This window comes from Barbatula barbatula (genome assembly GCF_947034865.1).
Source record: "Barbatula barbatula genome assembly, chromosome: 18".
NCBI classification, from domain to species: domain Eukaryota; kingdom Metazoa; phylum Chordata; class Actinopteri; order Cypriniformes; family Nemacheilidae; genus Barbatula; species Barbatula barbatula.
This window is the reverse complement of record NC_136781.1, coordinates 2,149,447-2,286,975: the sequence shown is the minus strand read 5'-3', so window position 1 is coordinate 2,286,975 and position 137,529 is coordinate 2,149,447. Positions and strand designations below refer to the sequence as shown.

Sequence of the window (137,529 nt, the reverse complement as noted above, 5' to 3'; positions counted from 1 at the left end):
GACACAGTCATTGTTAACACTTTACACTATAAATTATAGACTTGGCATCTAATAATGATAACAACAATAATAACAGCCATAAAATCACTTTCAACTTGTACCTCATTCCACATGTTGTTTGTTGTTAATGAGTTTACGTTCATTTATTTAATCTCTCATTAACACACATTCACGTTTTAAGGTCACATGTCATGTTTCACGGAAACACCGCCTGTGATGTCATTCAACATCGCATTCAGCGTATGACATCAAAACCTTTTTCATTACAGCGTCTGCAGAAGCACGGCTCTCATTTTGCTGGCAAATATTGTTCATTGTTGTTCGAACAATTGCGTAAAGCATAAACTGACTGATAAACGCTCACAAAAATTGAGTTTTGCAACAAAAGAGTGAATCGACTTTGTGTTTAACTTTGACGGACAGACACTCAAATTCTGTTAAATTACTGTTTACAAAAGTAGTCCGTCACACTCTTTCATTCAATCTGCAAAGAAATAAACCAGAAACGCTCTACATAGTGAGTAAAGTATAAGCGACACAGAGCGACACATTATCATGCACTTTGTCCTGTTATTGAAAACAGTTCATATATTATTAATGCTACATCTCAGACAAAGATGTACGACTGCTCCTCTGTCCTTCAGCGGCTTCGCCTGGTAAAGTCCTGTAAACGCCTGAGTAGACATTAATGGAGACGGATCGTCATGCGTTTGATGTCGGCTTCATTTATACCTAATTATAAGACACTATTTGGCTGCGTCTCATCTTTGCAGACACAACAGATGGATATGTTTGCTCTGTGAAGGTCATTTGATAGCAGTGATGGGGCAGATTGCTCTCTCTCTCTCTCTCTCTCTCTCTCTCTCTCTCTCTCTCTCTCGCTCTCCTTATTCAAACCCTCTCATCTCATCCTTCAGAAGTCGTTCTGAAGAGGAGCTGATGTTGCAATCTGAGCGAGTGATTTGGACTTCTTCAAAGTATACGCGTAACCTTGAGAAATACTGTAGATATTATTTTGCAGGAGTTGTTATTTGCAAGTTTTTTTTCTGTGATATCTTGGCTTTATTGTTTTAACTTGTTTTGGTGTGTGTGTGTGGCACACATCCGACTTTGTGCTTGTGATGGTGTCCAATGCCAAACACAAATGATTTGGCCCAAATAGTCTGCGTTTGGCTCATCAATCACTCATTAGCTCATGGAAATTAATTTAGCTCCACATACAAATGCAATTTAGCATTTTTCAATTATAATTTATGCTATTCTGACTAATAGAAATAGAGAATGATAGAAACTGATTTTGGCCAATTGGATCCCAAATGATCTTGTGAGGTTTTTTTTATGCTCAGGTGGTTGCTTCTTTTTTTATAGCTCAGAACTAGTGGATTTATTATTAAGTATCAACGTTGTCTCAGATGTTTCTCTTAAATTATGGCAATTAAATACATGAAAATGAATGTAGATTGTATAATGGATGCGGGTAAATTTGATGAGAAATGTTCATATTGAGATCTTCAACAATATTGCTTTGCACACTTGACCAATCTGACCTCAGTTTGAGACATTGTTGAGATCTTGAGACGTTTGTGAGATTTTGGACTCTTTTTTCATCTCAAAATCTGAGATGAAGATGCAAAAAGTTTCCATTTGTTCTCCATTTAATCTCATTGATGTCTATGAGAAAGAATTGAGATATTAAGGAGATCTCATCCGTGTTTTTTTCTTATGAGATATTATATTCTTATGGAACAGAGCAAATAAAATAAACAGTAAAGAGCGATTCATACATTATATAACTTTGATGTAAAATGACAAGGACCTTCTAAATACCGCGCTCCAATGAATAAATCGCGAAGCCAAAACACAATAAATGGTGTCATTATCTTCCTTTCTGCAAAAATGTCTTAATAATGTCATGGGGATAAAACCAGCTCCACAAAACTCTTCAATATTCCAGATGAAGTCGAGGCTTAAGATAAACGCGGGCCTTAGTATCTGATGTTCACCTAATTCTGATAAATACCGTATGAGATAAAACCCCAGCTAATCTCAGAGAGATGCAACGTGCCATTACCTAACGCTAATCTCAATTCATGACGCTTTAAATCAACACAGCACGTTTTTCCATATTTTTGTAATTACTTCTGGAAGAGAGATTTAAAATAGCGCCTAAGATTAAAACATAAAACACAATCGAAATGCTTTTACACTGTTTGGCCGAAACTCATTTATACCGCCGGAAACGTGCTAATACTCTCATCGCTAATGCAGCGTCTGCGGGGGGTGAAATGAGTTATCTGGAGGAGAAAAGAGAAGCGCACACCTCGCTTGGCTTCGCTTAAACTGAAAGAGAAAAGTTGAATGTAGGTATTCTGCTCAGAGATGCGATCTGAAGGCATCAGTAGAGCACACGTGGCTTTGTTTATCTGTTATTTGTTGAAAATGTTAAGCTGTGAACTTTATTTCCTTTTCACCCTTAACCATGGTTTCAATATAGTAAACATCTAGTAACCATGTTTGATACCATTTGTTTTACCACACTTTACAAATACCACTGTTAAACTATCGTTATTGTACCAAACCGTGATTCATTTGTGGTTACCACAGTTTAACTAAAGCGACCGGATCATTTTTGGGAGGTCTATCCATCACAGGCCTTCATTTGGTGTAACGGGTTCGATCCTGTAATGACTGACCACTTCCTAAACAACAGCAGACAATGTGTTAAAACATGTAATAAATGTGAGCGTGGCTTTGTTGGTACAGAAACCCCGCCGTCTAAAGGTCAATTGCACATTTCAAAGGATGAGTTCCTGGTGTGCTCATAAATAAATGAGTGTGGGCCTGAGCAGATCTGCTGTCTTAATGGTGTCATTAACGGCCACGGCCTATTGAAAATGCCAAACCTGCTCACCGTTCACAGATAAAAGGGTATCAATGTATTTGAGGAGTTCCTTGAGACAAACCAACCAGTTTTCAACTCATTCAACAGAAAACATCTTTTAGTTCTTGCAAAATAAGTTTAAGGACAAACTGTTGTGAAGTAAATAAGCGAAGTATCTATTTTAATGAAATATATATGAAGTATATCAAAAGTTTTAAACCTGCAATCAATAACAATTGCCTCTCTATAGCCACCTCTGTCTGAAAGATATAACCGCAGGTTGACATTTCCAGGAAAATCCATCTCCATAACTCAAATGATAAATTGTGCATCGTGCAGAGTGACTCTTTATGTTCAACATAAAAACGACAGACTTCAGCTTTAAATTTGGGTGTAACTCGCATGCATCATTTGCGCTATGGACAGAAATATATCCTCAAACTGCACAGCTCAATGAAGAGAGGTCTGCTTACCATTTCATCTGGTGGTCCTAGCAACTAAAGGCTAGTGTCACAAAAATGTAGTCTTACATATTCACATATTATTTGTTAAAAACTATTGTCCTAAACAGACCCCAGCTTCTGTTTTCAAAGCTTTTCTCTCTCTGTCTGGCAGCTTAACACAAAACAAAGGAACATTATTATATGTATATGATGCAAACAGAGAAGTATGCAATAAATAATGTTGTATATAAAAAAATGTTGACAGCCAATTTACTTGGCACTTAAACAGGAGAGAGATTTGTAAGAATTGAGTCAAATTGATGACTTGCAATCTACAATAACAATAAAAGAGAAAAGCTAAAAGAGAACAATTATGTACCACCCACCTTATATAGAACCAGGAGCCAGGCATGCTGTCCCCGTCGTCATAGAGACGGGATGGATCTCAGTAGTATAGTTGGTACCGTGCAGTGAGAGAAAGAGATGAGTGAGATTGTAATGTTCTGGGAAACATTTATTGCAGACTCGAGGCCCATCTCCTGGACTAATGGACCGGAACAGATGGGATGGATAAAGAGTTCTGTATATGTGGCACTGTACCGCCGGGTCACCAGCCGATGGGCTCTTTAATGAGCGCTGATGAATGGCGAACAAACGCTGAATTTCACCTCCAGCGTTTTCTCTTTTTGTCTGCTGGATACTTTCCGTGGACGCTCGGTCAGTCGCTGATCCCCTCATTTTCGCAAGGATCACAGCTGTAAACCAAAGCCGGGTGATGCAAATCAAACTCAATAGGTCAGAAAATGAAGGGATTTACTGGTTGATCAATCGCTATTTGTGACCATTCCTACAAATGCACAGTCAAGAGCTTCGTAGGCGGGCATTCAAATGCATGGAGGATGCATTTACATTCATGCGTTCAGCAGACACTTTTACAACAACATTTATATTTTGAATTCCTCAAGTCTTTATCTACTATAAAATAAAATCATTCAGTTGCAAATGTAGTTTGTTATCCTCATATCTTCACATAAAAATGTCTCATTACAGTAATCGCCCATTTGCTTCAGAATAATTGGGAGTGAGCGTTGACAGAAGACACACTAACCCTAATATATGAAATGAGACGGAGTGATAAAAATGAACTGCGGTGCAAGTAATTAAACCGTCCAGCTTCACACCCTCTAATAAAAGAAAGATTATCTCACAGGGCATCCCTTAATAACCATTGATCTCAGAGGCTTAGCCTCAAATGGACAACATATTAGACTTTCCTTCAAGAACATGCGCTCTCTTAACATTTTAACCTCACAGAAAGACGCAGTGTGAAACACACTCTTGAACAGACGCAAAGTTCTTAAACCATCGAATCCCCTGCAATCCACTGGGGTTTGAGGAGGTCTGGACAGGAACAGATGTTTGTACCTTTTACCAGGAGGTTAATAACACGTGGAGAACACTTTCCTCCAACAACCTGATCTGGCACACGCAGCATCCCGAAAGCGACCAATGCTGGATCCAAGTAAAGATTTCCTGGTGTCAATTCAAATGATATAATTATCAATAAAAGTATTCATCCCTTGTAATGTTCATACTGTTACATCATATACCATATAGAAGAAGATAAATCCTTGGCATTAACTTTTTCTTCATCATCCTCTCTGACTCAAAGGAGACCGGAAATGTCATTGCGTTGATGACGCTCTTTCGTAAACACCTCAGGAGATCTGATGGAGTATTTTTGAGAAATAACTGAGACGAGACTTCAGCAATAGTTTCCATTTGCTCTACATATCAATGTCTGGGAGAAATAATTCATATTCCAAAGACAAAAACTTATTTTCATGTCATTCCAAACCAGTACGCTGTCATTTATGAAGAAAACAAAAGGAGGATTCTCATAAAATTTCACATTCCACTACACAGACAACAGCGAATACATTTGGATCAATATGAAAGTGTAAATTTCCATTAAAACAGTCTGACAGATTTTTTTTGGACTGGTGGACTGAAAATATTAATTTAATTTGGCCCGCAATGATATGAGAAAAATGCCCCTTAAATAGTCACAGGTTACTCCTTCCAGAATGAAGACAAATCATCTGTAAAAACAGAACGGAAACACTCAGAACTGTGTCAGATTATTATTCTACGTGGCAAACTCTCGCTCTTTCATGCTCTCGCTCGGTCCGTCTTTTTAAATTAATTAAATTCTTGAATAATAAAATCTACATAATTGAGTTTCCTCCTTTATGATTTTTTTTCTGAACCGAACTGAAGTGTGAAAGATTGCTTCCTCTAATCAGATTAAACCCATGCAGCTCACTGTGTCACTTTAAATATATGTCTGCAGTACAATGTGTTCATTTAAACGCAAGTGAAAAACACATCACCTGGCCAAAAGAAACACATCATAGGCTCCATGACAGCAAGTGTGGTCTCAAGACGCTCTAAACAGAAGCAAGAGCAAGCATTTCATGAAATAACAGGGAACAAATCAAAGCGATTTACGCAACAACGCAATTAATAAATAAGACTCTGTCAATAAACTATGTTTAATACTTAAATCGTGTTATTCTGAGATTTCTTTACACTACACTGATGAACAAATAACACTGCTTTCGGGAATCAAACTCACAATTCTGAAGCCTGTATTATTTTGCTTGTTTGCACAGCACGTGACAGATCAGACATGATGGAATCCGATGCACAGAACAGCTGATTCTTCAGGCGAGAAATTGTTAATTATCCGAATGCTCCATAATGATCACAAAAGGCCCTAAATCAGACATGAAGACCCTCGCTCGGCTCTTGTGTCCCGTAACATCGTATACGAAAACCTGGAAATTAAAATGGAATTTGAATCAAAATAAACAGAAAAGTAAAAAAATAGAGAGACGATTAGTATTCTGTATTATATTTTCACAAATCAAACTGACCATGTTATCTGTTTGTACAAAGGTCAGATTTCTGTACTTTAAAAGATCGAGTCGAAATAACATTTTTGCGCAAACTTTTAGGAAACATTTTTATGCGTCTATGAGAATGAAGCCTGACGCAAGCGGCCAGTGCAGACATGTCGTCATTCTCTTTGGATTAACGTATCAGCCAAAAGTATACGGGTAAATGTAAAACAGTAATGTTAAATACATATCTCTGTTTCTTTACATCTTCATATGGAGTTTTTTTATTGAATTAAATCAATTATTAAAGCAAAAAAACTATTTTAAAACAAAAATGGGTAACATTTAAATTTAAGTCTCCATGTATAATGCATTATAAAGGGTTGTTAAAGGATATGATGCATTATAATTGGTTATAATGTGCGTTGTAATAAAATAAATGTTGACATATAATCAAATGAAAAATGCAAATTGTAACAATGAATTGATCAGTGTTACAACGTATTTCCTGTAGTTACCATTATACAGTGCATTACCAGGTATAAGTAATGCATTAAAACAACTTTAATAATGCATTATACATATATAAGTAAAGTATCTAAAAGGGTTTTGATTTCAATCACCTACGTACAGTCTCCATGAAATCAATATTGCAACGTATTTTGCCTTTTACTATAAACTGGTGTGTTTTAAAATGTTGACAAATTTCACATTGCATTCAAAACTTTGTCTCTCACCTACAGCAACACTGAACAACCATTTTAATGACATCATTCTGCACTTTAGCGTCTAATCAAACTTCATGCAGTGAGGTCAACTATATGCTATTGGCTATTTGAGGACCCCTCGATACATGTGTATTCATGTAATGTAAACGTTTCATCATCACTAATAAGCTTTTCTCCGTCCCAACTGAGACACTTTATGTACTGTACAGCACGTCAGTGTTTAATTTTAAAAGCTCACACTTTGCATTTGCAACCCAATTTGCCTTCCAAAACGCCTGAGGCACGAGCTCCATCAGACTGCATAACTGGATGACAAACGTCGGGCGGTCGGCCCCCTGCTTCCCGCTGTAGACTGCAAATGCCAGCTTCATTACGAAAGGGTTTTCAGGCGTCCTGCTCTGCCAGATGCCGGGCCCTTTGTAGTCCCCACTCCAGTCGATATTTAACATTTTCACGCTCGGTGTGTGGCCCCTCTAAGGACTGTACAAATGTTTAAAAGGGCAGAGAGTTTGGGGAGCGGAGATTAGACCTCACAGAGACTGCAGATGTCACACGGCGAAGGGTTCTGTGTGTATGTTTATTTACTCTTTCAGAATCCCTGATGAATGGAAATCCCTGTGCTGGCACGACGGTGATTCAAAACCCCTAAAGAAGGAAGGAGAAAAACATGTAAACCTCACAGCTAATTTAATTTTCTGTAATACGGTGTTGCTTAGAGTGTCAAATTCGACAAGAGCCCATTGTTACCGTCGTGTTGAAAGTAATGTGTCTAATGAAATCGCAAATCTGAATTCTGAATGTTGTAATACCTAAACAGTATATTATTATTTCAGTATTGTCTATTTTGATTTTAAATTATTCCTGTAGTAAAGCACTGCATTAGCAACATGTTCCCAAGGAAGACACATAATAATAAAAAATGCAAATCCTTGCATTGCAAGTCTGCCAAATGCAAATCTGAACAATAAGATACTTACAGTAGGCTTGTTAACATTGGATTCCATTTAAAGGTGCTGTATGTAATAAATGTATTGTATCGAGTCAAAACAATACCCTAATATGTTCACAGACATTCAGGAAACATGCTAAGTGTTTGTCCATAAAAATGCTATAGCCACTTATTTTAATCTGAAATGCGCGAGTCTGAATGTCTGTTTTTGATTTGGTTTGTGTGACCCCGCCCACTGATGATCTATTTCGACAGCTCGGTTGCCAGTTTCCGACAATTACATCATACTGCAGCAAACAATCTGTGTCAGAGCAGATTCCTTATTACGGTTATTTAAACGAGGCAACAATATGGCACATAAATGCGACCTCCGGAGGACACAAACTCTGAAACAGGCTGCTGATCGAGTTGTATTTGCAAACAACAAAACCACTGGAAACGTATAAATTAGCAGATAAACTTACAGTCGATGCTTTCCAATACACTCCTGTAAGTGTCTGGTAACACCTGTGAGCGTCAAGTCTGAGAAGGAAGGGGGCGGGGACAAACCCTCACCAATATTTAGAATTTGGACAACGATACCAAGCTCCACCGCTAGGTGTCAATGTCACATATGGCTCCTTTAAGCTGCTAGCGTCCGTTTTACATTATAATCCTATGGAGTGTTTTTTTAAACAATGACTTTTTTGCAGCTCAGAGCGTCTTTTATAGTTGAAAAAAGTTCAACTTCTCTGAAAGAAAACAATACTTCACGCCCCCTTTATACAGCTAAGCAATGACAAGCGAAACTTGTCGTTTCCAAAACAACGAAGGTGATTCGTCGAGCAGGTTCATGCTAAAAAAAAGAATTTAAAGTTTAATTTTCACTTTCAATCACTTTTGATTTCATGTCAAATGTGAACATAGCCTTTCTGACCTGAAATTGTGCAGATAGATGCACTGGATGCAAAATAGGACAAAAAGTTAAAGTTATTGCAGGGATTACCACAGCAGAAAACTGCAAATGTGAAAATCAATAAGAGAGTGTGACATAACATCTTGCTTTTAAAGAAAAGCAAGGAGGTGATGTGAAATGCTATGTTTTTATGAGATATGAAGGATCTTCCGCAATGCTGATGATCGGAAACAACCACCCACACACACATAAACAGTCTTGAACTTTTATAATACTTCCTTTTTTAGCTGAGCGGAGATATCTATATATACAGTACGCTACGAGGTGAATTGCTTCTTTGCTCGTGCCCTTGAACAGTCAGCAGTGTCGCGCACAATTCTCTCACATTATTCTCTGGCTGGGGTCCTGCCAGAAGAGGAATGGCAGAACGCCCGTATAGAAAATGAAGTCGTGTCTGTATCTCTCTTCTCTCGAAAGACTGAAGAGAAACTTTAACCCTGACGGGAGAAGTTCAGAAATGATGGGAAGAAGAACGCTACTCGTTTAGAGCAGGTTGTGCACCTTTGAGAAGGTAAAATGTATTCTTGCTAGAGGCGGATCGGTCGATATATTGATTCATCTTTGATGATGAGATGTTCCAATGATATATATATATAATAGTAAATTAGAATAAGTTGTTTTTAAAAACAAGAGAGAGAGAGCGAGAGAGCGAGCGAGAGAGAGAGAGAGAGAGAGAGAGAGAGAGAGAGAGAGCGAGAGAGAGAGAGAGAGAGAGAGAGAGAGAGAGAGAGAGAGAGCGAGAGAGAGCGAGAGAGAGCGAGAGAGAGCGAGAGAGAGAGAGCGAGAGAGAGAGAGAGCGAGAGAGAGCGAGAGAGAGCGAGAGAGAGCGAGAGAGAGAGAGAGAGAGAGAGAGAGAGAGAGAGAGAGAGAGAGAGAGAGAGAGCGAGAGAGAGCGAGAGAGAGCGAGAGAGAGCGAGAGAGAGCGAGAGAGAGAGAGAGAGAGAGAGAGCGAGAGAGAGCGAGAGAGAGCGAGAGAGAGCGAGAGACAGCGAGAGACAGCGAGAGAGAGCGAGAGAGAGAGAGAGAGAGAGAGAGAGAGAGAGAGAGAGAGAGAGAGAGAGACAGAGAGAGAGAGCGAGAGAGAGCGAGAGAGAGCGAGAGACAGCGAGAGACAGCGAGAGAGAGCGAGAGAGAGAGAGAGAGAGAGAGAGAGAGAGAGAGAGAGAGAGAGAGAGAGAGAGAGAGAGAGAGAGAGAGAGAGAGAGAGCGAGAGAGAGAGAGAGAGAGCGAGAGAGAGAGAGAGAGGGAGAGCGAGGGAGAGCGAGAGAGAGCGAGAGAGAGCGAGAGAGAGCGAGAGAGAGAGAGAGAGAGAGAGAGAGAGCGAGAGAGAGCGAGTGTTATCATTCAACTTGTTAGTTTACGTTTTTTGGGAGGATTATTATTCTTACTCATTCTTATTTTAATAAGGTCTCAGAGGAGACAGATGTTAAAGTAGGTCACTCCGTCTTAGAGGCTGTTTACATGAAGCCGTTTTTAATATTAGAAATCTGAAAACGTTTTATGTGTTTTGTGTGTTTTACACGATAGTGACGTTTGGAGGGACTGAAAATGCTAACTTTTGTAAACACTGGAAAACTCTTCCAAGTATCTTAAAAAAGGGATGCCATGTCTCGAATTGTAAGTTTCCACCTCGTAAATTATTTACGAACTGACGAGATTATATTGAAACCACCCAACATTTTCTTAGAAATATCATAATCTATATTTTTAGTTTTTTAGGCCACCCCTTAAATTAGCGATGTGGTGGTTCCCTCGGATGCATTTTTCTCATAGACTTTTGGAAGACTGCAAAAAATAAGCTCCGTGGTAAACACAGAATTATGATGTTTTGGTCTATCCAGATAATCTTTAGAAATACTTTGAAGCCGAAATATAATCGGCAGAAGTAAAAAGCTAACACAATGCTATAAACAGACTACACTATGGTCGCTCGATATCAGCGTCACCACTGCCAAGCCTCTGAGAACTCCTTTAAAATGTATTAAAAATGTGTTTCCTGGTAATTAACTACTCCGTGAATAAATCCGCATCTACGTTTTTAGAGATTTGTGCCAATGTTGCATTATTTCTGAGCCTTATATGCGCGATGAAGTCTAATGTCCTCGCCAAAGGAAGTAGTCTCTTTTAGCAACTTGTTAGCAGCCGCCGTTTTAAAGACACAATAAAGCTTTAATAAATCACATGCAGGTTATAAGTGCTGTGTTTTATCTCAAAGAATAAAACATGAAAATATTTGGAGGTTTTGTTAACATGAGACCTCAGGTGATTTACCAAAAACACACTTTGTGTTGATGGAACAGAAGTCCCACAATGCTAACTCCCTTCAGGAGTTTGCATACAAAAAAACATCATCTCTACGGATCCTATAGACATCGTAAAAACACAGACAAATAAGATGCAAGCATTTTCAGAGGCCATAACATGATACAATGCTGCAGGGTGACAGGACAACATTATGGAACACATCAGAAGAAACTATTTGTAGAAGACAAGGCATCTCGGATGATTCTTCAAAAAGTGTGTTGTTGCTTCAGGCCCAGACTGTGACGTGTGCATATGTGTGTTGTTTATGCCGAGTTAATGATTGAATGAGTTATTACCGTACGCACCGGGCCGAGCAGTGGGCAGGATTCTCAGACACCATTTTCCATTTCGCTGCCTGGTGTTCTGCTGTTATTGACTATGAAATGATGGATGGTGAGAAATTGTCCCGTTTCTGCATAGATCAATAAAATAAAATAGCACATGGAAGAGCAAAAATAGACAGAAAATAGTGTTACAGACAGCAGAAAACATCTAGAAACGTTGCACTGCTGAATGCAAAGTACAGTTTGTGTTCTTAACTCCAACGTAATATTTTGTAATATTGTCCAAGTTTGCATCTGTCGAATCTCATCTTCTTGTGCGGCAAAATACACCTATTTGGACAGAAAAGCTTGTTTGATGCTTTACAAGCATCAATGCAGAAGATGTAAAGTGTAGTCTGTATTACATGGAACACGAATGTCAACTACAAACTAAAAAAATTGAAGATATCAAAAAAGAATAAAGCACTCTGTACCCATTGAACAAAAGCGAAGTCAAGAAAGAATAGACTATTACAAATCCTCTTAAAAGTACAGATTGACATGCCACTTTCATCCAATCTCCATAATTATACAGACAGTAATCACGACCATTTAAAGACTACAAAACATTTAAAAATGAATCCGTGCGCAGGAGAGGATTTAAACTATATGCAAGGAGACGGATAAATGTGATGAGAGGAAGGAGACGGACAGAAGAAAAGAGCAATTCCTGGCACATTTCATGATCTCCACACTTTCCTGCCAGAGCACTTCTCCAGCGGCTGTCAATCACGATGTCCTAATCCCAAACACATACTGAGGACTCTTTGGACCACAGGTCTGTGAAATCACTTTGGGAATATGTGTACTTCTCACACACAGAAAAAACGAACGAGGCGCAGAGAGTTTTGAGGAGAGAAAAAGAACCTTTGTGTTTCAAAATGGGAGGCCAAACTAAACATCGCAAGAAAGAAAGCATATTTCACCTTTAAGAAGGTTATACTGGTATTACAATTGGTTGCATTGCAGAACTGATTGTTTTGAGGCATTTATTTCCACTGTGAGAATGATGGAAATTGTGAGTTGCAATAAAATGGTGATTTTTTTGGAAATGAAATGAATGTTTACTCTTTCTAAAGAGGCCACCGTGATGCTTGATGTGCTTGTCTATGTGGTCAATCATTTTTTTAAGGAAGCTCTGGTCGGTTGCTTGGGCATTGTCATATGGTTTTAAAGTGCTTTAGGTGGTTCTCTATTTTATGGTCTGTAGATATCACCTGGGTCCCTCCTTCAATGTCTATTGGATATTTTGGCAGTCTGCCAGGCAGGTAAACCGGATCGATAGAAAAGAAAACAGCACAGTTCTCCCCAACAAACTGCATGATTTGAGACATTCATCACGTCTGAAGCACAAGCGGAGCGGATGGTGAATTATAAGCAATAGGAAAAGCGATTCACCATTAATAAGATAAGAAAACTGAGCGGACGAGCAAGAGAGGGAGCTCTCTAATTTGAGTGTTACTTAAAATATTAACGTTTTACTTTATAATGCCAAAGAATTGCTACTGGATCAGACTACAGGATATTCCCAATAATAAAACGGCTGTTGTGTGTTCTTATATAGTTGTGTGTAAAAATATTGATGGCGTTCTCAGTTGTGTTAAGTCTCGACGTTGATACTTGCAGATGTTTCTTCTAAAACTAAATCAAATTAAAACAAATGAGACACAAATGAGACAATTGTTAACATACACGAGGGGTATAGAGGTGTGAAATGACTGCAGACTGTAGAGATAAAATAATATGCATTTGGGTCAATTTGATGAGAAATGTTTGAGTTCATATTGAGATCTTCAATTAAATTGGACAAATCTGAGCTCAGTTTGTGACATTGTTGAGATCTTGAACTCCAATGGACACATTTGTGAGATTCCTGTGTCTTTTTCTCCGGAGAAATATCCGAGACACGGAGACAATTGAAGTAGGGCTCAGAAAAGTTTGTGTTTACATAATACATGTCTGTGTTCTGTGCATTTATACATACATAGGCCTACATGTCTATTTATTTATATTAAGATATATTTGTTTATATTTACATACCGTATAAACATATCATTCGCGATGAATCGTTTGACAGCCCTAAGTTGAGGTGAGACAAATTGCTTGTCTTTCACATCGTCTCACTTGTGACATCACGGCGTGTTGTCCCGTATCTTACTCTGACAAAGTAAACGATTATCGAGGCGGAGCAGGTGTTTCGTGACTTATTCCCATCATGTCCTTCAGAGGAACCGCTCCTGCTCTCCTGCGTAGTAAATGAGGGATGGGGATGTTGCCACGGCAGCCACATAAAATATATAACCCCCGTCTCCTGCTTCATAAATTCAGTGATGCATCTCAGCTCAATGATAACAATATAACAAATCTTTGATATAATTAAAGGGATTATAAAGCAACGGCGTGCTTATCTGTTCGAATGAGATCATGTCGAGGCAATCTGCATAATTTGGGGGTATTTGTAATTCAACAGACTTTGCTGCAGGCAAACTGGCAAAACGTGTTAAAGGGTTCATCAAAACGATACGTTGACTCACCTCGTTCTCCACGTGTAAAGAATACTAATTGATATTAAAGTGGGATGTTTAAAGCCCTGTGGAAACCGAAACATCACTCCAGGCCTCTGCTAGAAGCAAAAGACTCGCTGGAGGAAAAAACCCTCGAACAGATTTTCTTCAGCCTGCCGAGGAGAGATTAGCCATCTCCCATTACCCGTGAAACAGCTCATAATCCTGCCACCTTAATCTCGTACGCCACACCGGACAGACCTTCATATACGCGCCCTGTCGAGCAAACCTCTGAGCTTCTGAGAATTCAAGACACGTTCTCTGATGGACGGGAACGTAGGAGGAAACGCACCTGTCAGAGTTCAATTGTGTGATATTAAATCTGCTCGGATCACAATTGATGTATAACATGGTTGATGTAATGGCTTATCTGCAAATTAATTGTTGTTTGCGAAGGCTTTCATTTGTTACCATGGTTTCTTGTGATCGTCTTTGTATTCCTCAAATGAGCTCACGGAGCTGCATGATGAGCTTCCCCGAGAGCTCTCGCGTGCACGCTTGTTTGCATTTGCCAGCCAGATCTTTCCAAGAAACATTGTGTAAAACCTACAGATCAGGAGAGAATGATGGACGGAAGAACAAAAGGACCAAAAAGTCACAGAACAATCTGAATGAGAAACACAAATACAGGATGTATAGAAAGGGTTTTAACACACCATGTGTTCAAAAAGATCCCGTTTGGCCTTATGTGATCATTTCTTTTTTTGTGGAGTCAAGCGAGAGGAAACGTTCCCCTCGGTTGCTCCACACAGAGCGTAAGCTCGATAAGAAAAGCCGTAATTGCCATTTCTTTTTTCTTTGAGGGAGGTGGAAAAATACAGCTGCAGCATACGAAATTATCTTACAATAATTGTTATAGATAAAAGAATGGTTTAGATATGAAGGTGTGTGTGCTGGAAAGAGTTTAATGGCTCACATTTTTTCTCATAAAAAAAGAGTTTCTAATTTTACATTAATTTAGATGGTCTTTCTCAACAAGTTATCAGCATAAAGTGCAAATTAAAGGAATAAAAAACACGATTTACAGAACTGCTTATATAGGCACACAATATTCATTATTTTAATGAAATAAAAAGTCGGTAACACTTTACAATAAGGTGCTATTTGTTAACAGTAGTAAATGCATTAGCTAACAATGAACAAATTCGATGAATCCTTGTTAATGTTAGTTGATGTCAATACAATTATTCATGTTTTTTATGGTGCATTAACTAATGTTAAGAGTGACAACATTTGATTTTAATAATGTATTAGTTAATGCTGAAATTAACACGAACTAACATTAATAAATGTATTAGTATTGTTCATTTTAGCTAATGCATTAACTAATTGTTAACAAATAGCAACCTATTGTACAGTGTTACCAAAAAATCAAACACAGTAATGTTAATAGTCATGTTTTCTATATTAAATTTGTTTAATTAAAAACTTTCGTTTAATAATTTTTGAATGACAGGTTTTTAACACAGCGCCTACATTTTAGATTCCAAAGCATATTTTATATAAGCAAAGATGAACCATACATCCAGCAATAATTTCATCTTGCCAGCATTTTTAATAAAAAAAACAAACCTCTCGATTCCTTATGTGTCAAATGTGAAGTCTAATCTACATCTCCCTCCATCAGAGGTTTTGAGGAATGACTGAGTCAGCAAGATCTCTTATTGCTACAGTTCACAGCTGTCAGGCCAAGTCGTGTTTGAGAAGATGAACTGCCATAATAGTCTCTGTATCCACCTCATAATCTAATAAATAAGATCTGATGAATGAGCAGCTATTGACAATAAGCTTTACATTTTCTCACCTTTCACTCATACTGGCTGAGTTTGGGGAAGGTTCAATGAAGATGATGAATCATCTGCTGATCATGAACTTTAACTAGAGATGCAGGAGAGAGAATGAAAGATTTAAAGGGACAGTCAGACATTTGTATGCTGAAACAACACTCTCCAAATATTTGACTGTATCAGCAAAATGATTGACAGACGATAAAGCGAGGCCACTCACAGATTTTCTTGCATTTACATTTAAAGGACCATCGCGTAATTTTAGCGGCATCTAGTGGTGAGGTTGCGAATTGCAACCAACAACTCACTCCACCCGTCCCTTTCAAAGCCCTACGGATGTCATCACGTTTTCGCGAATGAGATAACGTATTTACGAAACGTGCACTGCGGTTTGTCCGTTTAGGGCCACTGTAGAAACAACATGGTGAATTTGATGTAAGGGGACCCGCAGTGTATGTAGATAGAAAACGCTCATTCTAAGGTTATAAAAACACAACGCTTCATTATGTAAGGCCTTTATACACCTCTGAAGACATAGTTACGTATATTATATTGCATTTTTGTCAACAGATCTTCCAAAAAAATTACACGCTGCACCTTTAATCGTTTAGCAGATGCTTTCATTCAAACCAATTTCATTGAGAGATAATTTAACATTTTGTCTACGAAGTCAACACTAAGCATAGTCTACAAAGATATTTTTAGAGCTATGGGTTTTACTTTTTTTCGCAGTATAAAGCCAAGGGCTGTCACACAAACAGGTGTGATTTCTTAAGCCACACTGTAAATTCGAATTAGTTCAGTTTACTTAAAAAAACTTTGGAAACCGGTTGCCCTTATTTTCTCAAGTTGAACTTAAATAGAATATTAAAGTTAAATTAGTTATCAGCTATAAGTAAGCAGAACTAGCTTCTTAGTAAATAAACTAATAAATATCTAGTGAGTTTACTTTTGCAATTAAAGTTATTATACTCATTTAAGGTTAGTAATGTTACTTGAAAGATTATAGTAAGACTACTACTTTAATTCAATTTAATTAACTGTGATATGTTTATTACTGCAAATATCCTAAATACTAGTACTCCTTACTTTTGCAATTTAAGTTACGACAACTTAAAAAAATACGTGCAATCGGTTTCCAAAGTTTTTAAAAGTAGATTGAACATGTTTTTTTAAGTACAACTTATACAGAAGACACCAAACACTTGTCAAACATTCTCAACTGTTTATTTTTCAATAAACAGAAACACAGAGTATCAAGAACATTACAATTAACTTGTTAATGCACTTCAGTTTTAGCAGACCACTTATCTTAATAAAAATGAAGCAATTTAAAGAAAATTTGCAGACAAATGCCTTTTTTATACTTACTTAAAACATTGTGCTATGGAAACATTCAGTTACTTGAAAGCCGTAAGTAAAAACTAAAACCAATGTCTATTAAAAGTAGTACTCTTAAAATATCGGCTTTAGAAAGTTCAATTTAAACTAAAAAAGTAATAGATCACTTGAAGTCATAAAATAACCCTAAAATAAAGATTTTGCACACTTACATTTGTGCCAATTGCAAACTGTGCCAAAGAAACATAGGCAAACAGGCAGCAAGGCATTTACAGTCACAATACGACTGTAGCTATGCTTTAGCTAAAAGCTGTTTTTTTAGCGTTTGGAGTTTGGGCTTGAGAGTCTTACTCCCCAACAACAGAAATACCCTTTGAATAAAATCAAATGTGTTTTTCATTGTCTTTGGGTAGTTTAAATTTAGGGCATAGATTAGTGCAAAAAGCAGACATACAGCCTGTGGTAAATTTGGGACATCATCCATGACAATTCTTCCCTCCAGAATGATTGCCCTTAAAGAGTCAACATTGAGAGCATGTGGAGTTTGGGTAGGTGTTTCTTCAGGTAAAGCTGTAAGCAAGCCAACGTCAACTTCACTGAAGTCAGCATTCACATCTGAATCCTAAACATACAAAAAATAGGAAAGTGTCAGTTTTTCTCTACCTTAAGATAGCTTTAAGCATTATTCCATGTAAACAAGCTTTTAACCCTGATTGCCAAAGAGAAATGATAAAAATGTTTTGTAACCCCTTTACTATAATTTTTAGGATTATTTAACCACTAACCATAAGTGTATTGCAACTGCTATTACATTTTCACTATAACACGCCTTGATAATTACAACCAGTTTTTATTAAAAATCTTTAAAGTAGTTAAATGATCACAGACTTTTGTCTTCATCAGCATCAAATCATTTTAAGGTAATTTAAGGTCAGCACTGGTTACAACTTACTACTGTCTCAAATCAGAATTGTTTTAAAGGAATAGTTCACCCAAAAATCTAAATTCCGTCATCATTAACTCACGCTCGGAATGTTCCAAATCTGTAAACATTTCTTTGTTTAGCTGAACACACAAGAAGATATTAAGAAAAATGTCAGATCTCATCCTCCATTGAATCCCATAGTAGGTTTGGAACAATGTAAGGGTGAGCTAATGGTGACAGAATTTTTATATTGGTGAACTGTCCCTTTAAGAGAGAATTATAGTATACTTTTACAGGTGGGGTTACCCATCTGTGAAACCGCTTCAGAAAAGAGTGCAGAGTGCTAAAAAAATTTGTAGCCAATCAGCAGTAAGGGTCATGTCTGCTAAGTAATCCTATTTAAATGATGACTCAAAGATGACAATAATTAACCAAAAAAATACCTTTAAATCAACCTGACCCAAAATTTTATTAAGCGTGTGTCCTTGATTTCCTCATTTTTTACGGAAAATGTCAATCAAACGCGCAGAGTGTGTGTCCAATGCTGTGTAGAACTCGGATCTCAGATTTTTCACCGATATGCGTCTGAATTCTGCAAAGACCTAAGCACAAACCAAAATGGTTAAGTACATTAAAATGTACTGTATGTTGTAAAGAGAGAGAAAACAAACCTGGCTTTCAGTGAAAAGTGCTGCCCACTTCTCTAAAATCTCACAAACAGGAGGTTCTGAATGAATGATTTCCTTTCTCCTCAGGGCAAAAGTGCTATCCATCTTCTGGCCAATCAGGCTCATGTTCCTGGTCTTCTTTTTCATTTCTTCTACTCTTGTGCGTTCTTGACTTTCTTCATTCTCCCCATTGGGAAAGTTTGGCAAGAAATTTTATTCAAACCGTCTAGGTTTTTTAATGCCTTTCTTGAGCATCCATCGTTGCACCTTCTTGAGCGTCCATCGTTGCACCTCTCTTTCTCTCAACAGCAACATCAGTACAGCCAGATCTACGCAGTTTTGTTCGGTAGTTGGCCATCTTAAATTTCAGGCTGTTTTTCCAACCAGTTGAGCCTGTTGAGGAGCCTGGTTCGGTCAAACACGGGTGTGCTTTGATAAGTGCTGCTGCAACTTGGGCAAAATCTTCATCTCTTGGATATGCCTTAAAGTCGTACATAGCCCCTGCAAGTGTTTCCAGTATATCATGTTTAATGTCTCTTCCAACATTAAGATAAGTTGTGTACTGCAAGGGATTTTACACGACAAATCTGACCAAACACCTGGGTTTAGGACAGGACAGTGATTAATGCCATGCAGCTTTTGTTGTTTTAGACTTTGATATGAGCTTGCGGTTGCTTGTGTGTTACAACCGATGAGCGTGCAGGTCCCCGGAGACAGAAAGACCACTCACAGTCAGATTATACGAACACGCTCTGCATCTTGAGCAGAGGATGTGACGCTTATACTTTCAAGGATTTCAACATGCTGTACAGACGCTGGAGAATACAAGAGCAGCCACACGCGTTGAGCTTCCTGCGGAAAGAGAAAATCAAATGCACAACCATGTTAAGAGCTATCTGAATGTATTGGGTTCATACGTTTCTTTGAGTTTGGGCAGAAGTTTCAACAGATCTTTACAAGTTACGTGAACATTCAGAAATCCTTTGACTTCAAAAAAAGATTTTCAACTGCACAGCATGGTAACGTTTCTGCTGTAAAACTGAGCTGTGGCCCTTTAATACGTTAATATATGTTAAGTTTTGTTGTTGTTGATAAAGGACATCAAATTATAGGTTACAGTGATTAAACTTAATTTACATGAGGACAAAGTAACTTTAAATTACACCCAAACTCCATGAGTAGCTAAAAACTATTTATTCACGTATACAAATACTGTTGTATTCGTTAGATTTACGATAATAAATTTCAGTAAACTGTTGTGTAGTATATAACCATACTACATAATATTTTGTAGTGTTAACTATCGCAAATTGATAAACTATAGTTAATAATGTGGTAGGTTATATTTGAATATTTATAGAAAACTAAATCCAAGAATACTGTAGTATATTATAGTACAGTATATTTACTACATACAGTACTTCAGTATTCTGTAATATTGACTATAATAAATTATGAAACTATGAATAATACTGCAGTATACTTTCATGTTTACTATAGTAAGTAGAAGCAAATTAGAAAACTAGTTAACAATTTGGTATACTTTAATATTCACTATTTAAAGTAAATGACAGAGATGATAGAGCTGGACAAAGGACGCAGAGACTCCACAGCCGCTATTAGATTATTAATGATAACATTAAATCTAAATAGTTTTTGTTTCGCCTCGTTGTGCAAGCACTGTCAAACTTGTGCAGAGTTTAGTCAATATGTTTTCTTGTACAGCTGCTTTGTGACAATGAAAATTGTAAAAAGCGCTATATAAATAAACTTGACGACTTAAATTCAAGTATACCATAGTATACTATACAACACTATACTTACTAAAGTAAACGATAGAATACTTATTAACCATAGTAAATTGAAAATCCATAGTTAGTAAATATTACAGTATACTACAATACTATGTTAAACAAATTAAATTCAAGTATACCACAGACTGTCACTGTGTCTATAACTTGAATCAAAGGATGATTTACTTACGTGATGGCCGACATTGCAAAACAGTTCTTAACACATTTTCTGCTCATTTCAGCACACGGCACAGCTTAAATCATCTAAATCACAGTGTAAACGCTGATGTGTGTGTGACAGGCTCTAGACAGCCCTGTCGCCTCTTACTATTGACACAGTGCGGATCAATAGATCGTTTGAGCTTCAATTGCCTAAAGAATAATTACAATTCCTCATGCTTTTAATGATTTAAGAGATCATTAACCAATTATTGTGAAAGACTTCAAACTCCCATATGTCAAAAACAACAGATCCATACAAACTCTTTACCCTTCAGCAAGGCTTTGCCTTCAAAGCTTCAGATCTTTAGCACAGCTAAACAGAGGTCCCCTCTTGAAAACACAGCACGCCCGTAGGTTAAGTCTAAGCTGCAGTTTATAATGCCCATCAACGCTGCTCAAGTAATAAAGTCTGTGTTTGGATAAGCCCCAGAGCTCCAGTCGAAACTACTAAATGCTGCGTCAGGTGCCGCAGACGTACTGAATGCAAAATGAATAGCTCCTGGTTAACATCTGCTTGATATAATCCTAAATACTTTAAACGCTAGTACTCTAGTGCTAGTCACATAATTAGCATACAATATAAGTCTGTTTAATGCTGGTGAGGTCATTTAGCGGCCATCTTTGTAAGGCGTCCATTTCAATTTTACTTTAATAGCGTTTTTCACAGTTTTATTGCTTTACACTGTAGAAAAAGCATTAGGATTAAATGCAATCACACGGTTATCATAACAATATTAAGGTAAAGTACTGTATATGGTGGTCACATAGTGGATGCTAAAAGAAGCATATCCATATGACGAATGTCAAGCGGCAGATCCCAGGTCCCAGCAAATTCAGGATTTTGTGAATGGAAAGACTGAAATAATGACATAAATATAAACCTTTTTAAGAAATGAATGCTCTTCAGAAATACCCGCCATTCCGTCCGATGCTTTATGAAGTATGTAAATGATGCTGTCCTAGTAAAGCAAACCCAGCAAGCACACAAACACTGCAACTGAGAGAAAGGTTTTAAAAAGTGCTTTAGTGGTTTAATACATCCCCTTCACATTAATATTCTGTTTTAATGCTCAAGTATAGTAGCGCCCAACCATTTTACCACAGGACAGATCCAAGTCAGAGATTTCAACGATTCCTCAAACAAACAAAATACTATGCGGTCCACATTATTTTAGGTATACAATGTTAGTGTTCATCAACAATTGTCATTTGTGTATATTTATAAAGAACTTAAGCAGAAAGATCTGGGGAAAGTTGACATATTGTAAACTGTTTCCTAAACTATATATATCAGATATTCTAGTTACCCACAGACATCCAATGAATCTGCTGAAAGTATTAAAACAGCCCATTCGACAAACAGGCAAAATTGGTTGTGCCTTCTTTAGAAAGAGTCAAGCCTCGCACCCTTTACTTCCATCAATAGTCATAAATCAACCAGCAATCCAGTGACCGTTTCCACAAAAACATTTTACAATAAAAAGATAAACAGCCTATAAAATGTGTTGCTTAACTTTATGGTCACAGTAATATTCTGGCAAACACTAACAAAAAAGTCTTCATACTGGTACAGACAGCTCATTGGAGTGAAACTTACAAACATTTTGATATATAAAAAAAAGTGTATAATGAAATGACAAACAGGTTGTGCAGAAAAAAAACTATTTTGCAAACATCTTTTAGTAAAGATTTTAGATTCAACCATCTAATTATAATTTTTAATGGAAGACTGACTAAATGAACGAAAAGCAACAAATAAGAGCCTAGAACAGATCAATTCAGTTTCAAAATGACTATGTATAGGTACATGTATGCGTTTAGGTCAAATTAACATTTTTGTTTTATTCTTTGATTTACTAACAACGTTTGTCCCAAAAGTCAAATAAAAATCTTGTTTCTATTTGCATTTATTTGCATAAAATTAAAACTGGAGAAACAGGTGAAAATAACAGCTGCTGTGTTTTATTTCAGACCGAACATAAGACGACTAATTCAGTTTCACTTATAAGCAATACAACAGTCAGGAAAAGTAATGAACAGTATATATATATATATTTAAATTTTTATGCGGTAACCTGGACTTTTATGACAGTCTCTTGTCATCCTGTCAGTCTTTCACGTTGCTGTTGGACGACTTTGTTACTCCTGAGGTTTGATTTTTTTGAAATTCAAGAAACACTGGACTGGAATGACCACAACACATCTAGAAAAGATCCTTAAATAAACATTTGGAAAAGTCTTCAGTAGTTTCCACAGATGTATATATATATATATATATATATATATATATATATATATGGGAGTACTGTGAGCCTAACCGTTTAAACAGTAGTGGGTTATATATACGTATTATTGTTGTCTAAATACAAATGCTAAGTGTGTTTATCTCTTGCCAATGACACAAACAACAGGCATCCGAGTGATGCATGAGGAGGTGGATACAGGATCATTGTTACCAGCAATTGATTGGTAGATGAGTGAAGACGACAATGTGACAGTGAATGAGCAGGAGAGAATGGGTGGCAGAAAATGTGTGCATGGACTGATGTTCAGATAAACCAGAGAGGATGTATGGATGGAGAGATTGCTGGATGGATCAATGACTATACGCGCACACACACACACACACACACACACACACACACACGAGAGCTCTTCACCGGCCCAGTATCAGTTAATCGTACCGATCGTTCTCCTATCATACTAAAGAGGAAATCGTGTGATGGCCTGTGTGGTTCCGTATGTTTTTATGCTTGTGCAAATGATTCGAGGGTGTGCGTGGCTCCATCAGGGAACGTTGGCAGTACAGTCATTACTCAAGACGCCACGTGGGCACGCAGAGAAAAGTTGAACGCAACAGCAGATGTTAAAATCTCGCTGTGTCTCTGGATGTCCCGCCGATCGCAGGCGAGGGATTTTCTCTGGGCGCGAAGCGTGAAGAAATAATGTAGACTGATAGAAAACAGAGGAAGGGAAATAGGGAAGAAATGAAAAGCAGTATGTGGGGGGTTTGTATACTCATGTACGCTTCAGGCTACAACAGAAACGCATCTATCATGTCACGCTGTTTCAAGGCCCGTGTTTTCATTCACTCTTGGAAAATATTCACAACTTACGATGTATGATTCTCCATTAGTGATTTCATGTTGTTGTTATTTACTTGCAATGATAATAAGTGAATGTGTTACGTACTACAATGCAAGGTGTTTTTGAGCAATTATTGAGAAAAAAGCCAACATGAACCATGCGCCGTGGCATTCAGTTTACTCAAAAACCTAGTAGGCCACCTTCTGTACAAAGGCTTTGGTAATTCAAATGTCGTTGAACATATAAATAAATACACAATGTTAAGAAGTTCTGAATAAGTAAATAAGTTAACCATACAAAAATACATTTATCCAAGTTCGTTTTATTAGAAAAAGTATATATTCAGTCAAATTGTTTTTGCACTATGAACTCGTTGTTATACTGTATATTTATAATGACGCAAGTATAGCCAACTTATTTTGACAGGTATATTTGCTCTATATTCAACCTATTGAGCAAGGTATTGCATAAATAAAAGTATAATGATATTAGAGCTGCAACTAACGATTATTTTAATAATCGATTAATCTGTCGATTATTTGTTCGATTAATCGATGAATCGGATACAAATTTTTAAAAGCATTCATTTTCAACCCTTTATTGAAAAATAGAACTGACATTGCAAAACATATTTCAAAAGCTTTATTATTACTTATTATATTATTATTACAGCTGGCTGTGGTTTACATGATGCATTTCCCATCAAGAAGCCTCTCATGGTTTGCTGTTTTTTTCTGGATTTTTTTCGGGTCTCTCTGATGGTCTTTCCTCTACCTCCGCTCTGCTTTTTTAATTTATTTTTTCTCCGCTATGCTGCGCGATCAACTTTTTTTAGTCCTGTGACACACTAGATGCGTGGCGTGAGCGTCTCAGAAGCCTGGCGTGACCGTTTTTAAATCGGCTCCCATGTTAACAGGTTAGAGCTTGCACACTGCCTGCGTGAGACGAGCCGCACGGAAAACGCGCGCATGCTAGGAATTGAATCGACGCCTATTTTTCACGAGACACGCAAGCGTGTTGGAAGCGTTTCCAGGCAAAATAGAATAGGAAAAGATGTTTATATGTAATTTTGTACACGAATACATATTAATGAATGCCATTTTGATGTTTGAAAGCTAATCATCATTTATTTGAACGTATTTTCAAATTGAATTTCATTAAACCAACATCTACACGTTACGGGGTTTACATGTCCACTGTAGAAAACATCAGGACTTAAATCATGTTTATAATGCATTTTTGGAGAAACAACAAGTGAATATTGAAATAAATTATACATTAATATTCCTATTAAGTATGAGATATTATTACTAAAATGTTGCAAATGAATACTCCAATTAACTACTTTTTTCCATAAAATCTTCCTCCAAGAAAATGCTTAGGCTATATCCAATGAAAAGATACATTGCATTGAATGGGAATATTAATTTATGTCCATCTTAAACACATATTGCATAAAGTAAACTCGTGCATCAATTGATTACGTTACATCTTTAATAACATATCTGAGAATCATCTTAATACGAATTGTGGTTCGTATTAAACCCCAAAATGTATTGGTGACTGAATTATTTTTGTTTTTTATGCTCTTAACAATGTGATTAAAAAAGGAAAAAAATATGACACACTACAATAACAACGTAGTCTAGTGTGTCATTCTGAGTGACGGTCCAACATCAGGTAATAAAGCTACAAAACATTTGGAAATGTTATTTAAATAAACAGACAGCCTACTTACTCATTTTTCGGATTTTGGAAGGTGTAGGTTATGTGAAAAAAAGTTTAAACATGTCGTGAATACAAGACCCTTGTCTGTCGGCGGCCTCCCTCTATGTCACCTATAGCAGCAGCAGCGCGCCAGCGCCGCGTCAGGCACGGTGCTGGTGTGCAAAGATACAGAAAACACGACGCAGCCGCCACAGAGCTGACACGCAACAGAAACGCCACGCTCACGCCACTCAAACATGCGGCGCGCGTTATAGTCGCGCGATACAACGAATCGATAATGAAATTCGTTGCCAACGTTTTTAATAATCGATTTTTATCGATTTTATCGATTCGTTGTTGCAGCCCTAAATGATATATTCCAAGGACACCTGGTTTGCAGTTGTGTTGCATACTGTACTTTAAATGAATAGAGTATAGTTAAAAGTGTACTTTCATAAACTAAAACGTGTTTTACAAGTTTTGAGCTTGTAAACTATAAGTACAATACCTGGGTACTTAACCTACTTGAAGTATACTCAAATGTATACCTTTATAAGCAAAGAAAGTGAGCCAATTTTGTCCCAAGTAGCATTGAAATGGTACACTCACACGACTAGTATGTTGGTTTTAGTATACTTTATGCATACATTTTTTTACTTAAGTATACTTAATAAAATGTACTTACAAAAGTAGACTTTACCAGTTTGACGTCAAACCAGCACTAACCAACATAAACCAGACTACACCGACATTACTACACCGGTTATTTCTGCAGAATTCACTTTGAAATACAACATGTTCTGTTGCTTTCAGGGGGAGTATTGATACATGGTGTGTGAGAGTCGCGAAAACGCAATGTTCTCATCCATAGAGGCGTATTTTCACACATAGGTCCATTGGATGCAAGATGACACAATGATTCTTTTCACACCAGCCTCAGCATCAGGACCGCTGCTCAAGTGGATGCAACAGGTGTGGGCGTGTTACACACCAGCCACCCTAATGTTTATAAAAAGGAAAAAACATGCATCTGATGTAGTGTTACAGATGATGGTTAGTGAATATGAGGATGATTACCCTTTTCCAGCCCTCATTCCTAACACATCGACGGAGCGACCGCGGTAAAATAACAGATTTGAGCTTTGAAGCAGCGTATAGTGGATCTAATCAGCCATCTCTTCATATCTCACAAACAATCAGTCGGATGAGAAAAGCATCAAGGGAGAAACATCCAGGCAATAATTACTCACATAAGCATGATTACTGACTGCTTGAGTAAACGGCCGGGCTAAATACCGGCAAACACTCCAGCGTGCCGTCAACCGACAGATTCCAGCCGTGGATTTCAATTCAAGTGTGTGATGTCATAATAGAGCGCTGCCATTTCTCTCTTTATCTCTAAGAAGTGCTCAAACTGAAGTAGTAAGTAAATCACAGCTGATTCACTAATTCACACGCACAGACTACTGAACATTTACATACATGGCTTACTGAAATACAGACGCACATGCATGCACACGCACTGATGGATACCTACACAATTTGCCCACACAGCTCAGTTAATGTCTAAAGTTAAAAAAACAACAAATACAGTCTCACCGGCAGAAATGTTTCTCAGAAAAATCCCGAATGTGAATCAAGACGAGAATGAAATACATTGCGATGCATATCTAGTCTTTCTCTGTACAGCCCCGTCTTTCTGACAGAAAACACAACACGGACCCTATTTAAACCCATCTAGAAATATAGATAGAAAGAGGCGGTCAAGAATACATCTTTATTCACAATTCAGATTATTTGCATCCAAATTGAATCCTAATATTTTGGTCCATTTTCGGTCGAAGAGAAACGCTGTCAATTTTACTGTCTGGCAAAACATAATTTCATGCATATTCTCATAGATTACATGCCAAGTATGGATCAGAATTGTGTGCACTTCAGAGGATAATAGTAGATCAGATGAAGACCTCTGACATGATATGTGGGTGTGTTTATAAATCACACGGTTTCTAACCGGGAAAGATTCACATCTGTTATGTACTGTAGGGTCAAACAACCAATCAGAGGAGCTGTTAGATGTTCAAAATGTTCTCAAAATATCTTCTTTTGTGTTGTACATAACAAAGAACCTCATATAGGTTTTGAACAGCATGAGGATGAATACACGGTGATAGAATTATTATTTTTAGGTGAACTATTACATTAATGGTAGAAAGGTATTTTGTTCCCTGGCCAAATGCACTCCGTTGGTAAAAAGTATTGAGACTTTTTTCTAATGAAGTTAATAAAAGGCAACAATACAGTATATCTAAAGTCTATTTACCTATAAAGCACACTAGCAAACAAGAAAAATGGCCAAAATCTAACAGAAAGCCATAAAACCCCCAATGGCAGGCGTTTACAGGGCGTCGTGTCGCTTAACAGAGGTCTTGTTTAATATTCAGAGCTGAGTGATATCAATTAAACACGTTTTGTTTTTGCATGGGATTTATTGCTAACTGGTGCAGAATACTGAAAACTGCTGAAAATTCAGATCTCCACTTATCTGCAGTCCTTAGAGAAAAGACACCAAAAGATGACCATGTTTTTACATCAAATGATTCTTTTGCTTAATTTATCAATATATTACATATCTTAGAGTTTCATTATTTGATCCAAATACTCTGTCAGAACAAGCAAGACCCCATGCACATCACATTACCAAATACAAAATACGTGCACTATTCAGCAAAACCAAGTGAAGTGTCCACAAGCATATATGCACCTTTGATGCTTTCCTACCCATCCACAATCAAAGAGAACTTTCAATCCGCATTTACTTAGTACAGATGTGAAGCCTCCTCCTCTCTGCATCACTCCAGAAGCATCATCAGAACAGCAGCCAATCAGACGACACGGATGCAATCGGTGATTTTTCAGCATCTCTCCATTGTCATTCAATCATAGCTTCATCAGCAACACCAATCACACCAAACGGAGATGACGATCTTCTTGAAAGCTATTCTCGTCCCATGTGACCAAAACCCTCGACAGAGACGAATCCCTGACTGTGCGCGAGCGTGCCGCAAGCTTAAAATCTGCCAATTATTTTCTTGATTGAAAAGCTCACGTTGGCCGTGAATTCCCAGGCTCCGTGTTAAACAGTGACACTTCCGTCCTTGAGCGTAGCAAACACAGCAATTAAAAAACAAGATCCAAAACAATCATTTCTCACGGGGACACGCACAAGCACTCATCTTTCTTGAAGTTGTGCAGAGCTCAAAGTTGGCAGACGCTCGTGGCCGTGGGAGCTTTGAACATCTCCTTGACAAAATGGTGTCCAGTGCTTTTTGGGGAAAAAGTATACAAATTAAAGAACCGTGCAATTAGTTACGGATATCCTTAGCTTGTTTTCATTTTAATTGAGATTTTTTTGTCAATACATTTGTATATTTTCCTGCTGATAAAACAACAGCAGTACCACATAGTTTCTAATGGATATTAATTCTATTGGTTTAAATAAGTTTTAATAGAAGCTTGTGTTGTGATGTCAAATGTGTTGTGTTCTGGGAACCACTAGAACAACGTTGCAGTCGAAGTCGGGATTATGCGAGTTATTGCTGCATTTGAGACGAGTAGGATTTAAGATTTCTCATCTCCGACTTCTAAATAACGTTTGAAACCCCAAGTATTGATTGCTGTAGCAAGGAGCCTACGACACAAACTGCAAGTGGGAGGAGTTTAGGCAGCAAGTAGGCTGGCTTTTCACACGTGATTGAGGATGGAAGGAGGTAGAGACAGTAAGTTTGAAGTTTTTTTTTTTTCACAATTTGTCAAAATGCCTCAAACGAATACAATAAAACAAAAAATAAACGAGAAACACTGAAACGGCGCTTGAAGTCAAACATTTCTGAACTCGGCGCAGATGCGTCACTTGACGTCAAACTCATGTTGCCTTCAGTGAGATTAGCCATAGTCTGTTTACGGAAGCCATGTTTGCAACGTGTCTCCGGGCGGTTATTATGGAATTCAAACAAGACGTGAATGGGAATTACGCTGGCTAAAATCCCAATTAAACAACATATGTAAAAAAAAAAACATTAATTTATATAGCAGACGCTTTTATCCAAATGTGGTAAACAATGGAAGCAATTGGAAAAGCATAAGGACAACAAAAAGCATATAAAACTGGTCTCATATCCCACAGTATACGGAGCAAAGTTAGATTTATTTTTGAAAGAGTAGAAAAGAGAGGGAAGTCAGAACTGATCGGTGCAGGTGCAGACGGAAGAGATGTGTTTTCTTAAAGATGGCTACAGAATCAGCTGATCTTGTAGTAGAGGGCAAATTATCCAGAGAAGTTTTCAACAACATTTAAAAATGACACAAACTGATCAAATTTCACTCAGAAAACAGCATTTCACGTTGCTTTATATACTACGCATGCTTAAAGCTTCGCTGAGACGGCCATATTGAGCGTTGGGTTCCTCCCCATTCATTTCAACAGGACTGACGCATCTTGTTAACAGTAATATATTTGGACTAGCTCAGAGCTAGCTTATTTGAAAACGAAGCACTTTATTTTCACATAATTTCATAGCACTAAATATGAAAGTTTGTTCTGTAAGTATAAATATCGTTTTGGCGCTCTTTATTGTGTCGTCCGTGCATTTGGAAAGGTGTAAATAAAGCATTACTGCTGGGATAAGATTTTGTAACTTAATGGTTTTAAGGGTGAGATGGTAACACTACAGCATCCACAGAAAGGCCATGAGAGGGAGAAACGGCTTGATGGTTTTCATGTAGGTCTTGTGCTGAGATTGATGGGGTTTGAGTGCTTCGTAATTGCAGTTGTCATTTCTCTCTGTACCTTAGTCAAGCAGCGAGCTTTCAACACAAGATACTGATGTCCCCCGCCCCCTATCCCTCGGACCACGGCTTTCTGAAACAGGTGAGGAAAGCCACTTACACCAAAGTTGCCATGGAGATCATGGGAACAATGCGACTCATTTTTCATCTTTTGTTCGCTATTCAAATAGATTTAAATGTTCCCTCTTGTCATTTATGCGTCGTGCACGTATAAAATCAAGTGTCTCTCTTTTTGTGAAGAAGAGAGATAGAGATGAGTTTCTTCTCTTGCCGTTTTTCAGAACACGTTCAAGCATATCTGATCCTGCGCAGAGCGAGAGTGGCACTACATGTTTGCATTTAGATAGTGTATGTGTGCGAGCGCTGCTATAGGCGTCGAGTTCATGAAATGGGATGTAAAGTGATGTGTTGACGTGACAGCTTTAATTCACATGCTGAGCATCATATTCATCCACTCAGGGGTCTGCATTAATGGAAGCAAAGGGTGCTCTCAGCCCTTCCAGGAATATTCTGCACACCATTCACGCACAAATGGCAAACCCCTGTGCATAACCAGAGATTTCTAATTGGTCTTTTAAATTTCCATTTGAAGAGCCTCTTTGTCCACTAAAACATCCCCATAAGTGAAACATCAGAATATTTAAAAAAAATCTGAATTACTGTTTTTAAGATGTGAGCTTTGGAAATAGCCAATGCATAATATTGCCTATAAAAATGTTGATTTCTAAAACAGTGCATCTGAATCATTGTAAAATAAGATTCAAAAATGCCCATTCAAATCATGATTTTAGGTTCAAATACAAATGTATTCGCAAAAAGTATACTCCATCCATCCATCCATCGTGTAAAATAGTTTTGGATGAATCATATCTCGTTGCACTGCTTCATGCCAACTTCCCATCAATGGTATAAATATATAAAATGGCCTAAAATCGTTCAGCTTTTTGCCAGAATTAATGATATACCCACTCAAACCAAACAGTACAGTAAAATGACCAGAAGCTAAGAGCTTGAAGGAAAAGAACGATCACTCATTAAATCGCACATATAAGGTTAACATCATTTTGACTGCTCCAGAAAAAACCATGTCAGATCTGCTTCACCGATCATGGGACTAAAACTATGAACTCTTCCATTATGAGCATCATTTCAGAGGTCTCATCCGATTACGTCTTGCTACGGTGAAAATCCTACAGTGAGTAAGTTAAGACTCGGTGTAGATGAGAATAAGACATGAATAAAATTATGTTTATTAGAACTTACCAGCCATCTGAGAGAACAGCTATATGCCAAGAAGTCTTAATGATAAATGATACTCTGGAAGCTCATCCAAGCTGGGTTAGATTCTTTACCAGCTCTTAAAGATTTGGCTGACCTGTTATACCATCTTGGTCAAGAAACACAGAATTGAAATGCAATATATTGTATATAATGCCAAATGACATACAACTGTAGGGAACAGATATGTTGGTAAAACTTCCCGAACAACTTCTTTAGTTTGGAAGGTGGAGTGATTGTGTAAAGCTACCTAAAAGAATATAGTAAACACATTAAAACTCACCAGATCATTTGTAGACTTGTTTAACTGAAAGCAAGTGACATGCAGGTGTAGAGGGGTCCTTCAGAAAGGCTGACCTTGATAATGCCTGATTTTAAATAGGTCTTTATATATTTTAACGTTTTGATCATTACATGCAGCATTTCCTAATAAATAAATAAATATAGTTTGTTCTGAGAGAAAATAATACCTTTAAATAAATACTTCTTATTATCTTTTCAGTAATCGGTTAAGTAAAAACACACAAAAGAACACAATTTACCAGTGTGAATGAGATAAAAACCCACATTAATTGCCCGTCATGACACTTTTATTTGAGGACATTGAGAAAAATGAATAGTTAACAACAAATTCTTGATTCACAGTACATGAAGTCCTGATTTAAACCCATTCAACATGGTTCTAGACTAACAGAGTCAGCTGGGCCTTGTGCTTTTCAAACCTGTGTTCTGGGATCGAGACGTCACATCTCAAACCAGCATTTATAGAATAATGTGCTTTAAACGTGCGTCGAAACGTGCATATACATCTGGATGGCTACCGTCTACTCGCTTCTCAAAATCATTACTTTGTTAAGATGAAAATGCATCACTGACATCTGATATTCAGCCTATGGCAGATCCTTCCTGAGATGACGATGAACAATGTTTTGGAATAGTTGTTGGTATTTTCCTTTTTAAAATCTTGCCTCGTCTGTGTTGAGCAGACGCGAGATTTCACATTAAAGATCTATTCTGGGAACCAAACAGGGCTGATTCATAATCATGTGAAACCTGTCGCCTTAACAGGTCTTGAAACCAACAATAAACTTTCTGTTGAAAGGTTTATAGTGACAAATCTCTTTTTTTTCTTTTCTGAGATTTAAAATAACATTAGATTAAAATTCCATAAATTGAAATAAAAGACTGCTTATCGAGAGAACACATGAACACAAACCACTTTAAAAATGAAACCCACTTAACAAAACACAATTTTCAAGCGCCATCCAGAAGAAAACACATACAGAAAAAGAAACGTTTAACACTGAAATCAATGCAAATTCGATGTTCAAGATGGCCTATTAAACAAATCCAGTTGATTCATTTAATCTTGCTCACAAACTCTCTTCATCATATTAAACCGTATACTGTATCTCTGTTGATTTACTGATGCAAAACTCCTGATTGTAGAACTCATTCTTATTTCATCTGAGCAAATATACTGCTGTTATTCTATTCATATTGTCAAAAGAAACAGATTAGACAGTTCACATACACTGCAGCTAAACATGGCTGTCAGTCTTATTCGTTCTCATTCTGTACACACACGTTTGGTTATTTATGAGAAATTTATGAGCTCTTCTTGTATAGAGTTTCTGTATTCAAGATCCTCGCAGTGTGTACTGAACCAAACTGAATGACAGTCGGAACAACAGTATATTTTCATATCATCTCTCTGCCGTAGTTGCTCCCATCAGACCTGTCGTATAAAAATAAACTCATACCGTGTGTTAAAGAGACAACTCGCTGTTTCAAAACAGCAGCTTTACTAGTATAAACAAACCGTGACGTACTGGATGAAGATTCTGTCAATGGCAGTTTACTAAATAATCCTGGAAATTAATACTTCTCCATCGCTTTTATCTCTTTTGTCAACAAAACTATGCAAATTACTTCTTGCCATCTACATTTCTTGTTTAGGCTTAACTAAATGTTTACATCTTAAAATAAAATGTTTCCATCAAGTCTGATACAACATTTTGAAATAACATTTGAAGCTTGTTTAATTCACTTAAATGAATCAAGTTAATACAACAATCCTTTGCAATTGCAAACAATCCAAGCAAACAGGAAGACAACAAAGAACACCACAAAACAGTATGGAGAACGATTTGCTTCTTAGCTTACTGTTCTTGGTTTGAGCGGCATACTGCACACTTTCTGGACTAGTGCACTTGTGCACGTCACGTTCGCGTGGTCTCAAAAAATGGGCTGCACGCAGATGACCGCGGACCCTTCTGATGACGAATATTGCGTCATGCCGGAGAGACGCAGACGGACCGACCATACTTCGGCCTTTATCTTTTTAGACAGGACAGTGTACTGACAAGAAGGGGTAGGGGTAATGAAGGGATTGGCACATGACCCGGACCAAAATTGAAAACCAAAGAGCATAACAGCACTTCATAGTTTGTTAACGTCACAGTACTCTCCGTGTCACAGCTGTGGCACAAAATGGGTTATAAGACACAAATGGAGACTAGACGGAGTCAGTAATAATGAAGTTGTCTATATAAGCTATACACTTCAGGATCTCAGTGTAAATAAATAGTTGAAAACATAATAATCACGAATCATAAAAGGTTGAGAACCCCTGCTGTAGATTCAAGTGAACACATTTAGGATTTCTTCGGCTCGGACACCAAAGACGGTGGAATCAGTTCAAGAGTTTATACACAATCTCTGGACAGCGGAGTGGTTTATTTGAGTTCTTTTTCAAAAAGTTCATCTTCACTTTTATGAAAATGTAAAGAAAATAAATTGTGCTGTCGATCTTTACAGTTCTCCACGAACAAAATGAAATATTTAGTTTGTTCGATTCCCTTACTCCCACTCTCAACTTTTTTTTAATAGTTGGTTATAAAAGTTCTGTTTATCAAAGTGTATCAAGGCTTTTGAGGATTCAATGAACAGACTTAATATATGAAAAACATTTTATAGACCGTACTTCTGAAGCAGTTCAGACTGCCACTGGCGCTTGCGCTCCGGGAACGCCTGGGGGATCTTGATCTCTCGGAATTCTCGGATACACTGTTTCATTTCTTCCTCGGCGCTGGGCCTCTCCAGAGTCTTCCTGCGGGTCAGACCGCTGCCCCCACTTTCCCGCGGACCCCCGCCGCTGGTGAGGGACTGGAAGAGCTCGCTGTTCCGCCTCTTATCCGGTAACTCCATCCACTGCACCGAGGAGCCTTTCTTAGACGGTCGACCCAGGGTGAGAGTGCTCGGAGGACGGGACACAGAATGCAGGGCTCCGCACGGGGCCCTGGAACCTCCAACGACCTCGCCGCGTGAAACTAAGATGGGTCCGTGGTCCTGGGGCGAAGTGGCTTCAGAATGGGTCTCAGAGCTGGAGGTGGAGAGCTCATTGAGCGATGCTCCGCTCTCACTGGCCTTATCCAGCAGTTTCTCAGACTTGAATTCGTCGCATTCAAGTTTAGGAGATGCTGACTTGCATGCAGGCCCTGGAGAACAGAAAGCAAAACTTAGATGTTACAATAATACAAACGTCTAGTGCAGGAGTTCCCAAAGTAGGGGTCGCGACCCCCTCGAAAGGTGATTTCCAGAAATACATTTTTTAAATTGGAAAAGCATATTTAAATCAATAATTGTAACAATATAAAATAATTTGTAAAATTAAAAATAAAACCATGCAAATAAAAAGCCAGAAGCCTTGTGAATTTTCTCCCCCTCGATCGTGACCCCTGATGTGATTACGCCACATTAACAACATTAGCCACCGCATTAGGTAAGGTCTTACTGCACCATGTCACACAGTCCCATTTGCACACAGATTATTTTTCAGGCATCAAGTTTGGGCTATTTCAATATGTCGAAATGAAACATTGGTTAATATTGACCAAAGATAACGCAGGGAGGCCAGCATGAGGAGAGCGGAGAAGCGCTTCAGTCAGGAAGGCCATCGTCCTCAGGTACATGAAGAGGCCGAGTACATCTATCAGCGCTCAAATCAGTTCTAGAGGACATTTGTTCAAATCTCACTGATAAAATGTGTGTTACTATCTTTGCCATATGTGATAAATCACAATAGTTCTGGTAAAACTGGAAAAAAAACCTCTGGAAAGTGACCGATCTGGAATTTCGTTTTTAATACTGATCATAAACAACTAAATAAAGTAATTCGGACACAATACGGCTTTTGAATTTAATTATTACTGAATTAAATTCACATGACATGCAAATATTAGCCAAAAGGCAATTAATTCAATATGTTTTTATTAAAGAGGCAGTCCATCAGTTATTTTGAGTAAAAATGAGCTAAAACCAATTATTGAGCAAGTACATGAAAGAACAGTGTTTAAAACTGTGTCACTACCCTTGAGGGATTCACGACCTTGATTCGAATCACAACTCGCGTAAAGAAAATACCTCCGCACAGCACCATTGTGATTCTACGGCATCGTTGTAGAAAAAACCTTTTGTAGCATCTTTATTTTAAAGAGTGAAATTCATTAGTATTTTTCTAGATGGGTTATTGTATAAATTCTTTGTATTAATCTTTGTATAAATGTGTACATTCTAATAAAGTCAGATTTTGTGCCAGTGAGGATGTGGGGTCTTGTCTTTTTCCTTATAAGCTTCTGTCTTTGCACGATACACATTGTACAAATTCATTCATAATCGCCACTTCGTAAAATAGTAATGTTCTCCTATGAGATCAGTTTGTTCACTAGCATCCAATGCTGCATTAACAGACAAACACGTCAAACATTCAATTAAAACAAAGTTCTGTCTTACAACATTAAAACAATAAACCGACATCATCCAAACTCTTATCTGTAATCTCTCTATTAGTGAACAACGATGAAAGAATACAGTTTTGCAGAGAAACGGGAGGCAGCTGTAATTTCTCGCTTCAGCGGCTCTCTTAATGTGATCCAGAGGAGCTGCTAATTGGTGATTAAATGTGGATATGCAGACGTACAGAGAGTCCATGCTCTCTCTCTCTCTCTCTCTCTCTCTTCAGGACACAGATCATTTGAGCCGGTCCTCTGGGACTCTGGCATCTGACCGCTGGTTGGAACACAGATCCCAGATCAGCAACCCTTTAAAAGCTTTCTAGTATAATAATTGTATTACTAGATGTTTTGGAGCCGTCTGTATCCGTGGCACGATGATATAAACAACCAAACAAACAGACAGAGTCACAATTTGCGCACAGATCGTCACAGAAACAAGTGTGATCTTCACGCAGTAAATAACACAGCGGTGTACGAGCTAAAGAGATTGTCAGATGAAGCTGTAGAGAGCTGTGTGACTTTGTTAACTAACCTAACAGATGTTGGCTCTACACTCCTCTGCCGTTCTGAATTAACATTAGTGTAGTTTAAAGGCTCGATACCTTCATGAACGTCCTTCGGTTTTGGTCATTCCGGGTTAAACTGTCTGCTGTAAAGTCATTCCAGTGATTTGGTGCTTTTAAAATGAATATTTAGTCATGGTGATTCGCTCATAAAGTGGAAGAAATTGTGACGGCCTGTTTCTCCTAAACTCCCGTTGCACATAATCTCTACAACAGTAATAACTATAAGCGCCTCCAGCAAATGAGCCGCCCGGGCTAATGAACGGCTTAAAAAAAACACGCTCGAGAAACAATTACACATGTCGACCCGTAGATTATTTCTTACCGCTGCCTCACACATTTGCAGCACAAAGAAAGCAGCCATGGCTTTCTTGCCTTTGAGTAAATGCACAGCAAACTGTCTTTTGTTTAATGAATGCAAATGAACACAGGAGTGATGGTGTGGGGTGTGCCGGCTCTACAGGCAAAAGAATCGCACCATAAAACATCTCCAAAGCAGCCGGCGAGCGTTGACATATGGAGGTCAGAATGATAAATCAGGAAGAGAAGATAAAATCCTAAAACCTCGGCTCAATTTATAGTTCACTGCTCTGTCTGAAATCAGTCTAGCTCATATTAAAACTGTATAAAATATTACTGGCCCATTTTAAACATACGTATGTTGTCAACAAGTTAGTGTTGCTAGATGGATTCAATTTGGTGAAGACATTGAGATCCAGATTAACAATCCATGTACCGCTGGAAATGTATTCAACTGGTAAGACAGCACAACAATTTTCTATTTATTTAACATTTTCACATGATTGCCAAATAACAAAGTGTTCTACGTGTATCAATCTATTGTACTTTGCTCTCTGTGTAACATTAACCTGCTTTCACCTATGCAGATTTGTTATATTCATGCTGGTGATGAATCATATCTTAACTTATTCCTAATGCTAGCGTGTTTCCTATCAAGTTTATATTCCCTTACTTTCCTCTTTGTTGATGTATGTTGTGTGACCAACATGAAAATTCACTGTAAATGAGTGGGGCAAACGAACCCTCCCCTCCTGAAAATCAATTGGTCGATTCAAACTCGGAGGGCATGACCTTTCATGAGGTTAAATATCGACCGAGGAGACCACGATCTCTCTTCTTCTACTTTATCTAAAACATCATGTAAAACCCTTGGCTTATGTTTGCCTTCTTTCATCTCACTGAACAGTCATCATTACAACTGAATCACCACACTGGAGTTCGTGCATGTTAAGCGCCCGCCTACCGACAGAAAGTTTTGCCGGTGGGCGTGGCTTTCATCTTTCTTTGCGATATGATTGGATGTATAAAAACAGCCGTTGCATTTTTTTAAATGGAACTGGCCTGACAGTTGAAGGGGAGGAGTTAACGGATGCTCCACCCAAGCCGTCTAACATGCGTCATTAAAGATGGATATTCATAACAGGAAGTGCATTTTCAAATTTTAATTTAAGATTATGAGCGCACACAAATTTTAAAAAGAGAATGACCCACATTGATAAACTGTTTACAATAAACGCTGCATTATTTCATGAAAAAGTAGGCCTTGACATTTTTTATTTCACTGGTACTTTAAGGTACATGCCGCTTTTTTAACAAATACACGACACACGTTTAATATTTATAAACTATACAAACAGACGACATGCTAGCAGTTTTATTCTAATGCAAAAGCACACAGATTAAGGTTGGATAATGACTTCTGAAAATGTTCATTATCATCCCAGCTGTCAGAACACTGTTGGCAGAGGAGCACATGATTATCCCTCATTCCTCATCGGTGAAATAAAGATCAATGCGTTCCAGCAGACCAAAACAGGGTTAGAGAGCTCAGGGTGAGGACATTCTGTACACAAAATCAAACAGTGATGCAACGTATTCAGGTTTTAAAACAGACAGTCATAGTCAAGTTGAGCGAGAAAATAGAAAATAGCTCCTATTTTAATATTGTTTCGATTTAATTCCAAGGATAGCACGCAAAGTTTCAGCATTTGCTGCTGAAAGACTGCTGAGGGGAGGGGGAATGAAATTCCAGCCGTCCCGTGTGTATCTGTTTAGCATTTCTCCGCAGTGCCAAGATGCCACAACTGAACGCACCCTGACCTTTGCCTGGAGAGAAATGGATTATGGGAATGAGGGAAAAAAGGCAAGCCGAACACAATGCTGCTATAATTGACATGCAGAAGGAATAGAAGAGGACTGAAGAGGCAAAATCTGATAGGGATTTCAATACATCCATAAAGCCACAGGGAATACTCAAGATTGCAGGAGTTGAGCTGTCAGCTGGCAGGCCAAGCATCGGGGCATGAGAACTACACCAAATGACCTTCACAAGCAGGTTACAAGTAAAAATATATGGCCGGTAATGCAACAGATTGATGTGGATCGTGAGATAATCGTGATTACCAAGATAAAGTTGGTAATACTGCTGTGCATTTCATTTGAACCAGGAAACCAAGTGTTTTCCTCGATGTCATTGTGAAACTGACACTACACAGGAACTGAGACAAAATACTTAGGCTTCATGAAATAAAACTAAATATATACATTATTTTATATGTGATTATACTGTATATTACTTTATTATATACACGTAAATGTTATATTTTCGGTTAATATTGTGTGTGTTAATATATATATAAATGATAATCAGCCGCAGTTCTGTAACCTGTGCAGAGAAAACAGCAGATGTGCATCAGTATCTCTGGGGGCCGAACTACGTCCTAGACATAATTAGCATAAAAACCGTGTAAACATATTGTGTTTCACCATATAATCACACCCATAGACATCTCCATCCTCTCTCCACTCGAACTCTCATTTTCTCTTGCAAACCTCAGCGGAGAGAAGTGTTTATTTCTGATGAGATATTTGGGTTGACACAGATGCCCGTGATTAACGCTTTTCACTTCCATCCGCTGGAACAAACTGCAAATGATACATCTTCACCGTTTTCACTTTCTTTTTATCACAAACTATATTCAAGGCTCTGTTACACTTAGTATAAAAAAAGTGTACAATACAGGATAAACAGAATACAAAAACAAGAACTTTTTGTTAGAAAACAGCTGTTTTGTGTTGATCAATCGATCCACTTTCTTACTTTCTGTGTAAGACTTTTAAATGAAATACCATCTGTTCGCACTGATCACTTTAATAATACTTTTATAATGCTATTAAACCATTTTTTATATTTAACTATTTTACTTTTGTCCGCTAAATAAATGTTAATGTTAATCTAAATTTCTTTTGAGTAAATACATCCTGTTAAGACAAAAATATGAGGTATGGGACATTTTTTACACATAGTAAATTTTTGTTCAGATTACGGCAAACCTCTTTCTATAAATCCTGTCTTTGTACTTTTTTTTAAGTTTCCAATACACAACAGGAGCCGCAGACCCTTATTCTTGCTCTTGGCACGAACATATGATAATTCGGTACTTCCTTGACAAAGATATACAGTATAGTGCTGCCATGACAGAAACTCAGATAATATTGTGAAAAAACTACAGTTAATATTTGTATACTGCCTGTAAGATAGAAACTACAGCCTGCAGCTGTCAGATAAACAAGTCACGTTACTGCTGCATCTAAACCTGGAAGGAATTATTATTTTGTAAAGTTTACAGCAGTAACTTCATATCCTATATAATATTCTATAATATTTTCCACTGGAATAATTGTGATAGTTTGCTGGAGTCGACATGTGAAGACCGAGCACGTCTCACGTCTCTTTCTTTCCTAAATGACTTCACCTTAACACATTCATTGCTTAGAAGCTTTTAAATAAAAATTCAGTGGACAGAAATCCAAGCGGTCTTTCATATCTCTCCTCTGTTAATTACAACCGGCGGGAAACCTCACCATCCTTTTTAAAGTCTTCTCTTTATTATTTTATTCGTAGGGTTTTGCTTTTTAATGGAAATGTGGGAGGGATCAGAGATTAGGACTTGTTTTTGCTTTACTCCTGGTAACGTACAGAAAACTTAATATGGTTAATCAAAATTTTGATTCATTTAATATTTTCTCTCAATTAGGATTATTGAACAATTATTTTGTTTATTTTTGTCCGTCTTTTTGGCCGCGTAGATCACTAACCAGGTTTATAGTGAACATATGCCCAACTAAAGGTGGGGTTTTTACTAATGACTAATTATTTTTAGATAATCAAAGAAAATACAAAGTATTTAGGGTTATTTATAGGAAACATTTCCTCTTCCACTGAAGACAGGAGAACACAACACAAATCAGCATATCATCTGTCTGCATGTGCCGTGTACTTTAGGACCTTGCCTGGAGACACCAGTCCTGCCGTCATAAGAGATGTCACATGATAGAAACACACACGTTTTTTATGGTGACCGGGAGGGGACATGCTTGTTTCATTTAGTTTTGTCGTGGCCACAAAACATTACCTCGTGGGAACATGATATTATGTTGTGATCAGCTCCTTATACGGTGGTCACGCGATGTGGAGTCGTTCGCTCAAGATCCTATGTTGAGGGAACGACATCCTTATCTTGTGGCCACGACTTAAATGCGTGCGCATCTATTAGCGCCTGTATCAGAAATAGATAGGACTATAATAATATAATTTTTTTATTAAGATATAGCTCTGAACTACTTAATAAGAATCATTTGTTTCCTTTTAGACGTTTCTTTTTCCTGTGATAAATGAATAGGTTTAATTGCGATATGGCTGGGCTGCATGATTTTGACAAAAGCATATTTTTTACATTATTCCCCTTGATATTGTAATTATTAATGATGATGATTAGTTTTTACTTTTTATAATGATTTCAAGGCTCCAATTTGGGCGCAGGATTGCGCATAATTTAAATCGCCTTAATAATGTGAGAAGTTCCAGCACAAGTTTTGGCCTATTTGCTTCATCTCGGATCAAATAATGAAATAAACCTACTGACGCGAACACAATTAAATCAACATGTGAAAAAGTCTGTCTTTATTCTAGAATTTAATTCCACAATCAGCGTACCAGCCCTCTCTGTCTTTAAGTTAGAATTGCCCAAAATTGCCCAAAATATATATATATATATTCAACATTAATAATCAAATAATTAATTAAAGAATGTCTCGTTTCAAATGTACCTGTCTTTCACACAAACTATATATAAACAGAATATTTTATTTCCATTTGAATCGGGTCATTTAAAAGTAGACATTTTAAGCTTTCTTTAGACATACGTTTCATGTTTGCGCAATAAGCATTTGCAGAGTTTTGGATCAGTGACGCATTTCAGAAATTACTTATGTGAACGGAGTGGATACGTCTGATAACGCGTCCTGTTTATTTTCTTTATTTTACAAAATAACAACGCTTTGATGTTATTGTAAGCGTACCCAGGTAAAAGTAGACAACTTACAGTTTCTAATAATGTCTTACATATACGTGTATGCCCAAAATAAATCTAATATTTTAAGTCTCTTTTGCTCTGATAAGAAAAGAATTTGGTATAGGGGGCACGCGTCATCAGGGATATTAAAGATAAAGTAATCGAATAACCAACATAGAAAAATGACGTCAGTTAGAGCTTCTTAATGTCGCTTTGGATTACTTTCCGATTAATCGCCCTGCCCTAAAACTTACGCAGACAAACCTCTTAAAAAAAGACTCAACAATGTAATAGTCTTCCACAAAAGCTTTAGATAGCATCATGCTGCAGAAATATCACAACCCAGTTCAGAAGAATGATTACAAAACGCTCACAGTGAGAAAAAAAATGATTTTCTTGATATTGGGAGAACAATTAATTTTACAGCACAATGTTCTTTTCGGGCCATGTAGGCCCTTTCTATAGAGGAAGCAGCACAATTGTACACCTGCAGGGCAACATTAGCTTATCATCCGCTCTTCTGTCACAGCGCTCCTCCTGTTCCTTTGAATCCATTTTGTCACTCTGAACAATCCCTGAGGGTTTGAACTCCAGAGTTTTCTGAAGTTCACTAAAGGATGGAGGAAACTTTGTGATTAAAAGCTGCTTTTCTCAAAGTCATAGATAAAACTGACAGTATCCGATTTTTGTGCTTCAGTTTAAATAAACACAAATAAAGGCACTAAAAAGGTTTTTGCTGAAACTATTGTTGGTATAAAGGGAAAGGTTCTGAAGGAATAAATTCGGTAACAGTTTACAAAAAAGCAACCCAGTCTCACACAGGACTTGAATTCCCCCCTTTAATCGTGTCAGTCAGCCAAACTTTTTTCTTGTCATTTAGCATTTCAATATACAGGCCGCCTGTGTATACATTTAAAAAACGACATATGCAACCCTTTACCGCAAAATCACAGGCACAAAGGATCATTTTGCCAAAATGGCAAATTCATGAGGTGCCAAACCAACTATAAAGGCTCTCTCTAACCCCGCCCCTAAACCTCACCTCAAAGGGGCAAAGTCAAATCATAATAAAACGTACATTTATGTTTATACATATGAAAGAAATATCGTATTATAATACATTAGTCGTGCCGAATGAAACGAAAAAGGGGAAATTTATGTACCCGAACAGATTCAATTTAGTTTACGAATTATGGCAAAACAGAGGATTAGCGAATGCATTAGCTAACAATATCTTACAATTAACCACATTCATTTACAACATTTGAAAATCTTTGCTATTGTTAGGTTATTTATCAGTAAACATATACAAAAAGGGAACAAAATTAACAAAATAATTACACAATAATATTTGTATTTAATAAGTGTTTTTTGTTGTTACTTCATATTAAAACTGAAAACATAACTTGCCTCGCTATCGCCATCTCTGTTTAAAACATAAAATCGCAGATTACTTTACTTCCCCTTTTCACTACCAAAACAATTTTATGCAATGAGGGTTACACAAATGCTACTCTCACTAGAGCCTTTATTTATATTATAAAGTTTTTTTTCAGACACACAAAAGCATGAAACCGAGTGAACAATAACTCAACAATATGTGACTAATATCATTCTGATTATGCATTGACGCAGCTATTAATCTCTTTGCTATGGGCCTTTGAGTTTGTTGTCCGCAGTTATTTTCACAGTGTGAATTCACGCTCAAGTAATTTAGTGACTGTAATCTCTCATTCTCAGCAGTCGTTTGTTTACGTGAAGAAACCGTTCGAACACAATGACGGAACATCATCAGTGTTTACACATCACAGCCACCCCGAGTTCTGACGGAGATAAATGAGCAACTGTGGTAAAGCTACGCTTGGCTTTCTCTCCCTCTAATGACTTTATATTACATGCCTGTAAATCAAGACAGACGCTGAGTGAACTGTGACTAAATGTGAATCTAAGGATTGTAAAAGTTTACACAATATATTTTCACATGTACTCAATTGACTGATGCTTTTATGCAAATGAAATAGTGAGAATAACCAAGCGTTCATTTCATCCATCTCTACTTTGACTTTAAATGTGTCTATGACGAGTTTACACCTTTTAATATGTGAAACTGTCATGATCCTGCCTCTCCTTGTCTTGGTTTTCGAGTCTTGTGGCAGGATCATATCAGTCCCATGTGTTTTGTGTGGAGAAAGAGCATTGTTTGGTTTGAAACGCCATGCTCTCTCTCCGGTGTCTCGTCCCCCTTGTTTCCCTGTTAGTGGCATTAGTGTTTAGTCCTGTCACCGTCCCTGTACAATCTTCCCCTTAGTGTTTAATTTGCTTCACCTGCCTCGTGCAATCCTCTTGTTAGCTTTCCCTTAGTGTTTCATCCATGTCACCTGCTGCCACTCTCGCTGTGTATTCAGTCCTTGTTAGTGTTCGCCTTTTTCAAGCCCCAGTTTCCCTCTGTCTCTTGTCGGTTCATTGTCATTATCATCCCTGTTCAAGTCACTTTGTTGGATTATTCCTGTCTATGGATTATCGTGTTTGTTCCTGTTCTAAATTTGTGGATTTTGTTGATTTATTATTCAAAGGACTTTGTTTGTTTTGTCCCCCTTGTGGGAAGTTTTAGTTTACATTCTTGTCTTGTTTTAGTTCGAGGGTCTTTTGTTTAAATAAAGTTTTGTTCTTTAACACATCTGCCTGCGCGTGGGTTCTGTCCATACCCCATGACAGAAACGATTTGTGTTAATATTCATCCGGGTCAGATCTATAAACCTGACCTTGATCTGCCCCTTCTGCAGTGTCCTGCTTTCAACACGATAACACAGATAGCTGTTGATCTAACCACCTCATCCCGTTATTTTGAGTTCGAGTGAGGTATAAAAACGGCCCTGCGAAAGACCGGTTCACTTCTAGAAGGAGCTCAACTTTGGAAACACACAATGAAAATTACAATGTTCTACTCAATGTTCCTAAAAACGACATCTGTCAGCGTTCCATCGCAGCTTGTTTAGTCAGACTGAAGAGCCTAACAATAATGAAACATCAAAGAGGAAGATGAAACGAGGCAAAGCTATTTTCATGTGACCTTGTTTGTTTCGAGAGAGCAGAAGCGGCCAGTGGAGTTCATGAGACGAATGACTGTTTTTACATCCGTCACAGGCGTTTGGAGGACACGGGGATCGACGTCAGAGATTTATTTCAGTTCTTTGCGTGTCAAGACCATCGTGGCTTTCCAATCATAGGCTTGATTTGTCCGGCGAGAACCTTCAGACATATTCACATAAACCTGCAGTCAAAACCACACAGAGAAACTCCCACCCATAACATACTGACAGGTAAATGTATTTATCCTTAGATTTAGACCTCCGCTATTCCGAACTCTAGCTTTAGCATATATTCATCTTCAACATACTACCAGTGGGAATCAACAAAACATCTTAAGGCAAAACAAACACTGTTTCAAATAGGAAATCTTGCTCTCAAATCATCACACACTTCTTCATCTTCGCATGACCTCCACTAAATAAACTTCTCTTGAATTCTCTGGGCACGCCAACATCACACTTCGCCTCAGATCGCCAACTCCAATTACCAGGATTGACTTCCAGTCACTTTGTCAATGAAAATCAATGCGTGTGAATGCCCCTTCAGGGCAGTGATGGGATTCTGATGTTAACTAGAGAATATTGTACAGTGCACTTCGGCGTGTGGAGACATGTCTTTGGCTTTCCTCAAAGCATCCATAGCTGTGATTATCATCCTGTCAGAGATTAGATGAAGAAGCAGTGAGGACTCATCTGCGGGCAGACGCACGCCACACTGAGCTTTCATGACAAGGCTTCTGACGGCACCGCTATAGTAAACTCTAAACACACACATTCAGATCCGCATTCACATTAACCACCATCTGCAATATAAACTTACCATACAAAAGAGGGGGCATGTTTACAGAGAGAGAGAGAGACAGAGGGAAAGTAAATGATAAAGAGAACTGCAAAAAATGAATTCTTAATGAGGTTTAAATGAGATTTTTGTTGCACGTTTTTTTGTAAAAATACCAAAAACAGCACAAGTTAACAAAACAACTTGATGTAAAGGGACATTTAAAAGGATCTATCAAAAAATTATAAATAAATAAAAGACAAAAATTCTGGCATTACTTATTTAGTCTCATCAATTGAAACCTGTATATGACTGCTGGTGAATACAAAAGAAGATATTTTGAGAAATGTTCGAGTGGTTTTAATTGCCATGTCAATTACCAATGTTCGAAAATCTCTGTTGTTCTTTGTTTTGCAAAAGAAACTCATTCAGATTTAAAATGACATGCACCGAGAAAAACAACCAGTAAGATTTATTAAATTTTTTGTTTTATTTGTGTATTGTTTTGCACACAGTTTGTAAAAGTAAATTAACACAAAAACAATTGAAGTAAATCCTACTAGTTGTTTTTTCAGTGATAGGGTGAATAAATAAAGACAGAATTTGCATTATATTGCATAAAAATGTAATATAATGTGCATGTTTTTTGTCTTTGATATTTTCCCCATTTGTTCTATGAACGAGCAAAGAAAAAAAGTGAAAATTGTCATAAATATTATCCAATGTTATATAACACAATATACTACTTTTACATTACATATTATGCATAGCCAAATCGATTTAAAATGCTACGTATGTCAATAAAGTACTTCACGGTTTTAAAAACATGTAAAGAGACGACATGAAAAATGTGAACACTACACACAGTAATAGACAATCATAGACGCGCGCACACACACACACACACACACGTGCACACACTATCTTCAGTATGCAGTGGGTGGATTAGCTTTGAATTTTTTTTACCTTTCTCAAGTCTACCAAAGTGAGATTTTCTCCACCTACTTTAGTCCATGTGTCTTTTCTTATCACCATGTTTCCACACTTCTCTACCTGTTCACACAGCTACGGCTTATCTCCGCTTAAACACACAAGTGCACAAACCCCCCTTGAACACGCTGAAATATAAAAAAAGGTTTTGAGGGGCATACATATTTAATGTTTTAACGTTTTAAATCACAAATAAATCACATCAGCTTGCGGTTTGGACCAACCACATTACCATCAGCTCGGTTAAAGCCGCACGCTGCAATGCATTATGGGTGACAACTCTCAAAGCCCTAAACTAACAGCTAATGCTGTCAGCTGAGGGCTGCAGTGGATTAGTGCCTGTCAGTAACGCTTAAGAATGACAAAACAGAGACAGCCAATAAAAATCAACGGATAACCAATGAGCCCTGATTCTCATTGGCTATAGAGGATGCTCTGATCTATTGGGCTTCTTTGTGATTGGACTGAATCGGTGTGTAGGATTCTGGTGTGTAGTATCTTTCCTCAATTCAGTTTTGGGAGGCCTGAGGCACACGGTGTCCCAGTTATGACGCAGATTTACATGGTCTGCAGTCAATTACAGCATCAAAGTCTGCACATATCAAAGTGTGAGCGAGTTTAATGTGACCATACTATAGAAATTATGTCAGAAAGGTTCTGATAGATGGAAAGTAGAATAGATTAGTTTTCCAACCAGGGGGTCGCCCAGCATACTTGATTTCAATTAAAGATAATATCAACAAAACTGTAGTAAAAAGACGGGGAGGCTGCATGAAAGAATATTTTTCTCGCTATGAAAACATTTAAAAGCCATGGCTACATTTTTGTATGTTGAATAAAACCTTGTAATAAAGAAATGTATTGGTTTGTGACGTTTAAAGTCTACGAATTGACAAAACAGGCCTATTATAAAAACACACGTAATTATTTGTTAGTTTTTAACTATTTTACGAGGTGGCCAATAATTGTAAATTTGTATGATGTGAATCGTATACAAATGTAAAATAATTCGAACAAAGCAAAAATAAAGCTAAATGCTAATTTATATTCGTTACTTAATGATTCTGCTTTCGAATTTTCTTTCCAAGAAAGCATACGTAATTATTTGTTAGTTCGTAGCTATTTAACATGGTGGCCAACATGTATAAACTTGTACGATGTAAAATTATTAGAACAAAGCAAAAATATAGCACCGTCCCTAAACTTGTACGAATTCATAAGAATTAGCTACTTCGTAAAATAGACACGAATCGCCATGCACGTGTTGTCAAACCTCTTCACAAATTCAAGGTACTTCTCTAACACTGAAACTTATTTACATTTATCTTTCTATTTTACTTGTGTGCAGACAGCGTCATTGAAATTCTCCTCAAACATTCTCTCATCACAAATTCATATCTCGATATAATACAATGTGTGAATAAAATGAAGTGCAAACATTTGAAACGTATGACATTGTTCCTTCAGCAAAAGGTTGGGAAGCACTGCAGTAGGTGAAAAGGAAATTAGAAAGCAGATCAGGTAGGTGTGAGCTGGCATCACTTACTAAAGAAGATGTACTCTGTGTAGCTGCTCCAGATCTTGTCATCTCTGTACTGGTTAACAAAAGCAGCAGTTCCTGTAGAGTTGCAGGCCACCATCTGAAACCCGACTTCGCTCAGCCTATCGAACGCTTGCTCCAGGTAGGTGAACTTCAGGTAGAAGCGTGAGGTGTATTTCTCCGGAGGACGGTCTGGATCTCGGCTCTCATTGAGAGTGTCCCCAAACACCTCCTTTGCTAGAGCGATACGGCCACACACCATGATCCGTGCCACGCGTCGAAACTTAGCATCTGCTTGGTTATCCCTCACCATTGTATACGATCCTCGGTAGCCAATGGTAATGAACCCTGACCTTTTGTCTAGGACGGAGGAGGACGTGGCGTGATGGGTGGCACTGTTTCCAGTTCGAGTCACCAACTCGCTACTCTGGGAACTTTCCTCAATGTCACTTTGGCAGCCTTCGTCATTTAACGACCCTTGTTTAGCTACACGTGGCCCCAGAAGCCTCAGCAGCTCCCCCAATTGGAAGTGTTCGGCCTCGCGCTGCAGACGCTCTCGCTCCGGGAAGTGTTCGGGGAGCACCAGCTGGCGGTCCCTCAGGAAGTCCAGCACGTAACGAAACAAGAAGCCGTCGCGGTCGATGAAAAATCGTCCACGGCTGTCTCGGGGCAGTTCCTGCGGTGTGTAGCGGGTGAACATGGTGTGGAGAGTGGTGTCAGGTACGCTGACCAAGGTGGAACGCTTGGTGACGTACACCTGGCCACCCACGTTGAGTTCCAGAATCTCCTGGTACGGGCTGGACACCTCGCTGATGGGAAGTACAATTTCCTTCATGGCCATGGTCCAAACACAAAGACGTGACGGAAGAAAGGAGTTGGGTTTGGAAACAGGGCAAAAAGCTCCAAAAGAAGAAAAGAAGGAATCCACAGATGTCCAGAAAGATGGAGTGACAGATGTCAGTCAAGGCTTTGTTGCCAAAAAGATATTAAAGTTTGAGAGAGGACTACATCACTGCTAGAGGATGAGAGAGAGAAAATGAGAAAGAGAGGAGAGAAAGAAAAGAGGGGAGTCAAGTTTCCTCACCGGCAGCCCCTCTGCTCATGAAGAGAGATGCGGAGTACGATGTGGAGAATAGAGATACTGAGAGGGAGACAGAGAGCGAGAGGAAGGGAGGAAGGTAAAGAGGAGGAACATCACACAGAGGCTCACATCATTTGCCCAAGGTCTGAGGGAAGCCACGGTGACATCATCTGCAAAATAAGAAGAGGAGTGGAGGTGTAGCCACATGTCACTGCCTTTTAAAAAGACAGTAACGCATTCAACAAGATCAGGAGCCTAAAATGAATTCTGTAAAATGTAATGTAATAAAATAGCTCTGAACAAGGATGTTTATTAATCCAGAAGATAATGAGAATCCAAATACGCTTTTTTGTAGAAAACATTTTAATCATCATCTCTCTAAATTTCTATATTGTGTAATTGACTTGGACTCTGTCTGCGTGTTGTGGCATACTGCATAATGAACAGGCGCATTGTGATTGTCTCATGGGAATAAACACAGATTAGCTGTAATTCTGACATTATCTCTGCCAAACCATTAAAACAGAGGGAGATGGAGGAAGGGAGAAAGAGGGAAAATATTACTAAAATAATCCTGTAGGCTATAGCTCCACCTAGAGGACAAATGCATTGCACTAATATTCAAGACAAAATAAATACTTAATCCAACAAAATCGACAGGGTTGAGGTTTATAAGTAAATAAATATGTAGCAAAGAGTAGAACATTATTTTTTTACTTACAATAGAGAAAATAATTTTTGAAAACAAACTTTTAATAATAATATTATTGTATATATTTATTATTAAAATAGCATAAGAGAGATTTATCCTCATGGTTAGATGTTTTTTTTATACATTTTTGCCATCACACCATAGGACACATTTATAACCCTTTCTCCACTACATATGGTTGTTAAATATTTAAAAAATAATTACTAAGATGTTTTACACACAAAGATGCATTTTCATCCTTTTGATGAGGATGCTGCAATATGTGCATGTTTTAAAAGACATCTTTAAAAACAAGCAAATTTTGCTGCAACTTCATCAGAAGGATGAAAAGGTATCCAGCTAGATATTTCTAAAGTACAGCGCAAAAAAAGGCTTTTCAGAAGAATGGACGATGATAATATAGATACATGACTATTTATCACTGTCAATCTAGGTACATCGTCCTACCTGAGAAACAATAGGCATCCACAGGGGATCACCTAAACCGCAACGGCTGTTGTTGCTTTATGATGATCAGCTCCAAAAGCAAAAATGAGTAATTACTCTGAGCCTGAGAACTGAATCCTCTGAGAGTCCAAATTCTCACAGTTGTTGAATGGACTGATTGATCAACTGCGTTTTTATGCAAATCTCATGATAGGCATATTTCCAATGGTATGTAATTTTCCCACACACATGGTTTCATGCATACATAACCACCAACAAAAGGAACAGTTTGCAATCGGAGCACAGGGGTATAAATGAGCCTCAGTCTCTATAATTATATAGTAAGCTGTTTATCAAGGAGACTACACCGATTTCAACCGCACAACCGCGAAGTCTCTTTCTCTGAACCACGTTCTATAATGTGATGTTTTCATGCATTTCTATAAAATTCTTGTTCAAGTTGAAATTCAATACTAAACAATGCGAGTCTTTGCAGTCAGCTTGTTTTGTGTCAGCAGCCAAATAGCAACCACCAAGGACACAACTTACATTAGCAACAACCAAAGTAACCAGCTGATACAAAATAACAACCGCATGACACTAAAAACATTTAAAGGTGTTTCATGCGTTCTGATTTCTTGACAATTGTAAATGTGCTGGCTTTTCATGCTTAACATGGTCAACGTGTCAAAAAACTAGTTGGATGTGTTATGCAGTATTTCTGTGCTCGATACACTCCCCCAGCGTTTGTATACGTTTCTGAAAGGGTTTTTTGAAAATGAAAAACCGTTACATTACTTTTCCTTTATAGTCCTTTATAGGGCAATTCACGATTATGAAATTTGGCTGACGATTAATTGTCTAATAAATCATTGCGATTATGACGATTAATTGTTTTGTTTTAGGGCTTTGACATTAATGTTTTATTTGGCTTTGAAACGGCCATATTGTTCTGAATAAAAGAGATTTCTCTTAAAAAAATGGGGTCATCATGTACTGAAGGTCTAGGGCCTAGGCTTTTACATGTCAATATTACAGCCGCCAAATACGTGTAAAACAAGTTCGATCAGGAGTGAATTCAAGCCACCATAAATGCTATCAGTCATTGAAAAGCTTGCATAATGTAATTGTGCATAATGTAAACCACACAAACTTGTATTGAATCAAATCATTTATGCAAGGTTAATGCAATGATGTTTTGTGTGCTCGTGATTCAGTTCCTCCCCCACCCGCACTTGTTTTCGGAAATAATCGTAAAGCTGTATCTATCTTTTATAAATGTGATCAAATGAAATACTCTTAGAAGAAAGGAAGTATGCGACACTACTCTATAGGTACTCAAGATTAATACGAGATTGGCCCGTTCAACTGGATCTTAAAATAAAACCCTTAGAATCCATATAGCAATGCCCTAACAACCAACACAAATACCCTAACTACCCACCCAGAACACCATAGAAGTTTAGAAAGAAAACACATAGCAACCAGATAGCAATAACCTGAAAACCACAGAGAACATCCTGGAAAACATCCTAGCAGAACACCTAACAATTGCAACAGCAAAACATAAAATACCCAGAATTCCTCAGCAACCACATAACAATGCCATTACAACCAAACAGAACATCCTAGAAAACCTCTGCTTACCAAAAAACTACACAGAAACCCATTAAAAACCTTTGCAACCGCCCAGAACATCATAGTGACCAGCAGAACACCATAACAATAACACAGCAACTCATTTTTAGAAAGCACACAAAAGACCTTACTATAGCAATTCCCTGCCAACCACCCAGAACATCCTAGCAAACAACCTAGCAACACCCGAGTGGCCATGTCGACTCTGTAATATACATCAAAATAAAAGCTAATTCAAAATATGAATTGTGCAGTTTAATTCTGCTACACAGACAACAATAAATACTAGAGAAATGTATTAAGAGTTCTGGGCCTAGAGATAAAGCTTGACAGGCAGCAGTAAATTACATCTCTTCTCTCTTTGCTGTGAGGAGAATGACTGAAGACAAGCCGATCTCAGGTCTCTGCGGACTGACGCGAACGCGGACGCGGAAAGTCAAGTATACCCGCGCCTTTAAACCCCCACCCGTTGGCAGTCAATGGTGCTAAACCGCTGTTTCTGTGGACTAGCAGTCAACATCTGTCGTTGATTTAAATGAAATGTCGTCAGAAAGTCTCCTCAAACTGTTGTCAAAGGTTTGAAGAAGCGCGAGAGCGGATGTTTTGAAAACAGCTGGTCAAAACGCCTCATCTCACCTCGAGGCCTCAGGTGTCAATCAAGTCCATCATTTCCGGTCAAGTGTAGCGTCGATATTTTTCGTAGGCAACTACAAAAAGTGACTTAAAGTGCTATTACGATGACTTTCTGATATGATGGCCTACAGAGAACAACAAAAGTACAAAATGTGTCTTACCAGAACAAACCATTAAGGCTGTCTGAGATTTAGATATTGTTTGACGAGCCTTGTGAAGTGGGAAGATGACGTTAAAGCAAGCGCTACAACCACGTCACTACTCGAGTGTTTACGTAACTTACGTTCGTTTGGGCTGTACGGCAGTTATTTCTTTCATCCTGTGTAAAAAAATACATGTTTTATATAAACCTTCATTTAAAATAACGTTAATTATGTCCTCTTAAAAGTTATAATGCAAAATTACCGAAAAACGCTTTTTTTAACAGTCAAATAAATTATATTATTAAGCATAATTTGAAAATGTTCGCTGGTATTATCCAGTAGTTATTATAACTATTAATGTACTAATATTCATGTTCATATTTTTCAAGAATATTATTAAATTGTCAAATTTGAATGTGGCCGGTGAGCTAATAGACCAAGAGATGGCGCTGTTTCCCCGACGTCTGGGTTGTGTAAGGTGAGCTTTTACAGGTGAGAAACAGCACATACCCAGACCTGTACAGTACATACCCCGAATCACGTTATTTTTATGTATGCGAGATAAACAGTCAATAAAGTGCATTAAATGAAAAGTGATAAGTTGTACGAGCGACCTCGTCTTATTTCTCACTTGGCATGTGTATTCTCAAGAAAGTACATGCAAAACACAGTCACACCGTGAAGATGTTACGAGATATTGCTCAGACACCCACCCCAGCCTTTAGATATCAAACTTTTGTGTGACAGAAACACTCCGAAGTCCCAGAGCAACCCCTGCATCCAGCCAGATCCAGATCTCTCTCTCTCTCTCTCTCTCTCTCTCTCTCTCTCTCTCTCTCTCTCTCTCTCTCTCTCTCTCTCTCTCTCTCTCTCTGCAGTCCTGTGGTTTCTCTGAACTTACACTGACTGATGTAAATGTGATCAGCTCTACCCACGACCACTAACCTCCTAGGAAATCTCTGCAGAAATCTACATCCAGGGTTCAGGTAAGGTGTGTGCAAAACTCTTTATTAGGTCGAAGTTGAAATTGAAATGCAGTTTATTTTTTTTTACTTTCTTTCATATAAATGTTCATTATGTAAATTGTATTGTATAGAGACCACTCTTCTACCTTTAATATTGAATGTTCATCTTACTGATTTAACACAAAGTAAATGTACTATAAAAGCTATTTCCACATACAAGTTTAGACTTATATGAGGTTTAAAATAACGTTTCACTCATATAATAAATTCATCTGGATGAATCGTGGTTTTCATTAAGAAATGCTTTTCTTTGCTAGAGGCTGTTTGTGGAAAATCCAAGTGCCTGTTATATCTGTTTTCCATCTCTCATTCTCCAGCCATGCTGAGAGGGGGATTATGGAATATGATGGTTGCTATGGTGCTGTGGGGTGACTGGCTGCCCCCCTGTCTTGGCCAGACCACCTCACCCTCTCAGGATGGAAAAATAAAGGTCCGTCTGGCTGGATACCCTCGCAAGCACAATGAAGGGAGAGTGGAAGTGTTTTACGACGGAGAGTGGGGAACTATCTGCGATGATGACTTCACCTTGACCAACGCTCATATTCTGTGTCGCCATCTAGGGTTCGTGGAGGCAACAAGCTGGTCGCACAATGCCAAGTACGGACCGGGCACTGGTAAGTAGCTTACCACAAATTACTCTGATATGTTATTATATTACATCATTGGAATTTGGAGACATGCTTTAGGGCTTACCAGCCTTTTCGATGAGAAAGCCTTTTTGTGATATAGCCGATATCATATGTGTTCCTGCAGGTAAAATCTGGCTGGACAATGTCATATGTGGAGGCTCAGAAAAAAGCATTGAGAAATGTGTGTCCCGGGGCTGGGGGAACAGTGATTGTACTCACCAGGAGGATGCCGGCGTGGTCTGTAAGGACGAGAGGCTTCCGGGTTTCACAGACTCCAACATCATTGAGGTATACGATTTGTTATAACGGATTTGAGCATAACCTTGTTGTTCACAAAGAAAACTTAGTTGACCAGCATGTTTTTTTTGCTGATGCTAGTTGACCAAAGACAGTGTTGAAAACCCAAAACATCTGCCGGTGACCAGACACGTGCAGAAGAGTGATTGCTCAGTTTGTTAGCTCGCATCTGGAAAGCAGACAGCAGACAGTTAGACAAACATCTGGCGGCCTCTGGAGTCTGAGCTTCACAACACCAGATCTGACAGAGTTCACTGGAATGTTGTAAATGACAGTTTGAGTCCAAACCAGTGAGAGTCTTTCCCAAGAAACTCTGAAATGATCTTAATTGGTTTGAAGAATGCAGTTTGTTTGTCACTGGAAGTTGTGTTGAGATGTCAGAGATCTGATTCACTAATGCAGACTTACACATAACACAAACACACAAGCGTACAAAAGACAACAGCCGGATCTTGCATCTCAGGCGGTGCTCAGCACCAGAATCACGTGTTTCTATTCTTTCTGATTGGACCTAGACGCTTAGTCTGAATTTTGTATGTGTTTTCATCCTGCACACGCGAGCACAGTGTTCCACACATTTTTATTTTATTTAGTAAGATTCTGGGATTAAACATTACGTTTTTATTCTATTTTAACATTTTAGGGAGGCGCTTTTTCTACACCGCATTCAGAGGTGCGAAAAGGACACTGTAATAAAGTTCGTAAGAAGGGAAGGAAGGAGGCGGGAACCGGCGAACATTCAAATAAAACTTTAATTAAATAAACAATAAACACTGAACAATCCGGCAGCCACCTCGCGGTAGACTGCCGGCCATAAAACATACACAAACTAAACACAGTTTCGGGCCCGGTCCTCTCTCGTCAACAGTCCTGCCGAACATCCATTTAAGCTCCCAATCTCCTCCGTGATAAGATGCGGGACCGGTGCGCGCACAGCTGATTGCACTTATCACTCACGCCACCGGCCCCGCGTCACGGCTCTCGTCCCGCCTTCCTCACCACAGACACACTGTACCTAAATATACCATAAAAGTGGCTCTTATGACTTGTGCAGGTTAACCTATGACGTTTGCTAAAATAAATAAATAAATGTTATCCCCATGAATGAAAGTTAGAAATAAGGGACTTTTATAAAGTGATCTTTACATTTTTATTTTATTTATTTATATACATTTTTGAAATAACATAAATAGTCCAAAACGGCACAAATGTGGAGTTAAAATGTTAATAAAAGAGTAAAATTACATTTGGTATAAAAACATTTTTGTTACAAAATTACATATTGGCTGGAGACCCGAAAGACCATGCGTGTACACCCCAAACGAAGACAGCATAAGGGTTCAATCTTTTGATAAGTTGTATTGCAGAAGTAGTTTTTGTGGACTGTGCAAAGAAAAAATCATTTGGAAGTGCTTGTGTAAATAATGAAGAGAATTTGTGCTTTAGCCAAAGTTGAACGAAAGTGTGGTCTGATGCTCTGGAGACCCAAAACCATCGTGTTCTTGCCGAGCAGAAGTCAAAGAGGCCAAAACCTTCAATACAAACAACTGCAGTCGTGTCTGAATGAAGTGATTAGTAAAACCAAGTGTATATGTGAGATGTATTTCTGTCATCAGTATGTGTTACTGTTTGCATGTTATAGATGCAAGTGGATGAAAACAGACTGGAAAAGATTCGTCTGCGTCCCCTCTCAGGTGTCCATTCGGGCCGCATGCCCGTGACAGAGGGACTGATAGAGGTCAAGTTTAAAGGAGGATGGGGTCACATATGCAACACTGGCTGGACCATCAAAAACACTCGGGTGGTGTGTGGCATGATGGGATTCCCTTTACACAAGACTATGGCAGGGACACCTCACAGGTGAGCATGTGTTTCAAAGGTCAAGGGTCAAACAGGTCGTAGTACTTTACTATCATTTATGACCTAACTCGTTTATTTGTGTAAACGGAAAAATGTTACTATGTCATCTTTTGAAAAATGAATAGCATTTGGTTTTATAGTTTGTTTTTTAATATAGAAACAACAAAACAGAAACATAATTCCGTAGTAAAGAGGTTATAGCTTAGAATTCCTCTAATTTGTCCAGCTGACGGTCTACCCTCCAAAAGATTCTTCATCTCTCGGATCTGGAACATTTTGAACATTTGGGGAAGTGATTTATTTATTATATTGGAATATTCCAAAGTAGCGTATATCGTTTTCATTATTGCGACTTTATATACACCGTAAAAGAACTCAGTGTGTGTTCGGACAGTCAAGAAGATGGAAAACTTTGCGATTTATGTCCGTCGTCCAATGAATCATTGCATATCATCATACACTTCCCATGCTGTTGCCAAAAAGGCACAGCTTTCATAAGAGTGCTGTTATGAAACCTAGCTGTGCATATGAGCACATTCACTTGAATCCTGAGGATATATAACCTGTCAGAGAATAATCCATTACTGTAGACCTCCAGATATGCTGCACATGGTTATATCGCTGCTGTTGTCCATTTTAAACATGGAATGTTATTTAATCCCTGCCATCCGTATATCAGTTTATATTCATTGTCATAAATATGATGAGTGATTATCTGCCGCATGCGGCCCTGGGCTGAAGGCCAATGTGTTTCACTGTGTAAGATATATTTTAGCTTTATATGTGTGTCAGTGAAAACCGTCTTGTACCAGAATATTGTCATGTGATTTGTTCTTATAGTAAATGTAATTAGTTGTAATTTAATTAGATTAGATTAGATTAGATTCAACTTTATTGTCATTACACATATACAAGTACAGTGTAACGAAATGTAGTTAAGGTCTAACCAGAAGTGCAGTTAGCAAGTGCAGGATATACAGTTAGAATAAATACAGAATACAATGCTGAATTTAATGCTTGTAAAGTCCATTAAAGTCCACCAAGGACAATAACTAACAAAAAACTTTTGAGCTTTTTTAAGGAACAAGATTTTGTGTAGCTTCCCTCCTCCATCTGTGTCAGAGTCATTATTCACATGTGAGCTCAGACACACTTTTAAATTCACAGCAGATGGTGAAATGTAAGCAGTCTGCGGCAGGACACAAGAATCACGCCAAGATCTGATCAGTCACGTGTATTCTGGAATGGTGTCCCTAAAAACGAAGAACATTTTAAACAAATAGACTCAGAAGTGAACAGCTTAGCAAGCAGACAGAGAGGCATTTTATTTACACATATTGCCACGATAATAAAGTCTGGCAGCTGACTAAACAGAAGAAATCTTCAGTGGATGAGAAATCTGTCATTTATCCGTTCCACTGCCTGTATGTGGTTATAAGATACAGCATAATTTATTGAAATAAAAAGTGTAAATACTGCACTTCATATTTGTAATGATGACAGGGTTTTGCTATGGCTAGATGCTGTACATTACTGTGGAAACTGCTTGCCCTGCATGTTTAGAAAATGCATGTGATCATCAGAGAAATGGAAAAAAATGTATCCCAGAATTGTAAATCCCTACCATCACACACAAACCAACAAGTATTTGGATTCTTAAGTCACAAAATGTGTCATTGCAACTTCAATTTTCTTTCAAATAAACTTCAGTTGGATATTGGTGGCACTGTAGTGACCCAACGATTCCAACTAAAGATTTACATCTTTAAAGTAATAAAGTATTTTATTAAAGATGCGTAAACTTTTTATGAATGTTGCATAGTTTGGAGTAAAAACTATAGCTCAGCTTTCCGAACCATCTAAAAACGCTCGGCAAAAAAAAACAATTCATCACATGTTAATATAAAGACATGGCTCAGGGCAATGATTACTAAGATACCACAAGCGTATCAATAACAGATGTGTGATTTATGTTTTCTATGCATTTTCTGTGTTTTAGAATAAACCCATATTCTCTGATGGTTTGCCATTCTGCCAAATACTTCTTAAATGTTTAGTATTTTGTCATATTTTGTAGCATACACCTTACATTTCCAAGGTTTAGTATAACCTGAGGGGACTTTAAAAGCAAGTATTGTACAAACATGTCCACTATCACTTTTTGCCACTATTATGGATCATATACATATGCCATGTTTTACATATCTGTTGGGTGATTATAGATTTAATTCTCTTTTCTTTATAGAAAAGGTTTCTGTAGACACATACACATGTGAGAGGAAATCATCTCAGTGGAGTAAAATTACTTCATACCAGAGTTCTCGTGTTTGTGTCATCGCCTGTGCGGGAGTCTGGAACATGATATAAATCAAACGAACCAACGTAAATGCGTGGCCTTTCATAAAGCGAACCCTGCAGAGAGAATTCTACAGTGCCAGACAGAGCAAAGGAATAAACTTCCAAACTATGATTGCTGATGAGAGGTCTAATAATAAAACAGGCAAAGCATTCTCACCTACATTGAAGGAGGGAGCTTTACTTTATCTAGGGACCAAAATATTATTTTTATTGTTTACTGCTACCAAACACTGCTTGGCATCTTATGTGAATCAATGTGTCTGCTTTGAAACAATATGTATTGTAAACATTATTACGATAAAATATTAACAAAATGTACAGGTTTATTTGCTCTAAAGCTGTTTTAGTGGTCTTGGCAATGGACTGTGTGCTCAGCTAGCCACTTATGTGGTGCAAGGTGATGGAATGTATGAAATGTGTAGACAGTGCAGTCCAAAAGTCTGAGACCGCATTACAAACCTGCCATTCAAAACTAAATTGAAATATACAAAATGTTGAAGATGATGCACTTCCAGGCTACTCATTTTTTTACAATCAAGCGTAGCGTCAGTTCTGGGCAGGTCACGCCGGTCAAGCTTGCATCAGCCGATCACATCGGATGCAGCAAATCAACGTTAACCAATAGTCATACAACACATGCTAGACTGCGTCCTATTTAAGTTGCTTTCTTTGTTCCTTATCGGCTGCTTAATCCCCGGACTCAAAACCCACCTCCATCCCCAACTCCTCCATATCTGCGTGGTATCTGTCGGATCATTTTTATTAAATCTTGTTACGCATCGTGAACTGTTCTTGTTCCCCAGGTGTGGGAACATGTAACGTTTTTGCTGAGCTCCAGCTCTATCCATGCAAGGCTTAAATATTTAAGATATTGTTTAAATATTTGACGACAGTAGTCCTGACAGAATAGATTGTGTAATGTTTCAACAGAAGCTTTAGACCCCACTGTATATGTTTTGATGTATTGTGTTTCTCTTTAGTCCTCGGGCTGTGTACAGAATCCATTCTGTGTCCTGCACAGGAAATGAGGCTCATCTTTCAGCGTGTACTATGGAGTTCGGTAAGATGAACTCTAGCGCCCCCTGTCCCAGTGGTGGTCCTGCTGCAGTCAGCTGTGTGCCCGGACCTCTGTTCACACCGAGCAGATCACGCAGGGGCAAGCTCAATTCAACGGTGAACCCTTCAAATCTAATATCTAAGAAAATCTGATCTGTCAGAAGGGAAACTTACTATTATAGGAATATTTCACCCAAACATTAAGGTTTTCTCATAATTGACCATCATGCCATCCCAGCCATTATGAGAACACTGACCATGCATCCACTTAATACAGTATACAGTACCACATTTTTATATACATATTTGCTCACTGATCTAATCTGAAACCATCTCGTTTAGGATTTGGTAAATATCAACAACAACAAAAAATGTGTGATGTACCTGATGACTGTCGTTCCTCATTCTTCAGTCTACGGTGCGTCTGAAGGGCGGAGCAAAAGCTGGTGAAGGTCGTGTCGAGGTCCTGAAGGAAACCGAATGGGGTACGGTCTGTGATGACCACTGGAACCTGCAGTCTGCCAGCGTGGTGTGTAGAGAACTTGGCTTTGGCACAGCTAAAGAGGCCCTGACCGGAGCACGAATGGGCCAGGGTTTGTGTCGTCCTCATGATTAATTGACCTGAACCACTGTATTTAGTTCCAGAATGTTGTGGTGTGTCCCATTGCAAAGATGTTTTGATCTATTGTCCGCAGGCATGGGTCCCATCTACATGAACGAGGTTCAGTGTCATGGAGATGAGAAAAGCTTGTTGGATTGTCCTCATAAGAGCATCGCTGCTGGAGACTGCAAGCACATGGAGGACGCATCTGTCGTCTGCAACATTCCCTACATGGGCTACGAGAAAACGGTCAGATACGTATGATGAGTTGTAGAAATCCTTTTGGATGGACTATCGCTTTAAACGCAATGCAGTGGGAAATTGAATACGTCATCCAAGTTTTTCTTCTAATGCTTTCACCTGCCTGCCATGTGAACCATCACAGATCCGCCTGACAGGGGGGAGAACCCATCTGGAGGGGAGGGTGGAGCTCCTACACTCCGGGGGTAGCGGGGTGAGGGATTGGGGGCTGATCTGTGGGGATGGATGGACATCTCGGGAGGCCATGGTAGTGTGCAGACAGCTGGGGCTGGGACACGCCAGCAGCGGCCTGAGAGTAAGACATACACATATTCCACATACAAACGCAAACCAACACATTTTCACCATCATATTTCTTTGAATCTCAGCTGATTATAGCAATGGGTTTTCTTCCATTCAGGAAACGTGGTACTGGGACAGCGGTAATGTGACAGAGATGGTGCTGAGTGGTGTGAAATGCAAAGGAGATGAAATGACTTTAACCGACTGTCAACATCATTCTACGGTCAGCTGCAAGAGAGCAGGAACCGAGTTTTCTGCCGGCGTCATTTGCACAGACAGTAAGTCTCATCAAACCGAGTCTCTCAACATCCTTTCGAATGTATTTAAAGACTCAATGTGATCTTGTCTCCTACAATCGCTAGCGGCATCTGACCTGGTCCTGAACGCCCCATTGGTGGAGCAGACGGTTTACATCGAGGACCGCCCCCTGCACCTGCTGTACTGCGCGGCTGAGGAGAACTGTCTTACCCAATCGGCAGCCAACGCCAATTGGCCGTATGGTCAGCGTCGCCTGCTCCGTTTCTCCTCACAGATCCACAACATCGGCAAAGCTGACTTCCGGCCGCGTCTCGGTCGACACTCGTGGGTCTGGCATGAGTGTCACAGGTAAGCTTCCACTGTTGCTGGTTTTACAGCTTCTGCATGTTGGATATATAAGAGCTTGACAGCATTACAACTTAATTATGCTGTATATTATGTAATATTGCACAGAGAGACAACGGCTTGGTTAACACAGACGAGAAAGTTTTTAAAAGGGTGTTTTAAGGATGCGTGTGCACACATGGCGTCTGTTCGTCATGGTTTTCGCATTTTACAACACAAAGCACATGTGCAGAGAAAGAACGTTGACCAATCTTTACTTGTGAATAACTTAAATGAAATGACAGATAAGCTCTACATTTTAGCCATTTAGCAAACAATCAATAATTCAATGGTAAATCAATTTACAAAAGTAAGGAATACAACAGAGACATTAATCCTAGGAGGACAACTTTTATATATAATTTTTAAAGTCATACATGAAAGAAGGCTGAGGACATGTTTTTAAGGGTGGAAATAAAATGAAAATACTTTCATTTGGTACTCACATTCAAGTCTTTTTAAACATGCATGACATTTTGCAGAACAAAAGAGAAGATATTTTGAAGAACGTTTGTAAGCAAATAACACTGACCTCCATTGTATGGACACAAAACCACAGAGATATTTCTCAAAAGTTTTGAATCACACAAGGGTAAATAATATGACAGAATCTTTCTTTTTGGGGGCCCTGTCTCTTTAATTAAAGTGTGTTTTCAAGCATAGTAATACTATAAGTGTTCTAGCAGTCTCTGATGAGAAAACCTGATGTGTGCTGGAGGACACACACAAGTGAGTCTGAGGCCAGCGGCTGCTGTTTACAGTTCCTTCCAACAATCATTCTCTTCTGGAAGGATTTTTTCACATTTTACTCTATGAAATGACAGATTTATAGGTCGCAGTACCTAGACAGGAATTATATGTACTAAAACCAGGCATTTAGATATCAGATGTTACATCTAGGGCCGGTTGCATAAACTGCTTAGACCTTCTTCAAGTCTGGTCATAACTTATTTCAAGTAAAACCAATACGTCCTAACTAACTTTTAGTCAGTGAGACGAGTTGTTAAGACGCAGTGGTCATTTTTATGCAACTGGACCCTAATACTGTAGGTTTAAAGTCAACATGCAATCAAAACTCATTAATAAATGACCTACAATTGTATTAATGTTTCACACGATGACTTTAAATCTTGTACTTTGTTTTTAATGATATATGAAAACACTTTATTTCCAGGCACTATCACAGTATGGATATCTTCACCTATTATGACCTGCTGTCTCTAAATGGGACCAAAGTGGCTGATGGACACAAGGCTAGCTTCTGTCTGGAAGACACCCAGTGCCATGAGGGTAAGACTGAGGTCAAAGGTCAGATGTGAGATCTGCATTAAAGCTGCCGATTTTCAGCGGTTTCTGCCAATCTCATATTAATCTTGAGTAGTATTGTATACTTCGTATCCTTGAAGAGTATTTGGTTTGATCACATATAAAAGATAGATACAACTGTACGAAAAATACGACCTCCTGGGGGTGTGCGAGGAACTAAATCACAAGCACACAATACATCAGCGCAATACATTAACCCTGCATAACTATCGATTCACTATAAGTTATGCACGTACGTGCCGATTGCCAACAAAACACAGACATATGACTTAGTTTCACTTACCGCGTGCGGTTCGCGTGCGGTTCACGTGCGGCATCGTTTAGCACTGGGACCGCTGTTCCATCTATCAGTTTCAAACCATCTGCAAATCCGGCGTTTTTGTCCATGTTAAGCATGAGAAGCCAGCACGTTTAACATTGTAAATAAGTCAGAATGCATGAAACACCATTGCATGGCCCCTTTAAAATATTCTGATAGCTATACAGATGACTTACAGGAACAGTTCACCCAAAATGTGTTATCTGATCCATCACATTATACAAATACATATGATGTTCTTTCATCTGAAAGCATGTTCAGCAGACGATCACACTTTTGTTTTAAATGTGTCATCTGTTGTAGATTAGGTATCAACCAAATAAAACACAGTTTCCTGTTGCAGGTGTTTCAAAACGATATGAATGTGCTAACTTTGGAGAGCAGGGAATCACGGTGGGCTGTTGGGACTTGTACAGACATGACATTGACTGCCAGTGGATCGACATCACGGATGTCAACCCGGGACACTACATACTACAGGTGCTCAGTTTTTAAGTCAAGTGTTGAATGGCAGAAACGGTAGCTGAAAAGTATGCTTTCAAATAGAGTAAAATAGTCTTTGGTATTGCTGTGCTAAGTTACATCACCAGGCTTGGGTCCCGTAGGACCCCATTGTCTGGGTTTTTCATTCAGCACAGGTCAGACAGACCTCGTAAAACTGTTGAAGTTCTGCCCTCTAGTGGTGATTTGACACAGTGCCCCAGCTTTGGTTTAGTCCAGGAATGCAGAAACAGTAATAGGATTTGGTTTGATGTATTATTTTACTGGAAAAGAGCTCTTGCAGGTTAGGATTGACGAAGAAGTGTTCAGAAAGCGTACTTTATAGTAGCCTAACACTTTTCTGGTGCTTTTTGGAATGGCATTATTTGAAATTATTATAAAAAAATGCACTACAAAGAAAATGAATGGCACGAATTGATCATTTTCCTCCACGTTACAGTAATGAAAATGATATTTTTCTGTGCTGGACGGGGTAAGAAATATGCTGTCTTGATACAAGCAATACATTTTTTGTTTTTCTCTCACTTAGGTGATAATAAACCCCAACTTTGAGGTAGCTGAGAGTGACTTTACCAACAACGCCATGCGGTGCAACTGCAAATACGACGGCAACCGTGTCTGGTTGCATCAATGTCATCTGGGTGAGACACTTGACCCTTCAGATTAACAATGAATTGATATGATTTGAAACATTTTAACTCGGCACATAATGAAACATTCCTTTAAAATGACTGACCTAGTTGTTGGTTTGCCATTTAAACATTTGTTTGTGTTTCCAGGCGACTCATTTAGTGAGGAGGCTGAGAAACAGTTTGAGCATTATCCTGGCCAGCTTAACAACAAGATCTCATAACATCATTCTTCAAACAGCGAACCCAGAGAACTGCAAGAACCACAATGATCTGAACTGAGACATAATTAAGATGTATTACTGTTGATCTCATTCAGATCTGATGCTACTGTGGTTACAGAGTTTACTTTTACATTAGGTCATTGACAAACAGCATTAAGATGTAGTCAAGGGCTTCAGAGACAGAACAGAGCCGTGACTGTGGCCTGAGCCTTTGACTGTAAATACAAGTGGTTGGTTAGAGAAGGACCGTGGCTGTACACTTCCTCTTTTATTAAGTCTGAACTTTAAAGAAATAAAAGATGGTTGACATGAAACATTTCATTCTGTGAGATTAAAAGATAGGTATACACATTTATTCATTCAGCAGAGGTTTCAATCCAAAGCAACACTACGTTTTCAACGTTTTGCACAAAGCATTAGGGAAATCTAAGAAACCTTTGAAAAGATGTTTTTGCAGGTTTCTCTACACAAGACACTACACTTTTTATATGTAACATGTATTAAGAGTTAACTGTTCTTTTTTAAATCATGTTTTTGTCTTGATTTTAATTGTAACGCACAATAAAAACATTTGTAAAAAGAGAGTTCGGCTTTTGGATCCAAACTATTCAGGCATGTTTAAATCGCAGAATCTGAAATTGTTTGCCCCAACAGGAGTCCCCTTAATTTTGTTATACTTTACCCTCCCATGGTTTATAAAACACAATCTTCTCCTCGTCTAAAGATCTTAAATAGTAAAAATAGGAATAAATATTCATAAAAGAAAAAACACACCAATTTGAACACGTCGTCTGCCAAATCTGAATTAAAGGAAGCCAGTTATCTTCAGAAATGAGTTAAGTCAAGAGGTGCGCAGTCCTGTGTCATCATGCGGTTTAAATCAAAGCCAAACAGCTTTTGTCCAAACAGACTAACATTGTATCCCGGGATCGAACCCATGACCTTGGCATTGCTAGCACCATGCTCGAACCACGGAGCTACAGGAAAGAATTCCCATTGTCCTAGATTTATGTGTTACTTCAAGAAACACTCAAGACGTGACTCATTTAAATCTGCTTTATTCACGTGAAAAAGGAACAACTCAAGGTTGCAAAGAACAGTAAAGCAGCGAGAAAAAGTGACGTACGTTTTGAAATGGAAAAACACAGAATGGTTCACTTAAGCAAGCTCCTCTTCACCCTCCTCCTCAAACTCTCCTTCCTCCTCAGCGGTGGCATCCTGATACTGCTGATACTCAGACACCAGGTCGTTCATGTTGCTCTCGGCCTCTGTGAACTCCATCTCATCCATACCCTCACCTGTGTACCAATGCAAGAAAGCTTTACGCCTGAACATGGCGGTGAACTGCTCTGAAATTCTCTTGAACAGCTCCTGGATGGCCGTGCTGTTGCCGATGAAGGTGGCGGCCATCTTGAGGCCACGGGGTGGAATGTCACAGACTGCTGTCTTCACGTTGTTGGGGATCCATTCGACGAAGTAGCTGCTGTTCTTGTTCTGAACGTTGAGCATCTGTTCGTCCACTTCCTTCATGGACATGCGGCCACGGAACACAGCGGCGACGGTCAGGTAGCGGCCGTGACGCGGGTCGCAGGCGGCCATCATGTTCTTGGCATCAAACATCTGCTGAGTGAGCTCAGGAACGGTCAGGGCGCGGTACTGCTGGCTGCCTCGGCTTGTCAGAGGAGCGAAGCCAGGCATGAAGAAGTGCAGACGGGGGAATGGCACCATGTTGACTGCCAGTTTACGGAGATCTGCGTTCAACTGACCGGGGAACCTCAAGCAGGTCGTGACTCCGCTCATGGTGGCGGACACGAGGTGGTTGAGGTCGCCGTATGTGGGCGTGGTGAGTTTGAGTGTGCGGAAGCAAATGTCATACAGGGCTTCGTTATCGATGCAGTACGTCTCGTCTGTGTTCTCCACAAGCTGATGGACAGACAGTGTGGCGTTGTAGGGCTCTACCACAGTGTCGGAGACTTTAGGCGAGGGCACCACGCTGAAGGTGTTCATGATACGGTCGGGGTACTCCTCTCGGATTTTGCTGATGAGGAGGGTGCCCATGCCAGACCCCGTGCCTCCACCCAAGGAGTGAGTGAGCTGGAAGCCCTGGAGACAGTCACAGCTCTCAGCCTCCTTACGCACCACGTCCAAAACGGAGTCCACCAGTTCAGCTCCTTCGGTGTAGTGGCCCTTAGCCCAGTTGTTACCAGCACCACTCTGACCTAGAAGAGAGCGGAAAAAGTTACGCAAGAGGAAACTAGATCTAGATCAGACCAAAAGAAAGCCATTCAAATTTTGTTCGGCGCCACCGTCTCCCCAGATCAGATGTACTTACCAAAAACAAAGTTGTCTGGTCGGAATATCTGACCGAACGGTCCAGATCTCACAGAGTCCATCGTACCAGGCTCCAAATCCACCAGCACAGCGCGTGGAACATACTTTCCACCTGAAAAAACAAAACAACCCACATGACGTCACCCACTTTCCTACATAAGACAAAAGAAAGGTATACAAAGGCAGCAGGTCTCTCACCTGAGGCTTCATTGTAATACACATTGATGCGGTCCAGCTGAAGGTCACTGTCGCCATGGTAACTGCCTGTGGGGTCGATTCCATGCTCATCACTAATGACTTCCCAGAACTGGAACAAGATGCATTCAGATATTAGCTTACAACAAGGTAATTTAATAGTTTGTTTTGACCACCCAACAATTCTACTAAAGCACAGCCTGGCTTGTTCTACAAACTAAATGAGATTAAAAATCAAGTTAATCCAACAAACAAAGGTCCGGTGCGTTTCGTCACGATTAGAAAATGGAGTTTGCAAAGTCACCGGAGCCATTTTGCATTGCACGAGCGCGACTCACGGAACCACTACAAACGGGTCTTTCGTGAGTTTGTCAATGACCGGAAACGATCTGAATTGCAACAAAGTATTAAAGGAATTACGTCATGTTACGTTCGCGCACTTTTCATAAAACGAACCGGCCACATTACGACATACGATTCATTGGGCGGCTCCCTCAAACGGCGCAGTCCACGGGTTAAGATCTGATACTCACAAGTCACTAAATGCATTTAGCAAGATATACTGCAGGTGACCGACGTCATAAAAACGTTTACGTTACGTAAAAAAAACGCATAGTTGGATCGAATCATTACAAAGAATCGATTCTCTTACGAATCGGATCTCACGCCGGTCCGGCGGGCCAACACCCTAAAACGAATGCATTGTTTACTTCATTCAACGACACATTTCTATTACAAAAGCGGACGTTTTCTGGACTAGACGGATTTAATAACCGATGAGAAAAAGCATTAGAAAATATAATATTGCGCTCGCTGTAACGGTAACGTTATATTAAACGACCAACGATAGTTTGGAAACGTGTTTAGCCGTCATCACAAGTCAAATTATAAAATAAAACCGAACGTTAAAATGACGGCGCGTATCGGTTTCAATGTAACGTTACGTTAATTCTTTCCCCCCCTGACGTTAGCGCTCCAACGGAATGAGTCAAACTAACAACACAAATCGGTTCTTACCTTGGCACCAATCTGGTTACCGCACTGTCCAGCCTGTAGATGCACAATCTCCCTCATTCTTGCTTGTTCAAGAACACGATATTAACCGAGAGCTGCACCGTTAAACTCAAAGCCTCGACAATGAGGTCGTTACGTGAGACGTGCTCCTACTTATCCCGTCTGGAGAACTGGCATACACTTCCATCATTCTCATTGGCTGCTGGTAGGTTCGTCCGTCGTCTCGATTGGCTAGTTCGTATGCCGTTTGCTGTGATTGGTTGTGAAAGACGCAAGCGTCACAGGGCAGGCTCGATGCCAATTGGCTTAAAGTGTGGGCTTTCTACATTCAAAACGCTTATTAAAAACTCGAAATATTTTCAACGTTTTCTTGAAAACTAAATTAAAGATCATATTTAATACAACAAACGTCATTTAACAAATTGCCTATACATAAATATTGACATTAAGCAAAAGATCCACTGCATTTCAATAAGATTTTTAATGTCTTTAAAAGCTGATATTGCGACCAACACGTATCCTTACAACAAATTGAACCCCAAGATGTATTTTAGCTCACTGCCATATATTTCTGTAACCCTTTTCTGTACCCCCGGACCTTATAAAAATAATATGAAGTGTGCCAAGGTCACTGGGTCGTAATACAAATTGTTTACCAAAATAATCGTGTTCTGTTGCAGAGAGAAATAATAAGACGACATGCATGATTGCCATGCAAGAGGGTTTACAAAGGGAAAAAAAACAAGAAAGGAAAAAATCCAGTCTTTCATTGAGTCTTCTCTCGGCATGTTTGGTGAACACATGTTGTTTCGCTCTATAGTCAATGCTATAAATTCTTCTCCTTGTCTGTGGTTTTCGTGTTAAGTAGCCGTCTCTCCTAAACAAATCCTCTGATGTGTTTGTCCACAGTCATAGATCTTCGTCTGTGTTCAGTCCATGCTTTTCGATGTAACGTCTACAATTAGGGTAGAAAGAAGAATCCGGTTACAACTCAAATAAAAATGGGAGTAACACCTGTCTGCACCGACCACGCATGGACCAAATACAAAATTATAATGCGTTCTAATATGTTCTATTGTCTTTTGTCGCGTCCGTTGCAGACACGGTGTAAAACTTTTATTACCATAACAAACTGGAAACTGACATGCAAATACGAAATACAATATTTCTGTCTCTATCCCATTATTGCAGTATAAGTAATATTCTTACCTTCTTGCATATTCATATAAGGCGTCTTTTCTCTCCTGTAGAGACATGTGTCTATCTACTGTTGTTCTTCCAAAATATTTGTCAGTTGGCTGTTGAACGAATAGAAAACTTTATGTAATATTTCTGGCAGACAAAAGGTTTTAAATGTATAATTTATAGGTAAATCCACCAATATAGGTCATGTACTGTGCTGTTTTTCTGGGATAACAGTCAAAACAACCAACAAACTGAGTCGAGTTACTTTTGTGGTTTCGCATAACAATTTTGATCAAATGCATTAATTTCGATCACATTTTTGTATAAATTATTAATGATGTACGTTAGCTAGGTGATATTGAATGAAACTAACTGTGGTTTTAGGAACAGGTGTTATCTGTGTATTATTTCATCAAGTGACGTGAGGGGTCACTTGTACCTTTGGAGTGGGTGTTGAGGCTGATGGGATTGAGGGTGTTATTGGTTTGGCTGGATGTGATGCTCTGCCCGCAGTAGCCTCCAGGTTAAACTGTTCTGTATGCTCCAGCAGGTTGGTTATGGTTGTATCCACACAGTTTGTTTGCACTAGAGAAGAATGAAAGGGGTTAATGAAAACGGCCCAAACTGGCTGAAACTGCATAGCTTAAAGCCCAAAAAGGGATTGGGGCAAACATACCACTGAAATGACCAAAATGTAAATAACTTTTCATTTCGGTGAATAATTTATTTGAACCAACTTACTGTATTTACATATTTATTTAATGTGAATTTAAAAAAAAAACTTGAAATTATTCCATACTGCAGATAATTATGGGGGATTAACATACACAGGTCTCTGGATATAACAGAGATGGGGACGTCAGGCAGGACCTCCTTGACCTGCTGTGCCATTCGGGTTACTAGTGAGTCCTCAGGCCCTGTATTTACGCCCAGGAAACCCTGTGCCACTGTGCGCGGTCTGGCACCCAAATCTGGAAGTAAAAAAACAAAAGTTTGAATTGCACATTTTGAGAGTGCAACAGTGATCCAATAAATCCATCATGATTTAATTTCTCACCATCAAATCCATGCTTACTTGAGTATGCAGTCTGAGGGACGACGTGTCTTCTCCTTTTGATGTGTTCGGCTTTGTCTGCTTTAGTGATCTGTGTTGAGATCACGCCCAACTCCGTCGCCAGTAGCTGGGAGTGGGAGACAATGGACATTTCACATCAAACAATGGACCAAAAAGAGTCAGACAGCTTTGAATTGGATAGAAAATAGATCTGAAGGTGAAGTAGATAAAAAGCCTTAAAAAGTCAAAAGATTATTCATGAAATTAATTTATCAGAAATTTTATCATGATGGCAAATTCAAACACAGTTTAAACATTTATCCATTTACATGAAAACTACTAAATGTAGGAAAGGCATCTGGCAGTGACTCTGTTTGGGAAGTTGATGGCTGAAATACAAATCAGACATTTCATTCTAGCCAATCATTTTGAAGAGCGTTAACCCAAAACCATCTGATTCTGTAGGTCTATGGCATCTAGGTCTCTCTCTTTACATTTGCCATACCAACCAAACAAACAACATCAGATAATAAATAAATAATTAACAGAGGGCAGTTTTCTCTAAAAAAACAAACCTGGGTGGTGCGTGCCCGTTCACAGCTGCCATGATAGCAGGGCATTGCTATGTGGTTTCTTATTAACTCATGTCAAGACAAACCATGCACACACTACAGTGGTGCCTTCATCTCATGTCCAAATTATGATCATTTCCGGTACTCAAAGTAATACAAATAATAGTCATGCTTGTCCATAGCAAATAAACAAATTTATACAAAAAATAAACAAATTGGTTTTACCTCCTGGACTTTACTGGCAACTTCTTGATGAGATTCACCATTCTCTCTTGTTATTGGAGGAAGCCATCTGGGATTAGAAAACAGGCCATGAAATTTAACAATGTTGCAGGGTCTAGATGGTGAAATACGCATTTAGACCAATTATCTATCCTTTTAGAAATATACCAAATAAAAGTATTTCTAAAAATAGTATTTAAATTGATATTCTTTACAGTTTATATTATGGACGGGTGCATATGAAAAATTCAAAACTATAAAGTGACAGTATTAAAATCTGTGACAACCAAAATCATTCTGACCTCATGCATGAGTTCACATCAAACGTCTCCCAGTACAAATGCTTTTGTTATATCAGCTTGCATGATCATATTCCAAAGCACGTCACAGGTAACTACACATGCATGCTCAGACAAACGCTCTTGCACATTCTGTACATATAACCCGAGAGCGTAAACAATAAAGAACATCCTTGATGTTGTATTACCACCAGAGCTGGCCAGCTGATAGCATCAACAATGGATCGCACGTTTAAAATACTGCCACAGGACAAAGAAGAGATTGTAATGTGTAGTACCTTACATGGTACACTGTGAACGGTACAAAAAAGGTCCACAACAGCTCCGTCAGCCATGACGATTCAGGTGTGTTCTGAAAAGTGAAGAAAAGGTGTTCCTTTAATGGAAACGTTAAAATATAGTTTCCTCCACAATCCACCCAGATCATATGGAAACTACTCTGTGAAAATGTCATAATATTTATGTCAGCACCATGATGGAAATAACATGGCCTCCCGTGGATTTAAAAATGCTACAAATGTGGTCAGTACCACTGCATCACTTTGTCAAATCAGAAAAGCATAGAATATGAAATAAATGTCAGAGGGAGTGCTGTGTATGTAGACAACGTGGCAGCTGTACTTTATTCCCCTGCGTAATACAGCAGCTGAATGGATCATATATATACTCCAATGTTCACAGTAAGACAAATCTATTTCTGAATCGCAGCAGTGTAATAGCAGCGAGAGGTCACAATTGGTCGATCTGCTGACCTCTGATACTCCCTCTCTTTCTATTGCACTGTGAGTCACTTATTATCAATGTGCCTATAAATATCCCTCCAATGAGCCACATTCACACAAAGACTCTCTTGTGTGCGTTCACTGGAAATCTTGGATGAAAAAGGGTCCGGAATATCTGACACGAATTCTGCTGATTGGCAATTATTCAGTCAACATTTCTTGGGCGAACAGCTTCATACCAATGAGATTTAGAAGTAGATCAAATTCACAGTCACAACACAAGGTTCACAACCACAGCGGTAACAGCTATTGCGACCAGTCGTTCAACGCGTGTGTGAAGGTTTACGGATTACAGAAAAAGAACTCAAATGTGATTACCACAGCTATGAAAGGCCTCTTGACCAGCAATGCCACAGGCTGGATGGAGTCAGACACAGAGAATGGCCATGAGCTGGAGAGAGAGCAAAATACGCAACATGTCATTACTTCCATATTGATCTTTGCAGAAAGAAACAACAAAAACTGTTGGTAGAAAACTTGTTTTAGTAGATTTACAGGCTAAAAACAAGGCATGAAGCAATGGCTCGTTCACATCTTAGACACTTTAAGTAAGCTTGACCTGGCAACCATCCCAGAACCATCTGTTTAAATCACCCGAGTCTCAGCTTTAAGTAAACATTACCTACAAAACATTACTTATATCAGGCAACTGACTGTGTAGGTCATGTTTAAAAACCAGATCAAATACAACACAGATAATGTTCATTGTATTTACACAGTAAACACTGATTTTCTGTTGGATAAAGGAACACTTGTATTATCTGTAATGGGTTTTAAGTAGGTGTTTAAATCTAACATACAAACTTTTATGCAACCTACAAATTGAAAAGTTGAATGTTAAAAGGACAGTTCACCCCAAAATTGTTTCATCATCTACTCACTTGAAATAAAAAAACATATTTTGGGTTTCCACAGAACAAAGAGTCATATACAGGACAGGTTTTGTCCTGTATAAAAAGTGAATAAGCGATAACTGAATTTTTATTTTTGGGTGAACTCTTACTTTACACCTCCAGCTTTAAGTTTAACGTGCATCCAAAAGGAATGGGAAAGTTATGCGTGTGGTACCTGAACTTTAGGAGACCGGCCCGACCATTGGTGGTGTCCTCCTCTGGAAAGAGCAGGAGAGGTAAAGCTCCAGGAGACGAGCAATACCTGCGGAGGGTCTCCGTCAGCTCCGTCCTGCTCCCAATACCCTGACCCAGCTCCATAAAACCCCTCGCCCAGCACAGGAACCCCACAGGGCCCTCCAGGAGTGGCTGAACACACAAAAGAGAGGGGAATGTGGTTAGTTATAGATCAAGTCATCGAGAGCTACACAATAAATGTTTGAGATTGACCATAAACAAACAGTTTAGCTTGCAGGAGTGGATCAAATACGTCCTGTAAGAATTTCATTGTTCAGGGAACTGTGTATATGACAATAACTGCTTTGAACTTGAACCTGAATACCCGAAAAAACCACAGGGATAGAGGTTAAACATCAAAGATGATTTTGAACACGAGTTGTGAGCCCCGACTGTAAAAATGAGAAAACCTTGTGGATGTGAAACATTATTAAATCAACACAGAATACATTTACAATCACTGTATCAGTCAGGAAATGTATACTTTAATACGATAATAAAAGTATGTGAGCACTCAAACAGGCAACAGATAAAATTCTGAACCATGACCTGATAGCCAGAAAAGAAAACAAAGATAAATTCAATTGATTCTTGCTGTTAATTGTCCAAACAAAATGAATCCTTTCAAGTAAACAAACACTGACCTCGTGCCCGGTATTAAGTAACCACAGCTGTGAAAGAAGAATTATACCTCATTGTGTTCCTTACAACGGAGTGAACCATTAAAAGGAAACTTTCAAAGGCAACTTTCAATACAATTCAAGGGCAAGGCAGATGAAGAAAAAGACAGATTACATTATGCCTGGAAAACATTGTAAATCAGCCAACCATGCATGTATCTGAGAAAAATGCGATAACTTACTAAATAATATGACACACAATAATAATGTAAAAACTACTTTGAACTACATTAAAATATATTTAAAAGCATAAAAATTCAGTACCTAAAACTTTGACTATGCATAACTTTTTGAGGTATTGCGAATCACTGTGAAATTCGCAATATTTAAATACTGTGGTTTACTTACTGTGTTACAAGAGGTTACAAGATTGATAACATTGTGGTCGAAGTGCGTCACGTGATTGCAGACGTACAGCCGGGCAGTTTTGTCTCGTAACCGTGGGCTGTTCTGCCGGACGTGCAGGCCCAGAACTGAGCACATTATTCTTACAATGAACCTGAAAAAAAAGACATCGTTCACACAAAATTGCCAATTTTACCACATACTTCTATAAGTTTCACATACATGATTTGAAGGGATACTTCACCCAAAAATTAAAATTCTGTCATCATTTACTCATCTATACATTTCTTGTTCTGATGAACAGAAAAAGTTATCTGGAAGAATGCTTATAACCAAGACAGATTTTGCCCCCCATTGACTCCCATAGTAGGACAAATTACAATGTTAATCAAAAGTGCCCCAGAACGATTTGAAGCCCTACATTCTTCGAAGTGTCTTATTTTATGTTCAGCAAAAAAAAATTTTTTTTTCCTATTATGGGAGTCAATGGGGGGTTAAAAACATCCTTCCAAATATCTTTCTCCGTGTTCATTCAAAGACATCACATCTTTTTCAAAAAAGACATTTATACAGATCTGGAACAAGGTGGAACACTCGGAAGGTGAGGAAATGATTACAGCGTTTTCATTTTTGGGTGAATGATCCCCTTAATGTTTGTTTTAATCACTACGTTGCAAGGCCTTGTTCTGTTAGTAAATCAAAAGACAAACATGGCTGTATTATAATTCATAAAGTATAAAGTCTAGTTTCCTAATGTCATTTGATTTCTAGTCATTTGCTCTGGATGACAAATGTACATTTCATGTGGCCACTTACCTTCTGACAAGACTGTCAGGAAGAGCGCAACTCACTAGAAATACATGGACTCCAATAAATATTCGTAGGAGCATCAAACACAGGCCGATGGGGGAGTAAAGCAACAACAGCAGCAGTAAGAAGCCATCGTTCCGTAACCTGTGAAAACATAGGACAGGAATAGACATCAGCTTCACAATCTATTTCTGTCAGCAGTCGTTCACCAGAGTCCAACATACGTGTCATCTACACCAAAGCCATACCTGCAGAAATACCTCTACACTACTGTTTGCCACGTGTTCAACTACTGAGATCTACATGCAGCCCTGTCCTGCTGTTTTGTTTACATTACAATCTAAAAAGCCCATACGAACATAGATAAAAACATGACACAATAGTGATTTATGTGGAGATCAAGTGTGTTTAAATGCAACAGGCCAAATCAAATAAAACCAATGCCGGTCCACAGAAGGCCAACTCGTACTATTGAGCAAATCATTAACTTGGAGATTAGTTATGAAAATCATCTTAATATGTTTTATTTAAACAAAACAAACAAAAACATAGGCAGACTTGTCAGTGTTTTGCCCTAAAAAACTGACTTGCGATACAGAATATTAGTTTCATAACTGAAGATCGAACGTTACTGCACTGAGCTGTTATAACGTCTAATATTGACATGAAATAATTTATGTCCGCTATGTAATCGCAAATGCACGCATCGAAAGCACGTTAAACACACTTTATAGGGTCGGTCGTGTTTTTGAGGATTTAATGTCGAACGCGAAACCGCTAAAAGCGCTAGCTGTGACACTGTCACTTCAACCTTTAAACGCGTGTCATTTACCGCTGGAAGTCGAACATCTGCTCAATTCCCCGCGATTCCATTATTCAAACTCTTTATGTGAGATGTTCAGCGGCTGCTGCATACTATTCCTCAGGCTTTAACGGAAGGTGTGAGGGGAAAGACGCTAGCCCGTTGTTAGCCTGTGCTGTTAGCCGCCATGTTGAGACGCTGCTGATGTTTCTAGATAAAGCGCAAAGAACTTCGCGAGAGGAGCAAAACGCGCCATTCGGGGCCTTCTTCCGGCTTTGGGTCACGTGGTTCGCAGTACGGCGACTGATTGGTCGGAGTCGTAGATATGATTTCGTTAGTTCTGTTTGGCATACAAACATGACCTTTTATTACACTTGACAACTAAATAAGACGTAGTGTTTATTGCGATATCTTAAATATTGAATATAAAATACATACGCCAAAATGAAGTACTAGGAAAAACGATTTGAAATTAAACGAAGAGAAAAATGTCTATGATCAATTGTTATTTCACGTTAATGTTATCGGTATGAACTAGACGTGGTCTAGTTCTGTTTCACGTTGTTTTTTCAATGGTCGTTAACATATAATGAGTCATTTTACATATGGCGATTTAAAGTCTCTTTACGGATGACATCCAGACACAAAATGTCCAACTTTGATTCATGTGCACCTCGAGCGCCCTCTGTAGGATGAACTGTAGATGAGTCAAGAGTGGATGGGTTGAGAAGCAGAGCATCTATGTTCTTTTTGAGTTTAGAAACGACACAGCTCACCTTTTATGTTCCCGTCATTGCTGTCGTGGGTCTAATTTTCTAGTTGACGACTGACACCTTGCGTTATGGAGTATTTCACGTTTGTGATTAATAACATTTTCATTTTTTTTATGCCGATTTAGATCTACACGTGTACTAACCAGACACCTAACCATTTCTCTCTGTGAGCAAAAGAGCGAGAAACAGATGCATTTGCAAATTTGTGTCATTTTTCGTTCACCCTACATGTAGAGTATTTTCAGCATTCAAACACTAGAGGCCGCTGCAAACCTTCAAGTTTGTGTCATCACGGGTAACCCTACTCCCTTCATGAAAATCCAGGCCTTGTGTTGTGCAATTATTACATCTTTTTCGTTAGTTCACTGTGTGATAAAATAAAAACATTACTTTACTGAATGAAACAACAAAATGCATCAATTTACTCAACATTCCCCATTATTATCTATTGTATGCAGTCAGACACCGTTTCACCTGGGAATGTAAATAGCATCTTTGTTTCAACTAATTGGTTTGACAGTATAATGACAAAGTAAATAACACAGAATGTCTAATATATTTATATGCCATAACGCAATGTAATATACAAACATAACTCATCCTCACAATTTAGTACTCTTTTGCACGCACGTACGCACACACGCACACACACACACACACACAGACACACACACACACACAGACACACACACACACAGACACACACGCACACGCACACGCAGACGCAGACACTGGCAGATAACAGTGGTGCCCCTTCAATGCAGCGCATTCGCCCCCAGCTGCAGTTCCAAAATACGTCTCTTCAGTAAGAGATTGAATCTGCCCCATTCATTAGCCTAAGTGGATGAGCGTCCCTAATAGATGCTCCTCTTCCCCTCAATAATTGCTGTTGATTGGCATAAATTAGACCCCAGTTGCCAGACGAGTGATTCTCGACGACGATAATCTGATTCCAAACTGAAACTAATAGGATTTTAACTCTGGTTTGGCCTAATGTCCGTCTGTAAGGCCTGGCCCGGCTCTGTACGTCCAGACCTGCCCTCGGCCCCGCGGCCTCATACACGGCTCTCTCTTACAGGGCTGCAGATGAGAGCGGGCCACTAAATGAATTTCTACCCTCAGGTGAACGCACAGATGTGCGCGCGGTCAGACCAGATCTATTAACAGATGGTGTGGTTAAGAGCGTGCTAACAGAACTTGACTTCAAGGCCTAAACTGTCGAGGAGAAGAGAGGAGATTGAACACTTTGTGGTTTGTTTCAAAGACCTCTAATGCTGATCTGTTGAAGGGATACTCCGACCCAAAAATGAAAGTTATGTCATGAATACCTGTGTACATTTATTTTGTTCTGCTGAACACAGAAAGATATTTGAAAGAATGTTAGCAATACAGTTCTTGGCCACTATTGTCTACCGTAGTAGAAAAAAAGACAATGGTAGTCAAAGGTGCCGCAGAACTGTTCGCTGTCATTCTTCAAAATATCTTAAAGTTTACGAGGTGGTTCATTTGTATAATAATTGTACTACTATCGTAGTCAATAGTGCCCCGAAATGTAAGTTGCAAACTATTTATTTGTGTTCAACAGAACCAAAAATGTATACAGGTTTGGAACAACTTGATGAATTTTTATGACAATTTTATGAATTCTGCAGCAGAAGCCTTGTTTTTTTAACAATGGAAAGAGAAGCAAAACATTTAAAGTTGTAGGCATATTAAATTGTATAACTGTGCAAATGTGAGTGATTTTATTTAATTTGACAGCCTGAGCTCACTGGATTTGTATTTATCTTGAACTTTATAAATAATTTTAGAAGTTGACTAATTTGTGTGAATTTTTGAAAAAGCTAAAATGAAGCCTCACTCCTTAATGTTAAAACCCAAAACCAGATCTCTTAAAACCACAACGCATTCACTGTAAAGAATTTCTGTCGAAGTTACAGTATTACTGGCTACTGTAGCTTACCGTAGATTTACATTTGATGTAATTTACCGGCAACAGTTTGTTTAAAGATAAGTGATCATTAGACACTAACAAGTCTTCATCCTTACAGAAAAAACAGCCTATGCAAAGCATTCTGGGAGCCAAAATGCCAAGATTGCTCTGCATGAGCCTGTTATTTTATCGTTTTTTCTGTAACGATAAAGACGTGTTTAATGTTAATTTATTTTCAATATTGTTGCAAGTAAATTTGATAAATATAAATCTACAGAAAGTTACTGGTAACTGCATAACTATGGCAAAAATGTTTACAGTGTTCATACGAATGAACCACCTCGTAAACCTTACGACTTTTGACATTTTACCGTGGATGGTTGCCAGGGTGTTGCTATGCAGTCGCAAGTGCGTTGTCCACGATTGCCGCAGACGGTGTAACAAAGTTTAATGCTTTCCGTCAGGAAAAGTTTCCCATCAATCCCACAGTAACCAAATGTTTTTGAGGACCATGTCCCTAATAATGATCAACCTTACTTGCCAGTATTTGTCATCAGGACGATAAGAGTGAGCAGCACGCCTTGAGTCTAATGAAACTCCACTCCATTAGCACTGAATCGGACAGATTGCCTTCCCAGAGAAATGAATTGAGTTTTTTGTCTTTGTGAGATCATTCTGCCTGCATTAACTGATCTTTATCCCATCTCTTCATCACCGGCAAATCAGGTTAGACGGCCATGATTAGCTGGGGTGGCCTCCCTTTTTAAGCAGTAATTTGGTTTAGCGGCTTAGCTGATAGCGCCATTAGGACCAATAAAGGCCTTGCTTGGCTCGGGGAGTGAAACAGATTCTCTCGTAACAGATGGCAGATGCTGGTAAAGGGGTTTGATTTAGAGGGGGCGAAAGCAAAGTTTGTGTAACCGTAGAAGCGTCGAGCTCCGGCTGCACGTCCTCTCCGTGTGTTTTGTGAGTCAGGATTTGTGGAAGAACATAGTGGAATTTGATGCATCAGAATTGACTGTCAGAGAGAAATAGATCAACAGAGATGGATAGGAAAGATTGATAGATTATTAGAAATAAACAAAATTAATTCGCTGAGTCTTGCATTATCCGATTCACAACGGTACGCTTATGAGGGTTTTAAATCGAGCTTTTGAGTTTCATGATTTCATGTGAAATGCCAGTTTGACATCATTTGACACACGTAAAGATAAATACATTAAGCAGACTCACCTGCAATTTTATATTTCAAACAGAGATGGCGATAGAGAGTTGCAGCTTTAAAGGAATACAGTAGATCACCTTCAAAACTTAAATTCTGTCATCATTTTCTCACCACTTTCAACAATGTGATTTTCTTTCTTCTGCAAAATACAAAAGAAGATATTTTGAAAAATGCTGGTAACCAAAAACCATTGGTCCACGTTGACTTCTATGGACACAAATGGGGTCGCACATAGGGGCCTACAAGTCAATGGGGGCCAAAGGTTTTAGATGACAACATTTTACAAAATAGGCTGTCTTCTTGTGTGTTCTACAATTTGAAACGACAACAGGGCATGCAAAGAATGACAACATTTTCATTTTGAAGGTGAACTATTCGTTTAATGGAGTCATGTGACGCGGCTAAAACGAATATTGTCGTTTGTTTTAGATGTAATGCAATGTGTATACACCAGTTAAGATTCGAAAACAGTTTTTCCACATACCGTGCATGTTTGTATCTCTTCTTTGCCCCCCCTCTCTGAAACGAGTGGATTTTTTACAAAGCTCAACGTTCTAAGCGAGTTGTGCTGTGATTGGCCAGTTAAACCAGTGCGTAGGGATTGGTCGAACACTGCAAGCATGTGACGAAAACGTAACGCGTCTTACCATATTTGGAACATCGGGTTCCAAGCAATTATACTGACAGGTACGCCCAGCTTACATGCGTATACATTTGGGCGTATGTACCATGAAGTGACATAGATTTGTGGTGGTGTGGGTTACATGAGTCATTTCAGGAAAGGTCTGGATGAGCATTCGCTTTCAGATAGATTGCAACTTTAATTTGTGCAATTTTACGTATCTAATACATGCATGGACAACTTACATCACACCAAAGACATAGAAAAACACGCATTCGTGCCATGTGACCCCTTTAAGTTATCTTAACATCTCTCAATTTATGCCTTATTTCCACCTGTTTAAAAATAATGAAAGAATTGCCTGAACAACATTAGCAATTATATTTTGTGCATTTACCGAAAAACATTGACAACGCACACATCAATAAATTGAACTCAATTCCGGGCTTGATTTCAGTAATGACTGCACACACAACATAATGTCAAGCTGTATATCTTAACAGAGTCTATTGAGAAAGCAGCAGAGAGCTTCTCATTAATGTAGGAACATCGCCGCCATTTCCCGCTCAAAGCCCTCGAGAGAGACTTATGAGAGAGCACTCCAGATGAATGAATGTACACGAAACCGCTTCAATTATTCACATACAGCTTGGCACAGGGTGTGACTTTTGGGAAGCACAGCACACGGCGCTAATATCTGAATACCTGTTGAACATCAAGACTATTAAAATGAGAGAATTATGCACCTCCAGCAGTCAGTCTCAGCAATTATTGACAGGTAGGAGGAAAATTGTGGACCACTGTTGCCTACTCAGATTGGCCCTTTCGATCTCCTGGTGTGCAAAGTGTTCGAACCGTGGCTTATGGGGTGATGCCGAGGAAAATAAAGATACTTTAAAACAATTTGAAAGGAAACCAAGGGTGTGCTTAGCTGGAAACGCTTCTTGCGGTGAACCCGTGGTGGTTGGATCATGTTAATAACGCCGATGCCTGGTGAGATAACAGACTTGACACGTTATCAGGTATTTCATGATCGGAGAAATAATGGATAATGAGAGTGCCATAAATGTGAATTTGTAAAGTTCACACAGCTGTACTTGACATGTTTATTGTGCTTTTTTGATTCTGTTAACTGTTACTCTGCTCGTGTGAATTAAGATACAATTTCAATACATCTTTTTTAAATCCATTAAGATAAACCCAATACCTTCAACACAGCATGTGTACACAGCTCAACAAAACATCATAATGTGATTTCACAGCAGGTCAGGCACAGAATGGCTTTATAATGCTTTTCCGTTGAAAAAACAAACACGCGCAAGCACAAAACTGCTGCGGTTTCATTTTATGCATTATTTGCATTGTAGATTAGTTTGACTCTCAAATCAGTTAAATAATATAATCCATAGTAGTTAAAGTACATATTGCTAACACGGTATATGCATTTTGTCATCTAGAGCAAGGGTTTTTAAATTTGGGTCCGGGGACCCCCAGAAGGTTGTAAGAGGTCCCCAGAAATTTTCAGGGAAAAAGATAAAGCAAAAGTCTACTGAGCATTATTATTGTTTCATTTCCAAACGTTTATCTGCTTTGTTGTATACATGCATGATTTCCAGAAGTGTTTATATTTGTATCTTTCTAGTGGGTTTTCCTCAATATATCCCCTTTTCACGCTCAAAGTGAAAATTTAAAAATGCATTTGCCTCTACAAGTGTGGCCAACAAGTTTGCAAACAACAAGTCTTTATAACATCACATTAACTATTTATCTAACAAAGTTTAAATGCTTCTTTACACATAAAAATAGATGGATATATTTATAGAGGGGGTACCTCACAAAAGGTATATCTTTTTTTGGGGGTCCTTGGCATCATAAAGTTTGAAAACCCTATAAATAAAAATATGAAAGTACCATATATAGTATATTTTGTAATATCTATAGGACAGATATTTCAATATGCAGTACCGTGTGACTGGTTCCAAAAATGAGTTCATTTAAAGAATTATCACAACCACACTTGACTTTTGTTATCACAAACCAATAAGTCTCATCCCTTACGTGAGGTCAATCTTGTTGTTGATATTGCTGTTTAAGACACAATATAAGACCATTAGGATTTACAAGCATTTGCTCCATATGTGACCTCCGCTAGTGACATCATTGTTATCAAGGAATTGAATTTGTGGAGGCTCCATGAAGACTGTGAGACTGTGTGTTTATGTGTGTGTGTGTGTGTGTGTGCGTGCGTGGTGTGCACATGAATGAGAGGAGAGAGGATATGACAATGAATCTTCATGAATCTGACATGCGTGTCCACTTGGAAATAAATCACGAGAACACAACACCCATTACAGTACAAAACAGACAACAAAAATGGACATGAACAAGAATGACTTACATATCAAGTTTCGCTTCCTTTTCATGGGTCTTTAATGACGATGAAAGGTTGTCCAAAGAATATTTGATAGGTACGATTTGCATTTCTTTCAATGACGTTGACAAAGCTTGTTTCTAATGATTTTAGTCCTGTTATACTGCATATGTTTTCATCCTTGTCTTTGTCACTTTTCCGTATGCTGATTGATATTATGGTTTAAGTTGGATTCTTACTGAAATTTGATGTGTTTACTTAGCAGTTCATCTTATAAGTCAACGTTTACCATAGTAATATTAAATATCGCTGCTGTTCTTCTGAAACCTCATATCTCTGTATTTCGTGATAAATCATTATTATTATTCACCTTTTGTTTTTTGACAGAGTTTTAAAGACATCTATTCAATAAAACAGCTTTGCTTACACAGTATGTAATCATTTAAAATGTAAAGGGTTTTTTTCGTTTTCCAAAAACTGAATTTGGACATCCGAGGTTTCAGCAGGAATGCGACGGTATGTGAAAACGCCCAGAAGATCATCAGATTAAGTCCTGATAGAGGCAAAGTTCTTTAAAAAAAAGTTATTATATACCTTCCAGGGTAGTATAAAATAGACAAGGTGTATATAGAATAAATATGAATATAACGCATACACTTTTTGATATTTTATATTACACATGGATTTCTAGGAATGGCAAGTAAAGTCTTTTTACTTTCTATCAGACATGCACGTTCACAGCTGCTTTCTAAAAAAGGTTGTGATCAGTGTTGTTGAACTTTCTTGAACACAAAAGAAGATATTTTGATAAATGTCTCAGTTTTGTGTCCATACAATGGAAGTCAATTGGTGTCAGTGTTGTTTGGTTAATACCAACATTCTTCAAAATACCTTCTTTTGTGTTCCACTGAAGAAAAACATAAACAGGTTTGCCATGATGGTAAATAAATGCTTATAGAGAATATCTGCATTTTAGGCCCTGTGCTCTCTATGTGAAAAGCAAAACAGAGGACGTGTTTGTTCACAGATAGAGAAAATGACACGTCTTTTGTTGTCATCATGTCTACAAGAGTTTGCCCACAGCTGGTCCGCCTTCAAGCAACAATTCATGACCATGTAATCTTCAGAAAAGCAGTGCACATTAATACAGTACTTAAAGATGACGTCATGCACCTTCAACACAAAACCTTTAAAAATTGTTCGTGACAAAATAATGACAATAAATGACTGCCTGTTCCTTTCAAAACATATGAATAAATAGCACGCCTTTGTATTCTGGACAGACCTTGTGTGAGTTTCTCCGAGAACACACGATTAATTGGTGTGGGTCTGATTTTATCATGGCCGCTCAATCTGCGTTACTTAATGGTACAAACTCAAGGCACACTGCTGCCTCCCTGGTGCTGAATACAAACGGCCTGAAGCAATTAGCCCACTGTAAGAGCCACTCATTAAGAAGCAAGCAGTGAATGAGACGCGCTCACCACAGCTAATCAATATTAATGATGGATTATTTACAATTAACAATGGCCCCTTAATGGCTGCCTAATTGTTTGTTTTGGCTTTACGTGGAGAGGTGAGAGCAGTGGATAAACTAAGGACATTAGTAAGATGCAGGAGCTCAATGGCTTCTCACTTTCTTTCACGGCTCAAATAAACTCATTAGCAATAGAGAAGCGTTGTGGTTTTCATGCTGAGCTGCTACGATGGGCCTGAATGCAAAACTACATAGATTACTGAGATGATCTTAGTACTTTGGGGTGGGTGTGGCCAAAACTCAAGGTTGTTTGTTCGAGAACCATGAGCTCTCACTATTGTATAGCAAAGCCACATTTTGCAATATAACTATCAAAAGAATATTTGTTCTCAACTTTAGGACCCAGAATTTTTACTCTAAAGTCACTGACTGCAGCTGTAACGCGTCAGAGGAGAACTGGCACTCCTGAGACTCCCAAGTATTTTTTCTCATCATTGGAGTTTTGGTTCCTTTGCCGCATTGGCTCGCTCACCGGGAGACTTCTGATATTATATGAACTTCTGCAAATTCCATTTACATTACGATTATTAGGAAGGTCCTCTCCTGGTCTACTCATCACACTAATTTTCCTCTTCTGTGTTTTCTTTTTCGTGTAAAGCTGCTTTGAAACAATGCACTGCAACACTGTAAAAAGTGATACAGAAATCAACTTAAAAGTAACAACGTATGGAAATGTGAACATTTTGGTTTCTAAAATCTCTTGATGTCCCTGTAATTCGCCACACAAGATTGGAGGTTCGATAACCAGGACACATACTAATAAAGTGTACGACTTGAAGTCACTTTAGATAAATGCATCGACCAAATGCGTACTTGATTTTTTTACTTTATGCTTTTTCTGTTCGCTTACATAGACTTTTTATGTTTTTATGGATGTACGTAGCAGATAATGCCATTAGTCATTTTTTACATCTACCTAATTCATACCAAATGGAAGAATGTGCTAAATATTGCTGACGTTTTACATTACAGTAAAAGACCCTTAAAAAAACTGAAAAAGCATTTTTTACTATGTCACCTTTATATTTTCAGTTTCATGACCCCAATAAGACCTATTATGGGACTAGTTCAGTACTTTGAGAACCACTGCTGTGAAGATCCATTTAAATCATCATATATGTGCTTGTTTGCTGTACAAAAATATTGTAAATGCTTTTAATCGATGGCAGCGGTTTTCACATTTTTGATAAAACAAATAAATGCCTTGAGGACATTGAGATCTACAGATAACCATGCACTACTCGGACCCCCCCACCACACAAACAAATTGAGACCTGAGCATTCTGATTGGCTGTTGCTCATCTCCCAGCTCACACCTTTGAAAACTTTTGTTGGGCAAAAGGGGGGAGGCACCCTGCAGTTTAAGAGGGGGTCACCGGTGTCAGACCTGTCCTGTGTTGTCTTTCTCACTCTCTCTCTCTGAGCTTGCTGCTCTTTTCTTTTCACGGTGCAGTTTGACTTTAGGAGCACAAATCGTTTTAGAAGGGCAGCGCTGAAAATAACAGGTACTTTAAAAACGGTATTTTGGGACTGTCAGGCCTTACGACCTGGAAAGACCCTTCATGTGACTTTCTGCACTGAGATAAAACCTGTAACAAAGGACATTTTCTGAAATTGTCTTTTTCGTTTGTGACCTTTTTTATTAAACTAACTTTGGACATTCACAATGGTTGGTTTACTGGCGATGCTAGTCACGATGCTAGCTTCAGGATCCCAATCCTTCCGTCTGGGTCGTGTGGACTGGCAGAAGAGCGTTTTACCAGGGGAGGGATGCCCTAAAAAGTGTCACCCTGAGAGATGTCCAGATCTCAGGCAGATGCAGGGCTGTCCAGGGGGGCTGGTTCGAGATCAGTGTGGGTGCTGCTGGGAATGTGGGAATGAAGAGGGGCAACTTTGTGACCCGCAGCCCAGGTCTGGCTCCACATTCTACGGGCGCTGTACTGAAGGTCTACGCTGCAGATCTCCACACAAAACCGGTGGCGGTGAGCCCTGGGCCATCTGCGTGTGCAGCAAGCAGGAAGCACTTTGTGGATCAGACGGGAAGACGTACAAGAACGTGTGTCAGTTTCGGGCCGCCCAACACAAGCAGGGCAAGGGTCAGATGTTGACGATGGTTCACCACGGACCCTGCAAGGCAAGTAAGTATTGTACAAGAATGAATTCATACTCCCATAAACTCTGAATGAAAACACAGAGGTCAAATGTTCTCCAAAAATCTAAAGAAGAAGCACAAAATGGTATACATTGTTGTATGATTTTTCTTGTGTCTTTCCTGTTTTTTTAACAATTTTGTTTATTTCTGCTTTGCAACAATGCAAATTTATGAAAGAAGCTACATATGTTACATTTAATATATGATATAATGACAATGAAACAATCTCATCACATCTTGCAGATCCACACAATGCAATTTACGTTTTAAGTGTTTTTTTTTACAATTTTGTTTATATTATCTTTAACATTATTGAATCTATAAAAATATAGATTTTGGGCTGAGATATGACCCCAAGTCAGTTCATTTACATTTAGTCGTGCAGCAGACGCTTTTATCCAAAGCGACTTACAGTTATTGTTTTGGAAAAACATTACAGAACTTCTACACGGCAAACAAGGTCAAACATTTTGTTTAAAATTGTATTAGATGTGTTTTCTTAGTTGATGTTTAAATTTGTTTGCTCAGATACCTCAGTTAAAGTAATGGCCACTCACATCATTCTGGTAAGAATGCATCTGCTATTGTAAATGTAAATGTATGTATGAATGTAAATGGCCTCTCAAGAGAACGCATTGTTATGGATAGAGCCTGAGTGCTAACATAATCACCTCATTTAAAAGTGTTTGCCATGTAAAAGGTCCAAATGAATCTATTTGTACAGCTGTAAGGATGAAAAGTGAGCCGTTAAATGCGTATTTATCTCACTGCCATGTTTAAGATTACCATCTTGTAAATACGCGTTCAATATCACACCACCGGACAATTAACCAAGTTAACCAAACAAATGAAACAAATGGTAACGTGTCAAATACAGGAGTCGGTGTGAAAGAATAACAGAGATTTGCTTTGCTTAATTCAATTTTAATTCAAACTCAAATAATACATTTTAATTCTCAATATTGGATTATCATCTGCTAACTCCACAGAGCCTGTCATCACTCACGCTCCCCGTGACATCATCACACCCAAAGGAAGTGACGTCATCTTTTCCTGCGAGGTTTCGTCGTATCCACTGGCGTCCATTCGGTGGAGGAAAGAGGGGGATATTGTTTCCTTTCCTGCGGATGATTCGAGCATGGCTGTTCAGGTATGTGCACATATACAGGAAAGTAAACCAAATAAAATCCTTTTTCCTAAAGATGACAACAAAACAATATGCAGACTTGAAAAAGGAAGACACAGCAAAAAACGAAAGACAAGAATATTAAAGGGATGATGTGGTGCACTTGGTTTAGTAATATAGCAACCTTCAGTAAATGTAAAAAGGACATTACGTTTGCGTTGTTTACTGTCAAAACATCACATCTAATCTAAAAATCTTAAAAACAATCAGAGAAAAAAGATCAAGTATCTGTAATGTTAACTGTTACAGAGAATAATAAAGAAACTATAGCCGAAGACAAAAAAAATTAATGTATTCCTATTTTTATGCTTGTTGTCCAACTAAGTGCACACAGAAGAGATCTGTTTTTAGTTTCTTCCGAGTTGTTATTTCCTATCGCATTGTTCTACGTGAAGTTGAAAACACATATTTACACGCAGACAAATTACCTCTCTCAGTTTGACATTATAGACACATTCTCAGTTCTGTGTGATGTGTGACTGTGTTTGTGTGTAATAACAGGCTCGCGGCGGCCCGCGGCGGTTTGAACTGACCGGCTGGCTCCAGATTCACGCAGTCGGTCCGAGTGATGCAGGTGTGTACACGTGTACCGCCAGGAACGCCTTCGGTGAGGTTTCTGCCTCCGCCAGATTACAGGTTACACACGGAGGTATGTCTGAGAACCCGGTTACATACACAGACATAACACAGAAACACAGGGTCAGAGGTCAACGCTCTGAACAAACACAACTGGGCAGGATGCTTCCGCACACACACACACACACACACACACAAATCGCAAGAATTAAAACACACCCAGATGTGTTTGAGTAAACTTAAGTTAAAAAAAGAAAACAAATAAAGACGTCTTTTACATTTAGCTAAAATGACCGTGGATAGTTTAATCACATAACAAAAAACCCTCAATTGTGATTTTTCATGTTTGTTGATCTTTTGTGATTAGGAACAGGCGGTCTATCTAATGCATTGCAAACAACCACCATTCATTTCCCAGAATTCTTATTTTGACATTGAAAAACCTCCATCCACACCGAGAGAAGTCTGTCAGGTTATTCATGTTCTCTCTGCGGTCTGTGGAGTGGTCAAAAAAGACATGCAAATGTAACAACAGTGGAAGGTTATCGATTTCTTTACCCGACTATCAGTGCTTATCATCTCCTCATCGGCAAAGGTGAACTTGGCCTTCCGAGAATCAGACGGAGCTGAGGATAACCGTACACCAGTCAGGGGCTTTCTCCGGCAGGAGCGTGAAAGCTGGTGATGACAGGAGGTCGAGAGGGCCCGAGATGGGAGGGAGATTTGGAGGGGAAAGAGAGAGGGGGTGGACGAGAGTGTGTATTATGTGGCAGGTCTTTGCTGTGACTGTCTGGATGCTATCTTTTACTCTGGGGGGTCTGCGTCTTTAGACGGACCTTTATCTGCCGCACCAGCAGCTACCCCCCCAGCCCTCATTTCCCGGAAAGCTGCTATGAACTCTGCGATAGGTGGTAGAGAAAGGTGACTCTGAACACAGGACAGACCCTTTCCTAAAGGCTAAGCATTAGGGGGGCTGAAGGACACTGTAGAGAAACAGAAAAAAGGATAATTAGTGTGTGGGCCGGGGGGCTTTCCATAGGTAAAAACTAGAAAAGTAAAGCAAAAATAAGGTTATACATCAACATTCTATACATCGATAAGTTATCGACAACTAACAATGAATTGAAATGTTTATTAAAAACAATTATTCATATTTGCAGAAATTTTTACTAAAAGTTAAAAGTTTAGTATATACAATCGTATCCAAAGTACCAAAATTAACAAAATGCGAACAAATTACAATGAAATCTAGAGTGCTGGTCTTACTGTTTATGTAAAATATATATATATATATATATTTAAAAATAAAAAGGTTAAACATGCATACCAGCACCAAAAACATTTCGTTATCGCCTATGGTTTATTAACAAAAACGATCAAATCAAAGGCTTAACATGCAAACAAAACCAAAAATCCTTAAACAACATTAATTATTTCCCTTCCCAAAACACCTTTAAAGCATTTATTTATAATACATCATAAAGTGTCTCTAAAGTTGATGTCAATTTCTCTTCATGTTTTTCAGGGTCTCATCTGAGCAAAGACGTCCGACCAATTGAAAACGGAGAATACAAACTATCAGACGAAGAAGAGGTGAACGAAGACGACGAAGATTACGCGGGCCAGCCCAGCGGCCATATGTATTTGTGAGATCCAGAGATTACAAAGATTATAGCATTTAAACAGATTTTTTTCTATTGTTTTGCCGATTACGTGTGAGTATTGTATATAAATCCAAATAACTTCTATTCCCTCCTGAGAACTGTACTTAAAATAGAACTTAATTAAATAGTTGATTTACACATTGGTTCTCGAGTCTCGAGTTCTTCCATACGTATCTTAAAACTGCGCATTTTAGCTCTTCGTCATAACGTTGAGAGGGTAAATGGCCATTACCGAACGTGTGCATATGTAAACGCGTGAGCCAATGGACGCGGTCCCGGCATACATTACTGAACTCTGAACTCCCTCCTGCTGAATAAAATATCAGCGCCTCAAAGACGCTGGGCAGGAAAAAAGCACCCAGGTTAAGTTGTTTGAAAGCTCTGGTATTAAGAGGCGTTTTACACTTAAGAAGTTGGTTTCCCTGGGTTTTCTCTTCCCTCCCCTATTGATTGATGCTTAGCTATCAATGCATAATAGAAAAGCACTCAGGACAAATGTGGGGTTATGGCCTTCCAGGGAGAGAGCAGACCGGCCTGTTTCTCAGCGCCATTATTGCCCCATAAAGAATCCCAGGGGAAGGACAAGCTCCTCACATCAGCACACACCAAATACCCAATTAAAAAAGAAGACCTTTAAATTCTCTCCTCTTTCCTGGGCAGAAATCAATCAGAATTCAATCTGTTCAGCTAGGATGCCGACAGGCCAGGTAATTGCTCACCATAGCCGGGATAGGTGACAACGGCTTGGAGGGGAGACGGTAAAAGCGATGGGGTGTTTTCTTTCAGCACGCCCGGCTACTGTGGGTGAGAAAGCCACGGTGGCTTTTATTTTTAGACGCTCGGTGGCAGGTGAGGCTGTTTTTTTATAGCCATCAGGTAAACGATCCGACTTAAAGCTGTAAAATAAACGGATCATTTAAAGTAAGCGGCTCTCATATTCGTCTTCTTAAAAGGGCTCTGAAAATGAATTCCAATTTGCAATGATTTGTACTCCGAGAGGCATTTGTTAGGTAGCGCAAAACACAACCGAGAGAGAGAGACGGATGGACGGATGAAGATGTGCTATAGAGTTATAAGAATGCAATTAAAAGCTGAATCATTCTCACTCCGGTGTAACTCTATCCGTTGAGATGAGAGCCGAGCCTCTTTCTCATGGCTGTATTTGTGAGGATAAAGCTCTCCCCTGGCCCTCATCTTAGATGCACGCTTAATGATTCTCCGATGGGAGAGGGTCGGCTGCTGTCGGGATGGAAGACGCCGTCAGGATGCGGCACTTCTCCAGTCCCTCTGGCCGGCAACACCATGTGCAGGGGTCAGCCGAGGTCAGAGGTCATGGGCAGAGAGCTGGGATTAATGGACATCTCAATAAAACGCAGGGTCAGGTTACCCGTTGCACGGAGTGACCTAACACACGAGCTCTCATAATTTCACCAGCGTGTAAACACAGACCTCACTTCACTTGAGGGGAGGAAGAGACGCACCAAATTGTCCACGGCAGGACGATTCAAGCAGTCGGTCCATCGTCCAAATTTGAATACATTTCATATTAAAGGCATCAACGTGTGAATTCGAAGCCTGTAACATGTAGGAAATGAGAAAATGCCTGAGAGGAATGTGGAAACATGCAGGAAAGATGTTGGATTTAATGAAGTAGTCGTGACAGTGAATGAAGCATTTTAATATTGTGCTGGTCGATGAAAAGAGCGTGAATATCCACAGGAGAAATGAACAGAGATCATATATTGACTCTGTCTGAGAAAAAAAATCTCTGTGGGGAAACAGATTTATGCAAAGAGCCGCTTGTTGACAAATCATTATTCAGATGATTTTGATATTTAATACGGTTCAAAGAAAGACACAAAATATATTGAGAAAACAGCATTATTAAAATAAAGACGATGTATCAAAATTCACACTAAGGTGAGATTTATACCCATTATTAAGTTATATTTTAAATATAAATAAAAGGCTGTCGTAGGTGTAATAGTAAAGACATAGTAAAATTAATACATAGTTAATGGACTAGTTTGATGCACTTATGTATGTTGTTATAATTGCTTCCAATGTTTCCTCATCTGTAAAGCGCTTTGGATAAAAGCGTCTGCTAAATGACTAAATGTAAATGTAAAATATATAGGCTATTTTTCATTTTAATTGGATAGTTCATATTTAAAATATAAAAAATACATCGGCCTACATATGTTTATATATACATGTGAATTTATTTATTTTCTTATTCATTTATGTATTTTTTACAGCGTATCAAGGTGCATTTTCTTGTATTATTGTAAAAGTGAGTTATATACATTTATTTTCATCGGTTTACTACAAAAATCCTCCTAAAACTATAGTTTGCCTTATGGAGCAAGACTGCGGTCAATTAAGGCATACAATGGTTTTATAACAAATGAAAAGTATGGTTGCTGTAGTAAAACCATGCTTCATTTTCCTCATCTTTAATAGCGTCACAATCCTCGAGATCCATCGGAAGAAATAAATCCTAGAAATGTTTCATTAACGCCATCAGGTGGCGCGTGCCGCTGTCCCATTCTCACTCCGAAGGAACTCTCGCGTTGACTCGCGCCCGCTGGTGGGTTTCTCAACGGAACTCTCGCGAGATCCAGCGGGTGGCATTTAGATTATGGATTGTGAGCGCTGCTCATTAAGTCACGCAATGAGTGAAATATGTCTCCGTCTCTCCTCTGTCGCGAAGTAATAAAGAGACGCCGAATTCTCCAGCACAGCTTCACATTATTGCACAGCTCTCAGCTGGACCATTTCTACTCCTATTCCTCCTCCTCCTTTCTGTCCTCTAATTGATAAATGATAGTATTAAAGGTTATTGTTGTCACACTAATTGGAGATGGCGGTGAATTACTAACGGGGTTTGTTCTTGTGCTCAGTGGCATTGAGTCATACAGTCAGACAATCCATTACAGATTACACTCCTGGTTCTGAAACGGGCAGCATGGTTCCTTAAGGAAAGCTTTTCTTTAGTGGTAAATGATTATATATAGCCTACTTACTATAAAAATGTAAAATATTAATTGATCTTTTGGGAACCTTTTACCTTGTGTGTTGAATGCATGGGTGAAATAATGAAGCAGTCATTTAGACAGATTTAGTCTTTAAATGTTTAATTTATAATAACAATAATAATATTCAATATGCACTGTAGTTCTTTCAGCACATCACGATTTAAAATTCACAACATTTTCAGACCTTTAATATTTCTGTATGGTAAAAAACATATTCCAGTTCATTTATCATGTTTTGTCTTCTCAAATATTGAATCAAAATGTTTTACAATCTTTATGAAATGTTTTATTATTATAATGAACATTCTGCCTAAAAATAATCAAAAGAAATTCAAGTCATCGCACACTTGCAATTCTTTAATGAACAATTTGAAATCCTATTATCCTTAAAAACATGAACTGAAGCATCACATTTTAATATACGTACATAAACCTTCCCTTCTCTTCCTGGAAAGCGCATTTATTCAGAAATGGACTTCCATTTGCACAAATGTATAATCAAAGCCTTCTATTTTGCTCTCTGGAGAACTATTCTCTCACTTAGTTTTTTCCTGTGGAAGCAGGATTTGATTACTACGGTTAGTAGTAAACATGCAGGTATTTTTCCATCTCAGCTTGTTCTGGGTTCAGGGCCTCGGAGTCTGTGGATGCAGCTCATCGGTGGTGCTTTCATAGATCATCTTTCACACAAACAAACCCTCACATTCTCCGATTCAGGCTGTAGAGAGAGCACTATATGCAGGAAAATGCGTTTTAAATGGCCATGCGCTTTAGTTTAGATCCATGCATCTGTGCCGGTGTGCATTCTGGGCACTTGTCGTGTCCAAATTTACCTAAATTTGCTTTTGCATTGTTACTACCCGTTCAACCTCATTGTGTCAATAGACAGTTCTAGGAACTGTGTATTGTTGAACAAACAGTTTAATTAAAAGCGTGGAACGAAAAATATTTGCAGAAGAAGACGATGAAACATGAATTGTGTGTTCAGAACAAACAAACATAATGACTTGAGTAAATATAACAAGGGTGTTAACCGTGGCTTTAACCTCTCGGCCACAAACTGAAAAAACATAAAATTTTATAGCTGTACAAATAATCTATACTTCATATCTCTGTGACGAGCCTTACTCATGTTTGAAGCAAAAGTGTATTTGTCTTCGGCTTATTAAAATCACACGTTTGCATGCATTTTCATTGGAAACAATAGGCCGCGATTGACAGATGTATTGATCCCCCGAGATGCTCGGTGATGGTGATGTGGCATATTTTTATTTACTGCCTGTCATTAATTCGAGCTGGCCGATGCTGACAGTAACGCCTGTCTTTAAAGAGTGACACAGTGGCCATTGTGTGGGAATTGAAAGAGTGCAGCGTTTGACATGTTGAGGGTGCCGTCAGGGGGAGATGTCACAGGTTTACTGTCACCAACACAATAAATCAACTGTCTAGTCATCCATTCACCCTTTTGGCAATATGGTTCTGTTCCTTCGGTTCTTTCTTGCACTTTGTTCTGCACTCTAAAAGATGTTCAACCCATGGTTGGGCGGAAAAAGAGACAAACCCAACGTTGGCTTAAACTCACTCAAAAAGGGCCACATCTGACCCAACCTTAAAACAACCCTGCATTAGGTCATTGTGGTTCATCCCTTTTTTTGACTTAAAGCAGTCCTAACTCAGACAGTTTCTGAGTACTTACAGAATAGTATCTCACCCTTCAAACATCTGCGGAGTCTTTAGTTTGATCACATTTATAAAAGAGAGATACAGCTGTATGATTATTTCTGAAAACATGTGACGCGTGTGTGGGGGGAACTAAAGCACATGCCAAGAAATCTATTTTACCTTCCGCATGCAGTTCATGTCCAGAATCTTTTAGCTCTGTGACCGCCGCTGCATCTTTCAGTTTCAAACGATATATCCACCCTTTATATATCATTCATCACCCAAATGCAGAGGAACAAACAACACAGCCGAGCTTCACGAACATAGTGCTCTCTCTCTCCTGCACACAAGTGAAAGTGAGTTGTGCCAATGCTCCTTCTCCTGCTTTACCTAAGAAAAGTTGTTACGTAATGATTTTGAATGTTCAGAAAAAACTTTCCGAAACCTGTACGAACCATGGGGGAGAGTATCGAGCACAGAAATACTACGTAATACGTCCAATTCGTTTTTTGACAAGTTGACAATGTCAAGCCTGAGAAGTCAGAATGCATGCACACTGTTGCACCACCACTTTAGCCACGAGTCGAGTAAAATAACCCAGTGTATTTCTGCTTTTGTTTTATTTCCACGATCTTTGACTTTGGACATAAAGTTCGGTCCACATAGGGGTTTAAGCAACTTCTACTTAAATAATAAAGATTGATAACTCCATGCCAAAAATGTTCAAACCTTAGTTTAGATTTAGTTCTTGCACTCTCTCTTAATCTGGAAAATGTCTGCTACTCAAAAATAGCAAAACTCTATTGTGAGTTAACACTTAAGCACAAGACAGATGGAGGGAAAGAACATTAAGCGAGACAAAGTGATAGATTACTCAATCAACTATTTCCTTTCTTGCACTTCAATGCTCTGTCTGACTTCATCAGCCTAGAAACGGATTTAAAGAGTGTTCGATACATCATCTCATAAAATCTAGAGATGGACACAATTGAGGAGCCATATTTACTAGTAAAAATAATACAGCACCCAACATAAGATTAAACTAATTCAAAATATAAATAATAATAATACTTAATATAAATAATAAATAATGAATGATGAATGAATATTTAAAAAAATACTTAATGTATGCAAAGCAATAATAATGACATAAGGTCATAAATCTGGAGTCAGAATTTCAGTAACCTCTCAGATTAAGCAAACACAACGCAAACGCAGCTCCAAGAAACCTCTTAAGATCCTTCAACCTTAAAAAGGTCATCTCTGAACATCTTTGAAAGATTTGATGCCACTAATTTAAAGGGCTTCAACAAATTCAGCGATTTCTTCATAAAAGTGTTCATTTTATTTCCTGGTACATTGCAACTTTAATTTCAGGTAAACTGATGAAAACTTCCCATCCTCCAGACGCTCTGTAGTCCGAGCCGATCAGAATGTACATGTTGATCTCACATCATTTTCATCTGCAATATACATCAGATCATGTCTGTGAATTGACTAATGGTGTCCATACAAATGAAAGCAGATCTTTGGTGAAATCATAAGAATAAACTGTCCCTCGAAGCTACAGCAGGTGCCGTTTGTTATGGATGAGTATCTGTTGTGGTCTGGGTACTTTTTGAACCGCAGCAGTCCGATCCGTGGCACATGGATCACAGGACTGAGAAACATTAATGTGAACTAAACAACCCACATCAGTAACACAAGATGAAACCTGTCGTCACTCAGAGAGCCATCGCCATTTTCTCCGTCCTGTTTAATCGTTCCTTTTCTCATTCCCAAACAATTACGCAGACTTAATTGCCAATATCCACAGCTGGGTTTCAATGATTTCTATGAGTTACACATCACCTGTCATCATACTTCCACGGTGAGGGGGGTTGTGCTTCATGAGAAATCAACGACTCTCGCGGTGCGGACCTGTTGGGGACATCAGAATGTTGTAAACATCGCCATTGGCCGTTTGCTGATGTGCCGTAATGGCAGATTTGAGGCTTTGCGCTACGTTACCATGCAACAAAGGACTTGCAATATACTGAAAGTGGAACTTGAACTGAAGTTATTATGGGCTGCATGATGGGGTATTAGAGCTCTCTGCGAGAGTCCTCAGAAGTGCTTTAGATGATGTCGACTCTATTCTAACTACTATTCCAAGTATGTTTTAATAAATTTTTAAAAAGCAAATCATATTAGTTTGTTTTATCTGATAGTAAAACCACAATTAAATGATCGCGAGCAGGATTTTAAAAACGTTAACCAACAAATACTTTCTGGAGTGCTGACTTAAAGGCTTAAAAACTTTTTTTTATTCTGTTTTAATTTATTAACCACCATGTTGTTCCAAACCTGCATATGTCTCTCAGTGGAACACAAAAGAAGATAGCTTGAGAAATGTGTTGGTGGTTTTGTGTCCATACAATGGAAGTCAATGGGATCCAGTGTTGTTTGGCTACCAACGTATTTCAAAATACACTCTTGAAAACAAAGGTTCATCACAGCGATGCCATTAAAGGGCTATTTTCGTTTCCACAAAGAACCCCAAATACCGTCTCTTTCTGACATTTCATAAACAGAAAGGTTGTTTGGATGGTTCTTTGTGAAACCGAAGGTTCTTTATGTAATCATTTAAGAATAAAAAGGTTCTTCTATGGCATCTAATAACCTTTTGAAGCATCTGTGCTCTGCAGATGAAAATGTCATTTTTGGATGAACTGTCCCTTTAATTCTTTGCCTGGATGCATGACATCCCCTCGCATGTTGCTGTGACTAACGTTTCTCAGTTAAAACCGCTTTCTGTGAGAGATATGGATGTAAACTGGGTCGGTTATATCTTAAGTAATCGCAAACATAAAAAATCTGATTTGTGTCAAAACCTTGGAAATGTGCGTTAGACCTAGTAGACGATGGACATCATTAATATAACACAAACAGTGCTCCTTATTTACTACTTTATTTTACCAGCATGTTTGTTTTACACAGTTTGTTTTGAGAATCCTAAAATGTTACCGGTTGACGTTAGTGACTACTTTGAGTCACAAGGTTAACACATGCAGAGCGAAAGTGAAAAAAGAGGTGGGTTTGGTGGAGTTCACAGGCCCCGTGTCATCTTCACCGAGGGTGGGGTGGAGAGGAAACGAGACTCAATCTGATTATCATCGGAGCTGAGACAAGAGGACGATGGGCGTTTAATGCATAAATGCTGGAAAAAGTGATATTTTATTACAACAAAAAGGCTTTCAAAAATTACAGGAAAAGGCTAGAAAATGTGTCTGCTTGGGATGGCACTAAAACCTGGCCTAACAGGGTCATAATTCACTTACGTCTGATTGGTCCTGTCATTCACATGCTCAAATGTGTTGCCCCGAATCCTGATTCGATCAACAGAAACTGCATTTTTGAGGAAAAACCACTTTGTTGCTATTACTGTGGTATTTCAAAGACAGATAAGAGCAGAAAAATAGCTTCTTCAAATTTCATTTTTTGATGTCCCATTCAATTGATCAGTTTATAGTGTGAAAAACTACCATGTTTCTTTCAAAGGGTCGGCCTACTGTTACACGTACTCCACAAAGCAGAGCAATTAGATGAAAGCAGTTACATCTAACATGATTTACCCCGTGCATTATGTCCGCGGAAATTCCCCGTTCTCCCTTTACTTTATGTTTCCATGAGAAGAGGGAAGATTCAGACGGTGAAAAAATGATTGCGAGTATGATGAGAACATTAATTATCGCGATGGCATCTATTTATATCAATTCTTTCGACGATGGATATGAAAAGCCGATTCGTTTTCGCACGTGTCATTAAACCAAACTTTACAGGCTTTCATTGTCTAAACTCAGTGATGTCAAATTAAACCAAACTGCCCGAAGGGCCAATTGTGAAAATAATTATTTCTATTAAACGAATTAAAAACAAACACATGTTCCAAATAATTGAATAAGAATATAATTTTATTGCAGTTAGCTTTTTTTGTCCAACACTATTATCTAAATATCTTCATAGACGTTATGCTTACCTTTCATGTCTAAAGTGTCTATTCTGACTATATGCTTGAAACAGGAAATAGCTGTTGGTCCGGGATAAAATAAATCTGATTATAAAAATGTTTACCCAATTGCATTGGCCAACAGTTCTTCCTTGTTTTACACGTGACAAAATTCAGTGAGATTTCTCTAAAATCAAAATGTGACATTCTTGTGTCTTCGCGATTCTCAAAATATATCATGTTTTAAGGATGTTTAGACCATTGCGTTGCAAAACAAGATAAGTAAACAAAAGAAAACTACATTTGCATGCCAGATATTCACAGTATAACGCAAATGCAAATGACGACAAGCTAACGCAAGACTTGTTTTGCAGGTGCACAAATATCAAAAGTGATAATCTTTATAAATTGTATTTGCTTTATACAAATAAAGCATATAGATATATACTGTATATAAGGCACATATTTACAAATATAAACTCTGTATTAGAAGTGAAACTTCAAGTGCACTTTCCAAGTAAGAAGTTGGAAACGACATGACATAAATTTCACAAATGTAACCTGTTGCAATGAGACACGCCACTGCGAGCATTCCGTCATCATTTAGCCAATGCACACAAGTCACATCATTCACTAGAGCGTTTAAAACACAATGATCCGTTGAATCCACCTGTGTGTGTGGTTGTGGAGTAGGCATCTGCCCAAGCGTTTGCCGTAGCATGTAGCCTGAGGTGATGGAGCACACAGATCAGAGCGGGTGGATCATTAACCTTAATTACCTCTCTAATCCACTCCTCACACTACAGAGTACACAACCCCGCTCAGCCCGAGCCATTAACCCGGATGACTGTCAGCCTGCAGGCCTCTGTGACTCTTTGCTTCTTTACAAGAAACCCCCCGGGGAGAAACAAGCCTTTTTAGGAGCATCGTCAAGCGGCTGCCTGGAGGAAGGTCCGACCCTTTTTGGCACCCCTGCGTCTTTTGTTTGTTGTCATTCGCTCCCTTTTTCCATATACCCAGATGGTTCATTTTGAAGAAGCCGGTTGCCGGTTGCACCCCTGCGTGCTTTTTCCACATTCTGCCCTGCAGGCATGTTCTCGATATACTCTTTGCTCTTTCCTTCATCTTTCTCTCTCTCTCTCCTACGCATCTCCAACGCAACATGGAATGGCGTCTCAAGGCGCAACCTACACTTTCTGAGAAGCCTCCTTTACGGTGTCAAAATGCATTGTTGTGTTGGCCCGACGTGCTGGTTTTGCACCACACCTTGTTTTTTCCAACTCAATATGATGTCAATCCTGATATCATGGCAAATCATAACTCTATCACGTCGTGAATTGTAGAAAATCATAAGATTAATATAAAATGTAGTGGAATGTTTTAACCCGTAGTCGGGTAAAATATGTACATTTTCTTGGTTAATATAAACCAGATTTTGCCTAAACATGAGTTGAAAAAACCCAGCATTTATTATTTCGTTTTTTCTATCCCTGTCTGTCTGTCTAAAGTGTCTTTCTGCTTTAGTGGAGTTCATCACCTGCCATTTGTCTGAGATGCTCATTTGGTCTGCAGGTCCTGAAGCTCTTCTAGGATTCGGGTTAATTGTCTCTGTCTGTAATATGACTTTACTGGAATGGAAATGGTGTCATTTGGGGGCATTTCCTTTGGGTGTGAAAAAGCCAATAATAATGCCAGTTGCGGACAGTTGGCATGCTTTCATTGGATGAGATCCAAGGCTATTTGTCTAGACTCTGGCTGGACTCCAAACTGTTATTAAAGTTTTCCTCCGTTTCCCCGCTGTAAGAGTGAAATGTGGGCACTGACCCAAACACGCACACACATGCTCGTTTTGATGCATATGCTGCCATTTAAAATCAAATAAAAAGTGATAAGACAAGGATCCTGTGATTCACCGGTGAGGTTATGCGAGTCTCATTAAATTACAGATCATTCTAGAAAGACTGTGTCACTGACACAATGAGGACATAGAACCTGAAGAATTCATTCACGTTGCAGTTTCAAGTCTTACATATCTTTTCTAAATATCTCTCTGATCCATGTTTACGTAAAACCAGAATACAGACAAATAGTCCAAGCACAGAAAACCCCTTTTTAAACAGTTGCGTCTACCAATTAAACCTTCATCGCCCGTAATGAATGTTTACGAATTCTTCTGCCGTTGTTCATTATTTCTCTACATTTGGACCGTGAGGAAATTGTATTGATCAAACACTCTGCATATTTAATTCTGAATCATTTGGAATTATGAAAATATCTTTGCCACTGGCCACGTAATTCCGGCGTGTGGTCTCCAGACACTGGGATGCTGTGAAATTGCAAGGAAAGAACAAGGTTCCTTAGAGGAATTAAAACATGATTTAGAAACAAACAAAGTGTTGCACCAACTTGCCATTGTGAAAAACAGCAGTGGTAAATGTCGCAAAGAAATTACAAAATTATACGTTTTAAGTTTATTCAGGTTCAGACCCCTTCCAGGTCATATTCTACCTCAAAATATTTTTAAATGTTTTTATTTCAATAATGCAGAAAAATCTAATTCATTTTTAAGTCATGTAGAAAAAATACCATTTAAAATATAAAATATTTATCTATGCAGATTTAAATAAAACATATTTTTATTACCGTATTATTCCTGTAAATTCTTATTGAACAGTACAGAAATCGAACTACAAATCACCATAAAGTTAAAGTAATGTGTTTAAATCAATTATAATTTGGGACTAAAATGTGAGCTGGACTAAACTCATATTTTATGCGATAAAAGTGTGAAAAGGCTCATTACTCAAGTTGCCTAAAAGTTCAGCCCAACTCGGACCCTGGAGGCAGAGGCCACAATTCCCAAATAATAAAGATGATGATGTTCTGTCTTTCCAGATGTCCTGTACCCTTCCCCTAATAAAACGGCACACCGCCAGCCGGCCAAACTTTCTAGATGAAGAGCTTTGCTCCCCGCGGCACCACGGTGCCCACTAAAAGCCAGTCGGCCTTCTGAAGAACCGGGAAACATTAGCCCTGTGCACCCCCGCCCAGACCAGCCTCTAATGGATCGCTCTCATTTCATCAGTCGACTGCCATTTAATGAATATATATTTTATCTCCCCGTCTCTCCTGATCGGAACGCTCGCTGCGTTCCCGGAAAGAGCCACCATGGGAGCGTTTGGGGCGGACCGCAAGAACGTCCGACCTGGCACCTGCGCGCGCAAGCCTCCCCTCCCTTCTTCCTCGCGTCGTCCTCTTCCTCCTCTCGGCCCTCAATATCGTATGGAGATAAATAATTCATGGGCAGTTATTAGGGCTGGTTCAATAGAATGGCTGTTGATGGAGAGCCGTGCGGAGAGAGGCTGCCCGCGGGGAGAGAGCGTGTTGTTGTGTCAGCCCCCATCTGCCAGAATGCAATAAGGAGAACAATGAAGGCCTTGATTTTCACCAGCAGGCCTATAATCTTTAAATGGCTATTAGCAGTGGAGAGCAACCAGTCAATAACCGACAAAATCCTTTTAAAAGCTCCTCTCTCTCTCTCTCTCTCTCTCTCTCTCAGTTCAGATATCTCTACCTTGACATTTTCCTCTCATCGGTTTTGCCGTCATGTAGTGTTGCTTTACCTGCATGTCTTTCCTGCCTGATCTCGGCATCACAAAGGAAACATTCACATGTACAGTAGAAACTATCACATACATCTATGGGGTCTATTTCTGTATAATTAAGCATACAGTCCCATATTTCCCCATTTCCTCACACTGCCTTCGATATTTTGGTCCGACATAAAAAATATTCAACAAGGTTCGATTTTCTGCTTCCGTAGCAAGCATTTGGAGAAGTGTTTTGACAATTCAGAGCGAGCGCCAAAATCCAGGCTGGCGTCTGAGTCCACTTCATCTCGCAGCACTATGTACTTTATGAGAAACAAAGTCATACAAAGACATAAAATATAAAAAGAGAGTCTGGCAGAGGAATGCGGCACAGCTTGATGATAAGATAGCGTGTACTGATTTTCTAGCCACGGTGCTAAACTCAAGACCATTCCTCAACATTTAGGTAACCAAATCCGAGAGGGACTTTCGGACCTTTATCCGAAGAAAAATGTCCCATATGATCTGTGGCCTGATGTAGGAACGTTGCGAAACGGGCATTGAAATGTGCCTATTTAAGGTCAATTCGAGATTTATAAAAAAAAGAAACATAGCATAAACATGTGCACACCCTATGGACACAAAAGTAAAGTAGAACCATTAACACTTTGTGTCCAGGCTGGTGCAATTCTTTCCATTTCATCAGAGAAAAAAACAGTAAGTGAATCAAATCACATTACGGGCGATATGAATCCTTATGTCAGGTTTAGTACTCATGTGATAGTAATGTGCACCAACAATGAATGACATCACCACACATTTAAGACTTTCTAACAGAATGAGGATCAATCCCTAAACCGTGATAAATATTACAGCAATACAGATGCGATGCAAACATTTTATGTGCATGGGAAATGCATAAGAAACACTGGTTCATTCTATACTAACTATACTCATAAGTATACTTTCATTTTAATAATATGGAAACAAGACGTTTTACTCTTCAGGCGGTTCTCTAAAAGTAACGATGACTTGCTTCATTTATTGTTTTGATTTGCGGTTTAATTCTCAAGTTTACTATAATATTGAAGATCATTTAGACTAAACCTCACTCGAGGGAAAATAAACCATTCTGCTATAAATCAACTTGTTATACGCAGAAGTGCACAATTATAACGATAATGTATATATTAAGTCCAGATTGCATTCAAATTCAAGTTTTGGGGATTTTCTTTTGGATGTTATAGATGCCTATAAACTAGTTTTTTTCAAAACACATGTATAGTAAACGTGTTCCTGTAGCTCAACTGGTAGAGAATTGCACTAGCAACGCTTATGGCTATTTGAAAAGAGGACGATCCACTTAAATGTCTCGCTCTAACTTCATGGTTTAGTGAATATTTCGTAACATTGTCAAAGAAAGCTGCTCATTTAAAGGCACTTAATTGGATCTGTAATGTGTGTTTTTGACGTTGCTAATAGCGTTAAAATTGTTAGCCTGACAGCCTTTGATGCACCATGGAAACGATTTGAACATAAATGCAGCCACATTAAAATTGTATAGGGAAAACACATAAACCATAAACACTTGCAACATTTTTTAAGCTAAAAGCAGGAAATTGATCAACCTATGTGCTCTTAAAGCGCTCAACACTACAATAACACAACTAGCACATTTGATCGCACTTCAGAGTTGTCTGTTTGAAAACATTTGTGCTCAGCCACGTCCCCTGAGATTTCCATCCCCGACTTAACATCCACTGCTGACGGCGACAGACGCCACCTGAACGATGGCTGACAGAAACACTGCACGTGAGGTACGCCATTACCCATAATGCCTTCTTGCCGCCTCGGCCACTCTGTTCTCATGATCGCCTACTGCAAGGTCAAAGGTCACGCTTAATGAATGAGAGGGTGAGAACAGCTACGCTACAGGCAAAGAGACGTCTACCCTCATTAAACAAATCAGAAAGCTACACATTTGATCTTGTATATGCTATAATAAAGGTATTATCCTCCACTCAGTTCGATGACTCTTTACCATAATCCATCTTCATTGTCTATAGACGTTTACCGTGTTGTGACAGCATGAACACTGAGAGATTCTAGGAGATGGACAACAGGCACCTAACGCAGATACAACCAGACAACCAATCAAAACATATCACACCTCTGACATCAGCGCCGGATAGGACGCATCTCTCAGAGAAGTGTCAGCCAATGAAACACACATACTGTTTGAAAAACAACCACTAAAAAGACAAGCAGTTTGAACACTTTTTTCACCTCTCATGTTGTACATTAATGAAAAGAGTCCTTTTAATTTTTTTTACAAATCTATGAGATTCACAACTTTACATTTTAGCAAACTATGTTTTTGTACAAACTATACAACAAGTTTAGGGATGGACCTCCATGACGGCTTTTTTTTTATGATTACCGTTATATGAATTCATACGGAATCATCTGCTTATAAAACGATTGTGTTATGTTGTATTGTAAAAAAATTATAATATACAAATCAAATAATAACAATAAATAAATTAATGTGAAATATCAGCCAGATTGAAACATCATAACATTGCTGTCTCACAAGTTTTCTGCATGCAACCTTATTATTGTCACATTTTTGTTGAACAATAAAAAAATACACAAAGGAAGTGACATCATTTGGAACATTTCCAACGACATGACAAAAAGAAAAATGTTACTTTTCCAAATTCGACCTAAACTCTGATGCTGACTTCCATTTCTGTGTTGCTTTAATCTCAGTTATCATCCGGCCTCGAGCAGACGGTCTTTAAGAGACAGAACTTTATCACCCGCACGTACTTACAGAGCGTCCAGACGCTGTATCACTCGTCACACTGGGGAAGAGTGTTGGAGATTTCGTCTGACAGCCTCAGGAAGTCTGTGCACAAGATGAAGTCCGTCCAGTCCTTCCTCTACACTGATTCTCATCACTCCTCTGGTCATTAGCACCTGCCAACAGGACACAAAAAAGCGTGCCGTGTTTGTAGCAGAAAAGAAAGTCGGAGATGAATCACCCCCAGAGTTTTGACTGGAAAACTATACATGTTAGTTAGAATTCATTGTGTATATCATGGGACTTCACTCACACAGACAAAGAAGAGAAAGTTAGGACGGGACAGAGCGATTGTTGAAAGACAAATGATAAAGGCGGTAGACTCGACTATAGGAAAGACTTTACATTCAATCAATCCATTTAAACAGCAAAAGATCAAATGCCTTTTTTTCATAGTATTGATCAAAATAAAATGTGTACTGATGAACACACACACACGCGGAGGACAGATTTCAGAAAGATCACTCATCAGACTAAAACGGATTCAGTTTTACAGAATATAACTCAGACTGATGTTCATCATTATACCCATGTTGGCGTTTCTCATTACGTCCAGACACAATTGACAAGAGCGCTGCATGATGCTCATGGATTTAAAACAGAATTTATTAAGCTTCATGTCTAAGGATTCACATTTGATTCCTGAAATTGATGATTCCTACGGTCCGACACACTCTCATACCTGTTCGTAACCATTTTATGAGGTGTCTTCGTGCGATTATTTAAGTAAATTCTTCTTAAGTGAGGGTTAGTTTTAAGAGTGGGTCTTCATTATTGTTTTCTATTAATATTCGTATGTTTTTTGTAAAAGTCTCATCCTTTGAATGCTTTTAGTAAAACAAGTTACGAATTGTCATTCAAGAGATTGTGTTGGGCTGTTGGGCAGCCTTTTGTAAACAGTCAAATAAAAAGCACATCCGACTCAAAAGTCTTTAATAAAACATACGTCTGACATCATATTATACAGCTAAGAAATTTTATTCGCAAAATAACAAGAAAACTGACACCACCTGTCCTAACTCCAAAACCTTCTTCCTACACTGTCTCCGCCCCATGCTTATACCCAGTGATGTTAACTTGGATAAAACCGAGAGGTGAACAGCAAAAAACAAATTAAAAGTTCATTTGTAGTTCATACAAATGTTTTATTGCGCATTCCAAGTATGTTAATGAAACTGCATTCGTTTTTTGGGGATTAAGTAATAATAACTCAAAAAATACAGCTCACACACAACGCACTCAAAACTTGATTTTTCACATTTTAAACAAATAACCTTTTTAAATAGAAACGTAATCCTGCACAAACATACAAATATATTTTGATTACAAATACAACAGACTGAAAACCGCTGCCCAAAGCATTACCAATATGGCCACCAACAACAACATGTTTGCACGTTTCTGAAAATCTAGAATCATACAGCTAGAAGTACAGCTACCCTATTGACTTTAATTAGAAACAGACCAAAATCTTTCAAACTGATGTTCAAGATTACATACACATTTGCATATTTACAGTCACCTCAAACCGTATAAGGGGTGTGCTTTAGATACCTATACTTTCCGGCACCTTAAGATGTCTCTCAAACTACCTAGTGTACATTTAATGCTAGCTGGACTAAAAATAAGAACGAGCTCTGATGTTGACTCAAACACGGTTATTTATCTCCTATTGAAATTCAAGCCCTCTTCATGTCAAGCAGGATGAATCGTCATGTCTCACGCGGTCAGACAACGAAAAATCTAAAAGTTACTTAAATCAAACACGTCTAATCGTGGAAAAAAATCTGCTCTGAAATTGCAAAACGCCTCATAGCCGTGTGACAGAGATGAATGAGCGCTGCGTCACCGAACGCACGGCTGCAGAGAATGCGTTGCTTCAAAAGACGCTAATGGTAGTGAGAGGAGGTGAATGACACATGGAGGTGTTTATTTTACTGTACATAATGGAACAGAGATGTTCTTATGCCTGCTGTTCACTTCACATAGAAGTCGTTCTTTATGGTTCCCACATTAAAAGAAGCGTCACCGCAAACTTCATGACATGAACGCTCCAACAATAGATTTAAGCTATACAAATACATGCATTTACAGGTAATGGCTGTTTAATTACCCACATGGTGTGTAAACAGAGGATTGTCTCGAGTCACACATGTTGACAAGATAAACTGCAATAACTTCTTTAAGACTCAAATAAAAGGTGTAATGCATGGGTAAACTTCCATGTGCTTAGTGTAAATGCATAAGCTGTTTTGAAATTTTGAAGGTACAGTTCACTCCAAAATGAAAATTATGTCACCGTTCATTCACCTTCATGTCATTTACACCCTTTATTACTTTCTGTCTTCTCCGTAACACAACTTAAGATATTTTGAAGAACGTTGGTAACCAAACAACATCGGCCACCATTGACTCCCGTTGTACGGACACTTGAGACATTTCTCAAAATATCTTCTTTCGTGTCATAAACAGACCTTGAACAACACCGAGGTCAATAAAAGTGAGAGGAGGTGAACGACACATGGAGGTGTTTATTTTACTGTACATAATGGAACAGAGATGTTCTTGTGCCTGCTAGCATAAACCTCTGCTTAGAAATTTGCACAGTGAATTCGCCGTCATTCTTTAAGGTTTCCACATTAAAAGAAGCATCGCCGCAAACTTCATGACATGAACGCTCCAACAATAGATCGAGAAATACATGCGTTTACAGTTAATGGCTGTTTAATTACCCACATGGTGTGTAAACAGTGTTTCTGCCCCTGTAAATGGTTCTCTGCCAGAGATTAACCTCGCGTCAGAATTCCCTTCAGGAACAAACCCATACAAATCTCACAGGAGCTGCTTCGACATGTCTTCCAGTTCCATGTCAAGTGACGATTAATCACTCGTGTGAAAAATAAGAAAAATAAAAGCGCCTCTTGATGGAAAGCGCTTGGCAGGTGATCTTGTTCACAAAATATCGAAAAGCTTGCAAACTTGCGAAGCTGCCAAGCGGTGGGAGATATTTTGAAGAAACAAAGCACGGAGCTTCAGGCTGGGCGGATGAAGAGGATTGTCTCGAATCGCACATGTTGACAAGATGAACTGCTTTAACTTCCTTAAGACTCAAATAACAGGTGTAATGCATGGGTATGGTTCCCGGTGCTTAGTGTAAATGCATTAGCTGTTTTGCATTGGCTGAAGGTACAGTTCACCCCAAAATGAAAATTCTGTCACCGTACATTCACCTTCATGTCATTTTACACCCTTTATGACTTTCTTTCGTCTGCGTAACACAAATTAACAAATTAATTTTGAAGAATGTTGATAACCACCACGATATCGGCCACCATTGACTTCCGTTGTACGGACACTTGAGACATTTCTCAAAATATCTTCTTTCGTGTCATAAACAGACTTTGAACAACACAATAAAAGATGACAGGACTTTTATTTTTTTCCAAACATTATGCTGAGGCATAAAGAATCACTGGAGCTGTAAGCCAACACCTTTTCTACATAAGATTACAGCATGAAGATCTGGGAACCCCCGGTTTCTCTCCAAACCTGATTTTCTTTGCCGTCTCCCCCACAAGCAACAGCAGAGTTTGGGCTCCGGGGCAACGCAGCTCACTTCATCATTCTTATGAGCAGGACTCAGACAGCAGCGCTGCCGCCCCGTGTGTTATCAGACTTTAATCAATCATCTTTTATGGAGAGTAATGGCGGTGCTTTTACACCGATGGAGGGGCGGCTGGGCGGGTGCGGGCCGGGGCAGGCAAACGTCACGTGACCGGCGGCGTTCACTTGAACTGTTGTCAACTGATCTCGGAGACACTTCAGATAAGAAAAATGTATATGATATCTGTTCACAATCACATCAGAGATAAAATTTTATATGATATAAAAATTGAAAAGAGGTATTTGTGCCCATAGTTGCATAATTATACATAGAAATGTAAAGTTTAAATGCAATTGGGTGCAAGCGTCTGTCAAATGCGTAAATGAAAATAAATGACACATGAAAATATAAACAAACTGTTTTCACAGCCGAGATACAAAGTTTCTGTCAAAATGTCAAAAATGTCGAATTTTTTGTTGAGTTTTAAACAAACGCTTTTCAAATACAGGCACTTAAACTCATAATGATCAATCTATGTAAAAGACATCAGACATCCAAAACATGAAGCTGTTTTAAATCAAACCACACGTGATTCTGTTATTGTCAGAGAGAGCTTTTAAAAGTGCTTCAGAATAAGAAATCGCAGACAAAATCCCATTATAAGACAAAACGATACATCATGGGACGCTTTACAAGAAATGCGCACTCCTGTAAGCACCATTAAAGATGTTTTAATAATAGATGGAAGGTAATACAAATACCTACTGTAACCATATCTGGACCTCATGCTGGTTTTGTGCCGCACACAGACAACACACGATGATCCGTATCTGTCATTACACACTTCACCTGTCATAATTCTTTAAATCTGTTTTAATATTTCTGTCTGGTGGGTTAATTCGTTTTAAATGGACTCATTTGCAACTTGTTTACAGACATGTGGTCAATGAGCTGTATTCTGGGTGATGGGGATTGATCAAACGTGCTTTTATAGTTTCTTTAAAGATCAGGCAGTATTCACCCGATGCTCAGTACTGACGTTATATCAGGTTCCTTGTTTCCACACTGGTCTCGTTTATAAAAAGCACACCGATGTGAACCATTCAGAAAATACTTATTTTCCCTGTTGCAGAATTTGAATCCTGCGTTTATGATATATAGTACATACGGTGGCCCTTAGAAATGTCCAGAGCGGCATATTTGCACAATATTTGCTTTCAATGCCCCACCAAAACATATGTATATGATACAAAATTGACAAAACTTTTAAGGTATTTGACAATATTATGTGTCAAAAAAGCTAACTTACACTTAACAGGTTATATGGGTTTTAAATAAACAAAAAAACTTGAAACAATTATAGCAAGACTACTTAAATTCCTTAAAGCTGAACTTTACACAACATGCATGCTAAACTTTTAACAATACATTTGAATAAAAGTGATTTTAAACTTTCATAATAAATGTCTCATGATTTTATTTTTGTCCACTGAGGATTTTTATGAGCACTACAGACCCAAACAAATCTTTAAACATGAACTGTCAAGAAAAAGTCAGACCCATTATGGAATCTCTGAATTTCAGGTGCCCCTGTTACACATGAAACATTCCCTGCATGTTCGTCAAATGTCAGATATGTTTATGTTGAAGATACAACTTAAATCACAAGACAAGGAGTCTTGAATTCAGTCAGCCAAGGAGTATTGTAGGAACTAGGGCATTTTTTCAGATGTTCCAGATCAAAATAAATACAACCTCACGTTGTTCAATCACATTTACACACTGCCTCCGATATTTTTGTCCGTCATAAAAAAAATCGGACTGGGTTTGATTTTTGCATCCATAGCTAGCATTTTGACAGGCATTTTGACGATTCATAGACACTGTACAAACGACACCAAATACTAAAAAAACGCATACGAAGATTTTGAACTGTGTGTGCAAAGACGTGTTCAAATATTTTACGCAATCAATGCAACATCCGTTTATTTTGTCATCCTTTGTCTAGCTTTACATTATATAATCTTGTATTATTCATGTGAAGGCCTTTAAACCATCTCTGTCGGACAGCACATCAGTATTAAGTTTTCTTTGGAGCTTAAATAAACAAAACCACACAAGATAATGTCAAAGCCCGTTTTGTCTAGCATTTTTAGTAAACACAGATTTCAACGTCTTCTTAAAGGGGCCGAATTCTTAAACCTGCTGCTGTGACTCCTGTCATTAACGTTAATCAAAGAACAAAAGAAAATATTTTTTTGTAGCTTTAATTCTGTATTTAATTTAGCATTAAAGACTGAAAAGTGTTTGAGAACCTAATTCAATGTCTGTATTTTTAGAACCTGTTAGACATGAGAGCTCTCAGTTATACTGTACCTCAGTTGAACGGCTATAATAAATGTTATAATAAAGAAGAAGTAATCAATTTAAGTTGCTATACTAATATCAGAATGTTGCCATTCATTCATTAAATGATGCTGTTAAAGAAATCTGTTGTTTCTACATTAACTTGAAACGATAAGAATGTAAAAGCACATTTAAAAACATTAATGTTGTGCGATTAATCGTGACTAATCGCTGAAAAAGTGTGCGATTAATCCGATGTTTTACATCTTTTTCTGTCTTTTGAATTGATTCCGGGGATAAGGCAGAACAAACTAGAATAATCTATAGACACACACTGAATGTGTGAACTTTTATTTCATATAAGATGCAAGATTGTGAAAAACCTGATTCTACCGCGGTATGAACTTACATTTGATCACAAGCAGCACAAAACAGAAATGAAAGCTTCACGATTGTTTCCAATACAGCTCTCTTCCATTGTGCACAGAACCGTTCACTCCAAAGTCATTTGTTCGGTGTAAATCTGACATGTCGTATCCCTTTAACACAGCGATAATTTGGGACCATAGTGCAACATTGGTTACATTCTAAAAACTTACTTCCGTTCAGGATGGATACATTTAAGCACTTCTTTACAGTACATTAACATTTATGCATTTGGCTTTCACCCAAACTGTGCATTCAAGGTATCATTTTCTAAACAGCATGTCTGTTTTCTAGGTTTGAACCCATGATGTTTGCGCTGCTAACCAACCGAGCTACTGGATCTCTCTTAAACACAAAAATAAAACAAAAATGACACGCCTCACCTTTCAGAATCACACAGCTAACTTTCTACCATTGGTAGATGCTGTAAACTGGTCAAAATAAGAGTTAGCGTGCCATCTGTTGACTTCTTTCACCGAATATTTTCCCGAAACTATTCTGTCACCTGATCAAACAAGTCCACCCCAAGAGCAACCCCCCCTCCCCGTCTCCTTATGGTACTTTTCGCATCTTCAAAGTTCTGTGAATCGATTAGTAAGTTTGACGCCTCCGTGCTGGCGAAGGGCCAGAAATGATAAGCGCTCATGGGGGACGCGAGAGCTAAGTGCTAAATCAATGTTTCCACGTCTCGGATGCGGATTTCGTTACTGAAAGGACCCAGTGGCCGAAGGTAGAGATGATGTTTCCCTCGAGACTTCTTTAACAGTCACACTCACCGCCTCATTTTCTTGGTGCAATCATCCACGTGATCAATCATTCATTCTTGAGTAGTGTCTGCTTGACCCTCATTCACATCAATCCTCCATTTAAAAATGAAAATGATATCATTTACTCACTCTAATGAGATTTATCCCCGGATTTACTTTTCTGCTCTTATCCATACAACTCATGATTTACAGAGATCCTGCAAACAGAAAGGGCTTTTTACTGACATGCCACCTTTATTTAAATAAATCATTTTTGAGAGGGCTGCAGTTTCAGATTGTCTAAGACAGAAGCAACGAAGCATCCATCCTTAAAGTTAAAGATCGAATGATAAGATCTAAACCTGTCAGCCTGACTTCTTCACTGCGGGGTTGAGCAATTTACCCTCATGTCTATGCTATTATCTCATACGTCAATGACTTTTAAAGTACAGGCTAACATGTTTGATGCTGAGAACGCATTTAAGAAAAGAACTTATGGAAAGCCCGCCTACACGTTCCATATTATTACTCTGGTTTTTAAGTCATGGAAACTTAGAAAATTTAATTTCATTGCAATTAAGTTATAAATGAATGAGCCACTATGTTTTTCTAGAGGCAGGACTGCCATAAAACTCATTAAACACAAATAATCTTAATGTCTCATTAAAAGGAGAAGCTCCTCTGTGAATCTGTTTTTACTTCAAAACAATGAATCACTTTAAAAAAAGGAACTCTGAACTGATATCAATATCAAGAAGAAGAGGAAGAATAATGGGTTTCTGGATTGGTGTTTTAACTTTTCTTTAAAGGGTTAAAACAAGACAATGGTAGGAAAACACCGAAATAGTGAATCGCAAGTATGAAAGTATTCAATATTAAAACTAAATGTTCTTCACAATGATGCCATTAGAGAGAACCATTCAGTCAAACGTTCTTGGAAAATACATTTATTGAATTTTTACAGTCCTTTTACAACTACAAAGAAGTGTCCGTTTTGAAACGGAAAGGTTCTGCAAATGGTGCTTTTTACCGCACAACAAAAAAATGGTTCTCACACACTTAAAAATAAGCTAGGTGCTTCACCATAGAAGAACCTTTTTTGTCTAAATGGTTCTATGAAGAACCTTTCTGTCTCACAAAAGGTTATATATGGCGAAAAAGGTTCTTCAGATTATAAAAGGTAAGAGAGAGATAGTTCCCTAAAGAACCATTGGGCCCTATTGGGTCCACAACGCGCTTTCACTTTACTTATTACAAAGAGGGAAGCACACAAACATGCCAAATATTCTTGTGTTCACTGGACACTGTTGTATTAGTTACCTATCCAGTCCAACTATATCTATCTGTCCATTTCCAAAAATAATTGTTATCGTAGAAATATGCATGACCATCCGCTTCGCGTCAGGGGCTTATTTGGCGATAACAGCCAGCTGCTTGTACATTATCTTGCTTATTACACCGCACGAGGAAAATAATCCACATAAATGAGAATATGAAATTACTTGTGCGAGGAAAAGCAGTTTGCTTTCGGCTTTAAGTTAAGAAATGACGTTCAAATGTCACAAACAGTCAATTAGTTTTATCGATTGTAAATATAATGTCATATATGTTATTGAAATATTATTTGTCAAAAACTCCATCAGAATGATTTGCTGCATCCGGGTTACTGTGTGTTATTCGTTTTGAGAGATTGTTATCTGGGAATAACAAACCTACAAATGTCGCGACTGGCCAATCAGAATCAAGCATTCCAACGAACCGTGTAATTAATAGACTTATTATGGTCTGCAACAGAAACTCAAACATTTAATCTCAAGCCTTAAAGTGACAAAAAGTCTGTAACACTTCGGTTGAATTTATTAACATTAGTAAGTGCATTTATATCTAACATGATTTAACAACGACCACCATAGTTTTCAGCATTTACTAACTAATTTGAACAAATACAACCTAAATGTAAAGTGTTACCAAAATATCTCTATGGTGATGAGAAATATAAATTCAATAAGGTTTGTCCAAATGTTTGACCGCTACTGTATGTGTGTATGTGTGATGGTGGCTATACAGGATGCCCACAGCTGTGTGACATCCACTCAACGTCAATGCACTTCAGCGTTCACATATTTTCTGTCAGTCTAACGTGTCGCTACACGGAGGCTCATTTTTCAAATCCCTCGTTCCGGTTTCAGATTAATCTCCTCCTTTCTCACTCTGTCCATCTCTCTTAATCTCTGCACTTCCCTCTTCATTGATCTCGCTCATTTTCATTCTCCTTTAACTCCTTCAGCTTTAATTCCCTTCATCACACACACACACACACACACACACACACACACACACACACAATATGGCTGACGATCATCAAGACAGACCTAAGCAGCTGCATCAACATTATGGTACTGATATAATGTTCCTCAGCCAGAAACATCTCCCATTTCTAATGCTGCCTTCAACTTCTCCTGGAAGTCTGTTCTTATAATTTCAAAAGTGATATTCATGATGTGCGTTCTGTTCAAGTGATTTCATTTTTTATTTTTCAACACGAAATCACACGCTCATTTACATTACATTTATACATTTGGCAGGCGCTTTTTTCCAAAGTGACTTGCAGTGTACACAAATTTTAAAGTTGGCTGTTGTGTTTAAAATGAAACAATTTTGTTGCCGTTTGTCAGATCAGTGTGAGTCGTCTACGGACCATTTCACAAGACGTAAACAATGGTGGTGCAGAAGCACTTCCTGTTTTAGTCACACACAAACATAACAAAATACACCCAACAGCATATGAAGAACTGAATCTGAAAATGTAAAATTAACATCTTTAAGATTAACTATTTGAAATAAAAAAATTATAAACACATTAACCAAAAACGGGAACCGAAAGTGCTTCTGGACCAACGATGTCTGCATCCATAAATAAAACACAGAAGGGGCGGAGCATTCCGTTTGGGTGTGGCTCAGAGAATCAGAAAGGTCACAGGTAATTATGACATTTGGGTGCCGTCCACACATGCACTGACCTTGTGAATGTGACTTTCCTTAAAGCAGCTCCCGTGCAGCCCTGCGAATGTAGTCACGGTACGCTGGCGGTGTCTGGGAAATGTACGCGGCACCTTAGGACACATTCATCACTGCACTGAGCTACAGGCTCATTTCTCATGCATGTAATGAGTTTCTGTGTAAATATGATGAACATGACCATTAACACGATATGTCAGGTACGTCACTGGCAAACGGAAGCTATTTTCCAAAGAACCTTACTGTAAAAAGCAAACCTTATATTTCTATCGGGGGTTTAATTTGTATTTGCTAAACGTTCTAAACATTCATTACAGTGTGCGTGAATACTTGCACTTGCATTTGTGTGTGTAAGACAGACAGAGAGAGAGAGAGAGAGAGAGAGAGAGAGAGAGAGAGAAAAAGAGAGAGAGAGAAAGAAAACATTGACATTAGATTTGATTGCTTTAGCCCTGGGCTACAGGCTGAATGTTAAAGTCAAACTAGGAAGCTAGAAAGCTTCTTATTGAACATACGCAATTCTGGATCTTTACGCCGTGCATCGTGGGATTAGTTTCCTACTTATCGGCAAAGCCTCTGCACGTCCCTCTATAGGCTGTTCAGGGTTCTTTCATATTGTAAGTTATGGCAGATCATAGACATTTGTCTATGTCTCAGGAGGCGGTGTGACCTCTCTAATGACTGAGGTTTCTAAACCGGGTGCCTGGCAGATTGGCCACAGTTGTCACAGAAACACGAGCACTTCTCTGCAGGATTCACATGACAGAGCTCGGACAGATCAATACACTAAAGTGTGGAGCTACTGACACGTTAAACCCGACAGCAGACATGACCGAAGTACACACATGCGCACACACACACCGCAAGCCCAAAGCTCTGGCACAACAATAAATAAAGGGGCTCTATTCTATTTTTAGTGCTAACTCGTTTCGCCCTGTTTGTGCTACAGACGTGAGTAATACCTCAAATCACAAGACTTGAAGAGGGGTATTCATTTCAATATTTGTCCAGGTGGGGATAAAACGGGCAAAAGAAAATCCCATAAACGTACAGTGAAGGACATTAGCCACATCTAGACTGGGAAACTGAAAAATGGCCTTTTTTGACATGGAACTGCAAGCAACCCCCTTGAATACCCTAGCAACCACATAGCAACACATTGACAACCACTAAAATGACCTGTCTGTGTGCAAGGGCCAGTTATAAATGAAAAAAATCTATCTATCCATCCATCCATCCATCCATCCATCCATCCATCCATCCATCTATCTATCATCTATCTATACTGTATCTGTCCATCCGTCGATCTGTCTGTCTATCGATACAGTACCTCGCCATCCGTCGATCTATCTGTCTATACTGTGCCTGTCCATCCGTCGATCTATCTGTCTATACTGTACCTGTCCATCCGTCGATCTATCTGTCTATCGATACTGTACCTGTCCATCCGTCGATCTATCTGTCTATACTGTACCTGTCCATCCGTCGATCTATCTATCTGTCTATATTGTCATTGTTATTCCCTTAAAGTACGTTTATCTTATCCTATCGGCAGATATATTTGCTTGTTTCAATTTTCATTTTAACTAAGACTTCATATCTCCAGCCATTTTTGCTTCCCAAGTAAATGAACACTGATTTCAAAATGTTCAGATATTTTTACAGGTAAACAAGACAGAAATTCTAAGAAATTCACATATTTCTATAGAATCGAAGAGAACGGATAAGACAAGACTCAACACCACAGGTTTAACACTTCAAACAGCTTCAGCCGTTCCAGCAGATGTAATTCACGCCGAAGTCCCCGTGATAAATGAGTATTCCTACCTTCATCGCTCCGTACTTTTATAGCTCCGCTTACAGACATTAAACTTTTATAATATCATCAAGTCGTTTCAATTGCTTTAAACGAGGCCAGTAATTGGAGCAGCCCCTTGTAGCATGTCGCTTAATTTCCCTATTGCGATGTAACAATTACATATGATTTGAATATTTTTTCCTCTCCCCGTCAAATTACCAAGAACCAACAGCGGAGTCGGATAACAGTGATGAGATCCCGTGTCATGTGACTCCTGCGAATTGTAAAGATGAACACAAACCAGCGGGGCTAATACTGTAAGCGTTTCCCATGATGCACTGCTTCCAGAAGCACCGATTATTATGGTGGTCTAATTAGTTGCTGGCGGAGCGGGCGGACTCCCAGCATGCTTTTCAGGACAGTATTGAGACATGGATCATGCTTGCTGCCACCCTTGAAAGGCCCTTCTGGGGCGTCTGAACTCTATTGTTATGTCTGCGAGGCTTTATTGCGGCTAGTAGGAGAGATTTGACGTGATTGGACGTTGTTTATACGGAGCGTGAAGTGCCGGGTTGTAACGGTCTCTGATGTGCACTTGCGCAGTCTGATATTAAAATGACACGGGCGAATAACACTGAAAAATTCAATGAGGTCTCTCAGTAGACCCCTAAGTAATGAGGCTCAGAGTCGAATCAAAGGAAATAACCTCACGTACCCACCGAGACAAATCGATTTTGAATGCTACTCCTGTGATTGGAATAGAGTCGCAAAAAATATCGTGACAATGTGCATTTCATTTCAAAATTTGTCTTTCAGACTGACACAAGATTGGTATTCGTGCACGCCTTTCAGTCGTCAAGACAAAATAAATCCTTTTTTCATTTCCTTTAACTTCCTCCTTTGGCAGTTCCATAACTTATTTTCATTCAAATTAATTTCCTTCAAGTCGAGAGCGCCGAGAGGGGAGAGATGCAAATACTCTTGTAATTTCTCCAGCCCCGGTATATATTTACAGACACCACAGTATCAGGAAAATACAAAACGAGGAAACCGACTTTTCTTGGTAACGCAATTACAACTTTTGATGAAAACGCCTCTCTCTGCTTCTCCGCGTAATTAAATGTCTCACGGCTGCCCCAGAGCGTCTAACAAAACGCATCTCGAAAACAAACGTGCCCTGAAAATCGTGTTTTTCCTGCGCGGCTGAAGTGCCGTTTCATGAGCCTGTAAGTGGTTTATATCTCCCTTTCAGAAGCGCTTAATCCTGCATCTCACACAGCACCGTCCTGGATAGAAGACATCAGTTTAAAGATACAGCGTCAGATTCAGAGCTCTAAAGCCGCAAACATGTCCAAGCATCTATGAGCTAAATAAGTACAATCACATGCAAGATCTGGCAGGACATAAATGACCTTTGATCAAGCTCTGAAACTAAAAACCTCCTCATCTGTATAGCTACAAGTCTCCATTAAAATACCATTAATGTGCATTCTTAATGATTGACTGACTCATGTTGGGATATAAATGCGGCCACTCCTGTTATCGTATCCAAACGCATCTTTGGATAAAAGTTTAGCGATGGATTTCACAACTTTACGCTACATCGGCGCGCAAATGTTAACATGCCAAACAATGATCTCACTACAGCTCTGCTCACAGCACATACATGGTGTGAAGGACTGAGTCATGTCAACTCATTTTCACACACTTTATATCTGTCAAAAGAAAGTGCTGACACCCTTCACGACACCTGCACAGAACATGACCTTGCAGTCAAGGTGTTTACTTTGTTTGAGAAGACTAACTTTTGACATTGTAAATATAATTCACTAACAATGAACAATATATTAGTTCATTGTGCAATAACCAAAGTTTAGAGTTACATCTTTTAGAAAAAGGATAGTTACCCAAACATTTAAATTCTGACATCATTTCCTCACCCGCAGATTGTTCCAAACCTGTATACATTTCTTTCTTCTGCTAAAAACAAAGCAAGATATTTGTAAGAATGTCAGTAACCAAAGAGATCTCATCCCCCATTTACTGCCATGGTAGGGAATATAAATACTATGGGAGTCAATGTGGATGAGATCTGTTTGGTTTCTGACACTCTTCCAAATATCGTCCTAATATCGCAGAACAAAGATATGTATACAGATTCGGAACAATCTGAAGGTTATTAAATGATGACAGAATTGTATTTGTTGGGTTAACCAACCCTTTCAGTTTATAAATGTATTAGTAAATGTTGAAATGAACATGAACGGATTAATAAATAGTATGGAAGTATTGTTCGTGGTTTGGTCATGTTAGCTAATGCATTCACTAATGTTAACAAATACAACCTTAATATAAAGCATTGTTCAATGTATAATTGTGTTTATTTCTTCCATAGAGCATGAAATCACATGACATCATATCCTGTTGCCCAGAATTGTTATGGGGGTCTAACAAAATATCGCTGTTGTCCTCCTGAAACCTTGTATCTCCATATCACAAGATTTGTATTTTTTGCAATAAATCATTATTATTAGTCACCCTTTGTTTGTCACTGGGTTTTGCGAATATCTAACTAATAAAAAGTATTAAAAAGTCTTTGCCAACACAGTCTGCAATCATTTCAAAACATAAAGGGGTTTTTCCCTTTCCTGAAAAGCAGTGAATTTGGACATCCGAGGTTTGGGTAGGACAGCACCAATATTTTCAACCAGTCGGGTCAAAAGTGACGTGTGTCTGTTACCATACTAGAGTTTCCAGCTTCCCTATCTCTGCACCCTACAGTCGGATAAAGCTGTACTGCTTTCTGAAAACATCCCTGTTTTAAAGGACAACAGTGAGCCCTAACCATCTCCTCTTCACCAACGTTTAGTCAGGTTACCGAAGCCAGATGGTCCTGGGTCCTCTGTTTAAAACCATCCTTAGCTGCCCTTGAGAGGACAGATACCATCCATCGCCCCGGGCTGTGGGATGAAGCTCGAGACGATCGGAGGTCGTGCCGTCTTAATTGCTGCACTCATGTGAGCTTTACAGCCGAGGAACAACAACTCAACTCGCTGCATTATTGATGGAGGAGACTCTGTAGCACTTACAGGCTAACAGAAACACGCTCTGGTGCCTGGTGATGTCACGCAGGGGTCGGCACCGCTCGGTCGGGGTTCGAGGCCGTCTGTGTGTGCGTGTGTGGGGATCCGATCATCCATCACAGCCACTTACGAGCCATAGGATCCGCTCGGCGTGCGGGCTAAATCACGTTAGCTCCCGCTGCACATACCTGCTGCCTGATTAGCTTTCTCTGCTCCACGCGAGCTCACGGTGCATCGTGGAGCTGCGCTTACGAATTATACAGCTATATTTAAACCTGGTCCAAACAGACAACCAAAAACAGTGCTGCACATACAGTACATTATGCATGCAGCAAATGACATATTATATACAATTACATATTATCATGACAATTTTTGATATGAAGATAACATGTATACTTTGGATCGAAGCATAAATGTAAATGTCCACATGCAGGAAAATGTGGTTGTCACTTCAGAGTCTCAATCTGTTTACACACATGGCAATAAAATAAAATGAATGGCTTTACTATGTAAATGTTCAGTAGCCATGCTAGATTAACTGCTATTTGTATTACCATCATTTTATGTTATACCATGACTACTATGGTAACTGTGGAAACTGTAGCATTGCGTTTTATAAAAAAAGTAAAAAATTGAGGCAAAAATAGCTAAAAAAATTAAAATCACGTCTCACCTTGAATTTCAACGTTTTGCCTCATTCTAATGGTATAGCTGCCATCAGCCCTAGGGTTAAGGGGTAAAGCCTTACGCTGGCTCCAGAGACGGCAAACTATTTCAAAACAACACTTCAAATAGCATAAACTAAACATCTCTGTCAACAAATATACAAAAACTTGCAGAACATTAATTGTGGCTAAGAAAGCAAAGCTTTAAATTATTGTTGAATTATTTGGGATATCACACGTGTAGAATTAACACAGTATCGATAATCATGGTTTCCAATTTCACGGTTATTTTCAATACCGGTATACTGTGACACATGAAAAAATCAAGATTATTTTATTGTATTTGCTCAATTAGGGGCATTAATATTGATACTAGGGATGAGACAATATTGGACTACTGTATATCGCAATACAAAAACATTGTAAGATAAGTATCGTAGAGCTATAGCAATATTCTTTTAGCTATAAATATATTTTTTTGTATTTTCATGTTAAAATTCCTTTTTATTCTCATCAGTTTACATAAAAATGGTTGAATTAAACTTGAATGTTGACAATTCAACAAAATAACAAATGTTAATGTTTTGGGAAATATTTGGGATTTGAGTGTCAGTTTCATATTTGTCTTAATTTTACAAATACCGTGATGTAATCGTAAACGCAGTATCGTACTGAACCATGAGCTGAGCGTATCGTTACACCCCTAATAGTTACCGTGAATATTTGTAACTATCAGATTGTAAAATCTGATATTGTGATAATGTTCAACCACGGAGTTTTCTTTATTTTAACAAACCAAATTAATGAATAAAGCAACTTAACTTTTATAGATCAGGCTATTTTTAGCAGCGAGATGCTAGATAGTTTCTATGTTCACCATATACGTCATTTTGATAGAGACTTCTGTATTCATTTCACACATGAAACGATAAATTAATGGCTGTCACTCCTTTGCAGTGGTTACGTGGCCTTTTTAGACCCCACTTAAGCACCTTCGAATCCTTTCAACGTTCCAGAAACACTGCTGACAACCGTGTTTCTTTCTGCAGGGTTTGATGTCTCTGACCGTATCCAGGTGATAAAACAGAAAAAGGTCATTGTCAGAATATAAGACAAAACAGATCTCTGACACTTGCTGCCATAACACCAGATGCTTCTTAACTTGCCCATAAACGTGTTTGTGTTGGAGAGAATAGCTTAATGCTATTGGAGGTCTGTCACTTCGGCTGCAGCGCTGAGATGGAACGTTTAGTGCTTAGCTGAGGTGTTTCATTTCTGACAGCCGAGCCGTGATCAAAACCCCAACGTGAGGGAGATGACTGACAGCTCCTAATGAAGAGAGGCCGAGGAGAGTGTGCACGAGAACAAAAGCACTGAGAGAGAGAGAGAGAATATAAAGGAGATTAAAGTTCGTTTTACTGAACATGGCTTTGTGTTGTGTGGTCATGCATACTGCAACAGCTCATAACACGATTACCATATTAACATGATGGGCCGGAGCTAAGACGACCAGTTGCAAAACTGGAAAAGCATCAACAAAAATTTAAACTAGGCATGTATAATAATATGTCAAATACATGACTAGTCAATGCATGTATTTAAAAAAGTCAACAGAGATATTAATGAAATCTACTTTTCGTTTTGTGCTACTATCAGATCGTAACCTCACAACGGATAAAAACGGGGCCAGGAAGCCGAGTCAAGATTCTTGGACGATCATAAGATTACCTAAAGGCCATGATGCACGTCGCTGCCTGTCTTTAATCACAAACATTCATTCATTCACAGATGGATTCATCTTTTGATCAGCGTCTAATCCGTTCTGTAAAGATGAGTAAAATAAAAGAGGGATTAGAAGTGATATGCACATCAACAGAAAAAGCTTAAAGTATTAAATGTTGGATTTGAAAAGTGACAGTAGCCTGTGGGTGATGTTAGCTTCCTGCAACAAATTTAACATCTGTGTCATTACATTAGTATATTGGATTTGGCATACGCTTTTATTCAAAGTGACTTGCAGTGCATTCAAGACATTGTGTATACATTAAATACAGTCAATTCATTTGTATTGGTGTGCGTGTTCTCTGGGAATCAACCATATGACTTTTGTGCAAACACAACGATATACCAATTGAGCTGAAAACACAACAGCCCTAAAAACATTGCAGGGTTATGTTGAACTCAGTGTTGGGGGACGAATACAGAAAATGGTTATAACCAAGCATAGGTTAATTCACAACCCAACAGCATTTTGACTCAATGCTGACATGGACCGTCAATGAGCAATGGATGCACGCGGCTGGAACTGGAAAGGTATTTTCTTGACAAGCTTTAATCTGATTGGTTGGCTTCAAGTAACATCTGGAAGTAAGGGCACATGGGCTTTTTATCTGTATCATGGAGCATGTGTTCGCGAGGTACAGGCTGATACAACAAGCACTTTTGGAAGAACTAATCCAAGCGTTTGCCAAAATTTGCCAGGTAGCAACATTACATTATAGAAAGATATTCACAGTATTATTCAAGAGAAAACTAAGTAGCATGTAAACTGTAAGCGGAACTACATTCTGCGTTGTGTAATATCTATCACAAAAAAATGCTACGGATGGTTAGACAAAGATTCTAATCACAAATCTGGAAAGTTCCCAGTAACTCATGCTACTGTTTGCACACACCGTGTCATCAACATTTGCCAATCCATGTCAGTCTAATATCGATTTCAGATAAACTTCCTCTTAAAGACAAAACAAAAGTCACTTTAAAACTGTTTCCTCCTCTGTAAATTATCCTTTTTGCCCAGAAATCACAAATGTTTCTCCATTAGCGTTTCAGAAGAGATGTCAACAATGTCTCAAAATGAACTCTGCAATCATAAATCCATATTATTGCATTTTTTCATCACATTTACCCAAATCCAGATTATTTTACATTTCCAAACTCTTCGTGGATTACGTCTGTTGTCTCCTTTATTTCAGTTTAAATGTTCTTCCAATTTTTGGAGAAACATCTGAAATTAAAATGACACAACTGAGAATGTCCTGTGCTGTAAAAAAATATATATACTATGTGCATGCATATATTCTGTGTGCAGTTGTATATATGTCTCTCTGTGTGTGTGTGCACGATAACGTGTGTGGTTCATGTTGGTATGTGTGTGAAACGAGGAGGAATTTTGGGCGGAAAAACACAGCTGCAGGAATATCATGTTCCTCACATAATCAGAACAAATTTACTTTTGATTGCCTCAGTGTTGGACCAAACACATTTCACCTCCTTTTACATGACAAGCCATCAAATGCACACACACACACACACACACACACACACACCAACACACACACGCACGCACACACACGCACGCACACGTACAACACTCTCAACGATAAACGTACAACGATAAAGACGTTGATTTTAACACGAAAAAAGCATGTGACTCATCAAACTGAAATATTCCAAGCAAAAGCCTCATTTAGTTTATATCCTCGCTGGAGTCCCAGAGCATCAGGACTCTAATGGGTTATAATTATTGCCATTAACTGCAAATTTGCATCATTTATTCACCACTCTGCAGGATTTTGTAAGAAATTACACGTTGCCTTGGACTCAACTGGATTTATTTAGAATAAGCACTTTACCCCAAAGCGCTTCATTATCATAGAGATGAAACAAATGTCCACACGCTTGTCGTCGCCGCATCATTTGGGCGATCACACCCTGAGCGACATCAATCGATTTAGCACGAGAATGACAGCGAGCCGTAGAGAAACATCTTAGACAAAAGAATGCAGAGCCAAGAGAACCAGAGAGAACGTAACTTTCTATCATTACTATTATAATAAAGTCTGAATCCAAAGTGCTTTGTCACATCTACACTTGCATATGTACAGCTCAAGGTGTTTTTTCTTCACAATGTTGTGCTCTTCAAAACCAAACCCTTATCCACGTGTCAAATGGCACCGCAAAGTTCATCGCAACATTTACCTGAAATGTTACCGAGGATTAATCAACAAGAGACAGGTTTTCAAAGGATCATCGGATGAGGCGTGTCAGGACGTGACATCTTTAACACATCATCAAAGAGTCTAAAGGATCTGTTACCCAGATTTAACAAACAGCTGAAGATCATGCCTACGATACGCTGACACCGGAGCGGCTGAGGACCAGCACCCTGAAACAGAGCCATGGTGGTGGCTTAGATTTCCGCAAGGACCCACAGCCTCGGGCTTGTTGGGCTGAGCGTGAAGTTAAAAAGCCTGGTCCCCATCTATCAACCAAACCATCACGGAGCATCAGGGCTCCTCACATCCTAAGCGTTCATCCGGAGATCAGAATCTGCTCATTTCCCAAGTAACAAATGAGGGCGCAACAAAGACGTTCAGTTTTGCGGAACTGCATGAGGCTGATGATAGGAGACTCTCTCACGTGTGTGGAGACCTCTTTTAATTCATTAGCGGCTAATAGTTGCGAATGCTTGAAGTTAAACGTGTGGAAAAACTGATTTATGGCTCAACAGTTAATGGATAGAGATGATAAATCAATCGGGTGTTTTTTTGCAAAGAGACAGGTTCCTGGATGCTCTGTTGGCTTAAAGGGATAGTTTGCCTGAAAACAAAAAATTCTGTCATCCTTTATTCACCCTCGTGTCATTCAAATCCTGACCCTTTCTTCTGTGGAACACAATAGAAGATATTTGCGAATTGTCTCAGTGGTTGTGTGCATACAACGGAAGTCAATGGGGCCCAATATTTGGTGTCCAACGTTCTTCAAAATACCTTCGCTTGTGTTGTGCAAAATAAACTAATTCATACAGCACATGAGGGTGAATAAATGATGAAAGAACTTGCAGATGAACTATCCGTAAAAAAGTCATTAATAACGGCTTTTATGAATCAGCTAGGCAAACTGCTTGTACAAGGCTTAAATTCAGGTTTAGGGATTTAAACGAAACGTATTAAAATATAGCAAAATCACACTGTGGCATCAAGGGCAAGCACCTCTCACAAATGAACGAATTTGTTCGAAATATTCCCTTCTTTTAAAATTATTTCATTTAGGCCTTCAAAACAAACGATTTAATAGTTTCTGCATCTATAGTGTTATCTTATACTTCAGGAAACAGGCACAGAAGACCAGCATATGTGGGTACTACTCCAAAAAAGGTCCCTGTTGTTCCTACTCATGAACCGAAGTCAAAAAGCGGAAGAATGACGCATCCAGAACTTTATAAAATAGGACATGTTTACATTCCTCACATTCTCTTAACTGCTTTAATGATTTAAAAGTGTGTGTGTACGATGAGGGTGTGTTGGTGTTATATTTACTAAAAGCATTTACCACAAGACTCCCTTCAAACCGCTTATAAAACGCATGACAAATTTGGAAATGGGCTTAGTTTGCACCAAAATGTATATTTATTCATCACCTACTTACCATGTCTTACGTAACTGATCTTTTTTTATAAATAATTGTATATGAAAATACATTCATCGCCCTCATGTCATTCCAAATCTGTATGGTATTTTTTCTTCTGTGGAACACAAAAGACGACATTTTGAAGAACATTGATAACCAAATAGCAACGGACCCCATTGACTTCCATTATATGAACACAAAACCACTAGGACACTTTTCAAAATATCTTCCTTTGTGTTCCACTGAAGAATGAGTCAGATACAGGTTTAAAATGACACGAGCATGAACATAATAATGAAACAATTGTATTTTTGGTGAACTACCCTTAGATAAAAGAGCTTCTGTACACAAACAACACTAGCAAGACAACTTCAATGTAAACTCAGTGTCATTTCCTAACAAAACACAGTTTCCTCCTTCAGATCTCTTCAAACAAAAGCAGGTTCTTCCATTTTCACTTGTTTACACACAAACACACAGGCACACACACCTCTGAACTGCATTTTCTATAAAGCACTCGGTATCACCAGCTGTCAGTGTCCTGCACAGGTTCGAGGGCTGACAAGTGGAAGAGGTGGGGGCGTGCGTTGGAATTAAAATGTCAGTCGTGGGACCGACAGGCGGTGACTGGAGAGGTGAGACAGCTGAGAGGGTGAGACAGCAGCTCTTCATTGTGTAGCACTTATACAGAAACTCCTCAAATCCATGTCAAACGCGCTGGAGTCAGCGCCCATCCCCAAAGCACTCAACAGACCTGTCAGAGTGACAGAGGATGAAAGAGTAACACAGAGAGAGAGAGAGAGAGAGAGAGAGAGAGAGAGAGAGAGAGAGAGAGAGAGAGAGAGAGAGAGAGAGAGAGAGAGAGGTTTGTATATACTCAGTAAACTCAATACAGAAAACCTTAAAACAACAGCAGCTTGTGACTTAAAGTGAGACGTCAAGTCTTGTGTCCCCTTGGAACACAAAATCAATTATATACATTTTAACAGGTGAAAAAGATAAACATCGTAAACAGTTAAATACATATTGTAAATCACAGTTGTATTCTATAAGATGAATGCTTCAGACGCTAAATGCCTAAATGTTCATAATGTAATACAACTGCTGGCATACAAATATTTTATTATAAACCAAATATTATATCAAAATGACTTCACACTCTTACAAATATAAGTTTCTGAAATGGGAATCGCTTTGCTGATTTATTTTAGACTCTTGTTTTCCAGTATATCTAAACACTCTTAACATTTTGTTTCAAGTCTTGTTTTTTCCTTTGTTGAGTTACAGTAAGTTTATTTTCCTCGTCGGCATATATTTGTCATGATTTAATCATTGCGTTTTGTTTTAGGAAAAAACGAATTAAAATGTTTTAAGACTCATTTTATTTTTATTTCAAGTATCTTGCTTCAACCAAATTTTGATATTTGCATGCTGAAAACAAGAGAAAATATTGAAAAAATATTAAATTGCGTAAAATGTCACATCCAAACATCCCGCTTTGATCTAAATACTGTTTTTGTTAAACCATTTATGTACAAATGCCTTACAAAATGAAACAATCTTTTGATCTAAACAATCTGCAATGTACAGTGACCATAATACATTTGATCTTACTTTATTTAGATAGTATTTTTGGAGCATTTTCACTCATCGTCTCTGACACAGAACCAGCTTAAGCTATTTCGAGCTCTCGGTGTGTGTGAAGCACTTGCGCAGCTGTGCGAGTTGGGCTTAGCCTGAGAATGTTAGCGGTGTCCTGCAGCACCTGCACGGATCACTGACCTCTCTTTTACAACATAAGACAGACGAACCAACTTGCCACGTTTAAACCCTCGCATAAATCTGCCGGCTTTATAACGAAGGTACTTCCTTTATTCCGTATCCGGTTACCGAGGCGCGTTCTCGAGTAATGCGTTTTCCTCCTGGGTCGAGCGAGGCCCGCGCGACTGGACAACCTCACATCAATGTGCTGAAAATGAACACGGCTTCACTTGAGCTTAATCCAGCTATTTCGTTCTTGACGTTTTTATGGAAGGTTCGGGCAGAGGAGTATTGAAGTTGCATTACAGTGGAACAGAACTAGCCCTTTGCTACAGTAGTCAAGAATCTGGGCACGGATCGCGAGCGCAGGTGTGCGGCATCGGGTTTCAGGTGAGGTTTGAAGTCTCGAGGACGCAACTACGTGCGTATTGTGGCGAGAAAAGCGCAACTTTTCATAAACCTTCGTAACAGGCCAACGCGGATCCATCAGTCTGGAGCGATGATAGATAAACCAGTTGTAGAGCAACAATGGATTCTGCGGATTAATCTTCAAACGCCGCGAACACAAACATGGCTGCCAAACGTCATGGAAATGCCTTTCGGCCGAACGTGAGATCGCGGCTCAGGCTTCGCCACTTTAGCGCAGTCAGGACAAGTGGATTGACCTCGTTTTTGTAACACGAGAAAGAGCGACACTCTGGAATTCACAAACTTTCATCCCGGCAGTCAAAACCTTTCACCGCGGTCATCTCAAAGAGTGCGTCAGCGGTCAGATATCCGCTGAGTGGATCTGACTGCGCGCAATCCATACGGACTCTCGCAATATTCCAAGGAAATTAAAGGAATAAAGACAAGTCAGGACAAATGTCCTGCATGCGAAAAGGCAAAAAGATTTACTAAAAACTCCTAAACAGAATAGACGGTTGAAAGTCCTTCACTTAAAACCCGGCACATCATTTTCATTTGTCACAGAACTACCCGAAGCATTCGTCTTTATATCTTTGTGATTTTGAAATAGATCGATAAATAGAACGATTAATTGCATCCAAACTATAATGTTTGTGTTTACATGTTTGCCTGTGTACTGTGCATATTATTTGTATTTGTATTTATAAACGCATCCACGTAATTGCAAATATTTCAGAGAAATATCAAATATATATAAACGTTATTACGTACATAATTGATTAATATATCAATATATATGAAGAGTTTGGTTCCAAAATGAGAACTCAAAAATCTTGTTTTTGTGTTAGTTGGCTGTATTTAAGTTATTATGGCTTAAATCAAAACAAAGCAATTGTTGTTCGATTGAGATTAATTGGAATGCACCAGAAAATATGATTTTGGAACCAAACATTTCATATATATTTATGAATATATACATGTATGTGTTTATAAATACAAATTTGATATGCACAGTAAACACAAACTTTTTTCCGGATGCGATTAATTGCTGTTAATCGTTTGACAGCCCTAAATATATTTATTTAACTAATCACAAATCACAATAAAATGACTGAATCCTACATTCCTAATGAATAATCAGGCCTACAATAGACAGATTTGAACTCAACCCTCATCATTCATAACCGAAGTTAGCCTATATGCAAACCTATATAATTAATTTCATCAACAAAGTGGTTGTGTGGTTTTTGCGTCAATGCGCAGCATATTTTTCAAATAAAAAGAAAAATGGCAATGACAGACATACTGTATAAGCATAACTGTTGTTCAACATCCTTGAGCGTGTTTGGCATTTGTGGCATTCCAGCGATGCTGTTCTCTATAAGGTCAATCAGACCTGTTGATGTGCAGAGATCTTCTGGCAGCGTATAGCTCTGTTTAATGAGTATTTGTGTGAGGAGGTGAAGCGTGGAGCTGAAGAGCTCAGACGCACCTTTAACCGCTGTCAATCTGCTGCTTTACCATCACTCAGCAAATGTTGCAACATGAGGTACAGTCTGCAGGGTTCACTGGCCATGAGACACTTTTACTGACATCACCTGTGTGACTGACACGCACACACATGAGTGCAAACACAAACATCACATTCAAATCAATATGCAAACGCTTTCAGCTTCTGTTATGTGAAAACAAGCACAAACACGTGAAGAAAGGACAGTTCATCCAAAAGTCTCAACTACATCATTTATTCACCCTCATGTCATTCCAAACCTGTATGTGACTCTTTCTTCTGTGGAACACAAAATGAGATATTTTGAGAAACGTCTCAGTTGTTGTGTTTGTACAGTTGAAGTCAATGTTGGTTGGGCAACATTCTTCAAAATATTCTCTTTGTGTTCTGCAGAAGAAAGAAAATCATGCTCATGACATGAAGGCGAGTAAATAAAAAGTTTCATATTTGCGTGAACTATCCCTTTGATAGATTTAAAGCAATGTTAACAAATAAACCTTATTGTGAAGTATTAGCAAAATCTTGAAACAAAAATGTATGTAAATCTTTATTTTGTTTATTCAAAAAAACACAAACATATGGCTTTGATCTCAAAATCAAAAATCAAGATTCAAAAACCAAATAAAAGGTGATAAGAAGACATTTGTTTGCTAAAGATAAAGTGCTGCAAGAAATGTATTAAAGTCCTTGTATAACATTACAGAATGGCGGTACATTCATATTTCTCAAACACTCTGGTTAGAGGTTTGTTCGAAACATACACGACTAAGTGTTTGAGGGGTTTGTTCAATGTGTTATTAAGCTTCTGCAATTTCATTCACTCCAGACAAATGAACATGCACACTCGGTTCGATAACCGAACTATAATAATACATGAAGGTGATCTGTGTTGTACAAAGCACCTTGTAAGTAAATGTGACTTAACTTGACATTCAAACTTTTCGTAAATTGTGACCATGTTGACTTTAGCGCATAGCACCGAAAACACAAAGCCGCTCTACAGAAACACTTTTTGCATTTTGACACAAATCACAACCAGTGCAGAATGTTATCCAAGACAAACAAAGAACTTGATGATACTGAAGATACCAGTAGGTCTTTTCGATCTCTACGGAGCCGCAATCATTTTCTTGTTAGGCTTTAATGCATTCCTCTCCTGCTGTCCTACTGCAGGGCTCGCACAGAGTTTATTTTAACCCTCTTAATTAGAGAGGGAACAAAATATTCTGTGCCAGACAGTCCTACAGGGTAACAGTCCTAAACATAAATACTGTTCATTGGATTGGTCCTGTACCCTCCACCAGCACTGAAACGGTGACCGTATCGATTTGGTAGGGTTTGTGGAAGCATAATGAAGTCCCCAGACCGTGTGTTCTAGAGTTAAGATGAGCAGAGGCCACAAGCAAACCTGTTACTCTCAGATTTATTAGACTCAGCCTGGAGGGCCTACGCTGAGCCATAATAAATGTTATCAGAGTGGCTATATTTCTGGATAACCGAATTATCAGCTCAAATTTCACTTCGGGGTCTCGGGGCTAATATACATTATTGATCTGCACACCATTTTAATCAAACTTACATTCATTGAACTGATCGAGAACTTTCTTAAACGCACCTTTGAGCATGTTCTGATAGATATGAATGAACAGCCATGCTAATTTATGAAAACTACCAGTCAAATGTTTAAACCCACCAATTCTTTAAAACCCACAGTTTTATTTGTGCAGTTTCAGAAACCATAAATGTAAACTACACAAGCTTAAAGTGTCCCATATTTATTTATTCATTTAAAGCAGCCAAACGCTTTTTAAACAGCACTTAACTTTCCATGCAAGTAACAGGTTGGACATTTGTTGTCTGATTTTCCTTCGATACATCTTATTTAACTTATAAATATCAATAAATAGATAAATAAATAAATATAAATTAATAGATGCAAATTAATAAGAAAATGCATACACAGACACTATACATGCCTCGAAAACGTTAAGCATTATTTATTATAGGGCTTTTAAGATCAAGAGGATCGTAAATTCAGGAGTCCAAACCTTTGATTGTAATATATTTGTAAGTTAATATTTCCTTATACAGTAATTTATCAAATAAATATAATGATAAACACCTGCATCTTAGTTATTTTCAGGATTAATAATTACATCAAATAATGTTATTGCTTTACTTCAAAATGACCTATTCTTAAAATGACATGAATGAGAAATTATGAGAAATTAAAAGTAAGGTTACTAAATGTAATTGATAAATAAGTATGTGTTATTTATTTATTCATTCATTTTTAATGTAACTTTAAACCACCTTAAAGCTCCTGATTAATCAAAAATAAATATTGTAAAACTATAATGATTTTGTGAAGGTGTTTGTAACTTTACACACAGTATTGTAAGAGTAAGCTATTGGTTAAAAATAGTGATAACTGACCTGGACACTATAAGTGCCATTTAAGATTTAAACAGGAAAAACCTCACAAGCAGTTCAAGTTAAATACGTATTAGTTCTGGTTATGTGACAAACCATGCGAGCACATATAATAAATACAGTATTTAAAAACAAAAGATAGATAACAAATTATGTTTGCCCCTATTTTACAATGACGTATCTGTGCAATAGTTCATGCAAAGCCCTGTAATTAAAGTCAGTCCCTCATTCATTGCTGTTGTAGGATGGGCTATAAGGCCAGTTTGATAGACACCTTATTGAGTTAATGCTGCTAGGACTCATTCCAAGAGCCCTAAATTGCAAGGCCATCAATCTCAGCTAGTGTTTTTCCTCACTCAAAGGGAGTCATCAATTAGGAGGCTGGTGCTCCCTGTGTTTGGGCCCAGACGCTGGGTCTCCCCTTCTAATACAACAGGCCTGTCTACTCTGAGACTGAGCAGGGATAGAGAGAAAGAGAGATAGAGAGCAAGAGCAGGGGGTGATAGGCAGCACTAAGCCTGAGGGTACATCATTATTACCAAAGCCTCTTTCTCTCTCTCTCTCTCTCTCTCTTTCTTTCTTTTTCACCCCCCATAAATGTTATCCTGAATGTATCTGTATTTAGTATTGCTCTCTCCAAATAACAAATTATAAGCCATTATTTTCCATTTCAAAATTATGTAGTATGTTATTTATTAAAATAAATTGTATTTCCTTTTATTTTGTAAATGATAATGGTCGCTTAGTAGCTTTTTACTATATACTAAAGCTAAATATTTGACAAATATAAATAGCCAACAGACCTATGGAATTGCAGTTTGTCAGAGAGAGGTCTGCTCCAGTTAAATAGCTTTTCCTTTGACAGACTGACAGCTCAGTCAAACGTGACTGAAGGTACTGTGGTCAATTCCCTGTGTACAATATTGTATTATTAACTTTAAGCGTTTCAGAAAGATTTAGACAATACTTTGTATAATTGTAGCCTACTATTTTCAATTTAAATTCGCATCTTTACGCGCATTTATCATTGCTTTGCTTCCAACGCAACTCTTGCTATGGGAACAAAAGAGTAACGAAAATGTTAGTGTTACATACATTTAAACATTTCCAGCCTGCTTTTATTAAAGTTGCCCAATGGCACCCCTCCCCCGGGTTACCACCCCCTGCAGGTGGCTGGCAGAAGGTCCCTCTCTGCTCGGAGCCCGCGGGCATCACCGATGCGTCCTGCCGGTGGCGGCTGGTGGAGGAAATTAAATTACTGCTCGAGGTTTGTAAACAACACAAAGCCAATGATACGCTCAATTACGCGCTTGACACTCCAACGAGAGACGCGTGTAGACGCGCGAGCGGCAGAGAAAGAGACAAAAGATGGATTACAAGAAACACATTAATGGCTATAAAGCAGATGTCTTTTTAAAACAGTTCACTGTTAGTTAACTCATTAGGGAAATAACAAAAATATCTATCCATCTATCTATCTGTCTATCCATCCATCTATTCATCCATCTATCCATCTTTCTATCACAGTCTGTTGGTATGTTGCTGTTTTTCTGGTGTTTAGCCATATTATATTAATTTCCTAGCGCTTTTAGATCAACAGATGTTTAATACAAGCACACAAAATAAGAAAAAGCATTTTTGCATGTTTTGTTTTATTTCGAAAACGCCAAACATTTTTTCTTTTCGGTAAGATAACTTGCCAATCGACGAGCATATGTGTCTGAAAGTAAAATAGTGGCTTTTTGTTGATGTTATAAACAGATGCTTTGATCGAATAAATGAATTGTACAAGTTGTATTTCACAGAAATTATTTATTTAAAAAGCCTGATAATATTCTACAACCAACAAACATATTTACAAAATAAATTATACATGTAGGCAATGTTTTCTTATGTTTACGCCAAGTACTGACACGTTGTCTGCACTGATGTAACTGACTAATTACAAATAAACGATTTAAATAATTTATTTACAATAACATTACAAAAAGAAAAACATGTATCACTTTGTGTAATTTACACAACGATATTTTACCGAAATTAAACCATTTATTCCATTTATTATTTACTAAAAACTTAATTTAAGGGATCGAACAAAACAGCACTTATTTTTTTAAGATGCTTAAATAATGATTGTTATGTAAATACTCAAATGGGATTCAAACTTTCTAATTCAAGGTTTATGCATTTACAATAAAACCGAATGTGGTTATCCTATTATTTTTTATAATGCTTTCGGAAATAGTAACATAAACCGAAGAGGAAGGCAAACCTAATAAATGACAAATTACATTAAAGAACTGGCTACATAAAAAACAGAAACAAAATAATTCGTCTTCCTTTACCATTTTTCCCCAACGCCCTCTCTGCGCTCAAAATTCATATCGACAAAGTGAATAAAACAATTCATTATTCCAACACTTTATCTGTTTCAGGTCACACAAGACCTTTCGATGTTATCCTGTCTCCCCTCCCCTCACACCTCTCATTTAGCCCACATTACCAGATGACGTATCGGAGATTCCGGTGAGCTCCTCTGCACTTTTCCCTTTTGGCGTTCCGTCCAGTTTAAGCCGTCTGATCGGGCAAGGAGGCGCCAGGTTCTCCCGGGGGAAAGAGAAAGTCAAGGACTGCAGCTCGAGATGCAGAATAACGTAATTCAATCTGCTCTGAATTCAACCTAATTACAGCAGAAAGCACAACAGTCATGGGAGGGATGGAGAATGGTGCAATGGATGCGAATTCCCTATTTGACAGCCTCATCCGCGAGCGCCACACAAACGCGCAAACACGCACATGCATTAGAGGGGCACAAGGCCAAGATGCACGCGAGGAAATGCTGAAGGTAGAGCATGTACTGACACTTAGAGTCGAGGGATCATTCAGAGCTCAGTGTGCTCCGCATTTCTCTTTGAAAAACAGTCAACACACATCACTCATCTGGAGCTTGTAAACACAACTTGGTTGCTATCAACATTATTACCAGTAAAAAACTAGATTTTAGTTTATTACCAGTAAAAAAACAAAATCTCTTCTTTCGTAAATAATAATAATAATAATAATAATAAATATTGTCATTATTATTGTACGCATATATAATAATATTATTGTAAGGCTAATTATTATTGCCTATTAATTGTTTAAAAAAATCATCAATTGATAAATAATATTTAGGATTAACAATTTATTATCACAGATATCTCACCCTTTATGTAAAAGTTCTTTATACATTATTATACAGATGCATAAACAGTCAATCCTCATAATCTGTCGAGGGATGCAGCTGTGATGGGTGGGATTTTCCTTTTTAAACCCACGTGCAATGTCCATATTGAACAACACGGGCAGGTGTTCTGGCAACGCATCGTTGTGACTCTTATGTTAAATTATTATGCCCTTTTCATAAAATAAATAATAAAAACGAGCTTTTAAGTAATTTACTTAGATTGACAGCTCTTTGTGGAGTCATTTCTTTCCGAGTAAAAAATCCGAGTAGCTACTTTGCTACCGACTCGACTCATTCTTTATGTAGCGTTGTAATCGCCATTTGTCATGAGCTGTGCCGCTTGGTATCGCCTTCCAATCCCTGTGGCACCATATTGAGCAAACACTATCGCAGTTGTTTGCAAATCTCCAAAAGCGCACTGAAACAGGTTACACGCGGGAGGGCGGCGGGTCACCGAATCTGTTGAGAGGCGGACTGTGACAAATTACTTTTGTCTTCGGTTTGTCTTTATACTTTATTATCACCACCGCCTGGAGATTCCGATTTATCAATGACCCCTATATACACTGAACGGCTCTGCCAAGACATCGCCTACGGGCAACCAGCTATAAGGGCTTTTGCAATTGACGAGACCGAGGTAGGAAGGTAGGTTTAGAAGCGACGTCTTTTACGTCTGTAGAAAAACAATAAATCAAACCTCTTAAAATCTTAAACAGGCAAAAATGAAAGCGAGAACTCAAGTTTCACATTATTTGCAATTAAAGTATTCCAAGTGTCCTGTTTTACGCATAGCTCGTGCATTTATTTTTATGTGGTTTAAATGATCCCAGCATGCATTTCAGACACAGTGTTTTTAACGTCCCAATCCTACACGGCCAAGTCGAAATGATGCTTTAACGGGATACAAATAGGATAGATTTGTGAATAAACAGCTCTTTGCACTTAATGAAATGAAACAAGACTAAGGTAGGCGCGGTTTGTCAGGTTCAATGATACGAGTCCTTTTTAG

At 38.6% G+C, this 137,529-nt stretch overlaps 5 protein-coding genes across 9 annotated transcripts; 2 read left to right on the top strand and 3 right to left on the bottom strand.

Moving 5' to 3' along the window:
* Positions 1-32,280: 32,280 nt before the first annotated feature.
* kctd8 (potassium channel tetramerization domain containing 8) lies at positions 32,281-53,383 on the bottom strand. 4 transcript variants are annotated; one of them, XM_079480148.1, is made up of 3 exons: positions 53,331-53,383; positions 48,844-50,088; positions 32,281-35,206 (listed from the first exon to the last, which is right to left on the bottom strand). In XM_079480148.1, the coding sequence occupies exons 2-3, from the start codon at positions 49,676-49,678 to the stop codon at positions 34,680-34,682; spliced, it is 1,362 nt and encodes a 453-aa protein (XP_079336274.1). In that variant the 5' UTR covers positions 49,679-50,088; positions 53,331-53,383; the 3' UTR covers positions 32,281-34,679. The 4 variants fall into 4 exon arrangements, with proteins under 4 accessions (XP_079336274.1, XP_079336275.1, XP_079336276.1 ...); XM_079480149.1 differs by lacking the exon at positions 53,331-53,383 and adding an exon at positions 51,078-51,227; XM_079480150.1 differs by lacking the exon at positions 32,281-35,206 and adding an exon at positions 42,733-43,050 and having other exon boundaries at positions 53,331-53,377.
* A 963-nt stretch (positions 53,384-54,346) lies between these two features.
* Positions 54,347-66,151, top strand: loxl3a (lysyl oxidase-like 3a). The gene is made up of 14 exons (XM_079480146.1): positions 54,347-54,456; positions 54,813-55,109; positions 55,249-55,412; positions 57,064-57,281; positions 60,620-60,812; positions 61,108-61,288; positions 61,391-61,545; positions 61,682-61,852; positions 61,958-62,117; positions 62,202-62,445; positions 63,656-63,771; positions 64,470-64,606; positions 65,157-65,268; positions 65,407-66,151. The coding sequence occupies exons 2-14, from the start codon at positions 54,815-54,817 to the stop codon at positions 65,478-65,480; spliced, it is 2,220 nt and encodes a 739-aa protein (XP_079336272.1). The 5' UTR covers positions 54,347-54,456; positions 54,813-54,814; the 3' UTR covers positions 65,481-66,151.
* A 367-nt stretch (positions 66,152-66,518) lies between these two features.
* Positions 66,519-69,214, bottom strand: tubb4b (tubulin, beta 4B class IVb). Its single transcript, XM_079480147.1, has 4 exons — positions 69,024-69,214; positions 68,010-68,118; positions 67,813-67,923; positions 66,519-67,699 (listed from the first exon to the last, which is right to left on the bottom strand). The coding sequence occupies exons 1-4, from the start codon at positions 69,078-69,080 to the stop codon at positions 66,639-66,641; spliced, it is 1,338 nt and encodes a 445-aa protein (XP_079336273.1). The 5' UTR covers positions 69,081-69,214; the 3' UTR covers positions 66,519-66,638.
* A 268-nt stretch (positions 69,215-69,482) lies between these two features.
* On the bottom strand, positions 69,483-77,196 carry aup1 (AUP1 lipid droplet regulating VLDL assembly factor). 2 transcript variants are annotated; one of them, XM_079480144.1, is made up of 12 exons: positions 76,929-77,196; positions 76,103-76,240; positions 75,290-75,440; positions 74,203-74,393; positions 73,453-73,525; positions 72,631-72,704; positions 72,057-72,123; positions 71,263-71,386; positions 71,033-71,176; positions 70,645-70,790; positions 70,230-70,318; positions 69,483-69,975 (listed from the first exon to the last, which is right to left on the bottom strand). In XM_079480144.1, the coding sequence occupies exons 1-12, from the start codon at positions 76,967-76,969 to the stop codon at positions 69,930-69,932; spliced, it is 1,284 nt and encodes a 427-aa protein (XP_079336270.1). In that variant the 5' UTR covers positions 76,970-77,196; the 3' UTR covers positions 69,483-69,929. The 2 variants fall into 2 exon arrangements, with proteins under 2 accessions (XP_079336270.1, XP_079336271.1); XM_079480145.1 differs by having other exon boundaries at positions 71,281-71,386.
* A 9,859-nt stretch (positions 77,197-87,055) lies between these two features.
* Positions 87,056-90,923, top strand: kazald2 (Kazal-type serine peptidase inhibitor domain 2; the record flags this gene model as incomplete). The annotated part of the gene is made up of 4 exons (XM_079479441.1): positions 87,056-87,497; positions 88,501-88,661; positions 89,199-89,346; positions 90,799-90,923. The coding sequence occupies 4 exons, from the start codon at positions 87,056-87,058 to the stop codon at positions 90,921-90,923; spliced, it is 876 nt and encodes a 291-aa protein (XP_079335567.1).
* Positions 90,924-137,529: the final 46,606 nt, after the last annotated feature.

Excerpts from the sequence above, each read along its gene's own strand:
- kctd8 (XM_079480148.1), bottom strand. The coding sequence starts at position 49,678 with ATGGCCATGAAGGAAATTGTACTTCCCATCAGCGAGGTGTCCAGCCCG. Across the intron at positions 35,207-48,843 it reads CACAGAGTACATCTTCTTTA|GGCCTGCATGCAAGTCAGCA; the intron begins GTAAGTGATGCC and ends TCTGTTCTCCAG.
- loxl3a (XM_079480146.1), top strand. The coding sequence starts at position 54,815 with ATGCTGAGAGGGGGATTATGGAATATGATGGTTGCTATGGTGCTGTGG. Across the intron at positions 61,289-61,390 it reads CGGAGCACGAATGGGCCAGG|GCATGGGTCCCATCTACATG; the intron begins GTTTGTGTCGTC and ends TATTGTCCGCAG. Across the intron at positions 62,118-62,201 it reads CGGCGTCATTTGCACAGACA|CGGCATCTGACCTGGTCCTG; the intron begins GTAAGTCTCATC and ends TACAATCGCTAG.
- tubb4b (XM_079480147.1), bottom strand. The coding sequence starts at position 69,080 with ATGAGGGAGATTGTGCATCTACAGGCTGGACAGTGCGGTAACCAGATT. Across the intron at positions 68,119-69,023 it reads GTAACCAGATTGGTGCCAAG|TTCTGGGAAGTCATTAGTGA; the intron begins GTAAGAACCGAT and ends ATCTTGTTCCAG. Across the intron at positions 67,924-68,009 it reads GTATTACAATGAAGCCTCAG|GTGGAAAGTATGTTCCACGC; the intron begins GTGAGAGACCTG and ends TTGTTTTTTCAG.
- aup1 (XM_079480144.1), bottom strand. The coding sequence starts at position 76,969 with ATGGAATCGCGGGGAATTGAGCAGATGTTCGACTTCCAGCG. Across the intron at positions 73,526-74,202 it reads GCCGGTCTCCTAAAGTTCAG|CTCATGGCCATTCTCTGTGT; the intron begins GTACCACACGCA and ends CTCTCTCTCCAG. Across the intron at positions 69,976-70,229 it reads TTATATGAATATGCAAGAAG|ACGTTACATCGAAAAGCATG; the intron begins GTAAGAATATTA and ends CCCTAATTGTAG.